This window comes from Corylus avellana, chromosome ca4 (assembly GCF_901000735.1).
Source record: "Corylus avellana chromosome ca4, CavTom2PMs-1.0".
Classification (NCBI taxonomy): Eukaryota; Viridiplantae; Streptophyta; class Magnoliopsida; order Fagales; family Betulaceae; genus Corylus; species Corylus avellana.
The window spans coordinates 35,258,852-35,394,420 of NC_081544.1; the positions used below are offsets into that span (position 1 = coordinate 35,258,852).

Sequence of the window (135,569 nt, forward strand, 5' to 3'; positions counted from 1 at the left end):
AAACCAAAAAAAAAAAAAAAACCCCAAAACACACCTTAGATGTGATTAACTTCATTTGTTCATCATCAAATTCACCACAGTAGTTTTTCGTGGCTATAAATAATCAGGCTTTTGGGTCTATAAAAGGCTCCAGACAATGTGCCATCTTTAGTACAACTTTTTATCCCAAAGGAACCCCAGATTGAGCTCCACGACAATCTTCTACAGATCACCACCATCATTGATCATAATGCATTTTTATTTTTCTGGCTGTAACAATCATGTGCAAGTCCTAAGTCCTAACAATTGATAAAAGATAAAGGCTCTGTCGATAAAAAATTTGTTTTTATAATTTATAATTTTTATTTATAGTATATTTGTAATTTTAAAGTAACTATGCCATGTGTCACTTACAATGGTTACGTGATATGTCAAACAAGAGCCACATGATATTAATTGATTGGTCTGACATTGGTCTGACAGACCATACTGTTAATAAATAGAACTTTGTTAATGGAATGACTTTATTTAAAATTAAGAAAAAAAAAATAATGATCTAATTGTAATTCAATGATTAATTTGAAATTACATTAAAACGTAAGGACTAAATTTGATTTTTCAAAAACAACCCAAATACAAACACTCCTAAAAATACAAAAACCGCTTTCGCCTTTATTTTACATCAAAAAGCTTTTTAACCAAAAACAAAAAATACTCCCAAACACATTAACAAACAAAACCAAAGTTTTTCTTTAAATTGGATTAAATGACTTTTTTCTTAGTCTATTAAATTGACGTCTATATTTAGAGCATATTAAAAAATGTATATGAAATTTACGTACTCTAAGAATATGTGTCAATTTAATATGTTAAATTGAATGAATTTTCTGGAATCCAATTTATAGAAAAACCGTCCCTTATCTTTGACACTGGCTGGAGACATTTATTTTCCTTTTTAGAGAAATGCTATCCAACAATAGTTGATTTGAACAAAAGTTTATTTTATTTTTTTATTTTTTTAACATGCCTACGCAAAAGGAAGATGGGGATTCAAGCTAGAGACCTTCGCTTTATAAGACGTGGTCTCCAGCCAATTGAGCTACTTCTTGGAAACTATTTTTTGTTTTTGGATGAACTTGGGTTAATTATTTTTATGGATAGTCCAGCTAAGAATACATTCCATAAAGTAATATTCACCTAAAAACAAATTAATAGACAAAAATAAAATAAAATAACAACGATAATTAGGGCCAGTCGTAATTTTGTTGGCAAATTCCTATGAATCCGTGAGATACCATGCCTGATGATCCCTATCCCACCAGATATCTCGTAGATTCAGTTTTCTCAACTACAAAATTACCAATCACATTCTTTCAGACTCTGAGATATCAGCATCCTTCAATGCAAAATTCTGGGACTTTCTAGTCATTTTACACACCCACACAGCTCAACATCCTAGGGGTCTAACTATGGCTGTCCTAGATTCGTAATTCTGTTATAAACAGAAAGTTTTGCTGACTCCACTAACTGTCACATTACATTCTTAGCAAATCAATTTCGCTAATCATGGCCTTTTGGATTCCCTTGATTCCTATATATATGGCCGTTTCAATGCGCGTGATTATATTGTACTGTGGCTCTGAGCGAGAAGATTGTTGGGTGCATCAAGCGTTGGCAGAGTTGCGTCTGTTGAGAAGCAAAAGATGACCGAAAACCTGATACAGAACGAAGAAGCGAAGCGGAAGGACATCGATGATTGGCTTCCCATCACTTCCTCTAGGAACGCCAAATGGTGGTACTCGGCTTTCCACAATGTCACCGCCATGGTTGGAGCGGGTGTGCTCAGCCTGCCTTATGCCATGGCACATCTTGGATGGTATGTTTCATGTTTGTTTCATTTCCTCATTGGTGTTCTGATGTTTGGTTTCTGGGTTTTGAGCGAAATCGATGTTTTTCCAATGTTCAGAGGTTAAAATTAATTATGTAAGCCATTTTTCAATAGAAAATTAGAAGTTGGTATGTTGGGGTTTTTCCTTTTGTCTTTTTCATTAATTCAACATGAGTGATCCGCAGTTGTTAATATAATATATGATGTAACCAAATGAAATGATTTTATTTTTGGAATAATAGGGGTCCTGGAATCACCGTCCTTATTTTGTCATGGGTCATCACCTTCTACACTCTATGGCAAATGGTTGAGATGCATGAAATGGTGGCGGGGAAGCGGTTTGATAGGTACCATGAGCTTGGTCAGTATGCCTTTGGTGAGAAACTCGGGCTTTGGATTGTTGTGCCCCAACAGGTAGTTGTTGAAGTTGGTGTGGACATTGTGTATATGGTGACGGGAGGGAAATCACTGAAGAAATTCCATGACACAGTTTGCCCAGATTGCAAGGACATTAAGACATCTTACTTCATCATGATTTTTGGTTCCCTGCACTTTGTTCTCTCTCATCTCCCCAACTTCAACTCTATTGCTGTTGTGTCACTAGCCGCGGCAGTCATGTCCTTGAGGTAAATGGCTGTTTTAACATCTTCTGAATTTTTTCTACAAAGAACTGTTAAGATTGATGTATATTGTTAACCTCTTTTGGGTGCTTATTGTTGTGTGCAGTTACTCAACCATTGCTTGGGCAGCTTCTGCTGCAAAGGGGGTTCGACCGGATGTGGACTATGGTTACCCAGCTAAAAACACAGCTGGAGTTACCTTCGACTTCTTCAGCGCATTGGGTGATGTAGCATTTGCTTATGCTGGTCACAATGTGGTCTTGGAGATCCAAGCAACAATCCCTTCTACTCCAGATAAACCTTCCAAGGGGCCCATGTGGAAAGGAGTGGTAGTTGCATACATCGTTGTTGCCATATGTTACTTCCCAGTTGCTCTCCTCGGATACTGGGTGTTTGGAAATGAGGTCGAAGACAACATCCTCCTCTCACTAGAGAAACCCGGTTGGCTCATTGCAGCGGCTAACATGTTTGTTGTTGTCCATGTCATTGGAAGCTACCAGGTGCGTTTCAGTACGTAGTTCCTGTTTGGTTATAACTTATAAGCCAACTTTTTTCTTTCCCAACTAATTGATATATCAATCGTTGCAAACCACAGATTTATGCGATGCCAGTGTTTGACATGCTGGAAACTTTGCTGGTGAAGAGATTGGACTTCAGTCCTTCTTTCATCCTCCGCTTTGTTACTCGCACTTTATATGTCGGTAAGTAACCCCCTCCCAACCCTATGATGAATTCGCTCTGCCTTATTTGCATGATAATCATCTAATTTTTCTGCACTGCAGGGTTTACAATGATAGTCGCTATAGCAGTCCCCTTCTTCGGTGGCCTCCTTGGCTTTTTTGGCGGATTTGCTTTTGCCCCAACAACATATTTTGTAAGAAAAATGACTTTTTCCTTTTCTCAACCATTACAAACTACAACCTCCCTAAAAAAAATTAAAAAAAAAAAAAAAAAAAAAAACGACAACCTCCATAAATGGGCTGCTTATTGTTCATACAGATCATCCAATAGACTGCTAATTTTTATTTTTTTTTGGTTTTTTACTCTTTGCAGCTCCCCTGCATCATGTGGCTCATCATCTATAAACCCAAAAGGTTCAGCTTATCTTGGATCGCAAATTGGGTATGTTAAAAACTGCTTTAACTTTAACCTGCCGGACGAGATAGAAATTTCTTTTTCTTTTTTTCAAATTCTTAAGCTGATTTTGTCTTACTGGTACATGTCAGATCTGCATTGTGCTTGGTTTTATGTTGATGGTTCTATCACCCATTGGCGGGCTAAGGACGATCATCCTTTCAGCCAAGAACTACCAGTTCTTCTCATGAACTACTGTTCAGAGCCAGATGATAATGACGAAGACTTTTACCCCCAATGAGTATCCAAGCTTAATGTGGTGGAAGTTATCTGCATTTGCCAGAGCCTGCCTGTAGATACGCGCTCTCTTAGGGGACATGACAGTAGAATTAGCAGTCTCATCGTAGGATTCTCTGTTTCTGCTCCTTTTTTATCTGTTCAGAATGTTTATTATTCTACACACATCTCAGCATTGTTGTCATCATGTGCTGAACTACATAAGACTATAAGAGCCGTCGCATCCTTCATAAACTCAAGTGTTTATGATAAATAATGATTTAGCAACAATAACAGAATGAATGTTGTTACTTTTATAACCCTTATGTTAGTTAAGCAATAAGAGACGCAGCTGTTGGTGTTTATTGGTTAAAAATTCCAGGGACACAAATTTCCTCCAAATTGAGAGGTACATATATTGGTAATAGGTTAGACCGGCCCACTATAAGTGTACACCGGTCCAACCATGAACATTAAGCGGTATTTATTCCTCCTTATTAAATCATCTTATTCATTACAAAAATAATAAAATTAAAAGGTTTAGCTTAAACTTGGGATGCCGGTGTTTCTAGAGATTAATGTGATATTCTCAAGTTGTTTTGTACGTATGTGTACATAGCCATTTCTCAAATTAAAAAAGCTTCAAAATGAGGATTAAGAGCATCAATTAAATTAGAAAAAAGATAAAAATTACGTTTTTATTTTACAACGTTGACAAGATAAACTCAACCAACAATTGAATCAGTCCTTATTAAAAAAAAATCAGTAATTAATTAAAATGGCATATCAGTATTATAAAATAAAAATATAATTTATAACATTACTCTCTAAATTATCCAAATTCTCAATCTATAACAAATCACGAACAGACCCATAAAAATCTCCACAAATGATCCTAAAATGGGCATGGGACAAAAAAAGTTCAACGGAACAACCGAACAAGTGATCAACTGGGCTAACAGTTAATAAACGAAAGGAATAAGGGTATAATAGGAATATAACAAAATAACCAGCCCTATAAATATAGTATTCGCACCCAAAACCGCTAAATTTCCCGCCAATTTCCTGCTAATCTGAAAGTGGGCAGCCTGAGAAAACCCTAGCGAGAGAGAAGAGAGAGCGCGCAAATGGAAGAAGAAATCGTAGCAGAATTCAAGAAGAGCGGGTTCGACCTCGACGAAGAAGCAGAGATTGCCAAGAAATGTGAGTTATTGTTTTGCTATTTTGGCCCTGAAATCCACTTCATATATACGAAAAATGTTGATGACAAAGCTCTGATCTTCCCGATTAGGTCTTACTTTCTGCATAAATTACAGTCTCAAGCCCTCAGACCTAGTCTCGAGCTGGGAGGTTTACTATCTCAACAGGTCTATTACTTACCTCTTGAACTTGATTATTATTTGGTAGAAATTGCTTATTACATTGGCTTTGTGCGTTCGAGAATTCCCAATGTTTGTTTACTGTGAAAAACTTGAGAAATTAAAGAAAATGAGAGAAACCCACATTTTGATTATGCTAGATAATAGTAGTTAGCGGTCTTAATTTTTTTTAAAATAAATTCTTATTGTTTTTTAGATGACTTACTTTTAAATTCATTTCTTAATGTAGGTAGAAAAATAGAAATTTCTAGCTGCTCTATAGTATAACTGGGACGTGAATTTTGACAGGCAATTGAATGAGGCAACTGTGCAAAATGCTGAAATGGACGGGTTTTTACAGCACTTGCAAAATGAGCAGAAAGAGGTGATTATTAAGGAGGAGCCCGATTTGCATTTCTACTCAAGTAAAGATGTGGACATGTATGAATTGTAACAATTTTTGTTCTCTTCTTTGTTTACACCTCTACATTGTATCTATCGTATAATTTGTTGCATGCGGGAGTTTTAAACATGGGACTGCATATGCAAGGTGGGATTTAGTAACAGTTTAATCTTTTAAGGTCAAAGTCAAGCTAATAATGCAATCACTTGGTGTGGTGCGGAATGGTACCAAGAATCTCGCTTTCGTTATAAACGGCTTGTTGTCTATCTCCTTATAATGGCTACCAATGTATTGGATTAGGATTTAGTCAGCATCTCTATGCACTTGCATTCCATCCCCACCCAACAACCATCTCTCCCTCTCATTTCTGTGTCATGTGTATTTCTTATTGTCGCTGTTACTTGAGTGCTAGCAAGTTTCACATGGTACATGATGCTGTCAGTTCTTCAAGTGATTCATACCATTGTACTTTATATGACAGGTGTTTATAAAAGGATGAAACTTGATGATATATAGCTAAATCTATTCTTTGTTACAACTCCAACCGTATTCTTGGTGATTAGCATACTAAATTCACAGATATGAGTAACGATACGTTTTTTAAGAATTATTGATGGGTAAATCTGTCGTGTAGGATTTTGAATGATGAAGAAATAGATACAAAAGAAGGTATTTTAAGCTCTCCAACGGACAGATCTCAGAGAGTTTATTCAGAGCCATTCGATTCAACGCCTCAAACAAATGGGAACATATTTTCTTCTGGTAAAACACCAAAACTTGTGACACCCTTCGGGCAACGAACCAATAAGTTTTTGGTGAAATTTAGCATCAATAATGTGCCCAATACCGAGAACACTGAAAAGAAGCATGATCAGGAGAATAATGAGGATGATATTATTAAAAAGGTTCAACCCCGCAAGAGGTGTTCTCTGATAGTTCATGGATCAGGGCCTGAACCAGGTTGTAGGTTCATGTATGACAGGATTGAAGATAGGGTATGTAAGAGTTACTATAGCATGGGGTCATTCTTGTTCTTCACCTTCATTTATTTATTCCGTAATATAATTTTTTGGTGAATCAGTTTAATGCACTGGAAAACAGAATTAAGAAGCGTGCAACTGCGCTTGTTGCATCGGGGCTCTATGAAGAACCGGTGGACCCTACAGTTGCTTCCCAGGTATTTTAACTGCTCCATTAAACTCTCTCTCTCTCTCTCTCTCTCTCTCTCACGCACACACAAAAACACAAATTTTGAGGACTGATGAAAAGGTGTTTTTCTGTTACTGTTTACTTACTGTCACTGTCAGGCTTTAGTCTCCACATCTTACTTCTTTGCTTCAAATTTTCTAAAGAGTTTGTTTGTTAATTAAAGTTACAAATGTAAGTATTTAAGGAATCTTTTGTTTCAGAAAAGCATATTTACTGTTGGCATGATCTGTTGTGATGGAGAAGGCCATTTAAATGAGAAGTCCACCTTGTTACAAAGCAGGTAATTGAAATTCCTTGGGAGATATACATTAGTGTGTTAATTCTTGGTCTTTTCTGCATACTATCCATGTGTGTCAGTCTATAAGCACGCTGATTAAAAAAAAAAAAAAGCCTTCTCCCTGCTTTATCAACTCTTTGTAGAGATTATCAGCCACAGTGGTCAACATATCATTCAATCCCTTAAATCTCTCTGTTGAATAGTTCCACATCTCATTATATTGAGTACAATAAATTTCCAATTCATGGGATTCTTCTTCAGTTTGTGACTAAAGATCTATCTTTGAATGGCTAGAAATAATGGTCTGACCCTCAGAAGCTCTTATACCAAACAAGGGCCCTAAACCAAATTGGGTACACAATGCTTGTGCCTGAGCCAACACAGAGCTTAGATACATTGATTATTCATTGAAGATCAGATGATCTGGATTATCTTTTTGGATCCACCATAAGAAAACCAAATGGGGCAACCTGTAAAATGCTATGCTTAACTAACTTCAAGTATATCCTCTGTACAGTGGTCAGGAAGCGCTACCATGCTGCTAGTAATTTCATTAGTTTTTCTCTCAGATATGGGTTTTCTTTTGTTTTTTTCTTACAGTGTAGAGCATTCTGGAGGGCAACGTGTTCGTCTAGAATTACAAAAATTGAACCAGTTTTCAGTTTTCCCAGGCCAGGTATGAAACATAATATATAAACTCTAGCTTTGGATCATAATAAGGATTGAAAAATTAACCTGGAAGGCATTCTTTCAGGTTGTAGGTGTTGAAGGGCATAATCCTAGTGGACACTGCCTAATTGCATCAAAACTGGTAGATTCTGTTCCTTTGTCAGCTGCTGCTGATGAGAATTTGCCTCCTGCAAAGAAACAGGCTTTAGATCAGGAGAGTCAGTCCACTGATCTGTCTCCTACACAGGCAGAGCTATCAGTGGTATGTAAGCTGGTATTCTACAGTCAGTGGATGAGCTGCAAATGAGATATTAAAAGAACATTGTTGCTTATTCTAAGGCTTCTATATAACTGCAGTCACCATTTACGTGTATTGATAATTATCAATTAAACAAAACCATTTACATATATTGATTTCCTTTTTTTCCTGTAAATCATATAATTCATTTTCCTCAAATATGTTTACATGATTCTGGTACGATATTATACTGTGAATGCTTGAAGATATGATGGTAGGCCCCCTAAATGGTAAGACAAGGAATTTAATTATTCAAAGGGCATAGGAAGGTTCAGAAGAGATGGACATATTCCATTTACAACGGGAGAGCAACATTCACCTTCGTAGAAGGAGGTTTTGGTTTCCATCCCAAATGGTTGAAACAATGCACTGCCATTTTCTAGTTCTACAGATATAAAGCTATAACATTCACTTCTTACTTCCTGCACCAGTTGAATGTGGGGTTTTCTTTTTAAGACTTACACTTGTAGTAACATATATTACTCATAAGTCATAGCTGATATATTGATATGATATTAATGTATGGAATGATGACACCTTTTTAGAATTTCACGCAATCTCTTAATCCCTCTTGATAATTTGAACATACTTTTGGTACTAAAACAGATTATTGCATCGGGCCCTTTTACCACAGTAGATAACTTATTGTTTGAGCCTCTGACAGAACTGCTAGCATATGCAACAAGAAAACCTCCCCAGGTGCTTATATTGGTAAGTTTCTGATTTTTCTTAATTCCAGTAATTGTTTGAACAATTTTGTCATAATTGACTGAGTAGGTAAGATTCAAGCAGTTGACGTTTCTTGAATTTTTCCTCAGCTGGGACCATTTGTTGATTCTGAACATCCAGAGATTAAGAAAGGAACTATGGACAGGAGCTTTGATGAAATATTCCATATGGAAGTTCTGAGAAGGGTATCGTTCCTTTTCATTTTTCTCCCTTGTTTTCCTAGGTCTCAGAAGGTGGCTACTTAAGAAATAGTATAGTTGTTTTGGAGAGATTATTTCGGTTTCTTTAATTTCTATCCTTTATCTTTCAGTTGCAAGATTATGCAGAATACATGGGTTCTGACACACGCGTGATTCTTGTGCCATCGATACGCGATGCAAACCATGACTTTGTTTTCCCTCAGGTAAATATAAACTCAACATCTGCTCAAGTTGGTGACGTTTCTTTTGTTTCATTTTGTTTCATTTCACTTGTTCGTTTGGTTTTGCATGGTGCATTTCATCAAGATAATATATAAATTTTAAGATATAAAATATTGGTTTCTTTTTGTGCAGCCTGCTTTTGATATTCATCCACCTGATCTCAAGCATCAGGTATGTGATCTTCAGGAGTTCATCTTTCAACTTATGATCCTAAATTTTCTCCATAAATTTCGGTCACCTTTACTGAATGATGCTGCCTTTTTTTCTCAGATAACCAGTCTCACAAATCCAGGGATTTTTGAGGCAAATCAGGTAAAATCCCGGTAGCGTTTGTCCTGAAGTTATGATTGCCTCTTGTGGTTTTTCAAACTGTTTTTTTTTTCCTCTCTCTCTCTCTCTCTCTCTCTCTCTCTCTGTGGGGTCTGAGAACAGGTATTCAACCAAAGAAATCAGGGAAAAAATTGACAGACAAGAAAAAACTAAGAAAGCCGAAAACAAGAGATCTATTAAGATGCTCTATAAGTAGGAAAATTATTTCATAAGCAGTGTTTAAACCCTTGAGAATGAATAGAGACCCAATTTGTGGGGAGAGATCCTTTCTTTATTGCAGCCAGAACCCAGTGAGCTACTCCATTGGCTGATCTTCATATTAAAATCATCAGTTTGCAGTACTAAAACATCATGATATACTTACAGCTTAAGATTGTAATTGTGAAGAACCCTCAAAGGTGACCAATAGCTCATGAGTTCATAAAAATTCGCCAAGCAACTTCAAAAGAAGTGTTAGCTTAAGGCTGTCCTGCAATTAACTTTTTTCGTTATGGCTGTTGTAGACTTCAAAGCTGTCCATCAATGCTATTTTGTTTGTTTTTACGAGTTGGTAGGTTTAATTAATAGCCCTGGCCATTGAGAAAGCAAACACACTAGAATTATTTACACATTTCAAGAGTATGTGAAGTCCACAAATTGGCGTTTCAGGTCAAGATAAGTTGCTGCACCGTGGATATTCTTAAAAACCTTAGCGGAGAGGAGATGTCACGGAACCCAACAGACGGAACACCCAGTGATCGCATGAGTAGACTTGCAAACCATGTTCTTTGTCAGCAGAGGCATGTTGTAGTAATTTTTCCTTTAAAAGGAATTTGTTCACTTGATATTATGGGTGTATACGAGAAATTGTATATTACTATAACATTTATCTAGTTTTTGCGTTTTGAACAGCTTTTATCCTCTATATCCACCAGCGGAAGTCATTCCATTGGACTTCTCACGTGCTGCAGAAGCTCTTCATATCTCTTCAATTCCACATATTCTCATCCTACCTTCGGATATGAAGTATTTTGTAAAGGTAAACGAACATGCCAAGTACCTTCTTTTTTTTTTTTTTTCAAATCTAGTCTCAACTCAAATCAACAGCAACAGGAAATATGACTTACACCTCTCAAAATGCATGTGTTAAACTGATGAATGGTGGATTTTTCACTAATCTCAACCCCTCATTATGACCAAAAAGGAAGAACATTATGAACATCAACAAAGGGAGTTTGATTGAATTTTCATTCTTGGCACAGGTGCTGTCCTTTGGAGAAGGAAGTGAAGCAGAAGGGCAAGCGAAATGCATTTGTGTGAATCCAGGAAGACTAGCAAAGGGAGAAGGAGGGGGCACTTTTGCAGAGCTTAACTACTGCGGCGGTCCTGACACAACCAATGCTTTTATTATTGGCATATAAATCCAGGAGTAAATTAATCAATGCCTCTCATTAAGCTGCTTGGTGTAAATTGAAGATGGAGATCCCAAGTCAGTTTTATTGGATTAATCATTTAGGTTCAAAAAGCTCAATGGCCTGCGGTAGACCACATTAAATTATGTAAGTTCACTCCAATTTAGACACATAGACTAGGGAGATGGAGAGAAATTAAGGGACTTAAGCGAGTCTTGTCATTAGGAAGATGTGTTCTTCCTACAGTCAATGTTAGGGCCAATATAACGCCTTGATCAGTCATACTTTGTAATGATAGATTCTTGTCTCTTTTTATCAATGATAGAATTCATGAACCTGAAGTCAAGAAAAACCAAAAGTGCAGCCAATTAATTCTGTATCTTTTTAGCAGTAACATACATAAATAGGAAAAGAATTACTAGTACCCTGCTTCCTGAAAGCACATATCTTCATTGCAACAAATAAAAAATGCAGATCACATGATTATATACAGGTAAATGGGGTAACATCCCATCACTAAATCACCCAATTGTTTGACTACAAGCCACCGAACTACGTACATCTGGGATAATTGATGAAACCCATAATCTCGATTCCCAAAGATCTTACTTGACTTTCTTCTGCCCCCTGCGACTTCTCTCTCTGAACCAATCCATCCATAGATTCAAAACCCACAGTATGCTAACCAAGATTGCAGCAACAATCACAACCATCCAAGAAACCCATGCCCATTTGGGAATCATATTCCCTGCAGCAGCCCCACTTGCATAAAACACCCCCATCTTATAAACGACGAGCGTCCCCAAAATCCCTCTAACAACAGAATAAAAGGCATAAAAAGGAAGGGACAAAAATTCATACAATTTCGCAGCTGCAGGTGCATCAGCTCTCCGCAAACTAGCAATACTGCGAACGTTCTGGCAAGAACTGGTAACCTCGGCGAGAACAAGAAGCACAAGAATCGCGAACGCGCCGTGGTGAACCACAAAGCGACAGGTCGCAAACACATATAGCGTGGCTAAATGGTGACTGATGAAGAGGATGTCGTTGGGGAAGAAGACCATGTAGTGGAGGAGGTCCATTAAGAAGTAAGCGGTACTGAATTCCAGTACAACGTTTTGGAAGGCGGCGTTTGGAGAAGCAAAACTACGTGGGGTTGGGGCGCGTGTTAGTGCATGGACGGCCATGATAACGGCAGGAGTGCCGTGACTTAAAGAAAGGAAGCAGCTCGAAGCTTCTCGTCGATGCTTTGGATCCCAGTTGCGAAAAACCAGAAAGAAAGCAAAGAGATAAACCAACAGAAACATCAGGAAGAATGTAGGGACGGTTGGGGTGAGCAAAAGAAGGAGGGCCTCCATGAAACCCCAGATGCAGAGAAACACCAAGATAATCAAAAGCTTCAACAAAACAATATGGGGGGAGCCCAGATAGCCTTAAACAACCCCAAGAAAGAGAGAGAGAGAGATTGTGAAAGATACAACTTAGAAGGAATGCCCACCACTTTTTCTTAAAGCTATGAAAGCTTCAATTTGAAGAAGAGAAAAAAAGAAAGGAAAGCGGATGAGAAACCTGTATAAAGTAAAATCTCTCGCGACCGTAGTACGTGTGAAGTGGACTTTCGCTTAATCAGAATCAATAACAAAATCGTTATGTGCTGTAGGCTGTAGCCATAATGACGTAAGACAGGTTGATATTACGGTGATTAGTGGGGGATGTACATTTGTTTAGGAGTAAGAAGGCACGCAATTGTTATTGCTAATAGCATTAACCGTTATATTAATTATTAATTACTTTTGAAGGTGATTAACAAAAATTCTTAACCGTCTAGGCAGTGGTTTTAGGTTTTTTAAAAACGGCTAACCGCTTATATATATATATATATAGAAACGATGTCGTATGTAGTATAATCTTATCGTATTTATCATAAAAACGACATCGTTTTGATTTTTTTTTTTTAAATAATAAATAAAATTTTTTCTTTTAAAAAACGGTTAACAGTTATTAGAATTACTAACCACTAACCACTTGGCGGTTAAAATTAGCAGTTTTAGCTAATAATTACTAACCGTAACCGTCCTTTGACCCCTACATTTGTTAGGTAGTCCCCTTCTCAAATTTGGCCCTTTAATATGTAAAGCAAAAGATAATTAAGTGGGATTAATGATGTTTTGCTTGGTGGCTTAAAAAGGATAGAGAGTACACGTGTGCAAGCAAACAACGATTCCTACACTGACACGTTATTCTTTGTGCTTTGAGGGATATTCCCGGGTTTTCCTTTCCTTTATTCTTGAGCTGCCTTGATAAAATTTGTGTACGCGTGGAAGACTGATCCTTACAGAGCCAACTGTCGTGTGGTTCTAGACAATTTTACCGATTATCAATATCAACTGTCGTGTGGTTCTAGACAATTTTACAAGCTTTTCCAACTCAAGAATCTATCATGAAATGAGGAGACTAATTCCCACCTATCACATGATGACGATGCCACCCTTTTAATATTTGTGGTTTTTGTTTTTTTCTTTTTGGTTCAATCTTATATGCAATTCCAAAGTCTTTTTTCTAATGCATAATGCCATAAGGTCAGCGGAGTAGAGTAGATTCTTACCAACATGATTCCAACCACAAGAAAAATTAATATACCCAATAAATTTTTCCTTTTTCTATTTTCTGGGCTTCCGTCTTTTGTATATGTATTATCAAATTATAAATGACATGACAGCACATCAATAATTTCATTTCAAGAAATGGAGAGAATCCTATCCCGTTGGATCTCAAGCAAAAGGCTGAATTACATAAGCTTCCACATAAATTATCATACGAAGTTGAATTTTGTGATTCCAGTGCCCTTAATCTGAACTCTGAAGCTCCAAAGCTCTGATTGGGCAGCTTGACCTACATCACCATCCCTCCATCAATGGTGAGTACCTGAAAGACGGCAAGTTTGATCTAGCTGAGCACTGAACTTGTGAAAAAAAAAGGGGGAGGGGGGAAAGATAGGTGCGGTGATAACAGAAAACAAAGTGAGACAGGAACACAGGCTCGACTCATCAATAGTGAGCCTTGATGTCGATATGTTGAATTCCACGTATGTCAGTCATTATGAGAGAGTCAAGCATGTGAGTGAAACAGTATGAAAATAAACTACAACTCTGAACCTGTCCAGTGATGTAACTGGCCGCAGGATTGAGGGCCAAGAATTCCACCAGCCCAGCAACTTCTTCAGGTTGGCCATACCTTCCTGAATCCACAGTGAAAAGAACAACTATAGTTATAATCTTGACGTGAGAAGTTTTAGTCTCATTCTTTGGTAATCTCCTCTAATCTAGCACTCTTGGGTGCAAGGGAATAAAGCTTTTCGTCATCTCACCTAATGGGATGGTCTCCAAAATTTTCTTCTCAATGTCTTCCCCTAGCTTAGCTGTCATGTCAGATGCAATGAATCCTGGGGCAACAGCATTAACCTGATAGGAAGTTCCTTAATCATAACACTTTTCCATCGACTTGCAGTAGCTGCATCTAAGGAAGTGCCCGATATAACTAAAACAAAAAAGACAATTTTTCACAACTCACATTGATGTTTCTGCTTGCATACTCCTTTGCAACAGTCTTTGTCAGGCCGATTACCCCTGCTTTTGCAGCACTGTAGTTGGCTTGACCGACGTTTCCAACCAGACCAACAACTGATGCTATATTGATTATCCTTCCCTAAAAATTTGAAAAAAAAAAAAAACCCCTTGACTGGAATAAGAGCTGGCAACAAAAGATGAACACCAAGTGCAAAGGAACCCCATGTCCATACAAATTATGATTTTGAAAATCTTATTTAATTTTATTAAGAGGCACTGTCAGCACTCAGAGAGTTGAGAGCCTCAGCAATAAACATTTGTATCATCAGGGAATAGGTTAACAAAGCACATCAATTTTATTTTAGTTTTTTTTTTTTCAATAGTTACTTTAAAAATTTTGAGCTCCTTTGCTGATATACACCACGTTTAGATGAAAGAGATTATAGTAGATAGTAACTGCTTCATTGTTACGGAAAATTCCATTATGTCAATATGCCACATTCCATCATAATCTGAGGAGAAGGGTTTGAAATACGAAAGAAGAAAGGACTTTGAGAGAAGTTAACTTTGTGGTGACTCAGATTTGTCCCACCTCAAATGACATGGAAACAAAAAAAAAAAAAGATGACCTGAGAGATGGCAATGCCATGTTACCTTTCTCTTCTTCATCATAACTTTAGCTGCCGCCTACAGAAAGTAAATAATCTCAGTTTAGAATATGATAATTCAGGCAATGCACTTCTGGGACAAACCAAATGTTAACAAACATGCCTGCGTACAGAGATATACACCCGTAAGATTCAAATCAATAACCTCCTGCCACTGAGATTTCTTCATTCTCATCAGTAAAGTATCGCGGGTAATTCCTACAAGCATGGTGGATAAGTTAAGAAACTAAAATTTCATATTAATATATAATGAAAGGGGAAGTGAACATCCATTCACCTGCATTGTTTACCAATATATCAACAGTTCCCCATGCATCAACCGCCTGCAGATGAGAAAAATCCATAAAGCATACAATGGCGTGAAACTAACTCGATTAGCAGAGGCAACATTTGCTTACAGTTTTAATCATTGATTCAACATCGGCTTCTTTCGAAACGTCTCCTCCAAAAATCAGGGCTTGTCCACCACTGGCCTCGATCTACAAGAAACAGTCAAATAAACTCTCACCAGTGATTTCTATAATACAATATAAATCACTGCATGCTCACCGGCGTCACCGCCCAACAACACAATACAAGACAGTAGCAAATTGAATAGGAGGAAATCACCTACCTCTTTGGAGACCTCCTCAGCTTCCTTCGATGACCTAGCATAATTAACCAGGACCTGAATGGCACAGTGAAAGCCACGATAAAGGGTGGGATCAAAAAGGGACTGAGAATAATATCCAGCTCAGTAAGACATCTTGTAATTGTAATTATGAATGGTATCTTTCATGCAAAGTTTTTTCATCCCATTATACAAAACATAAGCTCAAAGCAGTACATGACAACCCAATAATAAAGATAAACCCCTTGAGCATCATTAATCCGTTTTGATGTTCCTATAAACCAAAGCAATATCTAGCAGAAAAGAACAGATCTCCTAAACCAGACCCAACCATTCAGATTCAGACCCACATTATTTACTAAAGACAACGTGTACATTTCCACTCATTCAAGCAAATTTACTTCGTGTTCTCTGAATCACACAATCAAGTAAATCATTCAGGTCCCTAACATCACTAACCTTACAACCGGCTTTTCCCAATGACAACGCAATCGCTCTCCCGATACCTCTAGAAGCTCCAGTAACAACAACCACCGGAGCCTCCACGTTTTGTACTGTTCCGGCGCTTGCTCGTTCCAATGTGGCCACCTGTGCCCTCACCCCTGCGCGTACCATTCATTGCAGATCATGAAATTCACATTCATTTCAAGATCACATACCAAATTCCAATTCCTCAGTATGGTAACTTTTCTAAAATCCCTAATTAGTCATCGATAATTACAATACCAATTTTTCATTCAAATGCAGTTAAAACAATAGTATTTTTCTTGCTTTTCAATAGCGGAAACATATGCAAATTTTTGCTTCCAAAACAAAAATCGTGAGCAAAAACAGAGAAAGAATCGCATGGAAAAGAACAAAGTCGTTACCGGACGACGAAAACGAGCTCTTCGATCCGCAGCGGAGGGCAGCGCAAGGCCGGAGCTGGCCCGACCCGACTCCTCCGGGAATTGGAGACCATTGCCGGGACAGACCGAATTTTCGGTCATTTGAACCTCCGAGTTTCGAGGAGATTCCAGCGGATCTGAAGGAAACGACGTCGGATCCGATAATAGAAGAAGCCATGGCAGCTCCGAAGATTCTCCGAACGGTTAAAATCGCAGAAGAAGAAGAAGAATGGGACGAAGAGAATAGTGTAGCCAGAAATGAAAGCGAGAAATGCGATTGGGTTTATAAAGCTAAAACCAAGATAAATGTTTTCGGTTTTTTCTTTGCGAGGTAGCTTAGGAAGCTCCGGAGACTGTTGGAGCCTTGGAGGGGGCGATGGAAACGAAGTGTCTGCGCGAGAGAGAGATTTTATAGTATGTGCGCCAAGTGTTCAAAGTCGTTGGGCCTCCTGAACCTTACAGATAGATCGTTGGGACCGGTTTTCAGATTAATTACCACGCAGCCAATCCGATTTAGTTGTTATATTTATAAGAGAGCGGCAATTTGGTAGGGGCAAAAGGGTAATAGTGCTGGAATTTGAAGTTTTTGATCATTAATTAGGTGGATCCGCTTCACCTAAGTCCGACCCACTTTACTAGAATCACTAAACCAGTAGGATTTAGGAAGTTATATATATATAGTTTAGCTTTTGTATTTGCATAATTGCATGATTTTTTGAAGGAACGACCATATAGATGTTAAACTAACACATAGTACACCCCAATCCGGCCATTTGGGTGCTTTTAGCAACCCCCATTTGGGGTGGCAAGTCCGGGCAAGTGGGGGTGGCCAACCACCTCCAAAAATGGCCAACCCAATATTTATTTTTATTTTTATTTTAAAAATATATTGGTAACTAAGTATTTTTGTTAATTTCCGCAAGAGCAAAGGAAAATTATTAAAGAATAAATTACATTGTGAATTTTTAATATTTTATTAGAGTACATTGTTAATTTTTAAACATTAGAAAGTATAGTATATTGTTAATTTTATTAGAGTACATTGTTAATTTTTAAACATTAGAAAGTATAGTATATTGTTAATTTTATTAGAGTACATTGTTAATTTTTAAACATTAGAAAATATAGTATATTGTTAATTTTATTAGAGTACATTGTTAATTTGCAAACCGAATGAAACTTTGGAGAATATAGTATTTTTTTTTAGTGGTTGACATGCCTCTAATCACGTGTCAGCAAATTGCAAAAGTGTTTTAGGATAGCATTACTCAACCCTGCCAGTTTCTAATCGTAATTATACAAAAAGCTTTTTAAGGAATTCACTAGATGCTCGAAGCCATTTTAGATACGGCAAGACAGCTCAGAAAGAGTAGAAAGTTGCCACAACCTCTATGGGGGTTTGCTTTATAGGAACCCGAAAAACGTGAGCCTTTTTACAAACTTCTTAAAGGGGGAGATGCATGGGGCAAAGGGCTCGTAGTACCCCATTTTCTTGATCCAGCCTTTTCTTCACTTCGGCAGTGAATCACCTACTAAAAAAAAAGGCAGGCCTGCACGCCCTATTTGAGACTACAAAGGCAGGCAGTGGACTCTTTCATTAGGGAAGGGAAGGCTTAAAAGCCTTATTCACCGCCCTCCCAAATGGACGTCTTTTTTTTTAGTGGTGGCATCTTCTTTATCCTCTCATTTTCTTCCTAGTTGTAGGTCACTTATGGCATGCAGGAAGGGCTCGTGCGGCTGCCAATGGATCGTGACAAGTCTTTACCACTAGCAACGACTTCCTCATCCATTACTTCATTCTTTTCATATCCCTCTCCCTTGTTCTCAGTTACTCATCAAATGGCACTCAGCTTATATATTTAAGTTCGATCATCAACAAGGTTCAAAGAATGGGTGGGCCATTGATAAAGGATCGATTCCAAACCAAAACAAACGCGCTACCCAGCTGCGCTACATCCCTTTCCATTGGTCGACAGTGTCATCGACTTTGCGCTACATCCCTTTCCATTGGTCGCATCTGGAATGAGTTGAGGACTGAGATGTGGTGTCCATATGATACTTCAATCATTGAGGTGACACAGAACTTGGTAGAATTAGCAGCAGGTATCAGTGCAGAGAATGAGAAGTATTGCATGATCTGGGCGCGGATAAATGTCCAATTAATTATATGCATAACTACAAACATTAACTGCCAGAGATGCCGCATACCTTTGCATCATTTCTTGATGCCATTTGTGCTAATTAATCTCCTTCCTTATAAGTACCAAAAAAATTCCTTCATGCTTTCTCCCTTACCATAGACACTTCGATAAGCTTCCGCTATAGGTAGAGAAAGACATCTCCAATCTCAGAAGAAGCTAAGGAGGGGATTAAAAAGATTCTAATATGCACACGACAAACTCAAGAGAACACCTTAATAGTTCATATTTAAAACAAGCATAAAGCTTGATGATGCAGAAACTACAATGAGGAGTTGGAAAAACCCCATCATATGCACAAATGCTAATGATTATGCAGTCTTTGGCACTCGTTTTTTGGAGTTGTTCTTGGGACGAATCTTCACAAAAGCTGTTTCCAGATCCTGAACATATTAAAAAGATGAGATCAGTGTAACTTAAGTATTACAATCTTAAGCATTTTGAATCTGCAAGAAAGAGAAGGAAAAAGAGAACATTTTCCTCTTTATAAAAAAGAAAAATTTGAAAAGAGTATCTATATGATGTGTAGTGCTCAGTTTTGAAGACCAATCAACCATGCTGAACAGGGAAAATATTGAATTTTATGTATTCAACAGAATAACAAGTGTTCCCAAACCATCGACTGCAAATTCTTTAAATTAACACACTTAATTGTGCATGCGTAAAATCAAGGCAACCAAATTGTGTATGGTTTTTTGCAGGACTCCAAATTCAATGCCCAGATTGGCGAGTAAATAAGAAAGATGCATGTGGCTGTTCACATGAGACTAGGAAGAAAGCATATAAAATTAAATGAAAACTCTGGTTGGAGAATTTTGGGGCGAGGAACCTGTTTTTTTAAGATTCTCCCGGTAACATTGTCAAATTTATTAACTGGTGAATGTTAATCAGTTGGGATGACTATTCACCACCTCCAGGGCTATTATGAGCACATCCATACCCCAATACCGCATACAATGCAGCGGCTGCCACCAAAAGATCCGTCTGCACGGGGGGCAGTCCGGTGCCTCACCATGCTGGATAATCATGGCATCATGGCTGCAGCTATGTGATAAATATTCCGATGCCAAGACAATATATTCTTCTCTTTCCACTTTCTTTCACGTTACAAACATTGGATTGAAGAGAGGAGAGCATTGTTGTCCGTAGATTGGGCAGAATCACTAATGTGAATTCTAACTACTATGTACTAGCAGACAAATTAGCAAGTGTGCAACCAAACCATGGAATAGCTATTTCATTCCAGAAGTTTAATCCTTATACCAAACATTTTCTAACAAAAGAGTTATAACAATTTCCTATTTATATTTCTGCTTGCCTATAATCATCTGGACAGAGAAGTGGAACTCAAAAAAGCTTGTCTCTGTTTTCACTTTTCAGGAACAAGTCAACAACATAAGCTAATGAAGCCTTACAAATTTTACAAGCAAACTCATATTACCTGGTTTGGTTCCTTTTGGGGTGTCTCTGTGGCCCAAAGACCCTCCAAATTGTAGTATTCTCGAGCCTTCTCATCAAGAGCATGAACAATCACCTTGCCTGAAGAAAAACAAATCAAGAAGACAAAACGATGAATATCCAGTATTCGAAGATTATAAAATGATACATAAAACATTATATTTAACATTTTTTTTTTCCCTTGAAGTTCCAACACCATTTACCACCAACTAATAGTTGTCACATCAATATCGGAATTCTCAGCTGGTTTACTTTCCGACTATTTTGCAGCAAATTTTCGGGACCGCATCAATGATACCAAAATGACACCCCAAAACACTTCGAAAACAACTAAATTTGTGGTACTAGAAAGAGCAGCACAGACCAGAGTCGATTACAATCCACTTTCCTCCCTCTTCCCCTTCCACACTTGGCAGCACTAATCGCTCCGCCCCTTTCCGCTTTTGCTTAGCCTGCTCATTCAAAACAACACAATTAATAAAATAAAACTAGTCGCCAACAAGCATTACTTTTGCACCAAATTGGCCATTAAGTTAAAAAAAAAAAAAAAAAAAAAAAAAAAAATCCAACGAAAATAAATTGACAATTATGCATATAGAACACATATTATATAAGCTTTCAGGATCCATAAATTTTCCTCAAAACTCTCAGCAAGCAAGCAGAGAATTAGGGATTCAATCTTTACTTAATTAACGATAAAGGAAGGCATTATATATTAAACCAAATGAAGCGGAGCATGAACCATTAACGCTATTATTTTCCGTTTGGCAGCTGAAAAAACCAAAAAAAAAAAAAAAGGACCTCCGCTGAACTAAATATTCACTTTATTATCTTTTCCCGGAAAAACAAACGGAAAATTCGAGGGCTCTTCTTAGCAAAACAAGAAGAGACCGAACCTGCCTTGTAGATTAGGGCTTGAGCGATGTTCTTGACGTGCCAGGTGGACCTTCCGGTGGCGACGACCATGAAATCGGCCCAGTCGCAGTGCTTAGAGGCCGGTATGACCTTCACGTTGTCTGCCCTGACGTCGCTCAGAACCTTCTCGATTTCCTGCAGATCCAGAAGGCCTCTGGTGGTGGCCGAAGAGGCGGTGCTGAATTTGAGGCCTAGAAGCCCTTGTTTCCATGACGAAGATGGAGATGAGAGCCGGAGAGAGCGAGAGCGAGACCGTAGAGCCGACCACATGTAGTCGGAGATGAAGCTAAACCTTTGGAATTGCCAGGGGTTTGGGTGCTAGTACTGTGGTACATATTGTAAAGAAGGGACGGCGTCGTTCTGTAGGCTGTTTCGTGAAGACTTGGTCTATACGACGCCGTTTGCGTGTTAATCTTGGGTAATTTTCTACCAAACTGAGGCGGATAATATATTTTATAATTTAATAAAATTGATTTTTTAAGAAAAACTAACCCCAAATAAAAATGGCAATTTTTTTTTTTTCTTTTCTTTTTTTGTTGCATATTGGGCCATGGTTAGTCATCATTGTGCTTTTGAGTGGACACCTAACGGGTCTAGACTCTTGAGAATATAATACATTTTTGAGTGGATACCTAACGGGTCTAGACTCTTGTAAATGTAAAATATATATACGATTCATGAGATCTTGTAATTCATTTGTTAATGTTTTTTTTTTAATGAAAAAGTGCCTTGATATGTTATAAAGATGGTATTAGTTTTTATGTATTAAGTTGTTTGTTAATTTTTATGTTTTGAAGGAAAAAAAAAAAAGTGTTATCAAATAAAATTATTGCTATTTAACGGAACATTTGTTAATATATTATTTATTCTTATAATTTCTCATATGTTATATATTAATTATGTAACTGAGATGGTGTTGCAGCAATTTCGTCAAGCTCAGGTATAGGAGGGAATCTGCAAACCCAACCCACAACAAGAGGGCTTGGTCAAGTGGATGCCTCCTCCACGTGGTCATTTCAAAACTAATTGGAATGTGACCTTGAAAGCAAAACATAATAAAATGGGTATTGGGGTAATTGTCCGAGACCATGAGGGACAGGTCAATGCTGCTCTCTGCATAACGGTGGAAGCACATCGAGAACCATAAACAACAAAAGCTATGGGAGCACTATGTGCAGTAGAATTTTGAAGGAATTTAGGTGTGCAAATATACCATCTTTGAGGGGGATTCAAAAAATGTTTTCCAAGCCATCACTGGCAATGGGTCGAGTTGGTGTTGGTATGGGTAGGTTGTAGACAACGTCCAAGGGGTTCTACGGGGGTTTCGGATATGGAATATTGGGCATGTCAAGGGGGGGCACATTCAGCCGCACATGGTCTAGCAAAGATAGCAGCCAAGGAGAACAACGGCAAAATTTGAATGGAGGAGATCCAAAGTAGTATTTATGATATTATAACCTTAGAGTAATATGCTTTTCTTATTTAGAATTTTTATGCTCTAGATTCATTGTCTCGTATCAATGAAATGAAAGAGATTATTATTAAACAAAAAAAAAAACTATAAAATATGTAATTTTATTGTTATGTGAAATAATCATTTATAAAAAAAAAAATAATAATTAGATCTCAAATTTGAAATGAATATTTGGATTAGAGAAATTTGACGTTTAGGTCGGTGAATTGACACAACTCACAAGTTGCTGTTGATGATAAATTATCAACAATGACATAAGGAATCATAGTTGATAATATGTTTCCATTTACAAATTTAATAGATTAATCATTAAATTTGTAAGATCTACTATTGACTTATGTGAGACTCACGTAAGTTTACAAATTGAATAATTAGTTTGTAAAATAATATAAAAAATATATAGGCAAAATATTAATACAAATTATTTTTCAAAATATATTATTACTTATAATTCGTTATCGGTGATGACACAATAGTTCTCACTCATACCCCTTCCGAATTTCAAGTGAAATGAATAATAGTCATTTTATGATCAATATTTTATTTTGTCTAGTTGCCACGTTATTTAAATTTTGTAAAAAATATAATAGGATGTTTATAATTTGATAGATAAATTAAAATCAATTTTTTACTATAAAATAACTCTATTCTTCCCAGGATGGAGTGATGGAGATGGCTAATGGTTTAATAATCTAGTGTCCGTACATGATGACATTCTCCCACATAGCAACAAAGTTAGAGTCACATCACTAATACCCATGATAAAATTGAGAAGGGAACCATTGAAATGGCACCACGTGGAGTCCAAAAAAGGGGCTTTAGCCTAACCATGGTACTATTGTCGGTCGTTTCAAGCTAGAGTTGATGATTTCGTAGCCGTAATTGCCAACAAAGACCACGGGCCTCACGTGTCATCTAAAAAGGAAAGTGGAACTGGAAAGAAAAAAAAGAATGGAACAACTGAAGTATGTTTGGTTGTATCGGTAATTGGGCAGGAAAATCTAATGAAATGAAACAAATTGTCCTAACGGTCCTCGCAAATGTACCGCCTCGGTAGGCCCAAAGAATCCAACCACAGTGACCTCGTAGACTTTTTGAGTGTTTCTTTTTCCCCTCATTAATAATGATTACCAATCATTTTGATAAAAAAAAAAAAAATTATAAGATTTATATGTGTTGGGCAGTTGATTCTGTATAGATTAAATTTGAATAACAAATTGATAAAAATTTCACATTAGTTTTGAAATAATACAAGAGAAACATGACTTCTAACTTTATTTTCCTCTAATCACATATTAACACATCTCAACCTTTAACAAAAATTTGAAATCCTCCAACCTTAGGTTGTCACATGTCAATAAATTATTAGAAATTTATTATAAATCCAGCATTTTTCTTAGTTATTACATGACATTTTTATCGGTCGAGGTTGAAACAAATCATTGTTTTTTTTTCCTATTCAAATATGGGAAAAATATTATAAATGAGGGTCTTTGCCACTCTTGAAGCGAATATAATTAAAAAAAAATGAGAAGAAGTGTGAATACTTCTGAATACAAGGTGGAAAGCAACTCATTTAATAACTTGGTATACATAGAAGTTGGCACATCTTGATACCTTCAAGGCTGACCAGACATGAGCGTCAAGTACCAAAAAATTGATGTCATAAATCATTGGGTTGAGGCCCAATTTTAGAACGGTTACGGATCTTTAATAACAATAACAGTAAGGAGAGAATTTCGTAGAAAAAGCATTGGTTACATATGCATTTTTGTGTATTAGTCACACATTCACTTTCACTTCAAAATTATTAATTTAAGTTAAAATTAAAGCTATTTATAAAATTAAATTTTACCTAATAATAAGAAACCAATATAAAAAACACTTTTATAATCCGTCAAACGCATTGAATGTAAGAATCCACTTAATAACATTACGGATGTCGGATGTGACAAAAGTCTATAGAAATCGAGAAGGGATTATTAATTTATTAGCAAAGCCGAGCTTTAACTCCAACCTCAACAAATGTATAGTGATGGGAAGTTGGTGGAGGGAGGGAGGGAGAGACTGCACTTACCTGTCTCTTAATGCTTGAAAGCTCAACATGCTCTTCTTGTTATATATTTTTGCGGTTGTTTATTTCTTACTCTTCAAACTCGACCTACTTTGTTTTAAATCAACCTCCACACCATTTATGGCATTCGCCATGTATTCTAATTTGATCACAAAATGTTTATTCTTATGTCGTTGACTTTTTATATGCTCATGCATATATACAAGAGCAAGAGAGCACCATAGACACTCAAGATGGATAATTCTGCTGGGAATTTGGATGATTATATGTAATAAACAGGATTGTTGATCATGACTCAAAATTACGCGTGATCATAATGAGTGGATATGATTGTTTCTAAGGATTTGGGTGATAAATTAATCCGGTGCTAACTTTATGGCACATTATCATGTTGTGGGAGTCGTTCAACCATTCTTACTCTATTTTTGAGATGGTTTGACTATTTTTTCAACTGCTCTACGGGGTGCCTAAACCGTCTCCTCATGGTTATAGATATATTTTTTTATTTTTTTTTGGGGGTCTCTTCTTATTGCCTAATTGTTTTGGTATTAAAAATAAATTTAAGGGTATTTTGAGAAGTTCAAGTAAAAAAAAAAAAAGGGTATAGTGCAAGTGCGGTATTTTCCGTCAATTTCAATGCTAAATGCCATTAGTCGAAGATGATCAATGTAACATTTTAAAGTTTGATGATCGATCTAAATGCCAAATGGATGGTAGTTGGAATTTCTCTCTAATTTTGTTTTGTTTTATTTTTTAGAATATGATAATGGTAAAGCTCCAATTATTTCAGTCACTATGGTGATTTGGTGTCCTGTACAAGTCTTTTTACACATTGTTTAAACGTTTTTTTTTTTTTTTTTGTTTTTTAAACACCAATAATTGGATAAAAAACGAGTAGTGTCATCATTACAATGAATCCTCTTAAGCTATCTAAACCACCTACCAATTAAAACGACATGATTTTATATATTCTCATAATTGAGCATAGCTAATGATAGCCTAGTTGTTACGTTGACATTTTCCTCAGTTGCCCCACACATTTGTTTCTTGTTTAGCACACCAATTACATTAATTAATCATTATTAATCTATAATCTCACTTAAAAACTAAGATTATTAATAAGAGAATATCAGTTGTTTTCATTGTGAGGTTGCCAAACAATGTCGTGATATATATTAATTACCTAAGATTACATGCACGTGCACCTGCTTTATTAAACTAAAATCACTTACAAATTTTTTTTTTTTTTTTCAAGAAAATTTTTAATTATCTATCAATTTATGATGTTGGTTCACCATCATGAAGCTGGATTTTCCTTTGAAAGGGCTGGCAAGTTTCTCTTATCCATAGCAACTTGGTGAAAAGACACTGAGAACATACACAAAAAGTTGAAAGTACTCAAAGTCCCCTTGAAATTAAAATAGACATTATATATATATATATTATTGTGTAAATTAATCTTATTTTATGTTGAAGAAATCATAATCTATTAGGTGTTTAATATTGGGTCCTAATGTGTACAAAACATTCAAAGTTTTCAATAATTAATCACATACACAGTTTAATAATGTTTAAAGTATGAATAATGCTATAAACTATATTTTTATTTGTTTACTATTTTATCTTCTTGACGTTATAGTGTCAACTAGCCATTGGATAAGTCTTTCTTTAAAAAAAGAAACAAAAATGTTTTGATTAACATTATCACATAGGTGAAATAGTGAGGGGAAATTCCTCTGATTCAATTTATTAAACGAATATTTATTTTTAAAGCACGTGATTATTATATGTATTTTTAATATAGCATGTTATTTTCACATACGTATTTACTTTAAAAACAGATATTAAGTTAACAAACTGAGTTAAATCTTGTTTACAAAAAATACCTGAAAAAGAGAGCATCCTATTCCACACAAAAAAAAAAAAACCTTATCCTTGAAATTATAACTCGACCCAAAAAACTTTGTGGTCATTTAATACACAGCGGCGTACTAAATGAAGAACCCTTATATATAAATGAAGCATAGGAAACGAGCAAAGCCAATTATTTTTTATTTGATTTTACCTACAATGTTGGACCAATAATAAATCTATACTTTATGATAAATTCAGACAGATTTGATTTCTTGTTTTGGACCGAAAATGCAATAAAATAAGTAGTGTACTGAGGAACACGAGTGGCATCACTGTAAAAATTAAGGAGGAACGAAGATAGTAAGAAAAAAAGTAAAAAGAAAAGAGAAAAAAAAGAAAGAAAATATCTCAGAGCAGAGAGAGAGAGAAAAGAAAAGAAAAAAGAGAGAAGAAAATGAATGCTTGCTGTGGAGGAAAGAAGCAAATCTAAAGAGGAAGAACAACGAAAGGGTTAGTTACTCTGATTTCATTTTCTCGGAGGAGAGAGAATGCGAGAAAATCTCTTCAAGTGTTGGTTCCGATCGATCTCTCTCAAGTTCTCCGATCCATGCTTGCAGACAGAGCAATAAATGCGTGTAGATCCGAGTGTTCGGTACCACATTCGTCGCATTCGTAAAGCTCTGTTTTATCCCTGACTTTGGGATCGTAGTCGTACTCAACGAGGTTTCTTGCTGTTTTTGAAGGAATTTGACTTGGGGGAGATTCGGTAAGTAGTCAAGCTCTGCTGAGTGCTTTCCAAATTGGTGAATTTCGCTCTGTGATTTGAACTCAAATGGTGGTTTAGTGGTTTGTGGAAGCTGAATTAGGGTTTGGTTGAGTGGCCACTGACAGTGTTGGGATTTTCAGCTGGACGAGAATCTAGGGTTTCGGATTATCAAATTGGTGGTTTTTTTTTTTTTTGTTTAAAAAATTTAGTTATGGACGTTGAGCCTCTACATTTTGATTGGTACGGTTGTTTTTGTTGCTATCCTAGTTTATGATATTATGTGTTCGAGCACTAAGATTGTACGTTGAGTTGACTTGGTCTTACAATGTATGGTTTTGGATTGGTATTGGGTTGGTGAAATTGGAATGAATTTAACTTGGTGAATTTAGTGAAGCCGGCGAATGGAAGCCGAATATGGTTTTTGTGTGGCAGTGATTTTGCGCTTCTAAGTGATTTTTGTTGTAAGCTCTAGCTGGATGGAGACTATGAGGATTCTGTTTCGGTTCAGCAGTTGTTTGATTTCGGGGTCTTTGGGCAGGCTGGGGTGACTATTTGGTGGGTTTAGTTTACGAGATGCCTCCTTCTCCGGCAATGAGATGCTCTCCGAGTCCTGGGAGAGAGATGAAAGGGACCAATCACAGGCGAGGACGGAGTTTCGAGGGTGGATTGTTGTTCAGAGAGAAAGATGATGATCTTGCTTTGTTCAGCGAAATGCAGACCAGGGAAAGAGATACTTTTTTGCTTACGTCTGATGACATGGAAGACACATTTTGTAATTTTCTATACCGACCTTGGTTTTGTAATTTGGATGCATGTAACTTGAAGAGTTTGGATTTCTTTGTCTAGTTTTCTCTTGCTAATAATGCTGCATTTGCTCTTTGAATTTGAATTGTTGTTTACAGCTTCAAAATTGAGACACTTTTCAGATGTTAAGCTTGGAATCTCTGTTCCTGTTCGTGGAGAGAGTAGTGAACTGCTTAATGCCGACGGAGAGAAGAATGACTATGACTGGTAGGTCGTCTATTTTTCCTATTCTAACGCTTTCGACTTTCCATCTTTAAGTCACTATATAAATTTGATGGTTCCACATGTAAGCAGTGAAGCAATTTAACAGAATCATAATTTAATTGTTTTGCCGCAAAGATGGAGCAAAGAGTAAAATTAAAAAAAAAAAAATTTAAAAAAGGTTAACTTATGGCTTGCAAGTAAACTGCAACAAAAAAATTGTCTACTCTCCAAGAGTGCATTTATTAAAGTCTATAATCAAGTCTTTCATCGCAAAGCTGGGAATTCTACTGTCAGCTTAGCTATTTGTCAATTTGTTCCCGTAGCCATAAGTGTATGGTTGTAAGAAATATGTTGCATTTTTACTCCTGCATGACCCTTTCTTGCTGGTATAAAAGTGAGTATCCTGTTTATTGGTTCTAATGGAATGCTGGGTGTTATTGATTTTTTCAGGTTACTAACTCCTCCAGACACTCCTCTGTTTCCTTCATTGGATGATGAGCCGCAACCAGTTAATACTGCACCTAGGGGCAGACCTCGGAGTCAACCTATTTCTATATCAAGATCTTCCACGGTAAGTTTTCAGATAACTTTAATGAATGCAATCAGATTTCTTATAGTCTCTAAAAGTTTCCTTGAAAGAAAAATATCTTTATGCTTCATCTGTTTACATAAGACGTATTTTTTTTTTCTTTTGCAGATGGAAAAGAGTTACAGAAGCAGTAGGGGTAGTGCCAGTCCAAATCGCTTAAGCCCATCTCCTCGGTCTGGGAGTAGCACGTTCCAGTCGAGGGGAAGGCCATCATCAGCACCTCATTCCAGTCCACCTCCAGGTCCACGGCATGGTACTCCATCACGGAGACCATCCACTCCTCCAAGTAAACCCTCTACGCCTGCTCCAAGGTCTTCTACCCCAACTCCCCGGAGGATGAGCACTGGGTCCAGTGGTACCATGGCCTCCCCAGGGATTAGGGGAACTTCCCCTATAAAGACAAGTCGAGGGAACTCTGCTTCGCCAAAAATAAGGGCATGGCAAGCAAATATTCCAGGTTTCTCCTCTGATGTACCTCCCAATCTTCGTACTTCTCTGGCTGATCGACCAGCATCATATGTGAGGGGTTCCTCACCAGCATCCAGAAATGGTAGGGATTCTACCTCCAAATTCAACAGGCAGTCAATGTCTCCAACAGCTTCTAGAAGCATCGGTTCATCTCATAGTCATGACCGAGACAGATTCAGCTCTCACAGCAAAGGCTCTGTGGCATCATCTGGCGATGATGATATAGACTCTCTGCAATCCATTCCTGTGGGTAGTTTAGACCGAGCAAGTTCAAGGAAAGGTGGTGCATTATCAAATAACCGAGCTCTGGCCTTTTCGAAGAAATCACCTAAAATAGTGTCCTCAACGTCTGCTCCAAAAAGATCATTTGACTATGCTCTTCGGCAGATGGTATTTTATCATTAATTCATATAAGTTTTTCCTTCATTATCATAATTTTGCAAGTGAGCATGAGTTGAGTTGGAAATGACAATAGTTCTCAGATCTCTGTTGAGATTAAGTGGCGAAACATATATAACCTGAGTTGACTAGGAAATAACGTTTCATCAGCTGAGTAGGAAATTACGTTTCATACTTAACTTTAGTTGATTGCTTCCTTTTTAAGATTTTATTATCATATTGTCCATTTCATTGCTTGTGGACAAGCTAACTTTTTGAATGACCCCTCCACCCCAAGGTTTTTTTATTTTTGGCAGTGAAGTGTAGATTTCACAATTAATAATAGTTCATAGTAATTGTATCTGATGCGTTGGAGCTATGCAGGATAATCGGAAAAGTCCTCAAAATATGTTCAGGCCACTCTTATCTAGTGTCCCCAGTACCACATTTCATGCTGGAAAAGCAAGTTCTGCACACCGTTCTCTGATATCTAGAAACTCCTCAGTTACAACAAGCAGCAATGCAAGCTCTGATCAAGGAACAAGTGCTGCACCTGATACTGAAGGTAGTGACCAGATCCAGGATGATGCAAGTGAATGTGGGAAAGCTGCATATCCTGATGTCTATGAAGAAGTATTTGCCTTTGATAAGATGGATGTAGTAAATGAAGACATTGGGCATGAAATGCATGACATATCACTTCACATTCGGCATGGTGACTTTGATAAAGGCCATGCAGTCGAGTATGGTAATGCTGACTCTGAAAACTCCAGTCACCATGCTGTTGCCATGGAAATCAGTGCAACTTCAGAATCTTCTCAGGTTAAGGCTGATTCTCCTGAAGCTGATATTCTTCAAAATATGGAACTTTGTTTAAAGTGTGGTTCTAGGTATGTTGCTGTTGCTGAAGTGGAAGGGGACATTAAACTTTGCCCATATTGCTGTAAGAAAGATCAAATTTTGGGTGTCATAATTCCAGATGCAACAACTGTAGTTGCTGTAAACTCTTCAGATGCAACAACCATAGTTGCTCCAAACTCCCCAGTGATGTCTATGAAGATTTCTGAAGAAGAGAAGCCTTCTGATGAGATGACTGTACCTGAATTTGCACATGTTACTTATGTGGGTGAACCAAAGGTTTCCCTGGGTGAAGAGAATGTTGAGCAAGGCCAGAGTTCCCATTGTGAGCAAAATCAGAATATCTGTGGAGAATTGACAAGGTCGCTGGTAGATGAAGTTGAGCATGGTCATGCCAATCAGCAAGAGATGGGCCAACCAACTGTTCGTCACAGCATAACTGATGATGAACCTGGGGGTCAGCAATTGCATCAGTTTAAAGACTATCCAAATCTGAAGGTTGACTTTTCGGAAGGTACAGGCATTTCCATACTGTTGAAGAGGTCAAGCAGTAGCAAGGGGCCTGTTGTCCAAGGCAGGACATTTACTGCTACTACGATACCTTATGATGATCTGTCTCATGCAAGAGAGAGTGCAAACAGCATGAGAAGCTCCACTGGGCATGGCAGTTTCTCGGCATCATCCTCTATTGATTTCAGCGTAGCTAGACAAACGGATACTCGTGTACAACGGCAGTTAAGCAGCAGGAAATTAGACATGGAGAATTACAGGAGTGACATAAACAGAAAACTTCTAAGAACTGGGTCTTCTTTGTCTGGAATTTCAAATCATGCTCACCAAGGGTTAGGTCTTGCATCGAGCACACCTACAGAAGAAAACTTTGAGGTTTCTGTTGGCAATGTGGAATATGATGTTGCAGTGGAAACACGAAAAGCTTCTGCAGAACAAGAACTTGAGTTGGAATATGCAGAAGCAGATGTTGCTAGTACATCTTTTACCAGGACAGCAGTTGTTGAGAATGATAATTTTTACTATAATAATGGTTGTAGAACAGTTGATCCTTCCACCTCAGAATTGTTGAGTCATGTAGTTAGTGTTCAGTTAGAGGACAATTCAGTATCATCATTTCCAAACTATGAAGATTGCACTTATGAGAATGACGAAAACTTCCTAGAAAATGCAAGGAGCGTCATGGATATGGAAGCATCAACTAGAACTCCAGAGTCATCTTTAGAAGAGGAACTTAGCATACTGAACAATAGTGTTGATGGAGTGGATGTTGCACAGGCTCCTACTCACAGTTCTTTGGTTACTATGTCAGAGGTTGAAACAGAAAAATGCTGTCAGAGTACCCCTGGTTCACAGATTGATGATGTGTCTCTGATATCGAAGAGCACCAAAGGCGAATCGCAGGAGTCTTTTTCAGACAGGGATTTGATTGCTGCTGTTTCAGAGCCCAACACCTCTGATCATGCTTATGGCATCCTTGGTATGCTTGTCTTACTTTTTGTTTTGTGTTCTTCTATGTGAGATTTGCACTGTCATAGCCGCAGCTTATTGAGTACCCATGACATGTTTGATGTTTCAATTTTCAGTCTGAGCATTATAATGCTCTAACAATGAATATACTTGGTTGCTTGTGTCACATAAGTGAGCTTTCTGATACCGCAACTTTTGGTTATTTTTGGACAAACTTTGACAGACTTGTAATGAATGATGTTGGTGACTGAGTTTTGTTAAAATGATTTTAGCATATCTTAGCAATAAGAATGTGACCACATTGTCGTGATTTGCTCTTTGACATATACACTAGAAAAAGTACACTATCCTATGAATGGTGGATGTTTATATGTATTGCCAAATAGCTAATAATTCCTATAGTTGATATTTTGTGTCGGGATATTCTTGAGATGGTTCTTTTTCCTATATGATTAAATAATATTCATCCGGTCAGTCTATTATCCTATTTCATGCCATTCACTGCAAACATGTTCACATGCGTCCATATATTTTTACAATGCTATGTAAATTGATTTGGCTGCATCATCTGTCTTCATTCTTCATTCTTTTTCTTTTTCTTTTTCTTCTTTCTTCTTCGTACTTGTTAATTCCGTTTACTTGAACACTATTTTATAAATTGGGACCATACTAAGTTTATGATGGGAAATATTACTTCCTGTGAACCATTTGCTGGTCCAGAGGATTTCCAGCTCCTACTCCATTCTGCACTCTCCTTGTAATTATAGCACATTTATATGATGTCCTAAAAACCAGTTTTGGGATAAAAATTAGCAAGTCTTAGCTATTCCATGACAAATTCTTTATGTTTTGAACAGAGGAATCAACAGTAATGGTAGACTGTCGGGGTGGAAGTAAGTCGAGAAGTCTAACACTTGAGGAGGCCACAGATACGATACTTTTCTGCAGCTCCATCGTCCATGATCTGGCCTACCAAGCTGCAAGCATAGCAATGGAGAAGGAAAGCTCAATCCCATTGGAAGGTTCCCAGCCAACAGTTACAGTATTGGGGAAATTGAATTCAGATAGAAAGATAGCACGCGGCAGAACAGTTGGCAAACGTGCTTCGAAAGCCCAAAAGGCCAGGCAAAGGCAGGTGGAAACTGATGCAAAACCCCCTTTTAATAAGACTGAGAATGACGAGAATGATGAGAATGATGATGAATCCTTGCCCCGCAATGTCGGGCTTCCTAACAAGATGGACAGCATGAAGCCTCCGAAGCTGGAATCTAAGTGCAATTGCACAATAATGTGAAGTCGTTTTTCAGGTGCCCACAATGCAACTCCCGTGTATTTTAATGGTTTATGTTTGAAGGGCTGTTTGAATTATTTCCAATTGGTTTCTGATAATCCAAATTACTTGTAAGCAAGTGCCACGTTGGTTTTGTACCGTAATTGTAAAGCTTTTCTTGTTATTAGGCCGGTATTAGTGAGAGGCACTGGAGTTTTGTGTCTGCTCCAGTAGCCATATTCTTGTTCTATTTGGTTCAATCCTCCATAAGTAATGTGTGAACGACATCCCGCGCATTCTTATTCCTTATGATTGTGTAAGTATATATACCTTGATTTAGTTCTCAGTTAATAACAAAAAAAAGTGGCTGTATTTCGAGTCCTCAAAATCCAATGAGGAAAAGACATGGTAATCCGGTTGTGGAGATTTTTTTTTCTTTCTTTCGTCAATTTAGTCTGTTAAACTTTACATTTGTTTAAGTACTTTTTAAAATCCACGTGAGAATTATATACTATTAACCTAACATAAGATGTCAATTTAATAGAGAAATTTTACATGCAAGTAAATGTAAGTTTAAGGGATAGATTGTGTGGAGTTTGTTCATCCATAATCACCAAAGAGCACACAAGAAGACGCTATTAGGCAATGCTGCATTTTGATTTGAGTAATGTTGTACACTATACTTTTATCTCACTTTTAATCCTAATATGAAGATGTAGGAGAGTCTAGTACTAGGTTTGGTTTAGGTGTGGTTAAAAAAACTACAACACATGTAGTTTTTTTTTACCGTACTTAAGCCAAATCAAGTAATATGGAGTAAATTTTATTTTTTTAGTAATGCTATATAACACACATCATTTTACTGTTGCCAACTAAACTGAGTACTATCATCAATCCACCTTTTGATTAACCATGGTTAAAAACAAAATTTAATAGTAAATTCCAATCAATATAGTGGCTATCAATATCATCAAATAGTGGGATAAAAGTGAAATATTGACGTGGTACTGATCCACTGATTCACAAAGTTTGATCATTCAATTTCAGAGTGGGATATATCATATAGGAGTATTTATTTCCAACAGATAAAAGTAGAAGGGTATGTTGGAGATTCCACCTCAAAATTAAAAGAAGCCCAAAAAGATTTGGCGGGAAAATGAAGAGCACTAGTAGTAGTAACTAGTAGTATCTTTCCTCAGCCACCACCATCCACCATCCCATCCCGTCTTCCAAATGGAATCCGATTCAGACTCTGATGGCTCTCACATCTCCGCCACTCCTCCCAGAGACCCAATTCCACCACCTCCACCGCCACCGACTCTTCTCTCTTCCAACAAATTCAGATTTAGGGCTAGAGCCTCCTCTTCCCGCTCCACACCCACTTCAAAATCCCCAAAACCCTCTTCCGATCCCAAACTCTCACCCCAAGACCCCTCACCCACCCCCTCTCCCCTCTATTCTCTCCCTTTCCAAATCCGCGGCCCCTCCCTTCCCAACCGCCCAATCCCCACCCTCGAAACCCTTCCCGCCCGCCACCTCTCCCACTTTGCATCGTTCTCCAAACTCCGGAGACCCTCTCTCAATTTCCAAGACGACCCCTCTCCACCTCCTCCTCCTCTACCCAAAGCTGAGAGTGATTCGGTTCCGCAAGAACCAAAAGGTGAATCTGTGAATTCGGCGAATTTTGTGAAGAGGCGTCCCAATTTGATTGGAGGGAATGCGCCTCTGCCTCCTGTGAAAATACGAAAATGTGGTGGTGAAGGGAATTTTGTGAAGCTGAACATGAATAGGAGCAGCAAGCGCAAGTTCGTGAACAGAGGAAGAGGAAGGAATAGTTATGCTTCGTCTGGTAGAAAATCTTATAGAAGGGGTAGGAGAAGATTGAGACCTGAAGGTGGGAATGAAGGGGAGAACAACAGTGTGTGTGAAGAGGATGGTTTGGTTGCAGAAAGCGCAGGACAGAGGCAGAAGAAATACGATTGTGATTTGGTTGAGGCGGCGGTGTCGTCAGCGAGGAACGAGCCGTCAGATGAGAACTTGGTTAGGTTGTTGAAGGTCGTGTACGGCTACAATTCGTTCCGAGACGGCCAGTTGGAGGCAATTAGGATGGTGCTTGCTGGGGAGTCGACAATGCTGGTTCTGCCGACTGGTGCGGGGAAGTCGCTGTGCTATCAGTTGCCAGCGATGGTGTTGCCAGGGATAACGGTGGTGGTGAGTCCATTGGTGGCGCTGATGATCGATCAGCTGAGACATCTGCCTCCCATGATCCGCGGCGGTCTTCTTTGTAGCAGTCAGGTACTTTATGTTCTCTCTTTCTTTCACACAAAGTCTTTGAACAGTTTTTGTGATTAGTTAACCGTTTTGTTGTTGTTGTTTTAGACGGCTGATGAAGTTTCCGAGACGCTCAGGCAGCTTCAAGAAGGGACTATCAGGGTGAGTTTACTGATGTGTGCAGTTTTTGGCTTTGATAGTTGCTCCTCCAGTGTGGTTTGCTGACATGTAATTGCTGGATTATTCTTTTATGAATAAAATCTAGTAGATTCCGATATCCATGTAGAGTACAAGTTTTACCCACATTTGGTATTCTCAAAAGCTAAGGTTTTGTAAATTCTATTCGAGGTGCCATTTTTTTTTTCAAAAAAAGAAAAAGAAAAAAGAAATGTAGTTGATTCTGATACAAATGTAGAGTATGCGTTTTTACCCATTTGCAGTAATGCTGAAAGCTAAGATTTTTTAGTTTCTATTTCAGGTGCTTTTTGTCTCACCCGAGAGATTTTTAAATGCAGAATTCTTGTCAGTATTTTCTACTAATTTATCTACATCGCTTGTTGTGGTTGATGAAGCTCACTGTATCTCTGAATGGTGAGTGGTTGCACTGCCTCTTATCTCCTTGGGTTTTGGCGTATTGGTTATATCAATGTTTATAGTCCTGTATCTTCAGGATAAACTTCAATTTTGTCCATGTAATTCTTGCATGAACTTATTTGAACAATGTAACAGGTCACACAATTTCCGGCCTTCATACACGAGACTTAGGGCATCAATGCTTCGTGCCCGGCTCAATGTTGGATGCATTCTTGCAATGACTGCTACTGCCACTACCACAACTTTGCACTCGGTTATGTCTGCTCTAGCTATTCCGCAAACCAATCTTATTCAAAAAGCACAATTAAGGGATAATTTGCAATTGTCAGTATCTTTGAGTGGAAATAGGCAAGTGCAAACAGTAATTTTTTTTTCTATATTCGCAGTTTTCAATCTTTAACTAAACTTTAATTCAATCCGTTGGATTTACCTGTTTTTACCTTGGATGTGATATATAATAGAATGAAAGATTTGCTGATGTTGATAAAGTCTTCTCCCTTTAAGGAAGTTCAGAGCATCATTATATACTGCAAATTTCAGGTATGCATGTAGAATTATATATTTCAAATATTTCATGGTCTATGGTTTCTTGATTCCATAACACTGTCTAATTGGATATGGTGGTTTTTTGCAACGGTGCTGTTGGGCAAGCTCATTTATTGCGATTGTCTAAAAATGTTTCTCAGTGTTGTGCATTAGCTCCCAAAGATCCCCAATTTCAGATAACCAAACTGTGTACTTTAATGACTTCTGGAGGGATAGTGTTGAACTTCACGTGAATATCTATACCCTTTCTTAATTTTCATGCATTGGCTGGTAATTAATACTTGCATCTTGGTTTTGCAGTATGAAACCGATCAAATAAGTAGATGCTTATGCGATAACAATATCTCTGCAAAGGTTGGCCTTTCACTTTTCTCAGTTGCATGATGCACAACTTCTTTTATGTGATTTTAATGCTTAATGTTAACGCTGACCATATCAATGCCAATTGCTATTTAGAGCTATCACAGTGGTATCCCTGCTAAAGACCGTAGCCGTACACAGGAGTTGTTTTGTTCTAACAAAATTAGAGTGGTAAGAAGATTATTCTCTAGGCTGGAGTCTGAAATGTATCTGCATACTAAACTGTTATGTTATGAATTAATTTTTTTGTTAATTGTGTTGCCGCTTTTCTCTTGTCTGAATCATTGACTCGTATTTTCTATGGAAGGTTGTTGCAACTGTGGCGTTTGGCATGGGACTTGACAAGCAGGATGTTGGAGCTGTAAGAAGAAAGACCATATGCATGATCATTTTGGTTTCTTTGCATTATATTCTCAGTAACTGGTGCCCAACAGGGCAATTTTTTGTTCATGTATTAAAGTAGTCCATTGGGATGGTGTGCCAATAGTATAGTGAAAGTCATTGTGCATAGACAGCTACTCCAGCATTTGCTGTGCCCTGTGCTTCAGACTTCCTAGAGGTCTTCTTCACGCCAGTTTGACTCCATCTGAAAAAGATGATATTTCCTCAAGTAACTAAATATTTTGGATGGTTAGACTAGTAAAATGGAGTAAATGATCCGTTCTTGGAATCTTTGCAACATCTTCATCGAGTCTGTCTATGAACACGTGCTATTAATAGATTGGTTGTCCTATTGAAATTACTGGAACCCTTGGTTTACTCATCTGGCATTTTTCTGTACCGACACATGTTTAGCTATCCATTTTGATGAATCTTTCCATTGCAATGTGCATGCTCATGTATGACACCATCATGTAGATATCAATATCAAAACTTCCTAATTCATATGTTTCAGGTAATTCATTACCGCTTGCCAGAAAGCTTGGAGGAATATGTTCAGGTGGATATATGCTTAACCACTGGTTGTTTCACAGGATTTTATCTATGTTTGTTTGCTTAATGAAAAGAATGACACACTTGTGTAGGAGATTGGGCGTGCTGGAAGGGATGGGAGGTTGTCCCATTGCCATCTCCTTTTTGATGATGACACATACTTCAAACTTCGTAGTCTTATGCACAGGTAATTGAATATAAATTGCACCTAGACTAATTACTTTAATCTATATAAGGCTTTTGTCTATCCGGGATTGATTTACTGTATTCTTTTCTCAGTGAAGGAGTCGATGAATTTGCAGTGAACAAATTTCTCACTGAAGTTTTCAGCAATGGCAAGAATTCGCAAGGGAAAGTGTGTTCGTTAGTCAAAGAATCTGCATCCCGCAAGTTTGATATGAAAGAAGAGGTCCTTTCCTTTCACTGTAGCTGTGTCAATGTTCTAAATTTTGAATTGATAGAGATAATTGATGTTTACAGATAACTTTTGAGCAGAGTTTTCTTATGGCACTGTTCCACAATTTTCCTCCTTTTAAAGTTATCACTGCATTATATTGATTGGAAAAAGAAAAGAGAGAAAAAAAACTTTAGTGCGAGCAAATTACTGCTTAATCCGAACATGTTGAATTTCTGACCTAGGTGAGTAATGCGGATAATGTATTCACCAAACAATCAGATTACTACCTTAGGGTGAAGTTCCTCAAAGTGGTGACTTTGGTAACAGATTAGAGGATTCTCGGCATATGAGGATTATTGGTGATTGACTGATTGCGCTTATTTTTTACTAAACCATTTATAGTTGTGAAGAGGTGGAAATGCTTGTTCTGATGAAGGATACCCTGCTTGGTGATGTTTTATAGTGATTTGTTGAGGTTGATATGTCAATTGTCATGTTACTCTCTTTTGTTTATTTTGGGTACCTTTGTTCTCCCTAATCAAGTCTTCTTAACCAGTATCTGATCAAAATGATGAAATAAACTTTGAGTTACATGAACTGTTTGGATTAGTGATATGAGTTATGAAGCCAAGGTGCATTTGCTATGCAACAACTGAAGTTGTGGGCATAGGCTACTATTGATGTGTTCTTCTGCCTCCTTTAGCTTTGTCAGGACTACACGGACACGTGCAGACACTAGCATGGTGTCTTCTTAGTGCTTGAAAACTGGGCATAATAATAAAGTGCCTTGGTGAATTTCCTCTGGCATATCTTTACGTTCTAAATTGCTTAATGCTGATGTTTGCTCTGGCAGGTGATGCTGACTCTTCTAACGCACTTGGAGTTGGGTGAAGTGCAATACTTGTGTTTACATCCTCAGATGAATGTGACTTGCACTCTAAATTTCCACAATGTGGGTGGCAAATGTGTATTGATATATGTTTATCTCTTACTCTATTAGCTTGCTTGCATGTTTTAATTGGTTCTGGAGATATGCAATATTTGTGAATAGCTATTATGTTAGCTTATTTCTATGTTACCATGTTATAATATTCATTTCTTGATGCTTAAAGGTTGTGGTATTTCCTTAAGTGCAGACTTCCCCAGTGCTGCTTGCTGAAAAGGATAGAGTGGTTGCAGCAATTCTTAAGAAGTGGGTATAGTTTCTAATTTGATTACTAGCAACCAAATGTTACTAGTTCATTAAACTCATTTGGTAAATTAAGCTGTGGTAACTGAGATTTTCAGATCTGAAACTAAGCAAGGGCAATATGTGTTTGACATACCTACTGTGGCAAATAGCATTGGGATTACAGCTATTGACCTGTCAAATCAGTTGCAGAATTTAAAGGTTTATATATCTTAAGCTACGTCAAAGCTGTGACATGTTTCATTTACTTTTATAGGCTGGAAAAACTTCATTGCGTTATTTTTTTTTTCCTTTTTCAATGTGGTAATGATTATGGAGCTGTTTCTCTTGTTCTTTGTGATATTGCCTTAGTTCAAGCGAGAAATAACATATGAGGTGAAGGACCCAGCATATTGTTATACAATTATGGAAGTACCAGGGGATTTTTTTTCTCTATCAGCTCATCTTACAAAATGGTTATCAGAAGTTGAAATCTGTAAGGTGATTAATTTTATGGTTAACAATTTAGAAACTGTTTCTCAATTTCATTGTGTGAATATTTATATGCAATGTAGCCACTGGATATTGAGTTACCTTTTATGAGCTCCAACTGACATTTGATCATATTGTCACACATTGTTTGGAAGTCTACTCGCTTAAAGAAACCAAAAAATATGAGATATTCAAGGGTTAGAGTTCTGACCAGGAAGTCAACAGGGTCGAGCTATGACATCATCAACAATTAAATGAAAATTAATTTTTACATTCATTTTTATTAAAATGATGAAATTAATATTAGGAAATGTTTGTGGCCCTATCATTAGGGTGTTAGTAAAATGATTATAAGCTTTAATTTAAATTATTGCATTTAGTTTTGCGTTTTCTTTTCTATGCTCTTGACTGTTGTAACCTACAAACAATGTGTTCTGCTTTTTCTTCGATTAGGTACGGAAGTTGGATGCAATGTTTAATGCTGCAGCCTTTGCGGCGAATGTGTGTGAAAAGATGCATGGTTGCTATGGTTGTCAGCATACACCATGCTTGCAAAGAAATATTTTGGATTACTTCAATGGAGAAGATAATTCTGACATTTCTAATAAGATGGGTCAAAGCAGGTTGATGTTAATCTTTGCTGTGTTAACTTCTATCATAATACTATATAATACATGAGTGTCTAAATTTTGAACATGTGAATCATACAGTCCATGTAGTTGATTTAGTACATTAAGTATCCATGTTTTTATTTGGAGATGCTTTTTAATCATACTAATAATAAAACCATGATTTACATGTGCAGCCCATTTTTGCGAGCAGATATAAAGGTGAGGGGTTTTACAGGGTATCTAGATTCTTTACTAATGGCCACTCATGTTTGGCAGTAACATTTGATTTTTTTTTGGCACAACAAGGTCTTTCTACAGGGTAACTCACACGCTAAATTCACCCCCAGAGCTGTTGCAAGGATAATGCATGGAATTGCAAGCCCAGCCTATCCTTCTACGTCTTGGTCTAAAACTCATTTCTGGTATCTCAAAATTTCCGATTTCCACTGAAATACTTCCCATTAATTCGTTGTTTTGGGCCTTTTAGCAGGGTTCACACCATTCATCATTTATGGGGGGATAAGCCAGTTAAACACCTGAAACAAATCTTAAATAAGACACATTATCTGTAACTCTTTTACTCATATGCTATTAGTGATAGTAAAAGTAACATTGGTGCCTCTCATCTCCTGGATGATGTCAGTTTAAATTAGAAATTGTGAAGGATAGTTTTCTTGCTTCTTCTATCCTGTGCAAGGTCTGACCAATCATATGATAGGTCTCGCAAGACCAGATTGATGTTCATCTTTTCAACACATATCCATTTCCTTGAGGAGCACAAGAAAATATAGATACTATAATGTTTTTCCTTCTTACACATAGCTCCTCAGTGGTACACAGTTTCTGATGGTGTGTGAAAATTTTAATGGTATCCTGTAAAAGATTTCAATAACAAATAGAAATTACACTCTGGCCCAACTAAATACAATCCTTCACAAGCCTTGAAACAGTCAAGTTGGTGGACCCATGTCAAAATTCAATGTTTTATGGGGTGTGGAAAAAAATGGAACTATCTTATTTTGATGTGGTGAGTGTGCAGTGAACAATGGTGTGAAATTACATTGCACCTCTAGGGTTAGTGATTTTACTTTACAGTTATATAAATCTCCCGCGTTGGACGAAGTCTAAGGTCACTTAAGCTTTACTCCACTTTAATGCATTGGGGCCATTTGTATAGCACTGCACTCTTGCGAGCCATTTATGGTGTGTGGTAATGGCTTGAAATTCTTCACCAAGGATGAAGCTGAGCTGGTTATGCTAATTCTGGATCACAGGGGAAGGTATACACAAATAGACTTCCAGGTGATAATGGAAGCAGCACAAGCAGAACTCATGAATGTTGTAGGAAAGAATGCACTCTAACTGTCCAGGATCAGGCATCCAGCAAATAAACTGCAGCGCCTCTGAAGGTAATAGACTGATGAAAATTATCTTTAGCTAATTGTACATATCTTCAACTAATTGTTCTTTGGGATTATGTAAAACAGATGTTGCCTAGACTTATTGGCCTTGCAAAGTGTTTACTGCGAGTCAAATCGCAATTCAAAAGATGACATGTTTGACCACAGCGCAACATTACGGATGATTTTATTTGTCAACGTACAAATGTGCTAACTTATGGCAGGTAAGCTGCTCCCCCACTTCCCCTTTCTTCCCTGCACTCTCTGTTTAGGTATAAGAAAACATGAATGTGAATATGTCTAGACAAGATCTTGTACCACAACGTAAAAAAAGAATTTGTGCATGATTGGCTAATGTACTTTGTACCCATACGTAGTGTATTCCACTGCATATTTAAGCTACTGAACTGTGTGGTATGAAGTGCATAAACTAACACTATATTATTATGCACACATGAACAACAGTTACTGACTGGCTCTGGCATCCTTTTTGGCAGGAAGGGCCGAGTGAAGATTTGCATGAACCAGAGGGAAGGGCCCAAGTATGAAATCCAACTCCTCATAGCTTCCATACATTCATCATATTACAGTTCTTAACGTGGCATAGTTATTTCAACAACAGGGTATTTAGAAACCATACAAGGGTTGAGCAATTTAATCTGCAACTGGATTCTGATCTCAATACCTGGCTGACAATCCAAATGGGTTGCCTTGTTCTTAGGCTGCCCGTACAATCCAACAGGGAAAAGAGTTAAAGACGGAACTGTTATCTTTTTTCTTGGAGTGGTTATTACCAAATGGTATTATTAATGGGTGCCTTGCCGTTAAATCAGAGGGTTTCGTTAGAAAACAGTTGAGTTGAATTTTGCATCATTTCATTGGAAGTGAGACAGATGGGTTTGTAAATGTTATCATAAACGGCACTCCGTGTTGGTCCGATGAGAGGAATATGATTTTTGGAATTTGTATAAAACCGGTTTACGAGTCAAAAGCCATTTATTCGAAGTGATTTTACACGCAATAAAGTCCCTCAAGTTGAATTAAAACTTAAGGAAAGGCGCTTTCGCTTCGATATTATCAAATAAGAGGGAAAATATTGTAGGTTGTATAGTCTCCCAAGTAAAAGAATAATTAAATCCGAAGAAAGAGTCACGTCTTTACGGCGGATGGAGGCTTCTAAAGGACAAATGCCTGCCCCCCTAACGCCCCCACCCACACCCCCTGCCCCTTTTTTTGGCAAGTCTATGCGCCCATGCCCTTCACATTCACATTAGCTTTAGAAAAATTTATCCAAAATAGTTAATGAAAATGTAATTTTTGAGAGTAATGATATAGTTAAGCATTTGATAAATCGTGATTTGACTTTTGATAAAAAATAAATAATAATAATAATAATAATAATAAAAAGGCCATTGCACCCAAATACAAATACTCTATGGAACAACAAAAGAAAGGAAACAAAAAAACGAAAAGAAAAGCAAAATGAAGGAGGGAAGTGGAGGTATATTCTAGACATGATTTGAACAAGGGAGGCATATTCAGTTGATGGAGAAAGGCAAAGACCGTTAGTTGGTAAAGAAGAAGACCTGGAAGAAGAAGAAGAAGAAGAAGAAGAAGGCTTTGTTCATTTGACGTCTTAACAAAAGAGACCCCAATTCCCTCCTCTAGTCTTCTCTCCAGATGAATAAAAACTCGCTGGCCTTAAAAGAAAGCCTTTAATGCTGCAGACAGAACCAACCAGAAACCAGTCCTAACTTTCCTCCATATTCACCACCAACAACCTCGAGATACACCACGTAATAACGCCCTACAAGACACGACAACAGAACACTATTCGTTGCAAAAATCAAGAACCTCGAATCAAGGTATCTCATTATTGGAGTCAAAAGAGCAGGAGGAGAGAGAGAAATGGAAGACGTGGCGGCTACATCGGCTTCATCGTCGTCCTCGTCGCTTTCATCATCATCATCCTCAATCTTTACCAATTACCCTCTCATTTCTGCACTCGTGGCCTTCGCTATTGCCCAATCCACCAAGTTCTTCACCGCCTGGTATCTCTGCTCCTTCTCTCTCTCTCTCTCTCTCTCTCTCTCATTGTGCTAATAGGTTTTGGTTTTCTTCTGGAAAATCTTTTTAGAAATTGGATCTGATTTGGCTCTCGTTTTAGTTTCTAAATGTGTAATGTTTCCAAGATTCGGAATTCAATGTCTTGTATCACACTCTATGTTTGGCTAGTTTGTTTTTTTCTGCGTTAGATCAAATTCAATGCAACTACTATGTTATTTTAAGAAAATATTGTGAGTTTGCCTTTGTGATTGTATCTTAAAAGAAAATCGTCGCTTTCCCCAGATCTTGAAATTAAATATGCAACTGTTTGAGCAACTTAAAATTAATCATCTTTAACGAAAGCATTAAAATCCCAAGTCATAGGATTCAAATTTCTCTCTTTCTTTTTTTGTTTAACTTCATTACCCGAATCAAAATCACGGGATGCTGCGAAGTGCTAACTTGCTATGTCTTCTCTAAATGACTTGACTTTGTGTGGTCAATATGTTTGCTCATAGCTGTTTCATACAACCATGACATTTTTTGGTTTTGCTTTTCTTACATGGGTGCCATTGAATTGAATTCTCAATACGCTGCTACCTGTTAAAGGCCAGAGACAGACCAAGAGGGGGCCGTAGGGGCCATACCATATGCATAGTTACTTATATATTATATTTGGACAAAAAGATTTTAAGTTTGGCTCCTATTGGCTTGACTCCTAGGTTGCAGATGTATTGTCTTCATGCTTTGGCCCCCCTTGGTAAGAATTCCTGGTTCCATTTCTGATGGGGCCAGCAGTAGATATAACTCTAAGTAGTTCGTCGATTGGCTGACTTTCTAATTGCCCAATGCTATCATATGTTGCTGATAAAATGATATGAAAAAGTTATGTGGGTGGAGGATATCTTTTAATGTTTCAAATGCTACATATATTGTTAGATTTTGAGTTGTAAGCTTGTCTGAATGCTTTTGTTGCTTAGCAAAAGGCTTTCTAGCTACCGGAAATTTTTATGCTTCTGCACAGGTTGCTGCGACAGTCCTGCTTAAATTTAGTTTGTCCTGAGAGTCTTAATCTCTATAGATTTGCAGGTATAGGGAAAGACGATGGGATCTCAAACAACTTATTGGATCTGGCGGAATGCCATCATCTCATTCTGCAACAGTTACTGCCCTTGCTCTGGCCATTGGGTTCCAAGAAGGATTTGGAGGATCCGTGTTTGCAGCTGCATTGGTCTTAGCATGTGTTGTATGATTCCTTCTCTTCGTATAATTTTAATTTGCATATGATTTCTATAGAACTTATGTTACTATATATTCTGAATACCTCTTTCAAGGTTTGAGTTTAGCTGTCATTTGTTTACATCCTTAAATATTTCCCAATACTGTGAATTAGGATCGTTAGAATAAATGTTGCCTGTTGTGTGGGAAAATCTCTGATGTAGAGAATTTGGTGTCAGGTGATGTATGATGCCACTGGTGTGAGATTACAGGCTGGACGCCAAGCAGAGGTTCGATCTGCCCCTCCCCCACCCTCCCTCAAAAAAATCCCTCCATTTTTTCTCTTACAAGCTTTCTCTGTCACATATAAGAATTGAATTCTAAAAGAAGCTTTGTAGTGTGAATTCATTTGATTTAAAGCTTTGTTTATAACGTTGATATGCCTGAGCATCTCGTTTTCATTTTAAACAATTAGTTTTATGTTTTCAAACTGGATATTATTCAGGTTTTGAATCAAATTGTGTATGAACTTCCTGCTGAGCATCCTCTCGCCGAAAGCAGACCACTGCGTGAACTTCTTGGTCACACCCCTCCTCAGGTATGCTTTATTACATCAGATATGCACTATGATTAGATAGTGGATCCGCATGACATATATATTAGGGTCAAAGGCGCTATAGTCTATATAAAAATTGAAACATCCATTTATCTAGATCTTTCTTTAGTTAATTGAGAAGAACTTTTAGTTACCTAACCTTCCATGTTTTATTGAAATTATTGATGGACATTTTTTCGACAATGAGACTGTTCATCTACCGTCTGCACTCTGCACCAACAATAGTTGATCTGTAGATTGCAAGGAATTGTGATGTAGATATATGTTGTTACTTAAATATAAGTACTTCTATTAAGTTCCTTGCTTTAGGTTGTTAAAATTCAAGATTTCTGAGAATTTAAACGCCTATTTTCATGGAAATTCTGACTTCACAAAACTTCATATGCCATATAATGACATATGGGAAAGTATAACTCATTAATCTTGAGTTTACAGTGTGCGCAAATGACATATGCCTTTCGTGCTGTGGTCACTTTAGGATTTAGTCCTTCTAGGTTATAATTCTCATCTTCTAGAAAGATATTATGGTTAAACTCATCAACTAAGATACACTTAAGAGACGCTATGAAATTCTTGTATCTGTGTTGGTTCTTGTTATTGTTCTTTCATATCATTGTTCACTTACAGGTTATTGCTGGTTTGTTGCTTGGGATTGTCACGGCATCCATTGGCTATTTGATTACCTTGATTTGCCGTTGAGCTTGATGCTCAAGTTGATCACGGATATCATCAGGCAGAATCTCTGATGGCCACATCTCCGATGGAGAAATAGGACAGAATTGAAACTCAGCAGATCCGTCACCATTAGTCGTTCTTTCAAAATATGAATCCGACGGTTTTCATGTTTGTGATCTTGTAGCCATGTTAAAAACTTGTATTAAACTACCTCCTATTCATATGATCGCCTGCATTCAGAAGATGTAATTTGATTGATTGCTTAGTGTTTGATGTACCAAAACCTTTTTAACCGTCCAAAAACTGGAAGACTCTTGCTTGTACCATGATCAACGTTATCAAATATACATTTTTTGCTTTGATATTACTCTACCTTGGGCCATATGCTGGTCTCTGTGATATCATGAAATGTTGAATAGGAACGGAATACACATATACCAACTAAACATGGCATTATTAGCAAGCTTAAACTGCCAGAGGGTTTCTTCAATGCGGTTACTTCCCACACAATAAATTTAATCGGCCATGTCATGAAATTCTACAAACAATTAAATATGTTGTGAATGGTCTATAAAGAATAAATCAATCAGGTTTGCTCCAATATCCAGATTGCTAGAGATCTTTGGCACTTGTAGCTTCCTATACTTTGGTTGACTTTATACCCAAGAAGGCCAAAATTTTGACTTTATACCCAAAATTGCAGAAAAAACCATCTCTATCTCCACAATACAATCCCCAACAACTCCCGTCATCGAACGCCATGCAATGTGCTCGTCGGGCCTAACTAGAATGGCTCCTTTGTCAGTCATCTGACAGATATCCCACCATGAAGGTGAAGCTGGTGACTTCTTAACTTCCACAACATCCACGTAATTCTCCCATGGGGTCAATGCTGCCTTACTTCCTGCTTCAATTCCTTTAACAGCACCAGCAGGCCATAAAACACATACCTTGACAGAAACATTGAATTCCTTACCCACCTTGAAGGCAGCATGAGCAAGATGATAGGACTTATCAACTGGTGGTATAATCAGAAGGAACTCAATTTGGTCACCAGATACAAGATCCAGTGTCGAAATGATCTCCTACAAAAATACTTCACATGTTAATAAAAAGAAAAATGGAAAACCTGACATGCTACCATTTAAAAGCACTTGAACACCAACAAGCTTGACACTTGCCATACAAAAAATATTTTCTTTTAGCCATTAGGTAACAAACTTCTGGACAAGCAACCGGGACATAGAGCTCCTGGTTTTATCTAATGACATTATGTACAAACACCTAGCATCTAGTATGATGAAAGGGTCCTTAAGAGGTAATCCAAGTAAGATTACTTCCTCCCCCCTAAAAGTATAATAGGATTGAAGCAAAACGAAAACAAGTGACTACATACCTCACTTGATAAATTGGATAACACCCTCACATTCATATGGGGCAGCCTTGACCCTGGATCTGCAGAAGGAATATAGTCCCTCCGACGACCAGTGGGTGGCTCTGGAGCACCAAATAATGCACCATAACTGTCTGGAATCAGTGCTCCCTCGAGGTACCTAAATCAGTAGTGAAGAATTAGACAGGTACTAAAACTGCCCATTTAGTTGATGATCCAATTTGTCAGATTTGTCAATTAGGTGTCATTTTTCTACAAAATCATAATATTAGTTAGAGCTACACAACACTAGGGATTAGTTTGATTGAATCAAATCTAGAATTTCAGCAAAAGGTTAAAGCCAACTTAATTTTGAATGAAGCAGCTGCACCAAACATCAAGCTGAATAGGTGATACCTAAAACCAAGATCCTCAGCAGGGAATTGGAGTTGAAGGCTCTTTCCTTCTTCAAATATACATCTTAATTTAGCAAGTCTCGAAGAACCAAGCGGGTTGCTTGCATTCAGAACATATTCTGAAAGCTGTGAACGACCTATTGTGAAAATTCCATCCAGAATTGCCCTCTGTAGTCCAGATGGTAAAACAGAACCAACTCCACTATTAATGACTTGATGTACTGCAATTCAAGCGAAAGGGACAATAATAACCACATGTCACTAATGACCTAAGAACTGAAAACATCGCAGGGTCCAAAAGGCTCAAATCAGTAACTAATATGAAAAGATATTTTTCAAAGCAATAAGACGTGTTGGTTTACCAGAGTTTGCAACAGTTGGATCAAGACCAAGTGCAGCAGGAACTGCCATGGCTGCTCTGTAGTTTTGAACACTAAGTGCAGTATTGAAAATGGCAATCTGATGATGGTGAACAATGGAGGTCAAGGATTTATTTAAATTCAGAATGAAATTGTCACAGGAACCAAAATATAAATGTAGAGAAAAAGTTAATACCGGCTTACGTTCCGTTTCATAAGTTTCCAGTAAAGAAGATGGTGCAATACCCTTTACAATAGAGGCTATTTTCCAAGCAAGATTGTGAGCATCTTGAATGCCAGTATTCATTCCTGCATAATCGTGAAAGCTGTTCAAATGATTATCAGATTGACCAGGTCAATATTCCTCCTCCAATCAACATAAGTAGATTTCATAAAGCAAGAAATGGAACCTTTTTTTTTTTTCTCATTAGAATCTCACCTAAAAGGATATCTAGTTTCGGTAGTGTACAATATTCAATGGAAGATTATGTCTATATGTTTAACTCTGATAATTGTTGCTTTTTTGACTTCTAATTACAGAGAAGGCATGGAAATGTAATAACTCAATTAGCTATCAGCTGCACAACAATATGTAGAGAACTTCTTATTATTAGCATTTATGCGCATCAGATGGTAGTAGACATGACTCCCGCACCCATGAATGTTTGACATGTTTTTGCATACCAACAAGAAAGCCCTTCTTCATTTACTTGAAAAGAAACAAAAAAAATTCTAAACCCCAAACTATTTTTTAACTGTCTAACATTCACGTACAACCTCAAACAAGGTGTAAAAATAAGCAAGATCAATACAGTAGCTTCATGGGTACACACATAGGTAGCCAGTCCTCTTTATGGCTCCGTTTGGTAAACGTTTTTGTTTCAATACTATTCATCTTACTTTTTCATTTTTCTAACATTCTCCTACTTTTTACATCACATCAATCACTTTTTTATTACTATTCAAATAAAAAAAATCATTAAAAAAACAATTTTTTTTTTTTTTAATTTTTCCATACCAAACATTCTTACTTTTTTTTACATCAATCAATTTTTGCTACAGTATCGGACCAAAATTGTTTAACAAACGCACCCTATGTGTTGCCGCCTTAAATGACACACCAAATCCACTTCACTACACATTACTAGTGTCAATACCAACAAAAGAATAGCTTAGAGGTAGTGACTTCTGAGTATCCTCAGTGAGCCACATGTCACAAATTGTTACAGCAGATTCTTCCCAACCATTCTATCGCATGAAGAACAATTTCCACACCTAGTAATTCATGATTCTTTCTGTGCTATTGCAAAAAGCTTCAGCGAAACAAAAAATCATCATCTATACTCAAGGAGTTGTGTCTGCACAAAAGAGGGCTACTTACCAAAACCACCAGCTGGAGGGAATCGGTGAGCAGCATCACCAGCAAGTGTTATTCGATTGTCATTACATACAAATTTCTCAGCAACTTCTGCATGCATCACCCATGGCTTTATATCAATGACGTCTATATCTGAAAGCTCACGACCAACCAATTTGAATATCAACTTCTTGCATATCTACAAAAAGTTGAATCATTCACTGAAAACTAGTGGCTTTTCACTCTCTCAAGCTACCTGGTAATTCTCCTTTATACTTGAAGAGAAGTAGGAAACGGTCAACAATAGAACTAGTTTCATCTAACAAACTGTTTCTGATGAATAAAAAGTACCTCAGGCCTGAAATCTTCAAGGTTTTGCTGAGGCGGATAGAATGGTATCTGTAAGATGATGAGCAATCAGTAATTTAAAATTGAAGTATATGATGCACAATAAAATAATGTTGTTATCTAATCCTGCAATACCTGCAATACAAATTCTCCTTGCTGGAGATCATGAGCTACAAGGACTCCAATGGCTTCAGTATTGAAGATAAAGAACAGCATACCAGGTCTCTCATGGAGCAAGTACTGTCCAAGGTCTCTGCTCAGAAAATGAACACTGACAAGCTTTTGCATGTCTTTCTCACCTCTCAAATCTATTCCTACAAGCTTCCGCACAGTACTTCCTGCACCATCCGTACCAACAAGAATATTGCACTGAATATTCTTCTGCATATACTCCCCATCCTTGAGAAAAGTAGTAGCAACATCAACATATTGACCAGTGGCATCAATGGATACACACTCATGCCCCATCAAAATTTCCCTTCCCTTGAGGGGCCTATGATTTGGGTCTTCCAAGGCTTGTGATGTAGGAACATGGATGCCAAGATTTTCTAGCTGCTTAAGTAGTGATGCAGTTAACTTGTACTGTGAGAAGTGTGCAACAGAGACTGGACTCACAATTTTTTCAAAATCTGGTGTCAGGAAACAAGAGAATCATGTCATGCTAATCTTCGAAGGTCATAACAGACACAAAGTGTATTCATATCTCCCATGGCCTACTGGTAGGACAATGGCATATGTCAAAGGACATCAAACACTTGCGTGATACACAAAAAGGAATACCATGACTTCACATATAAAAATAAGCACACCCCATCTTTTAATCTCTACAAGCCCACAAGAAAGACTAATTTTGATCAAAGAAGTAAACCCAAGAAAATAGCCTTATGAGTGTACATATCAAAACACTGAAGAGATAATCACACCTTGGGGATGCATATGGTCCACTGAACCAAGAATAGAACCAGAAAGAGAAGTACAATATATAAACTTCTGCCATAGATTTACCGGAGGTTGAGACCTCTGGATCTCCTTTGCCAGCCCATCTATCTTGCGAAACACCTGACAAGGCAAATCAACACATTTTAATGAAACTGAAATTCCATAAGGAACTGCTTAGCAAAAAAAAAAACTCTCAAACAGCACAATTGAATTTTATCTTTCATGTATCATAATCAACCTCCATGGTTCGATTGTTGATGAAGTGTGCCTGTGGATGTTTAGAAAATGTCCTGGCTTTCTCCAAAACCGCACATTTGACACCTAAAAAGGCCATAAAGTACAATTATATGTCAATGCCCAAGTTCAGTGGAAAGAGAAAACTTTCCTATAACACTAAAATTGCATCAATACAATAATACATATAATCTCCAACAAGAAGTTCCAAATTTTAAAACGATGCTTTATCTTACCGCATGCACCATCACATTCTCACACATCCCAACTCAAACACTGTACCAGCACAAGCACTCCCCACCAAAAACAAATATTCACTACCCAATCAAACATAGAACTAAAAAACAATAAAACCACCAAAACTACCAGCTTTCTCGGCATCCAAACTAGGAAGGAAGCAAAAAGAATATATAAGGGTCAGAGAATATACCCAGTTTGGTGAGGAGTATAGCGAGAACAAGACCCACGGGTCCAGCCCCAACTATCAGAACAGGAAGCACCGTATCTTCTTCATCGCCATTGAAAACGTTGGAGTCTGACAGGCCCCTGCTTTGAATTCCAATGAACCCAAGTGGGTTTGCTTTGCTTCTGGCACTGCCACCTTTGTGGAGGCCATTCAAACTCTTCTTGACAAACCCCCAAAACCTCATGACCCCAGTGAGGCAGGCGACTGAAACGATCTTTAGAGCACTAAAACGACGTCACCATATGCACCTGAGACGGCCGTTCTGAGCGACGATGTAGACGGAGACACGTTCAGGTTTAAGGGGCCAATAAATTAAGTAGAGCATCATGAAAACGACGTCGGAGCGAGTTTGGTAATTGGAACTTGGAAGCGTTTGTGAATTGCAAAAAGAAGCATTTGTGGTTGAAAGGGAATGACGTGGAGAAATGTGAGCCGCATGATTGGTTGATGACCATATTATTAAAATCAGATCATTTTCTTGCTCTATAGCCTCTATCGAAGTTTTCAAGTAACAAAATATGGTGTTAAAAAAAAAAAAAAAAAGTGATTTTAAAATTGCGTTTTTAAAAATTGTAATTTGGGATTGCGGTTTCAATAAGTACAATTTTAAAATTTGCGTTTTAAAAATTGTGTTTTTAAAATCGTTACTTTTTAAAATCGCAAAAGCGCTTGATAAAGCGTATTAAAAAGTATTTTTTTATCAAATATTTGTTATGCGAAATAGTAATTTTGGTTTAAATTCGCACTTTTAAAAATATAAGCACCCTCTAATCTGCTTATAGAAATTTCATTTTTTTTTCCTATTTTAAATTAAGTATTTTTTAAATCACGATGTCAAACACCTTACGTTTTGTGATATCTTTTAAGAATAAAATTTTATTCATACGAAATCGCAATCTCAAACGCACCATAAGCTAGCAATTTGCATTATAAAAGGAAAATGTTATACATACACGATTTTGTGGTGATTATTTGTTTGAATTGCTAGTAATTTAAGTAAATAATGCAAGAGAATATTTAATTACAGGACCCACTTACCTATACAGGCGACTAAACAACCCAAAATATAAAGAAATAATACAATTTATTTATTTTTCAACCATCTTTATAGTGAATTAATTAATCTAACATTAAATTTATGTGGAGTCTACATGAATTTACAAATCTAATGGTTGATTTTATTAAATTTGTAAGATGAAATATGGAAAAATATAAGAAAAAATATTGACATGAATTATTTTTCCAAAATATGTATGGGCTCTTTCACATTACTTGCCAAAATTACTAGCAATTTAAGCAGGTAATTGATGTAGGTCTCAATCCCTATTTTTCACTATTTTACAATTTATTAACACGTGTCAATATGTAATTAAATAATATTAAAAAATTTGTTCAGTGACTAACGACAAGTGCCACTCCCTGGGAGTGGTCAGCGAGCAACCCCTTGCCTATGGGGTGGCGCCTAGTATTCAACCGCTTATGAAGATAGTTTGTAACTTGTAAGTTTTGAGTTTATAGTTGGGAAGAACACTATTCTTTTCACCCATTCTCATATTTGCTTAGAAAAAGAAAAAAAATCCAACACATGGATGAACCCTCAAAACTGACACAATTGGCCCAAATCCATGAAATCCACAAACTGTCATTACTGAGCACTTTGCATGCAAGGATGCCAAGGAAGAATTTATAGGATGATCAGTGACTTTTCACAAAACCAAAAGACACCCATGAATGATGACCCATCCAACTAATGTTTTATAATTGAGCTTAAGATTTTAATAGTACTGTTGTATATTGATGATTATCCTGTGCATTTTTCTGACATATAGCTGCAAGAATAATAGAACCAAATGCCTGATTCCTGAAGGGGACCTATCATGCTTGATGCAGTGCCAACATGGTAGCATGTGATTTTTAATGTCCTGCTCACTAGAGATAAAGATGGCGACCACTGCATCCCAGTTTCTCCACACTCGTCACTGTCTAATAGTACCAAAAACCCGGTCAAACATGGGGCATCCTATCACTTAATTAACCATTTGTACGATGCAGATTGCGCAGAACACACGTGAAAAACGTCAGAAACTCACGTTATCATATCAATTTGCAATCCTCCAACCAATCTGGAGCGTCTGATTTATCTCTCAAACTTTCTATCTATTTCTGTGAAAAATACGTCATCATCTAAGACTAACACCAAGCAGCCACCGTCCACGTGTCACCCATCAAATCCCACCACGTTTAGCTAGTAACCGTTAAAAAAGGACAACCGTATTTCAAAACAAGTTTCTCGATCTAGGGAGTAGTGGAATATTTTTTTCACTGCGGGCATTATTATTTTTTGTCTATTGTCACTGAAACTCTTCCCTAGATTCCGTTTGTGAATGAAGGTAACTTGTGGGTTGCACTTGCGCCCCACTCATTCATCATTTCGGTAGAATTAATAATAAAGTTCACAAATTCCCATGCAAATAGTTATTTTATTGCAGCTGCTTTTTTTTTTTTTTTACCATTACTGCCAGATGTTGGCTTGGTTCAAGTTACAACCAGGTAACTTTTTGGTAGTATTATAATGTTCAGTGGATCTGAACTTCATCTCTACCTCTGCAAGTCTCAAAATTCCATGGTTTTAAGGTATTTTTCTCTGCATATAAGTTTCCTCCTGCAAAACCCATCAGGCATTTGTTTTGTTGAACTGTTCAAACTTCAATCCTCTTAATTAGTGGGTCTTCCCTAAAGCAGGATCAAGCTTTAATGCCTTCTTTACTTTTAAATTCAGCAATCCAAAATAATGCTATGAGCATTTAGCATTTATTGTTCCGGTCGGGTTTTCCTGTTTTTTGGTTAATGGCTGTTCGGGATTTATTATTATTATTATTATTATTATTTTTAACTTTTGAGGCTAGTAATTCTGTGGATATTTTTCAGACGGGTCCATTGTTGCAGTGAAGGAAAGTTTCAGATATTTCGGGGGTTCGTTCCTGCTTGGTATAATAGATTTTTGTTCGGTATTACAGTTTTGGCAATTGTGTTTTAATTGTTTATAAAGGTAAACCATATGTTTTCTTTATCTGGTCGGTAAAAATGTCTACTTTAGGTGTCTCCTTTTGAACAATGATTGAGATCTAAGGGGGTCAAGTGTCAACAACTGATATTTCAAGCTAGATTTTTCTTTTCTGCTAGGAATTTCAGGATAAGACGTGAATCATATTGATTTGTTCTGCTCAGATTGCAGTGAGCCAAGTGTTAAAACTTTTATATTCACAATGACTTGAATGGAGGTGATCAGTGAAAATGAGATCTATAGAGGACAAGGGGTGCTATAACCATGGCTCAACGCAGGAGATTTCAACTAGCAGCAATGCCATTAGTTTTGAGTTTCACAAAGGAAATGGAGTTACTCGCACTTCCCACCATCATCGGACGGCCTTGGGGAAACCGACACCTTCAAAATGGGATGATGCACAGAAATGGCTGGTTGGATTGTCAAGAGTGGGAGAGAAAAAGCAATCCAAAACCAAGCCACGGAATTCGAATGCTGATGATTTGAGACTCATCGCTCCTGTCCCACAGAAGGAGCAGGACTATTCGAGTGGTGAGGGTGAAGGTGAAGTTGAAGAAGAAGAAGAAAATGGATGTGCTGGTTCTGCAATCACAAATCAATATGAAATTGAAACAAAGAAGGTAGACTGTGATGAGTCGGTCTGGCGTATCAATAAGCTGCCGCCGGAGAATTTGACACCGGTTGTCCGGTCGGTATGTGTGAGGGACATGGGAACTGAGATGACCCCAGCTGCAAGCCTAGAGCCTTCAAGAACTGCAACTCCTATTAGAGCCACAACTCCTGCAGCAAGGAGCCCTATTGCTTCTGGATCCTCAACCCCAGTTAGATGTCAGCATGGAAAGCAGGCTTGCGAAGGCTATCAGACAGGTCTAACATGCACTGATGGCAGAGGAGATCAGCCTAATCCTACCAGGCAGTGTGGAGGAGACTCAAATGCCTGCAACATTACTGACACCAGGAATTCAGGTCAACCTATAACTATGAGTCCTCTAGAAAGCCGAGCAGTGGCTTGGGATGAAGCAGAACGTGCCAAATACATGGCAAGGTGATCAAATAATGTTCTTTTCTTATGCTAATGTTTCCCAGCTCTGTCATGGGCCTCATAGAATTTATGATATGTTTCTCTGTTGTGAGTTTGTAGGTATAAGCGTGAAGAGGTGAAGATTCAAGCCTGGGAAAATCATGAGATGAGGAAAGCTGAGATGGAAATGAAGAGAATGGAGGTACTCCTTTATTGATTCATAATCGCCTTGTCTTAGCAGTATTTCTAATTATATTCCTCATACCTGCAACTTAAGCATATTCTAATGACACTCATAGCATCTCCACAATGCAGGAAAGTGTTGTTTTGTTTAGAAAAGAAGAAAAAGATATATATGCTTTTCAGATAAGTCTCTTCAAGGAAATAGGAGGCATTCATTGACCTTGCACATAGTTCATAGTATGCACATATTCTTCCAACCGGCACAACATGGACACAGAGTCTAATCTAACAGCCTCCTTTCTAATTTTGTTTTTTCGTGAACCAGCATTAGTAAGCATCTCATTTGATATATAGGAAAATGATACAGATATAATCCAACAACAAGCAATCCCCCATCTATATATTTGAGCCGATTAGCACAAGGAAAATTAAGGCAGACGCATAACAAATGCCTCTGGTAGCTTTCTTTCTACTAGAGATACCTACCATGATATGATCTTAGCTTTCTTTCTACTAATGTTCTGTAAATAGGTGAAAGCTGAGAGATTAAAAGCTAGGGCACAAGAGAGGTTGTCAAACAAACTTGCTGCAACTAAAAGAATAGCTGAAGAAAAGCGTGCAAATGCCGAAGCCAGCCTGAATGAGAAAGCTGTTAAAACTTCTGAGAGAGCAGACTATATAAGGAGGACTGGTCACTTGCCCTCCACATTCTCCTTCAAGTTGCCTTCTCTTTGCTGGTAGCAACTCTGCAGTACATTTTAATTGTAACATTCGCCAGTAATTTTTTTAATTATATTTAAACATGTGGATTAGCTGTTGAGCAAGCTACTGTTGCAAAATGCATTCATATGGTTCCTTCAATAAATTTTGGACGCCCATTTTTTGGGTAAGTCTTCCTAGAGATAGTCTGAGTGATATTCATATGTCCTGGGACAGCAGCTGACATCCAAAGTCATACACTGGCCATTGCAGATATTTCTTTCTTGAACTTGCTGTTATATCTGCCTAGTTAACAGTTGAAGGCAAGGCCGAGTAACATGGGCTGCATCAGTAGTGAATATTCAACTTCTGTTTCAGCTTCAGTTTATTTTTGCTTGGCCTTTGAAATGTGGGAAGCTGCTGGATAAGGTAGCTAGGTTAGGAGTGTGCAAAATCACCACATGCCGCCTATCAGCCACCAACAGCTGGCAGCCTCTAGGCGGCAGAGTTTTTGGATTACCAACTTCGGGTCGGTAGGCGGAATATAGTCTAAAAATTCAAGGTTCTGGCATCATTTTTGTCGGCCAAAAACAATGCCGTTTTAGATGCATATATATATGCATCACATTCTTGAAGTTTTCTTTGTCTCTCACTTCAGCAGTCAACTCTCAGTGTCACTCACTCACACACCATCTCTCTCACTTTTAGTGCTCACTAAGCTCAGGCTCAGCCACAGGTCCCTCACACATGACGACCTCAGCTCATTCCGAATACCTTCTGTCACCATTACCGACTTAACTTAACGATGACAGTTAATTAAGGTATTGCCTCTCGTCGGAAAATTTTGGTCAAATTACCGACTTTTCGAAGCAGAAGAGCATCTACCAACCTTGTATTGTCCGACTCCCAGCCCTAAGCTAGGCGTCTAAAGTTCCATGAAACTATGCATCATGCGACTCATGCCATTTTGATCCCTTTATCAACAGTAGTCAAAAAGCAAGCATTTAGAATGGCATCATATGAACTAAATGGCTGGTGATTTTTGTCAGTCATTTATCAATATCAGCTTCTTTTTTTTCCCTTTTGAATTTGATTTTTGGGAGATTCCATCTTCATTCAAATGGCAGTATGCTCCTCCAGTGCAAACTTTTCAAGAATAAATACTCTTGAACTGGCTATATATAGGTAATGCTATATATAGTTGATGGACCCAGCCCGATTCTCAAAATGACATGTAAAATCAAATAATGCACACCCCCAGATCATCAGAAGAGGGAGGCTGGAACTGGGGACCTCTTGGCAGCAATGCCCTGGTTCCTGATCTACCATCTTAAATCATGTAGGGGAGCTACAAAATATGCACAAACTACAGTGTCATATAATATGAAGACAGAAAAATATTAATGTTAGGAGCAAAGTGGACACGTTCTTTTTCTTTCCCCTTGTTTTCTTGACGCCAACAATTGGGATGCCAAGTGAAAGTGGCAATACTATATGGTATCTTAATTAAATGATTAAATTTATTATTTTTTATAACAATTTGTGATTTTACGTAGTATAGAATATAAGTTATTGGCTCGAATTGTCTCACATGTGAATGTGATGAAGAGTATTAAAATATTAATTAAATGATTAAATTCAGAATTTTCTATATTTCTTATAATTTTTTGGATGACTAGGGACGGGATGAAAGTATAAATTTAGTTTAAAGGGGATTTGAGCCGAACTACAAAATATATATATATATATATATATATATATATATATATATATATATATATATATATATTCGTTAAAACTTCAAATTAATAACAAGACCAAAAATACGTTTATTCCTAAAATCAAACTGCATTGGTGCCTTTCAACTTCATCAGGTATGATATCCAAAGCATTGATTATAACAAAGTCTTTATTTACATTTTCTTAAACTACCATAAACACCTCAAAAACCTCTTGTATCAAAATCACACATTTTGAATATATTAAAAAAAAGTAAATAAGTAAGAGAAGAAATACTTCACTAACATTATTAGCTAACCAAAAGTTTCAATTGTATCAGTCAAGTCCCACCAATTTTATCATTTTTTTTTTTGTTTGAATCATATAAAAATAACAGCCATGATGATTTAGATTGGGATTTCCCCAAATTTGTTGGCCGAATTGCTTACAATTCAAATAGACCCGCAAAAAAGATAAATACAAGACTTACTTGCCACATAGTTGTCTCGCATTTGCATTCTTATTTTGGGATCAACAACAATTATTTGCTCAAATTAGATGAATAATGTGAGAGACCTTATATGAGACTCAACTGTTCAAATAAATTTCAAGCTGTTCAACATTTATCAAATTAGATGAATCTCATATAAAATCTTTTACGTTATTTACTCAAATTACTAACAATTCAACAAAAAATTAGAGTAGATCGTCTATGTACTATCTATGGAATGTTAGGTGCTCTCTTGGTGTTATCATAATCCTAGGAGAATATTATTTTATAAAAAAAAAAGAAAAAAAAAAAAGTAGCACTTATTTTTTTCACTTGGTTATTAGGAGAATTCTAAGTGTTTTTTTGCTGTTCTTCTAATCCTAAGTGAATATTATTTTAAAAGCAAAATGAGAGAAATAAAGGAAGTTTATTTTATTTTTTTAGAAAATAATATCCACTTAGAATTATAAAGACACTAGGAGAACACCTCTAATATTTTTCTTTTAAAAAATAATATTTAATTAGCGTAAGAAAACACCAAGAAAACACTAAAAAAACACAAACATTTTCCATACTCTCTTTCACTGTGATTGGTCACGGTTGACTGTTGAGCAATTGATAGGGAACCAGAAATAGGGATCCCATAATTGCCCAAAATTATCGCAATTGGCCATGAGTGCTGCTGCTATACGGTCAAGGCAGAAAACTCATGTTTTCTGCCTTCCACTCAAATGCTGCCACCTCATAGTATTTCAACATACAAAATAAGTTTGGTTTCACAGGATAATAACCCACATCTGCTCAAAAATAAAACAAAAAAACCCAAACACCAAACTTCACCAAGAAGCTTGGTTTCACGCTGCCCACTCCCCAACAGAGACGCCGCCACCTCCCGCGAAGCCCACGCCGCCCAGCTTTGTGCCGACCAGCCACCCAGCTCCACCAAGCCCACGCCGCCAGACTACTCTGACGGTTCACCACCACTGCTCCGCCTGAGGGAATTAGAAAAAATCATTCCTCCGCCTGTGAGTTCTGAGAAATTTTGTGATTACCAACAGTGGGCTGCTGGGCGGTGGGCAGCCGGCTGGACTTTGGATCGACCTGGGCGTGGGTGCAGGGGAACGGCCTGCTGGTCTGGGGAATGGCGTGCTGGGCGGGGGCGGTGGGAACAGACTGCTGGGCGGGAGCGATGGGAACGGCCTGCTGGGCGGTGGGCAGCTCGTGGGCAGTGGGCAACCGGTGGGCAGGGGTAGCCGGTGGGCAGGGGCTTTTTGTAAGAGACTGGTGGGGTTTTGGGAGAAATTTTGTAACGATGGTTTCATTTTAGGAGCAGGGGGTGGTATATTCTGGTGTGGGTAAGTGCATTTTGTAAGTTAAAACAAGCTTAGTTGTCATCTTCTGGTTGGTGGGCGTAAATTTGGCCATTTACGCCATGACCGAACGGAAGATAAACTCATTGGGCATCCCGTCAGTAGACATCAATTATTGGCCTCTCACACGCCTGGGGCTAAAAGCGTAATTTAAACGAAGTCACACACCGTATGACAGTGTAATAAGGTCGGGCCGTAGTTAAGCCCAGTCATGCTACATAAAACACCGGAGGGCCCATTGATATTCGGAAAAGGCACCAGGCCCCGTCCCGATATTTCACACATACATCACATTATTACATATAGAAATTGAGAGCCACCCTTTCGCGAACTCAAAGCCATCACTCTTGAGATTGAGGGCTCTCTCTCTCTTTTTCTCTCTCGAAGAAGCGCTCGCCGCCTTTTGTCTCTCTCGCTATCGCTCATTGTTAAGCCGTATCGATCTCTCACCAAACCTTATCTCGCATGGGAGATCGACGATTATCCCTCAGGTATCCTAATTTATAGGGTTTCTATTTGTTTCTAGGGTTTTGATTCTGAACCCTATTTTTTTGATCTTCAATAATCCGAGGGAACTTGGAGCTGAATAGCGCGAAAATCGAAGGTCTGCAAGTAATTCCTTTCACTGCTTTGTCGTATCATTTGAATCTTATTTTGTTTCTGGATTTAGTTTGTTTGGATTTAGGGTTTGGCCCTGTAATTTCTTGATTTTATTTTATCATTGAAAAAAAAAAATTGGGGAAATTCTTGTGTTTTGGGTCAGGGTTTTATAGTGGTTGAATTGGGATTGGTCTCTTGTTTTTCTTGGAGTTATATTTTTGATATATATAAAAAAAAAAAAAAAACTAAATATGGCGGCTGGGAGGCATGGGGGTTATCGCGAAAACGAGTTCAGAGACCACGAGTCCAACTTTGAATTGTCAAGGAGGGATTTTTCTAATGCCAAGGAAGAGTATGATCGAATTAGGAACACTAACGGTATACGGGACATTGAAAAGGGCCGAGTTCAGGATGTAAGAGATAGGGGTAGGGTTAGGCAGAAGGATATTAAGGAGAGGGAAGTGATGAATGGTGGGTATAGATCAGCTTCAAGTAAGAGTGATTCGGGCAGCAGCGGAGGTGGTGGTAGTGGTGGTGTTCGTGGGCCAAAGCGATGTGGGTTTGTGGCCAGGGCCGTTGATAGGGAACCAGGTGAGTTGTCAAGTGAGTCTGACGATGCTATTGAATCTGAATCGCAGGTGAAGGATCCCAATGTATCGAAGGCGATGGATAATGGGGTTCGATCACCACCTCCCGAGAGGAAGAGGAAATTTTCACCTATAATTTGGGATAGAGATGATAAGGAAGTTAATAATTCAAGAAGTAGGCTGTCAACGACAGTGACAGCTCTTCCTCCTCCCCCAGCATTGCCAAAGGGATACCGTCGGTCGCCTAATGTTGTTCCAGATGCTGGTGTGCAACTATCTCCGATTAAGAATAGTAAAGATGAGAATTTGCTGCGATCTGCATCACCATTTAAGCCTCCTTTGGGACCTGGGTCAGGAGGGCATGTTGTGTCTGAGTCTCCAGTAGAGTTGTCTCCTGGATCGCCGAAGCAGCGGTGGAGTAATGATCAGGAAGCAGAGCAGCTGGAAGATGATGATTATGTGCCTACCCGGAATATATCATCTTCAAGATGGGCAGCTGGGAATAACTCTCCCATTGATGAAGGTGAGATTGTAGATGATGAGGAAGTGCATAAAAGGAGAAGGAAAATGCCTCCGGCAGAGTCATTGGGGGCCAGGGTGCTCAACAAGTCTTTGAGTCCAGAGCTGGGGGAGCTCAAGAGAGAAGGCTCTGAAAGATCTAGAGCTAAATCATCTGAATCTGATGAACGAGTGACCCGTGGTAGGTCTCTGAATCCGGATGATAATGCGGGTGGTGATTCAGAAAAGGATGACTGCATGGAGATTGATGATGAACGTGATAAAAATTATAGTAGTGGTAGCCAGTCGGATACTGATTCAGGGGATGAAGATGATTCTCGTGAGACACCAGAACCAGAACCTGCAGTGCCTCCACAAAGAAGCTTAAACATGCTTCAGGGTTGTAGGAGTGTTGATGAGTTTGAGAGACTTAACAGAATAGATGAAGGCACTTATGGCGTTGTATATAGAGCCAAAGATAAGAAGACTGATGACATTGTGGCTTTGAAGAAGGTAAAAATGGAGAAGGAAAAAGAAGGTTTCCCATTGACTTCTCTGAGGGAAATAAACATTCTTCTTTCTCTTCATCACCCGTCAATTGTAGATGTTAAAGAAGTGGTGGTGGGGAGTAGCCTCGATAGTATCTTTATGGTGATGGAGTACATGGAACATGACCTGAAAGGACTCATGGAGACAATGAAGCAGCCATTTAGTCAGAGTGAAGTGAAATGCCTAATGCTCCAGCTTTTGGAGGGTATTAAGTATCTTCATGGTAACTGGGTTCTTCATCGGGATTTGAAGACATCAAATCTGCTTTTGAATAATCGGGGTGAGTTGAAGATTTGCGACTTTGGCTTGGCTCGTCAATATGGGAGTCCATTGAAACCATATACTCATTTGGTGGTTACCCTTTGGTACAGGTGAGCTGCACTCGCATGTTTGCCTCCCATTTCCTTTTGCATAGAAGATGCATGTGGTCTTCTTGTTCATCATACACACTCAAAAAACCAACTTTAGGGTATTATTTAATGCATTATATTTCAAATAAAATGGTATAAGTTTCCAATTGCCCTCCTTAATTTATTCTCAAATAAAGCAAATGAAAGAAGGCATTGACTTTTTAAAGAAAGTAGAGGGTTAGTTAGGAAAGTTTTTAAAATAATGTCCGTGAGTTTTGAAAAGTGGACAATATTTTGGGACCTCCCAAAATGGGATGGATCAGAGATGACCAAGAATGTAGGATTGAGGGAGGTATACATCCTATTTCGAATAGTTACATTCTAAATTTGATGTTGTAGCTTCATCCATTTAATTTTTATTCATCTATTTCGAATTGTTATTCATTTTAGCTTCTTCTTCGTCTTCTTTCTTCATCTAAATCTTAGTTCACGTTGTGGTCAGTTTGTTGATTGTTCAACACATGATTCTTTCTGTGAACTTAATGAGCACACAACGTTGTGCTGTAGTACAACTTGAAACTAAACTTCTGGTGTTCTTTTGCCTAAAAAATAACTGCATGCTAATCACGTCAGGCATAATTTGATAGACTAACAACTGGTTACATCAGTATGCCTTGTTTTTTTGGCTTCAGATGGCTCTGTTCCATTTATTTATTTGTTTTTTTCCCTTAATTGATGTATTTATCCCTCCCTCCCTCCCTCTCTCTCTCTCTCTCTCTCTCTCTACACATAATTGGCTTTAGGATCAAGTAGTAAAATATTCTTTTATTTGTTTTGCAGGTCGCCTGAACTCCTATTGGGAGCAAAACAATATTCCACAGCAATTGACATGTGGTCGCTGGGTTGCATCATGGCTGAATTACTATCTAAGGAACCACTTTTTAACGGGAAAACTGAATTTGACCAACTTGACAAGGTAAATTAGACTAATTCCGCTTGTCCTTGGTTACTTTTAATTCTTTTATCTGTTAGGTTTTTATCATGACTTCATGACTTATACATTTTAAATGGTTGCAGATTTTTAGGATTCTTGGCACACCAAATGAGACAATCTGGCCTGGGTTCTCCAAGTTGCCTGGGGTCAAGATCAACTTTGTCAAGCATCAGTAAGTATTAGTGATAATCTATATCTAATTTCTCCCTTTCACCCTGATTATGCTGTTCTTATTTTTGTCACTGTTTTCCCAGGCTTCCAGCTTTTGGTGGTTCTGGTCTGGCTATCTGGCCTTCTATGGTGACACTTTCAGTTGCACAGTTCTACATGTTTTTATTAACCATTTATATATTCCTTTCAGGTATAACCTATTGCGTAAGAAATTCCCAGCTACATCATTCACAGGATCTCCTGTTCTCTCTGATTCTGGATTTGACTTGTTGAACAAACTTTTAACTTATGACCCCGAGAAGGCAAGTTACTACTCTTAAATGCATTGCCTAAGTTTGTTAATACTGGCACAGTGACACTTATTCAAGACATTTTGTGATGGGTGCAGCGAATTACAGCTGAAGCTGCGCTTAATCATGAATGGTTCCGTGAGGTTCCTCTTCCCAAGTCCAAAGAGTTTATGCCTACTTTTCCTGCTCAACATGCTCAAGACAGGTACTTGGACATAAACTAGGAATAGTCAGTGGTGTGAATTCTGATTGCATTATCTTTTATAATGCAATAGTTATAATTAATTGTGTTTCTTTCATGTTGTAACCAGACGTATGCGGAGAATAATGAAGAGTCCCGATCCTTTGGAAGAGCAGCGTAGAAAGGAGTTGCAAGGGCCTTTGGGGACTGGTGGTGTGCTTGGCTAAGGGTAATGAATCTGCAGTGGCTTTGATCTCCATGATTTTGTTTTGCACAACACTGACTAGTGACATGGTTGAGGTGAGAGACGTGCATTGAAACGAAGTTACAAATACTGTTTGTCGGAAGATCATTCGTGCTGTTTTTTAGCAGGCACTATTTGTCAGTGATTTGGGTGGAGCCTTGTATTATTTGCCTCTTGCTGTCAACCAGATTTATTGCAGGTTAACTTTGTTCTCCAGCTTTGCCTCATCGGTGCTTGCACTGCAAGGTGTGGCATAATTGTCTTTTCTCTAGAAAGAAAGGGAAAAAAGTTTCATTTGAAACTTGTGTATGTAACATATCATCTTTGGTACATTGTAAACAGTTCTTTTTAAATTTGGTTTTGAATATTAGAGCAGTATGGATTTTCTGGCAACTGTCAGTTCTACCTTTTTTTTTTAATTATCACATTGTGTTTGCAAGAGACGGTTGGTTGGTGTGAAGTGGAGGGGATGCTCTTTGCTTTCCATTGACGAAGAAACTGACAGTAACCATAATACTTATGAAGGTAATTCATTCATTTGATGTCTTGGAATGTTTCCAGGGATTCATTCATTTGATGTCTATGGAATGTTTCCGGGGATCAGGATTATGCTTTCCATGAGGGATAATGCTTATGATGTGAGTATTGTACACGTATTTGGGTTTGTGCTGGTTTTGTTGCTGTAGTGGATGTTTCTTACCATTACTCAACTACGTGCATAAACTGTTGGTAGTGTGGTGTAATAGATGCATACTTTTATGTAGTGAACTCCTGGATATAGTTCTGTTTTTAGAATCCATGACTCTCTGTATGAACCCATTTCAGAGTTTATCGGACAGCAATAATGTAATGTTTAACAGATAATTTTTACATATTTCTGAAATATATCAGATGCTCTGTCTGTACTTTTTCCTGGGGAGGGGGAGGGAGGGGGGGGGTTATGGTTTGGTTCTCAATGTGCAGCTGCTTTCATTAAAGGCGTGCAGTTGCTAAGCTTCATAGCTTCTTAATAATGGATTTCGATCCTGAGATTAAGGTTTTGGATATTTGAAAATTGTCTTCATTGACTCTTATTTTTCAAGGTGTGCTTATTGGAAGAATTGGATAATGAGATGGTGGGCTTGCTATATGTGTCAAACTACACATAGTTGAAGATAACAAAAATTCTAAACATGCTTGCGTTTATTCAGGTTGAGGGCATCATTAGTCATTTTTAATTTGACATAACTGTAAATGCAACTAAATTATGGAGATCATGTTAGTCTATGCTGGAGAGCTTGAAAATGACCAACAGCTTGCTCGTCTACTCGAGGAATAAGCTCTTTTAACATATTTCCACTGTATCAGGGTCTCTTAGGTGTGAGGCCTTCTCACTGGTTGTGAGTGATGATTAGCTCCTTTTGCAATCCTGGCAAATTCAAGTTTCTTCACCCTATATTAGTTGGAAATTTCGCATTATTAGGTGATACCAAATAAGTTGCTTGTTTTTAAATATTTAGCTGCCCATTGTTGCTATGATGTTCCGTATTGTGATTTGCTGTTTCCTAAGCATGGATCTGTGCTCAATAGTAGTGACACCTCCTTTAGAAGGCATGGAAATGAACAAATTCTTGGATCTGTACCTTATTATTCTCTTTGTACTGATGGTGTGAGAAGATTCAAGCTTTAACTAGTCCCAGAATTTTTCATGACATTTGTCTGCGAATGTCACTGCAGTAACAAAGCAAGCAGGTTGAGGAGGTTACCTGTATACTCTGGAATTTATAGAACTTCAATTAGGTGTCCCTTCTGGCTTCCTGAAGGTACAATACAAACCTTTGTTTATCATATAGTGTTATATCAATATCAAGCTTTTTATATTTATTCTTTGTTAGTTTTATTTTGCTTTTTTGGGAGTCATCGAAAATCAACTCATACTTGTCAAATGGCGGCATGCTAATTTACTTCCAATTAGTTCTAGTTGTTGAATGAAAGGAAGGTCAGGGAATTGAGGGAGATTCTGTTCAGAATTTGATGCAACACATAACATGCTCTTGTTTTTTATTTTCACAAGTACTTCATTTTTATTTTTTGATAAACGAAATTTATCATGGTGGGATCTACACTGCATTCTTTAGGTGTACGGACTAATCAAGCTCCCACTGAATAGCTTTTTGCACTGATTTCTTTGTGTTTTTTTTAATATAGAAACAAATACTCTAATTAAGTTAAGCATCACGACAAGGTATCTTTACATATATAGACGTACATTATATTCAACGAATCAATGTGATGTTAAAGTTGACGTATGTGTCTGAATGCTAGGAATGATGTGGATTTCTCGAGGTAGGTAAATCTTTGAATATCAAATATATTAGTAACCTGTGGAACAAATAATGAAGCAGGAGATTATAGTTAAAATTCGATTATTCATGAGCAAATTTTCCTTTTGTTTTTGAGTAGGTGCAATTTAGCGCTACAAATTCTAAAGAACAGTCCTTTTTTCCTGGATTGCTGTTGGTTACCTTGCTGGGAATGATCAAATACTATTATTACCCATTGTACAAAGAAGTCTTATGTGATCCCCATCTTGTTCCTAGTTGCAGTTCTTTGCAAAAAATAAAAATAAAAAATTGTTCCCTGATGGGTGTAGTTCCCTAATGGGTGTATAACTTATCTTCTTCAGATTTCTTTGTCAGACCCTGTATGATATACTTTGTTTAGAGGTGTCCAGCTGTTATCTTTTAGATATACTTGTTTGTGTTGTATAATTGTATTATAGGTAGGTAGGGCTGGAAGAGTGGGCTTTCTGTATGGGAAAATTTTGGTAGTGTCCACTTTCCATTCGCTAGGCCAATATTAGGAGATTCATTAGGTATAAGCCGTATGGAAACATTTAATATTTTGTCGTATGTATGATAATGGGTGTAATGCTATATGCCATACATTTATCATACTTTGCTGATATGACACACTGCCAATCATTTTTTGGACCTTATTTTTTAATTACATTAGGTTTGATCCAATTGGCACTGTGTCACACCAGCAAAGATAAAAGTGAGATAAAAGTGTGGTGTACAACATTTCCCTTTGTAATGGTTGTGCTGAATGAGGTTAAACAGGATCTTGGCTGGGTAGCTTTGCCCCTGTATTCAACTCATTCTGTTCATGCATTTTGTGGAGGCCTGGTCGTAGTTGCTCCATTTGATCCTATCAACCTGTCAGGTCGGTGATGTTACAGCAGTAGCATTATTTGGCAGCCTGTTTGAATTAAGATCTAGAATCTGGCCCGGTGAGTGTTAAGTTTGTCTTACTGACCGTTGTAAGTATTTCAGGCAACCAACTGGAGATAAAAAAAAAAAAAAAATTGTACCAATCATTCATGTAGATGGCCATGGATGGTTTATCAGGATTCAGGTTACGTGCAATGAGGGCATTAAATTGAATTTATGGTTCTTTTGGCTAAAAAGGTAGTAAGTTATAAGTTCTGGTTATAAAAGGAAAAAAAAAAAAGAGAGAAGGAATTCCAAGTCTTTTTATGGGGAGCACCAGCTCGATCTTGAAGGGTTTTTTTTTAAAAAAATTTATTTTTAAATTTTAAATTTTAAATTTTTTTTTTTAATTTTTTAAAATTTATTATCATTCACATTGACGTTGCTGTATATCTGTAACCCTTGCTCATTCATTGACCGATTGTTCGAGCCTTATCAAGAGCACAGGTTTGACGAACACTGATTCTCTGAGGTGGAAGCTGCCTTCTCAAATGTCTCTATGTATTGGCCTTTGTCACAGAAGGCAACAACGTGGTACATGTTAGAGCTTTGCTGGAGATTTGGGCCTTTAAAAGAACCGAGTCAGAAGGAGGTAGATATATCACGGGCTCTTATCCCAATCAGCAACATAAATTTCAAGTGACCACGTGACAAGGTTTGCTTGTTTCCTTCTCAGCAATTGTGTCATCTGCATTAATGGGAAAGAGACCCTGGAATCCGCCCATGTATATTCACAACAATTATACAATCCCTCTAGAAAGAACTCGGTTGCAATGTCCAGATTTCTTTTTTTGTTTGTTTGTTTTGCAATTAGTGGAGTTTCTCTGGCACCATTTTCATTTATCAACGCTTGTTATACATTGCCGTCGTCCCTTTTTCTCCTATTTCATAAGTGAAACGAGAAAGAGAGCTTAATTATCCGAAGATAATAAAATCTTCCTAAAACCTTGGGCCTCAAGAATAAAAACGTGAATTATATTTCACAATATAAAACATGATCAAAACCTAATAGAAGCCCAGTCTGGTCTGCGATGTGATGTGCTGAGTTGTATATGTTGTTGCTTGCAACTTAAAAAGAGACCGATACTCTGGCCCCACTGAACCGGTTACCTTCGTTGCATCAACCACATGAGATGAAATATTGACAGGTTCCAACAGAAGCTGGAGCTTTCTATGTGAAATAAGCACGTTCGATTTCCTGTTGCTGATGTGGTGTGAAGGAAAGAGCAACCATGGCGTAAAGGAAAATTCACTCTGAAGTGAAAACCACGGTCTTTCCGAGCAAAAAAGTAACCAAAGTGAGCTCAATAAAAAATATGGTGTTGATAAGACCTCTATCAACTGTCCATCCAAAAATCGTGATCCCTCCAGGATTGGTCTGCAAATATGTAACTGCAAAACCAAAGAAAGAAGTAACATCAGTTTCCTATACACACATGAACAAGGTCCACATTATAACAATGATGAATGGCTACATACTATATTTTCATCGTAGTGAGCTAATCTAATGTGGCTGTGTGCTTTTTATTTTAAGGGCCGATCCAAGGATTAATGAGCATTGTAGTGAAATGGAGGTGTAATAATAGATAGCATCACTCTATATTTATATACCAATATTTAGTGAGACGAGGAAAGTTTCCTATATGTGAAATAACAATTCTTTTGTATACTGAATTTTTAAAATGAAAGAAAGAAATTGCAAAAGAGTGATCCCGGACTAAAGATAATGTATAGGATATCATGATAAAAGTAAACCAGGGTAAACTTGATTTGATCTATAGGATGCTGCCTAGGAGAAAGCTTCATCAGACCAATGGTACTTGTATCGCTTATGATTTTTAGCTATGGAGATCTGAATCAGACATATCAAACAGTGATACATACAGGTTAAAATAAGAACCAAACTTGCCCCAATGACACTAATATGCATTTGAGTGGCATAAAACTAGAGGAGAAAAGAAGGGACTTCTTAGAGAAGGTAAGCATTTTTGTTGGAAACACAACCAGTTGAAGGTTAAAACCTTAAGTGAGCAAAGCTGTAAATAATGGGTAAAAAACATCTTTATGCATTTAGAGCAGATAATGAAGATCATCAGAATTTGTAGTTGCACAAGCAACTAGACATGGAGTAACAGGAAAACATTAAGCCTAAGAAAAGAAGTGCTACTACTGGAGCTAATGGATTGAGAAAGTTGATCTATAATGACTCAGGGAAAGCGTTAGCCATATATGGTGTTATTAGGTTGCTATGACACCATTTGTAACGATTTAAGAAAAACGCTAGCCATATTTGTGCTATCACTCAAAAAAGACTAGTTATATTACAATTGAAGCTTCCAAAAATTACTTATAAAGCTCTAGTCTCACTTATAAAGAACCATATGAGACTTACCACTCATGAACATATTTATAATCCACTCACTTAATGTGGGGAATTCATCTTCCCAATGTAGGACTAACTTTCTAGGGTGTCACAATCTTCCCTACTCAAATCCCCGACTTCCTCAGGATCCATGTTATGCATGCTTCAATGCCATATGGTGTTACACTGTTACTTAGGTTACTATATTACTATTTGAAACGATTTAGAGAAAACATTAGTCGCATCTGTGTTATCATTCCAAAAAGAAAGCTACAACTGAAGCTCTCTAAAATTACTTGTAAAGGTCTGTTTGACCTAGTAAAGAACCAATATGAGACTTAACACTCATGGACACTTTTATAATCCACTCACTCAAAATGGGCAATCTATCTTTCCTATGTGAGACTAACTTTCTAGGTTGTCACAATCTCTCCCACTTAGATCGTTGACGCTCTCAGTTGCTCTAATATTATTTGTAACTAACCCAAGAAAAGCGTGAGCCACATTTTTACAACTGGAAAGGACTAATCAAACTAAAGCTCCCAAGAATCACTTATAAGGCACAATCTCACCTAGTAAGGAACCAATGAGAGACTTAGCACTCATGAACACTTGTATAATTTCACTCACTCAAAGTGGGCAATCCAACTTCCCAATGTAAGACTAACTTTCTAGGGTGTCACTGAAACATCTTTTATGGGTGGTAGTGATTATGGTGATAGTATTACAAATCAATAACTTTAGGTCTATGCTTGTCAGACAATAAGATCCAATCAAGAGTAAAAGAGCTTCGACAAGAAGCAGAGCTTTTGCTCCAAAAGTCCCCAAAGAGGGAAGAAAATCACCTAAAGATACTTCATGTGATTCAATGTATAAGGATGCGAAGATAAGCCTTAATCTTTTACATGTAGCTAAGAACTAAATAATTATAAGCAATTTTTTTATATTGCTTTGGTCTAGTAATCAGCGAAACCACTAAAAAAAATGTCTTATGCTTCTCAAGAAAATTCAAACTGAAAAATCTGCCTAAAATCTATGCTTTCATATGCTGAACTACCTAACACTGATGGCAGAAAATTATTACTGTAAACCAAGCAAATTTTTATCTGCTTAAGACTACTAGTAACAGAAGTTTCAGAACCATCCACATGTTGGAATCCATTTTCAGAAATAAGACATATGAATCAAATATTCTGTTGGTACATAGATGAGGGAACTTTGTCACTAATACCAAAAATGGTGTTGAAATGTCCAAGCAATATGTGTTTTCAGTAAGGAAAACAGTAAGCTGTTTTTTTGTAAGCAATATTTACTGTTAGCCCATTCCCCTCTTGAGCTAGAAATTACATACTCCCTTTGTATTAATATTAATATCTTACTCTTTCTTTTTGAGACATTCCAATATATGTGTCCTTTTTCTAAAAGTGTCAAGTTTTTACTTCTTCAATTTCTATATTATGACATGTTTTCAAAACCAAAAAAAAAGATTTTTATTAAAGCATGTGCAGTTAACATTAGAGTAAATTCTAGAAAATGGTTTGCATCCATATGCATTTATTGGTTGATTAGTTTCATGTTATATGATAGATCATGTCATGTGCCAGCAGTTATTACTGGAAGCAAAACTGCAAGAAACTCATTACCAAGTGTATGGGATGAGAAATTGCATCATGTGACTAATCTAATAATCATAAGTGTGATTTCTTAATCTTCGACTGATTAGAAGAAAACCAACATAAAGAGGAATAGATGTAATATTGAAACAAGATATGTGAATTCCATACCAAAGGCCTGTCTCTTGTGATACGAGGACATATAGGAAGCCAGTTGAGCATTTGTAGGAATCGGACCATAATCCAATGACTCCAAATCACTTTCAGAGTAATTTATTTCTATGGAGTTTAAATGAATCGCAGCCTCCAAGTTCCCCACATTATTGGAAACTCTGTTGCACGATGAATCTGTTGAACTGCATGCTAGAAAAGCGTGCCATCTACTTGCAAGAGATGCAATGCCTTGAGCTCTATGTGAAATTTTTGTTGCTGCATGCAAGCAAAGAATAATCCCAACAACCTGAACAATCGTGGACACCTGGAAAGTTGAAGGAACAACACAACAAAAATTTAAGCTTGAATATGCGTTAATATAATGTTATAATGAAAATAAGAGAAATGATAGGGATCCAATGTGACCTAAGCACCGGCCAATTCCATTTAACATATACACCTTTTTCTGCATGAAAAGCTCATAGAGTGAAAAATAGTAACAAACTTACTGCAAAATCACCGCCATTTATTAAAGTGATTGCTCCACGATACGCTGTGATCTGCAGCAGGGTCACAAATTGGCTTGCTGTGACAACAAAGAACTCTAAAAGCAGATAGATTCGGAATCTGTGGCTTATCTTAGAGAGATGATGCCGCAAACGAGTGTGCTCCTCCATAAAAAGCAATACATCAGATTCTCTTTCCAAGAGCTTCCCATAATCATCAAAGTGGATAACTTGCAGATTGCAGACCAAGTGAAACAAAACGCTGGCTGATAGTGAGATCATACTCACATAAGTCCAGGATATAATCAAAGCTAATATAATGGCAACTGACTGCCACCATGATTCATGATGTACATATATTACGCGGATAACTTCACGTGCAGTCTTCAGAATGATACATGGCAGTCCCCAATAAATGAGCAAGCGTAAAGAACCCTATGAAAATAAATTATCTTAGTAAAACATAAATTAGAATTCTACGGCAACAAAACTGAAGAGGTAAATCTGGCTTCAAATTCACAGATGAGAAATCATCTGCAGCATACAAGTAGATTTATTCTTGATTTTGAAAATCTTTACAAAATAATGTAAGCAAGGAAAATGAAATGTTTAAAACAGAGTACATAACAACACATAAATAATAACTACAGATGAGTGCATGTCCTATGGACTTCGTTTGAAGATTTGAATAGAAAGGAAAACACAGTAATTTTTGCAAGCACATTATGTTCACACAATAAACGTCACTGCCATTTATATAATCCTGTCGATTTTCACCTATTGTTATACTTAAGCATTTCTCTTCTACAAAATTGGGAACAGACAAAAAAAACTTTAATTGGCATTCAAACTCATTAGCATAGCCATCATCATAATTAAGGTTGATCGGGGGATACCAAAACTGCAAGGATGGCAAATTGGGTTCTCATATTGCTTAATTCAAAGCACAATTTCACACAAGCAAAAGCAGTATACAAACACAGAAGTTGCAACAAATGCTCACCCAAATCTGCTTGTCGTAATCGTCATGAAACCGTGCCATTTTGCCACTGAACCGGTCAACGAATAGGAACCTCCGGATCCCATACTTGCGACGATTGTGGGAAAGGCAGAGCAAAGAGACAGCGGCGAGGCACGCCTGCGAGGCCACGATTTCCAGCTCAAAACCCTTTATCTGGTACTCCTCGCAATCCGAACAGTCGGAGAGCTCGAGCACCACAACTGGGAGAGCCACACCTATGAGCAAGAAAGCAGCCCAAGACAGAGCGGAGCTCCACAACGACGACTGGTTGAACCCGAGGAAAGTGAGAAACTTTTCCAACTTCTTGAGGCTCTGCTCCAAATGAGTCTCTTCCTTTTGGCCTTCTTCTTCTTGTGGCCCTTGGCGCGTGTGGTTTTGGTTTGAGTTAAGGAGTGGGGTCTGGGCGGGAGGATTCTGTGTATGTACAACATGAAGATCAGCCATGAAATTAGTTCTTAATTCCAAGATTGGACTAAAACTGGTCGTTTTGGATGAGAAATGGCGGAGACCCAGTGAAGATCCTGGAATTGGGTGTTCGGATTTGCAAATATCTGGGGGTCAAAAGCAGACCAAACACAGGTGAATCGGTGATCTACCAGTTCCTCTTGTTCCTGAGCTAATAAAACATCACAAGGCGGAAAAGGGGTATTATATGAAAAGTATGACGTGTGCAACTCAGATCATTGAGGCTGTTTGAATTTTACTTCCTAAATGAGTTCTAGCCGTTGGATGATTGTACTTTCCTTTGTTGGTATTGACCACCAACGATAACTTGACTTAGGCAATGCGGAGGTTTTCTATGCACAACCGTTGGATTTAAAGAGAACATGAGTGTTTGGTTGGTGGCGTAGTAGTTGATCATTATTTATGGTTTTCGGGAGTTTGCTTCTGACATCGTACCTCCAAAACTAGACTTTGGGAATCGCCTTTGCTTTTAAGTTTGTCCAGCTTTTGCAATATAAAATTGTTATTAAATGACGAGAAACAAACAGACAAATGTTACCTACAAAAAGATTATATATATATATATATATATATGCTAAATACTTCCATAGAGTTTGATAACTTTTTTTTTTTTAATTTTTTATTTTTATTACAAAAGATACTTTGTTTTGATAAATGATCAAGTAGTCCCTCCATCAGTTGACCGTTAGTTGAACTAACGAAATTCAACTTAGACCAATCAGATATTAACACGTAGTACCTACTTAATTTTTTTTAAAATTAAAAAAATGCATTTTTTAAAAAAATAAAATAAAAGAAAAAAAAATTGGGGGTGAACGAAACCACCCACAGTGGATACTGGTGGCACCCCCAACCACCATTGGAGATGGTTTCGGCCACCTCCTAAGCTCCATGTGGGTGGCCGAGCCACCCCCAGCACCCATTGGGGGTGGCCGAAGCCACCCCCATCCGGCCAGATGGGGGTGGCTAGGCCACCCCCATGGCCAAAAGGGGTGGCTCAAATGGCCAAGGGGAGCCACCCCAAATTTTTTTTCTTTTTGTTTTGTTTTTTTTTTTAAAAAAAAAAATTAAGTAGGTGCTACGTGTCAAAATTTGATTGATCCACGTGAAATTCCGTTAGATCAACTAACGGTCAACTGACGGAGGGACTAACTTGATCATTTATCAAAACCATAGGGACCTCTTGTGATAAAAACTAAACCCCAGAAGAAAAAAAATAAAGTTATCAAATTTCAGGGAGTATTAAGTATTTAATCCTGGCAGATTTATGAGTATTCAAACAGAATGAATGAGGCATTATTTACTTTTAATGTATTTTATTAATTATTAATTTGCTATTTTTATTCGATATAAACTTTCATGATACAAAGTACACGAAAAAAAAAAAAAAAAAAATTAATGATTCGTACTACCCTACCAAATTATACATCAAGAAGTTAGAGATCTTTCCTTTTAAAACGGAGAAAAGTAGTGCTTTTATGCTCTACCAGAAAGCCGGCAGTGATCCTAACAGAGAAGGATATTCTCACCCCTCTTGTTTAGGCAAGGAAGCTCTTCTTGCAACCTTTTTTTTCTTTTCCTTTTTTGTTTTTTTTTTGACAAAATATAACAGGAAATCCAAATTAGGGGTTAGTGAATCCAGCTAACTTGTTATTGGCAAAGAGTATAAATCATATTTAATTGTGATTAAGCTTTTGGATAATTGGAGCAACTCACCTTCAATTCAAAGGAAAAAGAAAAAAAGAAAAGAAACACATGAGGTTGAGCATTGGATTGGTTGATTCAACCAGTCTCAATCCATTTTTCGGATGAGCTTGTATCAAATTTGTTGGATAGTGATCCCACATGATATAGGAGTAAATGTTTGAATCTTGTCTCTATAATTTAATTTTTATTTTAATTAAATATTTTACATGAAAGAGAGTATTAGAATATTAATTAAATAATTAAATAAATTTTTTTGTATTAACTCAACTTTTTGGGATGGACGGTGATTTAACACAAATTAACACCCAAAATTCCCCTTTGAAATCAGCTTAATAGGTTGAAAAGCACCCTAACAAACAAGGATATCCCTACCCCTCTTCAAGAAAAGCATAACAAAACCATTAGTCTTGCTCCTACATTCTTTTTTTCACTTGGTTGTGTGCCACAGTGCCAGTGCCATAACTGTCTTTGTGCATTTTCCAAAATCTTGTAAGTACAGAATTGTTGGGAATATGATTCTCTTGATTTCAAATGAAACGGATAGTATTGGTGAACATGATCTTGTCCTCATAGTAGTTTCCAAAACACAAGCTAAAATGATGTACTTATAATGTTGAATATAATATTCATAAGGGGCTCCTACATTTACAGGCTTTTGACAAAGCAATAGTAAAGCAACAAAGATGGCTAACTACAAGATGAGAGGACCTAGGAAACCTTCGCACCGGCTAAAGTCATCAAATAGAGATGCTATTGGGGATTCCACGACCAGTGACTCCAGGCCCGGAAGAGGGAAGAAGCAGTTCATATGGGGGAACGCCTGCACCACTTCTAGTTTTAAGACGAGTGTCTTTATTTCTTTCATTTATTATCTCCTCTATCTCCTCTAGTCTAGCAGAGAATTTATTGAACATTTTCAAAACTTCATGATCATTGATCCAATGGCTGTGTAGCAGGTTCATCTGACCCAAGTACTCTTCATCTGCAGAGTGAGTCGACAGAGTGTCTTGAACTGCCATTACCTTGGTCGCTTGGAGTTTCGTGGGCAAGGAAGACAGGAAAGTATGCTGAGGGTTTAGAATAAACTTGTCATAATCAGAGTCATTTTCTTGTGGAATGAGTCTTCTCAAAAGGGTAGGACGGTTAGGGACATATCCTCCAAAAGGGTACTGCCCAAAGTTGATAGCTGCATGCTGACCAGAAGCAATCCAAATCATTATGGTAAGAATACCATGTAAGTCCTCCTTGGTATTCAGTTTAGGCCACCAGGGCTCATTCCTTTTGTCATGGTGACCCTTCTTCTTGATTTCATCCCACCAGGCTTGAAGCTCAAGATCAGATGTGACAGAATTTGGCTCACTGTAGAAATGGTTGACATAAGTTTCTACCCATTCTTGAATTGCCGACCATATGAGGAGGCCATCTGCGGCATAAGGGTAGTCTTCAATTACAAGTCTCACACCACAGGGCATCGAAGGATCCTCCACTGCCATGCCCCTGAAATCAAGACAAGCATTAACTATATTGTTTCTTTTGTCAAATCACCAATTGTCCAAAAAACTTAAGCTCTAACACTTCTCACGTGTGGTCTCAAATTCTTTCTTAATAAGCAAGGCCCAATGCATAAAGTATTTAATTGAAATGAGAAGTGAATTATGGTGACATTGTTCGAACTCATAATCTCTGGCTCAAATACAATGCTAAATTAGTAAATCACCAATTATCCAAAAATTATAAGTTGCTAAGTAGAGAGTGCTTTTTTTTTTTTTTAATGTCGGGGAACCTCTCCAAGGCAAGGCCCTTCGAACCCACCCATACAGAGTAAACTCGGGTCCCGTGCACCGCATCCTCGGAAGTTTCCTTACACAAAACTGGTTAAATCGCTAGTTTTTCACCAGGGGTGTGGCCCCAAAGGATTGTTTGCATCCATGAGATGTTGAACCTTAGACCTTGAAAGGATGATACCTCAAGACCAAGGCCTCCACCACTTGGGCCAACCCTTTAGAGTTTGATAGGAAGAGATGGATTTAATCATTTAATTTTATATTCTAACATGCTCTACTAGAAGGCCGAAAGTGATCCTAAGGTAGACAAACTATGGAAATAGTGATGATACGTTGAGACTAAGCCACTAGAGGGGAGGGGGAATTTAAATGAGCCGAAGAATTTAGTGTTTTAATGTATTCATTGCATTAGAACCCTACCTCCGAATAAGATCTGCTGGCAATGCATCAATGTCAAACCGCCACAAACTCTTGTAGGCTGCAGAGCTGAGCTCCATGGCATACTTTCCTGGACTGAAAGAAGCCTCAATTATTCCCCCTCCATTTATTAAACTTTGCCGTGCGAGTGCATTAATTTCTAGTGTGTAGCGCATATGAGGGTGGAGCAGCTTGTAAATGGGGTGCATTGAACTGAGCTGCCTATGAGTTGCAATTATATAAGGCTCCATGGAAGCATGAGTCCTCAACCTGAACACAAAAATCACCAACAGATTTAGCTGTCTTCATATGTTATCTTACTTTATGAAGCATGTAAAGAATCTGTGTGAATGCAGCATTTCTTTTGTCTGACCAAGGTTTCTAATTCCGATAATAACATCAGTTCTACTTCTACAATAGGCTCCTGCATAATCTCAATTTGATCAAACTTAGTTTGATACAGTATAATCTAAAACTATGTAGATTTCATCTTTTTACCAATGATTCACTAGTTGATGGACACCAGCATCATTTGAGCAAACATGAGCTTTGGCTAGCTTCCAGGTCCAATGTGTGGTAGCACCATGCCCGTGAGTGTAAACATGTTTATTTCGAGGTGAGGAAGGCGTTGGGGGAAGTGAAAGCTCGATAGCTATAGGCCTCAGAAAACCAGTCTTGGTATAGAAAAAAACTGTCCTAGAAGCATAAGATTTCCTGTTAGGCAAAGAGTTAATCTTCTTGACGAAAGGCAAAAGCATGTCATGGTAGTCGAGTATAAACAGTCTCTTGTCCTCAATAGCCTGTATTGTCAGATGTTTTAGAGGCAGAGTTAGAGAGGCAGAAGAGGCAGAGATATATTTATATATAGAAAGAAATGCTTCCATAGAAAAAAAATGTTAAACTCAGTTTTGGATTTCTGAAACCATTGTTGGCTCAGTCTTTCAAAAAGTAAAGGAGCGAAATAATGAAAAAGAAAATAATGCAGCTTACTGGCTCAATCTTTTGCTTTGAGCTTAAGGAGAAATGTGAAAGACCAATTATAGTAAAAAAGTTTGGTAAAACACTAGAAATATAAAGACAAAAATTACAGGATAGATATGCCCTGATTGACAAATTCATGTTTGTTTTTATCACATTTTAGGTGTGCTAGAAATATGAAGTTGTTATGGATAAAGTTAGGCACCTTGGCAAACAGAAAACAGAAGACACAAATGAATATCAAAATATCCTTTTTTCTTCTGAGTCAAAAATAATGGCCATGCCTCTTTCTACGAAATGAACCATCATATACAAGAAAGAGGAGAGTATACAAATCCAGATATCATAAAGCAAGCAGATGTCAATACCTTTTCCACACTCAGTCCATTGAGTTCTTGCTCTATCAATTCTTTTGTGAGGGCCGACTCTGGAGGGCCGTAGACAGCAGGGTCTAGCTTGCTGAGAATTGGAAATTCCTGCAAATACTTCAATCTTAAAGACTCCCTGTAAACAACTGATAAACATAAATTATATAAGATAACAGATAACGGGCTGTTATAGTATTACCTTCAAAACCTCAATGTTCACCGGATTGACCCCAGCTAAAGCCTGACGTGCAAACTCATTGTCTCGCAACCAAGCAAATCTATCTCCTGGATACAGTAACCGCATAAGGTGCAAGAAAAATAAATGACGTTTCTTTTCTTTTCTCTTCTGTGATGTAATTGTAAGATACAAGCCTAAGTACAAATTGTTTACTTACGAAACTAGAAAGAAGACACAGGTAGAAGAACAAGCATACTAACTTTTTATAATGGCTGGGGTTTCATACTTCCACAACGTTTGGCCAATGCTCATGACCTGTTTCACAATCTTGCCCACTAACAGCTTCTCAATTATATCTTTATTTTCGTCGTCTTTCAAGAGAAAACCATCATTATATAGCTTATCAATATCAGAAAAGCACTTAAAAGGGATGTCCGAACTCGACAATGAAGCAGCAATAGATGGTATAAGATTGTGAAGCACAGCCTTCAACCTTCCTGCCGAGAAAGTATTCTGCTTAATCTCTTCAAAAGTTTCATCCCGAGGAACATACACTGGATGGGGCTTTTCGATCCTGGTCTCAGAAAGTGGATCTATTTCATTTCCACCCAAGTCAACACGCACATCATTAATATTAACTAAAGGAGAAAATGCACCACAAAAACATTGCACAGTAACATTAAGGGTCAGTTTGGGTTTGCGATTTCAAAATGTTGGATTTGCAAACACCAATTTTTCTACATTTTCAAATGATAACTTTTTGAAATCACATAATTTAATTTGCGAAATTACAATACCAAGCACACACTAAAGAATAGCATACCTGACTTTGTTGGAGGCCGGCCAGTTCTACAGCGCCTTGGATAAGGCCTCTCCTCAACACCCAGAACAGGCCTAGCAAGATCTTCATCCTTGTCCGGATTACCCAAATCATTATAAAGATCATAATCATAAATCCTATCATGTGGCTTTCTCTCACCCTTCCCATTTCCCCGAATGCTCAACAAGTCTTCACGTCGAAGATCTTTTATGCCGGGTGGTGTTTGTGATGGTAAGTATGCCTGTCAACAACAATGTGATTATTTCATGTGAGCATTGGCTAAGCGAAACCATTAATTGAAGAATTTGTTAAAAAACAAGAGCTTTACAGATTACACAATTCTCACTTGATTTTTGAAGATAATTCTACTTTCAGGATTATCTTTCCGCGAATGGATCCATGTATTGGCTGGGAAGAAGATGGGGCCTTCATCAAAGCCATGAATGACAATCTCCAGCAAGTAGAACTCCTTGTTGTGAAGATTTGTAACGAGAATAGCCCCAGGACACCCAAAGTCATGAGGGACAGTGAAATTAGCAGCATATTCAACAATGTGTGGATTGCTCAATGGCCTCGTCAACCATCCTCTTACAGAGGACTCCACACTCTTTCCTGAATTGGTAACTGTAAAAAGCAGCAACTAATTTTAGGAAAGAAAGAAACAGAACCCTCTATTCCATTGACAAACCCAAAAAAGAAGAATGGCATATAACATTAATATCCTATTTTTTTGTGGAAAAAAAGAAAAAAAGAAAGAGAAAAACCAGCATTTCTGCATTAAAGTAGCAATACTGTTCTCCTTCAAAAAAACCAATGAAAAGCTACTAAGAATTAGAACCACGGATCCCTCGTATAGAAGATGGGCGAGTATAAACTGTTAAAAATTTAGGACTTTCAAACATGTGATGAACATAAACCAAAAGTTAGTCAAAAAAATTAGACTATTAAATACAGATAAACACATGTCACACTGACACAGAGCTTTCTTCCCCTTTTACTTTTCTTCACAACATATTGTTGCATGAAAATCCTCCACAACCAATACCCATGAAAGAAATCACAACATTGATGATCACTATCCCCCCAGAAAATGCTTTACTTAAAACAAAAACTAACCGGGATCAATCTCTTCGCTTATGAGGTGAATGAGAATCCCCTGGCCAAACCCGTTGACAAAGAACTCCCACTGGTCCTCTATCTTCTCCGTCAGCTTCTCCTTCATCTTCTTCCTCACCGTCACCGTTGCCCTCACTTCGATTCCTCCTCCCGAAGACAACAAAGACCCATTAGTACTCTCTTTGCTCTCCAATGGACTCGCAGCCTCCAAAGCCTTGTCCCCTGTACTGCTTATCACTGCCCGGATTGACCCGTTCCCTTTCACCCGTACCCGGGCTCTGGGGCTTTCTCCGGAGATCGCCGGCGTTCGCCGGAAGACCCCTCTGGAGATGTCAGACTTCGAAGGACCGGCTGGCTTGACCGCCGTGAGCATTTCTCCCTGCGTGTAAAAACTCTTTGACTCGTAGTTGCTGAGATACTATATGAAAAAGAGGACGTTGATTGATATTGCCAAGGAGGGGTGAAACGGCGTCGTGTGATTCTCTGGTGTAGTGGTGTTGTTTATTTACTTCCCTTTACAGAAGTAGTTGGTGGGAGTGACGACAGTGGACGAGGTTTTTTGTAGGTGTCCGATCAGCTCTGGTAGGGAAATGCAACGAGACTCGCGAACATGGGAGCGTGCACGAACGTTCCAATGCTTTGGGTGGAAAGTGCTGTGCATGGACGATGATCTACGTGGTTTTTTAGAATGCGTTTGAAACGCGCTTGTGGAGAAGCGTGTGACTTGCGAAAATAGCAAATGCTAGTTGCAAGAAAAAGTCGCCAGCGTGTAAAATGTGCAAGAAAAATTATCCAAAAACTAAAAAAGAAAGACCTCAATACCAAAAAAGAAAAAGAAAGACCTGCTGGTTGGTGAACCGTTTTTATACGAATTGGATACTGACACCTTCGCAAACGACGAAGGCTGTCACGTGGAAGATCCATCCTTGAGGTGAATTTACCACTGCCCTTACTATTTTTTTCCTCTTTTTTGTCAGATGCCTTTTTATATTACTTAAAATCTGCAAATTAAAATTTATGTGACAACAGAGATCTTTACTTGGTCCAAAAAGGAGGTCGGTAGGCAGATCCATCAATGCAATAATCAATATGTAGATATAAATATATTGATATATAATTTTATATTATTTCTATTTTTTAAAAGATGTGTTAATTTTAAATTCTAAGAAACTTTTTTTTATTTTTTATTTTTTATTTTTTTTTCATGTTGACACAAGGGAATAGGAGGGAGATTTGAACTAGTGACTTCCACTTCATAAGGCGTGATTCACACATTCTCAATCTACACATCCTCAATCCGCCAAGCTGTGCATTCGACCGGATCAGCTGCACCTCCTAATCCACCATTATTTTTACCGAGCCACCCAATTCTTAGCCTTCTTTCTTCCACCACTTCAACCTCCAATGCATTGGATCAGTGTGTTCATTTTTCTTTTATTCAAATCATTTAACAAAATAAATAGTCAGATCATCCTATATTTGGAATAAGAAATAATTAAAATGATTATTTGATGGTAAGTATTAATGAGCTGTCTTGCAATTTTTTACATGTGAGGCCAATGTCACGAGCCGTGCCAATTGGAGATAAAAAGGTAAACTTAAAGAATACGGTAAAGTGACATCAAACCGAATTTTAAATTCAAGCTCATTAATGTTTAGGGTCACAATGGCCGATTTGGGGTGGCCGAATTACTCTCAAGGTATAATAATTCATTTCACTCATTTAAATGGTTAAATGGGAGTGGTCGAGTCACTTCATATGGTTATAAGTGATTTTGGCCACTTTTATCTAGTCATTTGAGGGTGGTCGAATCACTTTTATGGCCATTGAGAGGATAGTAGGCAGGGCATAAGAAGTGTTTCGACTACCCTTAAATTTTTTTTTTTTCCTTTCTTTTTAATTCTAAATAATGCTAATGTGACAAACGAAATTAAGTAGTACTTGCTAATTAGTTTGACGTGGCATGCAGTTAAGTTTTTAGACGAAAGTACTAACTGCGTTTATAAGATGTCCACATAAAGTACCATTTGCGACATTTTTACAAACCAAAGCGGATATTTAATAACGAGGCAAAACATTAATACTACAAATCAAAGGCTTAACCATCGTTGCCATCTATACTCAAGGAATGTGGAAAGTGATACATTTTTACGGTCAAACCATGAAATTCATTCATAGTACTCCACACTGCCCCCACACCTCACAACTGGCAATTAAAACAAGGTTGTTATACCTTCAGTTGTTGGTTGTTGCCACGATGACAACATGGCACTTAAACTATTATATGTATGTCTTTTTTTTTTTTTTGACATGTATTATATATATGTCTAACTGCACTTCAAAGTATGGTAGAACATTCAAGAGTCGCCTGTTTTGGTGGAGATTGCAAAGGTCAAAGTGTAATCACGGCAGTTTTCATTCCTATTGGAAACAAAAGGAACACCCCAAAAAAAATAATAGTAATAATAAGGTAGGCAAGAAAGCAAGCAAACTTCTAGGCCTATCAATTATTAAAAAATAATTTCCACTTTTTGTTTGATTCACGTGACTTAATGAGAATTAATTAAAACTCTATGTTTTGTTTGTGGAGTAATGCTATCAACACTCCTCAGCATGGATTTGAAATAAATTATCATTGGCTATTAAATTTGCATCCAATAGTAATTTTAAAAATCATATGAGAGTGTGTAGCATTTCTCTACTCTTTTTACTCTCTCCGTCAACAAATCAATAAATGATTTCTTCTTCCCCTTTTCTTTTCCTCATTGTATCATCTCATATAATAAAGTAATGATTTTGAGTCCTAGAGATTATTCTAACTCCTTATGCAGTGCTGTCAGCCAAAACTAACGATCATTAGTCATATGGTGGAAACCATTCATTTCAAACTTTTAGCTAATTGTGTTTTGTTCACCATCTCTTTATTGGTTCCTACTTTAGATTTTGTCAGTGCCTTTCCTGCTTCGTTTACATCCCGATGGGTGTTGTAGTCTCTTAGCATGGAGCTATTTCGAGTAAGGCTGAAGAATATCTCGAGGGTCATACTCATATCCATGCCCCTTGCATTGAAGGTTTGGGCAAGGTGTAAAGGGTCTATGTGGCATTTGTTTTAGTGTTTTTACCACTGTATACGGTCTCTATTAAGAGTATTGGGTCAAATTTTGATCAATTTTCTACCATTTGTTTGTATTTCTCCATTGTAATTTTTGTTTTGCATCTTTTGTTGGGAGTCTACCTTTTTTATTTTCAATTTTTGTTTTGATTGTTGTACCCCTTTCCCAATATTTGCTTTGAAAAAAAAAAAAAAAAAAACCCTTCCAGCCAACTCTCGTTGATATATGTACATGTGCTTCGGAAGCAGGTCCACACATGTAAGATGATTCGCTAGTCCCCCTTTCCTCTTCCCGAAGTTGAATAAAATTTATTTATTTTTTTAAAAAAGATGATTTGCTAATTGCTAATCATGCATGCCTCAAGGACTTGCACATGAGAATCTGTCGGCTTATTGCATAGAGTCCACTCCTAGTCCATAAAGTAATCCACATAAGGATCAATAGTATATCCATGATTTTGACGGAATAAGATCATTTTTTAGTGAAATGGAGTCATTTCATAATTAAAATTATATTTCATAGGTTTAACGATGTATATATTATTACGTTATTTAAAAATTTTAAATGATATAACACTATTAAATGCAATAAAACAAAATTTTAATCATAGAACAACTCTTTTCAAAAATAAAATAAAATCATGGAACAAGTCTTTCAGTTTCACTTGAATGCTATGTGAGCCAGACATCTCTCGTAAATATATAGCAGCATTGCTACATTGAATCTTTAATCCTTTTTCCTTTTAGAAATTGTCATCCATAATTGCCTATTATTATTGTCTCATGCAATGAATTTTCCTTTCGCCGGCCAACTTTAAGTCGAAAGCCCTCACCGTTGACCGAGTAATGCTACAAATTATTCTTGTGTCCTTCAAAGAATAATGCAACTTTTAAAATCATCACTAGGCTTGTAATTAATCATTATTAAATTTTGATCAAATAATAATTTTAAAAGTCACCTCATTTTTTGAGTGACACAAAGCCAAAAGTCACCTCATTTAAAAGGCCAAAAGCCATTGAAAAAAAGAAGAAGAAGAAAAAACTCCATTAGAAAAATAAAAACTAAAGACTTCTTGAGACTTCCTTTTCACGATCACATGCGCACATGCCTACTTGGATAAAAAAAATTCCATTTTTTTTTTCTTAATTTGGTTCGCTAAACTTCATATGGTTTAATCTCTAGTTCAGAGAATGAGGGATTTATCATATGGGAAATGTGCAGGATATAAAATAAAATTGATGACAACAAATACTAACAAAAGATCATTTTGAGTTTGCATTTGGCTGTCTCCAGTGAAAAAACTCTTGGAGATCTTCCCGAGAAAAATAAATAGTAAAGATTGTTTTTAAGTTCAAAAAATAATTGGAGTTCTCCTTCAATCATCCCATCCCATCTCCAGCATTTATTTTTTCACACAAAATCTCCTTCAATCAGCCTAAGAGGCTCAGACTGAGACATGAACTGTCGAGCACTACAACTTGCAGTGGCAGATGAAACATGGCACACATTTAGTGGCGGCGCACAAGGGACACTTACATAATTGAGCCCATCGAGAAGCAAATTATTCGGAACCAAAGCATGAATACAAAGTTTCTGTCTATTTTTTTTCTTCCCCAAGAAAGAAAAAGTAAGGTAATTAAACTGAGATGACAAATCAAGTGGGGGGCCACTTATAATTGAGTCCAAAAATAAATGGTGGTGAAGGGAGCACTGAAGTTTGAACTTGCTGGTGCGCAAGTGTTCTAATGTGGTAGAGGCGTCCAGTAAAATGGACCTCGATTTGGAAAGAGCTATTTCATTTATTTTGGAAGGATCATTATTTGTTTTCAGTTTAGTAAATTTGTTTTAAAGCATAAAATGATTGAGGCTCAGACATATTACCGACGCTTAAAAGAGGAAGTAATTCCGAGAAAGAGGAACTGTGGTGGCTGCAGTGCAGGTAAGAACCTCGCCGTCTGCTGTCACCTTGTATGTCTCAGGGTCCACCGTGATGTTTGGAAGGGCATCGTTGAGCTTCATGTCACATTTGGTTAGTCGCGAAACATTGCCCACAGCTTCCACCCTCTTGTCGAGCCCATACGCGGCCTTAACTCCATTATCTAAAGCTGCCTGTTTGTAAGGAGAAAACAGAAAAGGAAATTAACAGAGTTATTTAGAAAGAAGAAAATGAGAGGAAAAAGTGGGGGCGAGAGAGAAAAGATCCTTGCCTTGCTGACAAAAGCAATGGAGTGAGAACTTCCAGCCTTGCCAAATGCTCCAAACATAGGCCTCATTATTACCTGAAAACATTCTCGTCTTAAGAAAAGAACTTGATTGCATTTATCTTGGGTTCTCAGTGTTAATCCCATCAGAACTACAGGGACTGATGTCAGATGTAATTTATAACTTCTTTAGAGCCTATAGATGCAATTTTCCTAACCATACAAAAGTAAGTTAGACATTTTAATGTTTAGGATTCTCTAAGCAGGTTGACTTGATGTATAAAACTCAGAAGTGAGCACAACCATCGTCTCAGACTCAGAATTATGATCAAGTAACAGGTTAAGGTTCCAACCCAACAATGAGAAGATTCCAACACTGCCAAATTCATTTCCGGATGCTTATAAGTCATGCCTGTCAAATCTATCACATAAGATGCTCCAGAATATAGATGAAATAGCAAACTTTACCGGTTCAGGTGTGGGAATGCTAGCATTTGGATCGCCCATATTAGCCCATGCAATTGCACCACCTTTTATTACCATTTCTGGTTTTGCCCCAAAGAAAGACGGCTTCCATATAACAAGATCCGCCAACTTCCCAACCTGCAGAAACAAAAAATAAAATGAAAGGGAAAAATATTTGCTCGACTACCTTAATATCAGTTACAATGTTAAACTTTTAATTGATCTTCCAGAACCCGATGGATCCCACCTACAAGCCATCTACAATGTCAAGATTTTGCAGAATAATATGACTGCGGTCAACTATTTTAGATGCTTCGATAAAAGTATAAATACAAATTAACTGCGAATTGGTTGGATTTTTCCATTTTAGAGATATTATGGCGGGACCAACTAATAAAAGTACAGTGTAAGGGCCGTATGCTTTTGTCTCATTTTGAATTCCATCCATGAAATATATAACTTAGGGTATGTTTGGTTTAACAGTTTCAAAATGTGAGGCTTGAAAAATGGCAATTTCAAAACACAGTTAATAAAAACATGATTTTTAAAAGCACAGTTAAACATTTGGTAAAATCACAGTTTGGCCTATAAAATAGCAGTTTGACCTTTAAGATCGTGTGTTTTTAAAAACGCACTCCTTTGCTTGTGACCGTTATTTTTTTTCAAATGCACTTTCAAACATGACATTTTTTGCGATTTTATTTAAAAACGCATTTTTAACTTGCAAAATCGTAAGACCAAACGGACTCTTAATAAAAAAGGAAATGACATATTTATACTTTTGTGCAGCTCACATTGGAATTGAGCTCATAGATATCCAAACTATCATACCTCAACTGAACCAACATATTCAGAAAACCCATTAGCTATTGCAGGATTTATAGTGTATTTTGCAATGTATCGCTTGATACGAAGGTTGTCATTGTCTGGTCCACTAGGGTCAATCGATCCTCTTTGTAGCTTCATCTTGTGGGCAGTTTGCCAAGTTCTGCTTATCACCTGGTAAAAAAGAGTTTGTGAGACAGACCTGAGCTTCAGACAAAATAAAATTAGCAGCATTGTTAACTATAAACAACAGAACAAATGCGAAAAAATGTGCCACAGAAATGAAGTGAAGATTAAAGAACAAACATTATGAAGAATTCATGGGTTGGTGTGCACTCAAGACAATGCTAATATTCCATAGTTAAGTTTCAACCTTTATAACATCATAAATTTCCAAAAATAGACTTTAGCAACAAACACATCAGTTTAGCGTCAGGCGTCCCTGGTCCTACATCCTGTGTGGGACAAGTCTTGTTTAAGTGCCAGCACCATGTTGAGTGTCCGTATCTGCACCCATGTCTGTCTCCATGCTTCAAAGATGATTTCTTAGTTACTTAAAAAAATGGTGCTGTCTTACTCATCAGTTACAATAACTTGAAATGCTCACTTTCAAGTCAAGCTACCATGTCATGATGTTCTGATGTTTGGTTGCCTGTTTTATCGGACAGAATTTTCTTCTTCTTCTTCTTCATTTTTTTTTTTTTTGATAAGTAATCAGACAGAATTTTCTAATATGAATTTGCAAGCATCTACAGAGTCGTCTAAACAGAGCTGAGGGAAGAAAAAAAAAATCTAACAAGAAGAAAAAAAAAAGAAGGAATTACAGACCTCTCCAATGCGACCCATAGCTTGTGAATCAGAAGCTATAATGCTAATTGCCCCCATATCATGCAAAATATCTTCTGCAGCAATTGTTTCAGCCCTTATCCTTGATTCAGCAAAAGACACATCTTCCGGAATGTTCTTATCAAGGTGATGGCAGACCATCTGTACATATTCAGACCAAATTTAGAATCAGACATCCATAATGCATGCTGTATCAATACTTCCATTATCTTCTCATACCAGCATGTCAAGATGCTCATCTATAGTGTTGGAAGTAAAAGGTCGTGTGGGGTTTGTAGATGACGGCAGGACATTTTTCACACCACATACTTTGATGATATCTGGAGCATGACCACCACCAGCACCTTCACTGTCCACAAGGTACCAAAGAAGTAGGACAAACATCAACAACTAGAAAAGTTGAAAAATAAGGCAAAATGTTATAGTGGATGAACTCATCGCATCATACTAATGAGAGAAACATTTTATAATCACATGAAAGAGCTGAAATCAATTAGTGTCAAGTCATGACAACTTGAAGATTAAGAAGGATAGACAGCATTGTGTAAAAAATTTATGAAGTATTGAAAGTATGGGAAGTACTCCTATGACCAAAAGGGCGAGATGTCAATTTAGCCACTTTTTACAAAACAACTAAGGCCTTTGCTATCAAGAAAGTTTTACTTCTCTATAGGTAAACTCCCCTTTATGTGGCCTCATGAAAGAAATTTGCTCATATGAATAACCACAGTGTACTTTCGATTATAATCTACTTTTTCCTTTTCTTTTTCTTTTTTTTAAAAAAAACAGTAGCTAATGAAAATGGTAGGCACTTGAGTGATAGAAGACTGAAAAACAAATTGTATGCAACTTGCACCTGTGGTAGGTATGAATAGTTCTTCCTTTAAATGCAGCAATAGTATGTTCTACAAATCCTGATTCATTCAATGTGTCGGTGTGGATATTAACCTGTCAAAATCAACAGAAATGGACAAAATTGGATACTGATGTAATACTCAAATGTTTCAAATAACTGAAAAAGAAATACAACAAAAAAATGCCTGGATGTCATATTGTTCCCCAACAGTCAAACAATTGTCTATTGCAGCAGGAGTAGTTCCCCAGTCCTCATGGAGCTTCAGTCCCATCGCCCCAGCCCTTATTATTTCATGTAGTCCATCAGGTTTGGAAGTGTTCCCCTAAGTAAACAAAGGGAATTACAGAAGGAGGTATAAGAATAAATAAGGATGGAAAAAGGGGTGGGAGGAATAGCGAGGGGAAAAACCTTCAGAGTTCAAAATTTTAGCAACTCGTTCATATAATGCCAACTGAAAAGCTTATCCTTAAACGTTATATAAGGAAGAGAGAGAGAGAGATTCATAAAGTCAACAAAAATCAAGCATACTTTCCCCGTAAAACCAAAATTTAGAGGCAGGTCATCAGTTGCTTGCAGCATTAACTTCATTTGTGATGGTGCTGGAGTACAAGTCGTTGCACGTGTTCCAAAAGCAGGTCCTGTTCCTCCTCCCACTAATGTTGTTACGCCTACACATAACGAGAAGTTTTGGTAAAAAGGAATCATGACACATTACAGAGAAATGTTCATTTCAATTAATTTTCTCGCACAGAGGTTACTCAGATTGCTAAGGGACAGAGTCATGAACTCTAGGTACCAAAATATAGTTCAGACAAACATGCCAAGCAACAACAAATGATAATAACACAACCTGCTCAAAAATGTATGATTCTATTTCCAAACAAGTTATTTAATTGAGTTTGATCATATCGAATTGATGGAGCCCATGTTGAGTTTGATCTGGACAAATTCAACTAAACATGATCTGAAGGGTCTCTCGCTGACCTGTTTTCAATAATCTTTTGGTCTCCCTCCTCTCAAGATTTAGAAAGAAAGGGCTACAATAACAATTAAGGCTTGTTTCAAACTGAAATAATGATTGGGAGCATTTAAAAGAGTTCTTTCAAAGTCATAAAACATATGGTGGACCACTATGAATGACAAGATTTTGAGTTTCAAGAGGCACGCATGAAAAAAGTAATAAATAAAAAAATTCTTAAGTATCTCAGTGCTAGATGTAGCATAAGCATGACAAAATGATTAAGCTTTTCCAACTTTTATCATCTACATTTAAGCTGCCAATTTATACAGACACAGACACAAATCAGTATATAAACATTGATATGTTCATAAATTTCAGCAGCACTTTCCCAGTTGGGTGGCTCACCACTTGAAATTGCTTCATATGCCAATTGAGGGCATATGAAGTGTACATGACAGTCTATGGCTCCTGCAGTTACAATCATTCCTTCCCCCGCAATAACCTCAGTGTTAACCTGATTATTAAAAAAGTGTAAGTGTGTGCAATTAACATGGTGGGCAACAGTACTGTGTCTGCACTGTGAGATGAGACTTTTACCCCAACGATCATATTTTGACATTCACCATCCATGATATCTGGATTGCCTGCTTTCCCAAGGGAAACAATAAGACCATCTTTGATACCTATATCTGCCTTAAAGATTCCACTATAATCAACAATCACAGCGTTTGTTATCACAGCATCCAAAGAGTCAGCTGATGGATGCCCACATGACTGGCCCATTCCGTCTCTTATAACCTTCCCACCTCCAAAGACACATTCATCGCCATAAATAGCAAAATCCCTTTCAACTTCAGCATGCAAGTTGGTATCACCAAGCTGAATTTTGTCACCTGTGGTAGGCCCATACATGTTGGCATATTCCTCACGAGAGATTATTTTGGTTAAAGCAGAATGTTTTCCGACAACACCTTCACTGCAAAATCAGTTCTGAGGTAAGGCATTTTTCCATATATCTTTTATCATTTAAGTGGAATGTGTTTACTTACTCAAGCAATCCTATTGATATCACAAACAAAAATGAAACAAACAGCACGGAATTGCCCCAGGGGAAGGTCTAACCTAGCATCTGTTGCGTCCAGATGTCTGAAACCTCTCGAGCTTACAGCTTCCATCATGACTTTCCCATGTTTAGCATGATCAACCGGACCATCAGCAATGCCATTTCCTCCTCTGATCACTTTCTTACCTCCAATGCTTACAAGTACGACACTTTTAGTTTCCCCAGGCTGGCCAAACAAATAGCCAGTAATAATGCATAGAGTGAATTAGTCAAAGAGCTGAACAGGTTTAAGCCCATTGATGTATTAAGAGAAAAAAAAGAAACAGTTTTCAGTTACAATATGATAAAATATATATATATATATACTGGGTAAATTTTTACTTACATGCGAAGTCATAAAAGCCAAAGATGTAGGCAGAATATTGATATACAGAAGATGAACAAAAGAACAAAGTTTAGTTGCATTTTATTGAATAACAAATAAAAATGCTACCTCAAATCGTGTAGCTGTTCCTGCTGGTATATTCAAGCGCATGCCATATGCTTTCCGTCGATCAAAAGCCAAGTATGGATTAACCTCAATAAAGTGATAGTGGCTGCCAACCTAAAACAGTGCGGAATGATTTTAAAAAAATACTCTTTATCTTTTCCATATAGTTAACCAGAGAAAGAAAATGCACATGAGATGTTGACCCGTGCAATATGTTAGAAACATCAGAGCATGTCATTCAATATTTTGAGACATATCTATATTCAAAGAAAATTAAGTCTATACAACAAGAATCTTAAAATTTCTTATATCTTACATGACTACTAAAAATTTCTTTTACAATATGTGTGTGCGCACACATAACAATCAATGTCTAATTTGGTAAAAAGGGTTTTTTCTCCAACGAGTCCCATCTCAATAATACCAGCGGTAAGCCAGCAACACCATATCCCAGAGGTATTTTTGAGTTTACTGAGGAGCTTGAAAACTGTCTAAATCCTCCAACTAGGAATAAGCTAAAAATTGACTATTGACCATGTAAGTTATAAAAACCAATTCACACTACAGAAAGGATTTCAATTCTCCAAAGAACATGGAAAGTAAAAAATAGCCACCCAGTCAGTCAATCAAAAAATATTCCATTTTTAATTAAAATATCACAGAAGTTCAGTACTATAACTCAGGAAACATATACAATTTTCATCATCAAATCCTGAAGTTGCAAGTAAACATGGTAGGAAGCTGATTTCAGTTAAGTGGATGACTGCTAACTGAATAACTATAGATAAATGTGGAAGAACAAAAGGGAAAAAGAAGAGCATCCCACAAATATAAGGAGTAGCAGGTTAAAAGGTTAAATGAAAGCACCTGAACTGGCCTGTCTCCAGTGTTGACGACGCTGAGGATTACTGCTTTCCTTCCTTGATTAAGAGTAATATTTCCATTTCCAAAGTTTACTTCACCAGGAATTTTATTATCTTCTAGCACAGGAAACTTGTCTGGTGAAGGAACTGTAGGAAATAAATCTCTTTCAGCCATGCTGCATCCAGTACTAAACATGGTGCATACTCAAAGAAACTTATTTATTAACTTCAACTCCATTTGTAGAAGACTGAAGAATTTGCAAGTTAATACATTGAACTTAAATTTTATGGAAGGTGGTCAGGAATGTAAAGGGATTGATTGTGAATGTGATACGAAGTTAATCAAGAACTTTGAAATTAAAATGAACAGTCCATGCTCATGAGTATCAAAATCTATTCATGTCCACACAGTTGCCAGATCATTGCTCAAATTTCCACGTCTTTTCTAGGAAACTTGGTAGTAGGTTCAAATTAGGTTGTAGGTTTTATAGCTCCCTACAAGTTTCTCACATTCTTTTAAACCAGAAAATAAAGAAAGACAACAACACAAAGCAAATGTTCATCAATCACAGGGAAAAAACTCACTGATTACTAGGAAATTTAACATCTCAATGAAGGATCTTCATTAATGAAAAGTTTTATTCTAAATACATCATCAATTGCAATCTCTTTTCAATTTCAAAGGCAAGGACACAAAATTCCATATCCAGAGCTGCCGATGCGGAGTAAGATTCAGAATCTCCATAAGGTACTTCTGCTGGTCAGAATTTTGAAAGCAGACAATAAAGGACAAACAGGTCCCAATATCAAGTAATTCCAAGCTTTAGAATTCAGGGTGAGCCATAAACCCTAAACCTTACCTGGAAGAAAAGAGCCATGTAAAGCCAGTTCCAGATTTCCATTTTCACTAGCAATTGCATCATGAACCGTGATTAACTTAGTCCCGTCAGGAAAGGTCCCTTCAACCTACATTCAGTTTAGCTCAATCATAGTTGGAAGAAATTTTCTTTTTTCTTTTTCCTCTTTATTGATTCTTTGTTGTTTTGTCTTTTCGCATGGGAAGATGGGGAGCTGAGTGTCAGGTTATACGATCGAAAGCTTGATGCATGTATTATATTTCAAACCTCTCAAACACTAAATCAATAAATATGAAAAAAAAATAAAACAACAACAACAACGAACAAATTTCGTACCCTAAAGTTTGAATGTAATAATCAATATATAATTTGTACTTAAAGAAATTTTTTTAAATAATAAAAAATAAAAATTACTCCATATGCTTACACTCCCCATGCATTAACCTACTCAGGTAAATTACTAGCCAGAATTCATTAAAAAAAAGTACAAATTATGCATTGCTTATTGATGAGTTCAAGAACTCAACTGGAGGGTTCATTTCTAACTAAGAACTTAATTGCCTTATACCTGTACAGCATCCAAAAGATTAGGTACAGCTGGAAGAACTTGTCTCCTGTTAACACACAAAACAAAGGCAACATGTAGATGCTATAAGCTGTCACATCCGATGATTCACCATTGCATCAATACTCAAAACAGGTAACTATGGATTAATTATAGGCCTTGCACAAATAACATCAGGAAGAACAAGTAACACATGAAACTCACAGCCATAACATCCTAAAACAAGTATCCATATACATATTTATGTGTATATATACATAAAACTCACAATAAACACCTTCCTAAAACAAGCTACCATGAATCAATTCTACGCCTTGCACACATAACATTAGGAAGAACAAGTACACAAAATTCAGAGTCATACCATCCTAAAACAGTTATTCGTATACGTATTTATGCGTACATATACAACAAATTCACAATAAATACCTTCCTAAAAGTTGTTTCCCTATGTCCATCAATTCCGCCACCGACTTCTCACCATCGCGAACAAACTCCAAAATCTTCAAACAAACCATAAGTTAGTGTGAAAACACCAAATTGTAATTCTTCATGTTCAATAACACACCGATTTGCATGCTTGTAACCTAATTCAGCAAATCTATAGCTCACTCGATATACACACAAGCGCAGACGCATGCATACATACATATCCATATATATGCATATAACGTTCGAACCTGTGTAGCTATGAGAGCCACAGCTTCAGTGTAATTGAGCCTCAAGCCACGAGCGAGACGCTTCTGAGCGAGGTATCCGGCATTGTGCAGACAGAGTTTCTCAATCTCTCTCGGAGCAAGTTTCATCTTCCACTTCTCACTCTCAAGTCAATGACACTATCGCGGTACTAAACAGAGCCAAAAGAAAAGATTCAAATCCAAGAAAGAGCGAAAAAGGTTGATGATTGAGCAACTGAATTAGCAATTATGTCATCTTAATCGAAAATCTAGTAAACAAGTAATCGTTTGGTAAATCAGTGCCTGAGGAAAATGAAGATACGAGATAATACGTTCAGCGGGAGTCTGTGATTTGGAACTGTTCCGTGCTAGTGCGGTCCGATGCTCAACTTTGAGAGAGAAAAAGTAAGTGCTAAAATGTGGGTTTTTCAACTTTTTTTTCTCCATAAATGGTTGGTTTCTTTCTTTCTTTCTTTCTTTCTTTTTTTAAATTTTTTAATCATAATTATATTTTTTTTTATTACAAGGACAATAGTCACAATATCATTATCAAATCTAAAAAGTGAATATGTAAAGTCTTTTGGTATGCTGGGAGACCATGACGGGTGAAATTAATATTTTTGCCATCCAAATTTACTTATTCTACTCAGGTGGGAGAGGTAAAAATGGTTTTTCACTTTCTATTTTCACCGTCACTAAAAAGTTAGAACTTTCAAAAGTTGAAGAGGTGTTAAGCTAGTAATTATGTTAGAAACAGAAGCAACCTCCACGCTACCTCCAACTTTTATTAGAAACGTAAATGGACCTTTACCTCCGCCATTGCTTACTTTTATCGACAGTCACTATCCCGAGTCAAAAATGGGTCAACTGTCAAAATTTCTCCACCTATGGTTGTTCATGAAATTATTAACTATTTTTCAAAAATAAAAGCAAAAAAAAAAAAAAAAATCTTTTGTCCTTATCTATCTTAATATTTGAATTAGTAATTGTTAAAAAAAAACACCCTAAAAATTTAATAGAACTTTCATGTCAGCATTTCATAGTTTATATCATTTCTCATTTCATACAATTCATTGAAAATATATGTTTTTTTTTTTTTTTGGATAGAAATAGAAAAAGCTAAATTTGATTCTCGGGAGGTTCGATAAAATTGGATGGGGGGGATATCAATAAGGTCAACGTGACGAAGATAATGACTGTCACGAGATCTCATTTAATAAAAATGATTAGAAAAGAACAACACAACAAAACAAAGTAGCTTTTCTTAAACAATGTATGCCTTTCCTTAAACTATAGTTGGCTTGACAGTGAGATCCGAATATCATGCTCCCTTCACCACCACTCTCTTTGCAACACGTAGCACTTCTTGGTTTATGTAGAGAGAGAGAGAGAGAGAGAGAGAGAGGCTGTAGGACTAGGACCTATTTGTCCCTTGGGCTCTTTCGTATAGTTATCGATCATCACTGGATCAGGACATCGCTAAAGTTTCAAATCCATGGGCCTCTTTCACAATGTATAAAGCCCACAAAACCGATGGGCTTTATTAGGTTATTTAAGCAATTGGTAAACCCATGTTCTAAGATGATTGCAAGTAATAAAATTTTCAGTGAGATTGAAGTCGATCCACATAAATAGTAGACACTCAAATAAAATCTCCATCATCATAAAGAAAATTAAAATGACTCAGTTATTGTTTTCCCACTAAAAAGTGAAGCAATAGAATGATATTTTAAAAGTAAAACTAAATTAAGTAAAATTGAGTTAAAAGAAATATTAATGAAGAACAGTAGAGTTTCAAGGATCCTTCTACCATTATATCACATATATTTGGGACATCTTTGAACTCAATTAGGTTAGAGAACTCTCTTTATAATTCATTTTGAGTTGGTTAGGGCTTTGAATCCAATAACATGCAGATTATGCATTCAAAATATTCTTGAATCATAACAAATCGTACCAAGTGTCATTTGATATGTCCAAAATTCATAATGAATCATGAAATTTGATCAACATGCAATTAATCTCGAAAGAAAAACAATTCCAAAACAATCAATTGTAAATCCATAAACAACATTCATCAATCATTTCAAGAACTCGTAATAGGACTTCTATGCTTTACCTCTAACTCTAACTAGAGTCGGATGAGAGTTCACTCTCTTTTCACTGATTACGAGGAGATCATTTATTCTTAATATTTCATCAACTTCACTCTCTTTTCAAGTTCAAAGGGAAGCACACAAGGGGGTTTTATTCATCAAGAGTTATTTGATTATTACCATGTAATGGGCCGTCTTTCATATTAAATGGGCTTTAAGTTTGGGCCCTTTGCATTGCAGGTTTATTAAACCAAGTTCCCTCGCTTGCTATTTTATGGACACGCTATAGAAATAGAAGTCAATGTCAGTTTTAAAATGAAGCTTGAGAATTGAGGAAAAGCCGTCTTGATTTACCAAGCTTTGTAGTGATAAGAATATGTCGAAGATGTATAAAATACGAATTTTCGTACATAAATTCAGACTCAAAATTTGATGTTTGTGGGTGCCTTTAACAAATTGAAATTCTAGCATATAACTTATTATAACATAGTTCACAAATTTAAAGGCATGCTCAAATAAATGAGTAATGCTACACACACTCTCACACGCTTTGATTTATTTTTTAAAATTAGTATCCAATTAAAATTTAGTACTGATCAATTCAAAATCAAATGATGAATTTAAAAGTCACATCAGGGTGTATGAAAGTGAAAATGTGGAAGTAGGAATATGTGTAGCATTACTCGGAATAAATTATATAAGGAAGTTCTCTCTCTCACACATGCACACACAGAAACAAACAACTACCACAAGATATGTAGGGTTTTTTCACTGATAATTAACTTGCGTCGAGGGATTAGAATCTACTAAACAAAATGTGTCGAGCACTGTAGCTCAACAATGTATAAGTTAAATTAAAAAATAAAAATAAAATTAGATAAATAAATAATATTTTAAATAAAATAATGAAAGTGAATAGTTAGTGTAAGTGTGTCGAAAAAGTGGGTAGCAAAAATAGAAAATTGTGTTATTTAACTAAATTTTAATTAAACATTTGTTGAGCCAGATATAAATGCTAACACGCTATGCCAAATTGAAGCATTGGAACTACAGCCTAAGCCTAAGTGCCTAACATTAGGCCGGGAACCCATCATCGAAGCCAAGGAGGGTATTTAGAAGCTGAGATTATCAATTTTGTGACAGTATCCTAAAATGTTTGCGCTAGGCTAAAAGATGACCACATTCTCAGTCATAAACAACACCATGGTAAAAAGGAAAAGTTAATTGCATTCATTTCCAAAAATAGTCACAAATTTCACTGTGAACTTCTTATTATGCAACCAAGTCAAAAGCATCTAGGAGAAAGTAACCAGAGGCTTAGAGCTTGAAGCCTGGCGTAAAACTTTGGTAGAAAGGGGAAAATCAGCCAATCTAACAATGTCGCGGATTGCATATAAGTGAAAAACATACGAGGAAAAAGAAAAATTATGACGAGAGAACCTTCTGAACCTCAGCAGTAACCTCATTTGGGGTTTTCTCTGCATGAAGCTGTGCAAGAACACCCTTCTTGGCATAATAGTCGATAACCTGTAGATTAAACAGATGCCAAATTTGCTCAGAATACGGGAAGTTAAAGAAAAGAGTGAACAGTGGTGGACTTATGAAAATCTTGGTCATAAACTGCTCTAGCTTAAATCAAGGGCAACTTCTTGAATTGCTAAGGTTCAGCTAACAGTATCCTTTAAGTTTATTTATAAAAAAAGGCAATGTATCGTCCAAATTAAATGAAAGAAGTTTACCGGTTTGGTTTGTGTATGAAACGCTGCCAGCCTTGACTTGAGAACTTCTGGATTATCATCTTTCCGTTGAATTAAAGGTTCTCCTGTGACCTACAGTGCAAGAAGATTAAGGAATCAAGAGTTAGAGAAGTGAGATGCACCCCAAATTCAGAAGCTTGGTTGCACCTTGAAAAGTTAAATGAAATGGTTAAGGCAATCGAATATAATGAATTTCACTCAAATTCCAATGTCGTCGGAAAAATATGCAAATGCATTTAAATATACATGGTATGCAAAGTTCAGAACATGAACTTCGGATTTCATTTAACATGTAGATACTGCATTTTTTATCTGCCATGAGCAGAGTGTAGTTTGGGTTATCAACACATCTAAAATTAATGTAGCTTGCCAACACTCTGGCAAATGTCAATTATCATCAAAGGAGAAATAGGCATCAACTTACATCATCAACACCAGGAACCTTGGGAGGTGCAAATTTTGTATGGTAACTTCGACCACTGGATGGGTGTATCCAACGACCAGTGATCCTCTCCTCCAATATGGAATCATTAATTGCAAAGTTAAGCACCTTATCAATTTTGATCCCCTGATTCCCAAGCATCTCATCAAGCTGTATTAGATGAGAGAAACACATAAGAATCCAGCAACAAGAGTTAAAAGGGGGAAAAAAAAAAACACAACCTTTTGTGCTTGAACCACGGTCCTTGGAAAACCATCCAGGATGAAACCCTTTTGACATGACGACTTCTTCATAGCTTCGTCAATTATCCCAACAACCAAATCATCCGACACAAGTTCTCCCTACAAAACAAAATGAGATTCAAAGACTAAATCACTCACACACAAGTAATCCCGTAAGAGATAAAAAAAATCATATACTATATTACCTTATCCATAGCTTCTTTAGCCTTGATTCCAAGAGAAGTTTTAGCAGCAACTGCAGCTCTCAGCATATCACCAGTTGCCAAATGGCACAAGCAGTACTCATCCTTAATAATTGGCGACTGTGTGCCTTTCCCACATCCCGGTGGTCCTGCCATTTTCAAACAAGTTAATGGAGATAATATCAGCCACACTCCAATCAACCTCCAACAGAGTATGTAATCAATCCTAAATGATAATGCCAAGTTGCAATAGAAGAAGATTTTCCCAAACACTTCATTATAAGAACTTCAAACGAGAGTCTCCAAATAACTGGGCTATAAGAAAACCCCAGATCCAAAGCCAACCGAAACAAATTGTTATGTCATCAAAACAACACCCATACTAGGCTACTCCCCTAACGCAGACCCAAAAAAAAAGGACTTTTCCATGTAACAAATACAAGAATTGAAGCTAAAACAAAACCCCAGCTCAGAACAAGAAGAAAAAAAGGGAGACACACATATAATGTTTGTATGATGAATGCATATATATTACCGACGAGAATGAGGCGCTTGTCAGGCTTGGAGGAGCACTTGAAGCGGTGTAGGAGTTCCGTCATGATGTCAACTGAAGGTATATCCTCCAATGCTACTCCAGAGCTCGCCATCCTCTCTCTCTCTGTCTGTCTCTTCACGGCCCAAAGTGGTTGGTTGGACGTTGGTTGGTCAGTCGGTCTTGTGCTCAATGCTTGTGTTGTTTCTGTTTTAAAAAACGTGAAAAGGAAGAGGACGGATTGTTCAGAGCTTTCAACTGCGGTGGGCGGTGGTAGGTGTTTCTCTGTTTTCTCTTGTATTATCTTTTTTATTTGCGTTAGAGAGAGTGGTTGTACTTTTGTGGGTAGGTGATTTGCTTTGTTGACTCCGTTAGTCAGCTCTTCCTTCCTCTATTGAGTCCCTGTGTTTCATATTTTAACTATTTGCCGCTGCTCGCCTGCTCCTTCCGTCATACTTACAGTTTTTTTATTTTTTATTTAAAGAAATAATCTGGGCCATAAATTCAGTTGCTAATGAGAAGAATCTAAAATTCGAAAACGACTTTTTTTATTTTATTTTTATTATTGATTTAAATGTAATTTGTTGTTTACTTTTGGGTCAGATCACCTAAGGTCTGAAACCTAAAGCTTAGTTACTAATTCAAAAAAAATAATAATAAGAAAGCTTAGTTACTAGGCCAGACCTTTTTTTAAAAGAAACAAATTCCTAAGAGCTTGATTATAAATCCATGTTCTTATTCCTAGGACGAAAAAATTTTGCAATTTGAGACTAGGTTTCTACAAATCAGCCTCTAAAAATGACATGTTTCACTTGACATGTAAAAAATATATAATTTTTAATAGAATATACTTTTCACGTGTTTTTTTTTAATAACTTAACCAACACATCACTTTTGAAAGTCAGTTTGTAAGAAGTTTATTTCTTTTATGTTCATGTTGTTTGTACTATCTCATCTTTATAATTTTTTTTCTTCTTCTTTTTTTTTTTAAAAAGGTAGAAATGAAACCAAGCACTGCACAAATACATTTATTTGGTTTGATTTTACCACAGGAGTGGCTGGAATCTGCTACCCACACAAAGAAAAAGTGAAAACGATGAAAATTTGAATAAGCATAGAGGTACCCAGATTTTTTATAAAAAAAAAATAAAAAATAAAAAAGAGAATAAGCATGAGGTAAAATGGTTGTCTCGATAAATTTTATCCCTGTACCTCAGCTTCCTTCGATCTTTACGCCCATATTTGGCCGTATGAGCTCGTGTGCCCGGGTACAGAATTAAAAATCTACACCCCCTTTCTTTTTCTTCCTTTCTATTTTACCAACCAACGAACACATTAATCCCCTCTTTTACATTCTCCCTATTCCTCCCTGCATAATTTCTCTCTTACCAAAAGCAATCTAATATTAATGTACAAATCATTGATTACACCAGCTTTGAGGTGGGATCAATATCCCCTCAGCCTGGGAAATTCGGGACAAGTAAGCCATGCACCTGCCCTCTCTATTTTGCAATTTGGGTAGAGAATTTTAGAAGACCCTGATCCTTTGGGGGTTGCAACCGTGCAATCTTCGGAAAATTATTGGGTGAAAAGTTTAATGACTCAAATAGTTTGAAAATCAAAATTGCATTTACCACCAAGAAAGATTAATGACATACACCCTAGTTCATTGTTGTCATTGTTTGACAAACATCTTTCAATAGGTTAATTGCAATACCCTTTTCATAGAAGACTGTTCAAGCAACCAAAAAGCTCTACAATAAGGTGGCACAAGAAGTATGAGGGATAATTAGCACTTCATATTTCTAGGGCCTCATAATTGTATATATTATAATTCCAACTCAAGTTGTCTATGATTTTCTTCTTTTGCATCAATAGGCGCAAAGATCTCTTTCCACGGGGTAGAGTTGGACCCCTCACCTATTTCCATTCCATTGTAACAATTACACTGGTTGAAAATCCCTTGAAATTAGGTTGTCCCATTTCAGCGAAATTAAGACAGCACAAGAGAGAGGTTGCAGAGCCCACCTGCCCCACAACCTAAGCTGCCTCAAGCAGGTGAGCCAGCCTCCCTCTCTTAGTTGCTGAATTTCTTTGAAATCCAAGCAGCCTAATTTTAGAGAATCCCAATAAGATTGCACTAATATTTAAGATGCCAAAAGTGAGAAAGTGTCATAGCATTGGATTTCGAGTCCCAAAGATTGTGGTGTAACGCTTATGCAATAGCAAGCCACATGCAGAATTTTCAAAATTTCGTGTTTTTTTTTCTTTCTCTAATTTAATTTCCTGTTGTTGGAGTGCGAGCCTCTGCTCCTCTTATCCGTATCTGAAACAGTTTTAACAAACCCTATCCTCTTACAGAAACCAGAGACTTCTCTTTATGCATATCTTCCACACAATGGAAACAAATCAGCCAACTGCATGCATGAAACTCATGAAAGTACAAGGACCCTCTGATCTAATAGTATTTGCTTTGAATTTCATACAGGTTTTTGTAATGAAAACATTGAGCCACAACCCCAGTCCATTTCACATCCCATTTCTATTACCATACAAAAGATAACATTCTCAACATGTGATTTAAAAACAGCATATATTTGAAAGAAACGACATGAGACACACAGTTTAGAACAGTCTAAACCTTGGATACCATGTAGTTCAAGACGGCATCCATTTTAGAAGAACCTCGTGTCCAAAAATGACAAAGGCATGTAGTTTACAGTAACAACTTGCAGTTTGTAAGAACCAAAAAGACACCTTAAACACAAAAAATACACCTAATTTTACACAGGGATATAGGTGGTTCACAACAAATTACATGTGCTTCAAAGAACATTTAGTTTAAAACCCAAAAAAAATGACATGCAGAAGGAGACACTTTATGAAAATGGCAGAACAACTTTTTGTTTCTTAGAACAGTACGCAGTTAAAATATTGTCATAATAGTTCAATAAACAACGAGCAATTTTTGCTTAGAAAAAAAAATGGCAGTTTTAACAATCATCTTGAGACATGTAGTTGTCAGCGAAACAGATTATGTGCGAATGCAGTTTAGGTTGAAAAACAGCATGCAGCATAACCCAAGAAAATGGTACAGAAACATAGCGTTACAGTCGACACATTGCAAACTTCCATTTTCTGGAGAGAGAATTTGGATTGGGGGTGTTGGTTCTTTCATTTGAATGGAACTTGTTAGATAGCGAGTGTGGAAGTAAGGAACCTGCTAGCATACTTTCAGCCAAAATAAAGAAGAGAACTGCTAGCATACCTTAACAGTTGATACAGAAAAGGTCAACACCCTGCGGAGATGGACACAAATGCTCTTTGGAGTGGAAAGTAACCAAATTTCAGCACAGAACTACTTTTCACTGTAGGTGTTCAGGATCCACATCCCCCAAGGCCTATGCATCATGAATGCGTAATCATGAGTCAGTTGAAGGGTCACAAATAAAAGGGTCAGAACCATAGTTTGCAGTAGTTACCAGGATAACTCCTTTTAGCAGTCTTTACCACCAAACGTGTTCCCCATAAAAGGAAAGACCTTAACCCAGAAGCCACTTCTGCTCATCCTGCTGTTTTATCAAATATAACAACTGTCTTTGCTTTATGAAAAAGATATCATTCTCTAGCAACCTGAATGTGAGCATGGTCATCAAGAGTGATAATGAAGCTCATTTCTTTCCTTTACGAGAAAGAAACCGTTCTCTAGCTGCCTGAATTCTACTTTCATGGTCATCGGGAACCCCATCAACATTAATCTCTTTCTTTGGCAAGTCTGATAGTTTTTCCTTAGTTTCTTCCCCTATATGACCAGTCCCACCACTGTTCCACACAAGCCAAAAACCTCAAGGTCAATGATGTTCGTGTGCAATCTTAAATTAGGAACAAAACCCGTTTTAACTCTAATATGCTTTAGGACAAATGACTTACCTCAGTTTATTGATATTTATTTTCTTAACCTTGTTTAGAATGGGCTTGACCCAATCTATCTCTACAGCACATACATTGCGTAAGTACGGACGGGAGGTTGCAATGAGCTCATGATAGACAACATAGTCTGGGAGTTTTCCCTCGTCATCTGGTCTCAGTACAGAGGATGGATGCACCTAAAATGAAACACAATTTACCTTTAGGTTTCTTAAAACAACGCGTGAACTGAAAGATCGCAAATACAACCCACCAGTTTCCAACCACTATAATCTCAGTACTAACTGCTTTCACTATTTTAAACAAAATATGCCTTGCCACAATCTCTATCCGACTAAAGTCAAGATTTTTCGAAAGTGAATTCGAAGTAAAGTTTAATCATTCAAAAAGTTGAATCAAATCAAGAAAATTTCTAGAATTGTTGCTCTGTTAAACCATTTCTAGCTAAGATATAGTGTTGCAACTAACAAAGAGTAGACTCCAGAGTTGCTTACCTGAACTAGTTGGGGCTTAAAACTCAGAGTTCGATAGCCATTGTGATGAATCATTCTCTCAGCAAGTTGATTTGCATAACCTATGCACAAAGCTTTCCTCAATTTCTGGTAAGCCAGCTCACTCTCTTTCCATCTCCCATTTGCCCGTACATCTAGTGATCCTGTTGTCCAAATACCATAAATTGTTATAAGTAAAGGAGAATAACATCCAAAAAGGGTACTGTGCATGAAAGGAAAACAGAAACAACTAAGATAAACAGAAGACTGAAGAAGTAAATTTCTAGACTGGCAGATTCATCTCTGCCCCAACTTCCACAACAAATGCAATAAATGGGGGAAATTTGTATCATGGTTATGCTACTAATGTTAAAACAGAGTGATCCCAACAGTTCCTTGAATGGAGCGAACTGTGGTAGCTCTGGATATTATATTGGACCCAAATAGTTGACTCTCACCAAGTTCTAATTGCTTATACTCTTCTAACCACACCAAACAAGAACTTTCCTCCAATTCTTAGACACTCATACTAGTATTAACTCTTTTTGGTCTTTGAATGTTGGGGATTTAAATAGTAGGTCTATGTATGATTTCATTCAAATTGGGACTTTATGCTGTTTCACAAAATTAGCATACTTCTATGTACTCGCTTGTTGTTTTTAGTTATCTTTTGCCTTTAAAAGAATTATTTTCTCACTATAATTCCTAAGTTAAATAAGATATTCTAAACAGAGCTCTTTTGAATGAAACAAAAACAAAGACAACCATGAATTGGAGGGTGGGTGGGAGGAGACAATGAGAAGTAAAGCTTGCATTAGTTTTTCAAGATCAATTTCATTGGTAACTAGATGTCAAGATTATCACAGATTCACAATCAAGGTAACTTATATAATCAATCTGCTTCAAATATGTAAGCTCCTTGGTAATATACTTTTTTTTTTATAAGTAAATGAAATTCATTAAAAATTGCAAGGGCGCAATCCAAGTGCATAGGAAATATACACTCCTTGGTAATATACAAACTGACCCTTTGCTATTTTTTGCATTATCTGAGATAATTGTTTCCGAACATTTTTGACAAACAACATCCCCCGCACCTACAATAAGCAAGTGTAAAAGCATTATATTTCAGAACAGAATTGCAGATATCCTAATTAAAATACAGCTGTACAATTAGGAGACATTCCCTTCTTCTCACCACAGAAAGGCCAAGGTACATGCTGAAAAAGGAATGACAACTATGCATGCTCAACAAGTACTCACAGCAAACTCCTCCGCCTCATGGCCAACAAAAGCAACTAATGTGTGGATTCCATATTATTATGTGGGTGTGGATTGCATGCCATTATGTGGGCCTTCTTCAAATGGCTATATAAGTTCAAGTTCCTTTTATGACTTCTGCTGAGAGCTTAGTCTTAACAAATGATATGACACGTCTTACAGGAGATTTCTAGATATAGCACGCCTTCAGAAACAGAAAATAAAAGAGTACCTGCAAGTCATGGTCTTTGCACCAACCAATGTCATAGTTATTCCTATCCCAATGCTCATAGATCTGAAGGAGTTGGATGTGATCACCCAAGCCAGATCCATCAGGAAGGTCCAAGGGAGTGTGTTTCCTCTTTTTCTCATTACCCTTGCTGCAAATGGAGGTAATGCTATTGTCATTCACAAAGAAAATTTCGCCAGGCCACATAAAAAGTTACAGAAACATAAAAAATTATATCCACATTCACTGTGATGTTACTGCTAAAACTTCTTAGTTCGTGGTGACTGAGGGCCCGTTTGGTAGAGCTTTTCATAGCTTCTCCAGGGGTGATTTAGCCTTTAAAAAAGAAGTCACCACGCAGCCTATTTGATAACGGGTTTTTCGTAGCTTCTATGAAGTAGCTTGGGCTTTTCTAGATGGCTTTTTCACAGCAATCCAAGGGTTGTTTCTCAAAGCCACTGCAGCTTTTCATATTTTGAAAAGCCACAGCCCTGCCAAACAGCCCCGAGTATCATTTTTATTTTTATTTTTTATAATTATGCTGGGTTTTGGTGTGTGTTGTGGCCGCGGGGGGGGTGGGGTTGGAACACGATGCACAACTAAACTAAATCACATCATACAACACACACCAGAACAAAACAAAAGTTTTATTCCATCCACAAGAAGGAGACCATCTTATATAATGGCTTCATTTGATAAACGATTTTGTTTTGGTTTTGGTTCGATACTGTAGCAGGAAGTGATTGATGTGAAAAAAAAGTAAGAATATATTTTTTAAAAAAAATAAAAAAGTAAGAATGTTTAGTATGGAAAAATGAAATTTTTTTGTTTTGTAGTGATTTTTTTATTTGGATAATAATAAAAAATTATTGATATGATGTAAAAAGTAAGAATATTAAAAAAAATAAAAAAGTGTGATGAATAGTGTAGAGTCAAAAACAGGCAAAATCGTTTATCAAACGATGCCAATAATTTCAGGAGTTCACCTTTGACCAGGAAGCAGTGTGGTTTCTGCCGACAACATGGCAGCAATACTGAGAGCCTGGGATAAGCAACCACACTCATTTGCCTCCATTAAGGTTCTCGAAAGTGAAGGTTCCAGCGGAAGCTCTGGGTAAAATCACAGAACAAACTCAGTGAACACAAAATGCTCATCCATGAATAGAAATCATTTCCAACATGAAGAACAGTTACCAACATATAATATGGCTTAAGAATGGATGCTAAGCAAAGAAACCACCAATGATATGCACCATCAGATGACCCCTTTTATGATGGTACAAGTAAGGGCATGAATGATGCATAAGAGATTAGGTAATGGGGGAAAATAAAAGTTAAGGTGCTCAAATGATAAGTGTGAAAAAAGGAAAATATGAACAACACTTAGTTTACATTGTTTATCTAACATTTGTAATTCATCAATAAGAAAATAGATATAAAGCACTCTTAACAAATCCCAAACAACCAAATGGGGCCGTTATTATTATTATTATGATGATGATGATTTAAAGTCACCAAAGTACATGCATTGTATAAGATGGTGGCTACAAACTCTTAATATTTATTCCTATCATAACATTTCAATAATTGGAATGAGAATTTTGTACCAGCCATTGTTCGTCCAATACTTGTGATTGATCCATTTTCATCAATAGCATCAATGAGATACAATTGCTTCAGAGCATCTTCTAGAGACTCAGCTGCAGCAAAGCCAATAAGATTAAATGACTCTATCCAAATATCTTAAGTTGTATGCATTAATAGTGAAGAAAACAAAGAAAGAATGCCTTCTTACAGGAAGGAGGATCAAGAAAATCAAACTTGAGAATATCCATATCAGAGAGGTCCAATGATTTCAAATAGAGAACACTGCCAGTAAGAGAAGATCGCTGTATTTCAGGAACTGTAACATCCAGGAAATCATCGTGATAAAGCATGGAAGGGTATAATCGATAGCATTTTCCAGGACGTGTTCTTCCAGCTCGGCCTGCACGTTGATTAGCTTGCACTCTGCAAACATGAATCCAATATTCATTATAATGATAAGCAATATTATCATCAATATTACTATGGCTTATATTATCATCAATTCTCCACCCCCTTTTATTGGATATATAGAGAGAATTGAGCCTCGACTCCTATCTCCTTTTACATGCCACATCTACACCATAGTCGCCAAAAATCACACTTGGATTTTTTTTAAAGAAAGAGGGCAAAATAGAGAAACAATTAGCATCACAATCTTTACTTTCTTTTCCTTCTCTCTCTCTCTCTCTCTCTCTCTCTTTTCCCTTTCTATTTGGGGCACCTTCAGGGGGTGGTTGGTTACTGAGGAGGCAGCATCCAAATCTAGGCAGAGTGTGTTATTTGCAAATGCATATCTTAGGGATTCGTGATAAGAACCCAGCAGCTCATAGTCTCTCACTCTCTGATCTAAGTCACAATGATTTGAACACAGAAGACTATCATCCAAGGGTGCAAAAAAAAGCCTGTGAAATAAATTTTTATGATGGAAACTTGACCGATCTCATGTATGGTAATTCAAACAAATGCAACAAGATAATCAAGTGCAAGCAAAGAGGAAAAAATCACAATGCAAGAGAGGCTACTAAAACCATTTATAATCAACTGCTTACTTGCTAATTTGAACAACATCAAGTGAATACATGCCGGTTGATGGGTTGTATTGCCGTTGCTTGACATAACCAGAATCAATAACATACCTACCAAGTAGACATAATTCATGAATATAAGTGAACCTTTTAACATGAACATGCTAAGTCACAATCAATTCACAAGATCACAGTAGGTGAAACTTAGTTTTATAAAAATAGATACAAAGAGAGCAGTGTGTCTAGCCGCAGCCCCTTGGAGGGGGGTTTGGAAGGGACGATGGATCTATCTTCCAAATCTCACATAGATGGAACACACATGAAATAAACATAAACTAAAATATAGCAGAGGAATGAAATTGCCAAATGATAAATGTTATAAAAGTATCAAATCTCTTACACAACACCGTCAACTGTCAACGAAGTTTCAGCAATATTTGTGGAAACAATAAATCGCCGGCAATTAGGAGGTGGAGGACTAAATACGCGCACCTGCAGGGTCATAACAAACATTAGACACAATTTTATTGAATCAACTATATTATTAATCAAACCCCATGGATACCTCACCTAATCAGAAAATTCAACCATATTCATATGCTTCTATGGAGTTACTCACCAGACATGTGAAAACAGGATCCGGTTAGTCAGGGCATAAGGTCATATGCTTACTAAAGGTCTTTGTCCACTTGCACAAAATACCATACCCATATCTAATGACCAACTAATAGGCATGGAAATTTATTTGATTATACCATTAACAAAGACAAACAAACCATTGCACTTAAAAGTGTTTATATGCGCGATGTTGTAGAAATAAAATGGAACCACTTTTTTATTTGAAAGGACCAGAGAGTTTACTCTTATGCTAGCAACAAAATCCAAAAGGTAGCCAATCTAAAACACCACTAAAGAAGCGGAAACCTTAAAAGCAGGAAATGGCAATATTTTCATCATGTTTTCATACAGAAATTTTTTAAAATGAAAAATTGAAAAAACCTGCCTGCATTTCAGGTGGCAAAGAACCATGAAGGGGAAGGATTATGGCATCCATGCAGGATCCTTCATCCAGACTTCGAACTCTATCCTCCAACTTTGATACCAACTTCTCTATGTCATCCTATATAAGATGTGACTTCTTCTATCAATAGAACCATTGTACAAGAAGCATTATATATATATAAGCAGAAACAGAGTAGACCCATGCACTCTAAGAAGGAAAATAAAAGAATAAAAAATGAAAAAATAAAAGCTCACCTGCCCAGTCAAGAATATTAAGACATCACCTTCTGGTTCACGAATGTGTATGTCTGTAACAAACACAGAAAAAACATTTGGTCAGTAAGACCTCATAAACAAGTGAAAGTTCAAAATTATAGTAAAATATCATGGGCAGCAATAGCATAGAAAACTTTAACTTTAATATTTACAATAGAGATTAACAGGAAAGTTGAAATATGTTCCGTTATCAATATGGTGCTGTGAAGCCCATAATTAACAGGAAGATGCAGCTTAAAACCTTATCAGCTATTGATACAAATTCAAAGGGAAAAGAGCTATATAAAATCACTTGAATTGAACAAAAAAAATGGCAATTCAATAGGTTAAACTTATCTACTACATTCTGTAACAGACATGAAGAAGAAGAAGAAGAAGAGAAAAAAATAAAATAAAACTTTCACCATAAATTATCAAAAATAATGCAGTGGAATATGTTCTAAATTAGCTAGTCCAACATAATCAAGCTAACCAATATCTGAATCACACTGCCACTACCACCTACATACTAATATTAGGAATCTTAGTCAACATATAAAAAGCTTATCTTCCCTCAGCATTACCATTTTGCAAATATTCTATAAAAATACATGTCAGTGAACCAAACAAATCTATAAAACAACAGAAACAATATACAAAAATTTATGCTATAGAAGACATTATCATTGCATCAGGAGTAGACTAGTGGTTTAATCATACCGAGAGCTGTTTTTAAAGAAGACTCAACATAGCTTGTAGGGCGCTCATTGCTGTACAATATCTCTACAGGGTATAACTTCCCTGGGACATTTAGTATGGGGCAATTCGAAAAGAATTTTGATACTTTTTCCCCATCAAGAGTTGCTGAAGTGATAAGAACCTTTAAACTGGAGGCATGTATTGTAACCAATCGCTTCATCAACCCCAGCAATATGTCCCTGACAAAAGAATGAGTTCATAATTGAAGTGCATACACAAAATGCCATGTGTGGAAACAGTTATGCATCAAAAGTTGCAAGACTGGAAAATGTACATCTTTGAGATCTAGGGAACATCATATGGGGGAAAAATAATGGTGTGACACCCAATGTGAAAATGACATAGACTAGGCATAGAGAGTAAATCTTACGTGTTCAGACTCCTCTCATGAGCTTCATCCAATATGATTACTGAATACTGATTAAGCTCCGGGTCAGACAGACTCTCACGAAGAAGGACTCCATCAGTAAGATATCTGAATAGTTCACAAGTGAATAGTTAGGGACCAACAGACTCAACAAAATTAGAGTGAAATCTGTGAAAACATGATTGAAGTCTCCTCTCAGTTAATAAAAAGTGAATGCATTACTTAATACAAGTCCTTTCTGAGGTTCTGTCTTCGAATCGGATCGCATATCCCACTTCATGCCCAAGTTGAACACCAAGCTCCTGTGCAACCCGTCTGTGGGCATTAAAATCATAGAATAAGAAACAAACAAAAAAAGTTGGTCCCAGATATTAGCAATACACATTCGATGTTACTCAACCATTATTTTTCTGATGAATAATGTTCCTCGACCATCATTATGAGTGAATCAACCACACAAAATACTTCTCAAAAACAGAATTCGCACAATCAGCTAGGGCAACAGCCAGGTGATAATTAAAGAGCATAGTCTATATTTATTCATTAGTAGCCAATGAATTGAAGCAAATCTTTGGAGTAAAAAAAAGATCGGGCATTATGGTAAATCATATTCTATATAATTGTCTTCGAAAGTTTTTGAGTAAACTAAGGGAAATGGTAGTATAACGATGAGTTCAGTGGAATTTAATTCCTTCTAGGGTCTCCTAATACCGGAAAAGAGTAACATAAATAATTCTACTCTCTTTTCTTTTTATTTTTCGTAGTAATTTTACTCTCTTTTCATTTCCTCAATTTTGTCAGAAAACAAACAGATCATAATATTGTTACATTAGCACCTTCGACACGCAATTCTGTCATAATCATCTTCCTCCTTGTTTTTCGCATTCAAAAGCCCCCAAAACCCCAAGTATAACATTGTAACATAGAAACTCTACCTCGCAACGGAGACTGCTGCGACTCGGCGGGGCTGAGTGACGCCGACGATTCCAGACTTGGTGTAGCCTCTCCGATGCAGCATCTGAGAGAGCTGGGTGCTCTTTCCCGAGCCGGTCTCTCCGATTATCACCACCACTGGGTTCCGCTCCACCGTCTCTATGATTTGATCTTCGAACTGGAGGATCGGGAGGTTCGCCATTTATGAACCAAACAAATCTCCAAGTCACTGAGTGGAAAGAGTTGGGGTTTTAGGTATTTTATTGAATAAAGGGAAAATTGGGGTTTTAGAATTTTTCGTCAACACCTCCTTACAGATTAGCGTCGATGGCTCAGTAAAACCGTTGTTTGTAGTATCAACCGGTCGGTTATTTTCATTTTCATTTTCATATTTATTCATATAAATTATAAAATTATTAGTAAATTTGAGATAAATTATTCAATATTAATTTTTAAAGCTACATTAAAAGGTTTGAGAGTAGAAATATGAAAAAGAGTGTTGATAGTATTTCTCTACTTACAAAATTCCTCAACTCTGGGTAAGGTGCTAACATGCAAGCCGATTTGCTGAGTTTTTTTTTTTATTCAAAAGGGTGGGAAGGGGCGACCAGTGTAATTTTTCCCCTTGGACGTTACCATTGGGGTCTCCACCCGCTGTGGAATGTTCAGTTTGAGCCATAGCTACTGCCGGGGAAGCCAATTTGCTGAGTTGAGCCTAAATATTCAAAGTTTTGTTCCAAAAACTAATTTTATAAACGGACAATGTGATTTGCAGAGTTTTGTTCCACTTAGGCTCTATGTTGATTTGCTGATTTGAGCCTAATTATCTAACATTTTCTATAAATTATTTTATGATGAAACAAACAGAACTTTAACTTTTATATCGAGTACGGGTTGAGCTCGAGCTTATTACTAATTTGTTCTCAATCTATCTCAGTTTTCAAAATTTTCACATAATTCTACAAACAAGGAAAATGTTTGGATTGCAATAATTTTTTCACAAAAGGATTGTCAGTTTATAATTAGAAAAATGATTAAAAATATATGATTGATAAGTCAGTTATTAATTAATTAAATTAACAAATCAAAAATTTTACATAATTATTTCACTTAAAATAATTTATACAAAATGCTCCTGACCCATTCAATATTTACAAGCTACTCTTTTGCTTTCCAAAAACGGCTTCCCGCGTCACAAGTTCCATTCCCCTCACCCACAACTCGGCCATCTCAACCCCACCATCACATACAAAATGCAGCACCTTATTTTTGGTAGTCACCACATGAAACATTCCTGGTTCATCAGCATCAAACTTCCTCCTGCGATTCCATCGGAATGCTGCACTAGAGCCAACCTCAGCCCACTGACAAATCACATTTCTCTTGCTCGATTTCCCCCACTGCAAAACCCCAACATTCCCTACCATCCTCACCACTTTCACATGAGGAGCTCCTCTGCCGCCCTTTGTGTGCTTCTTTACGCGAGCCCCATCAAGCACCAACGTTCGAGCAATCTCATCAAATATCACGCGCTCTGCTGCTGCGCCGTTTCGACAACCATTTTTCCTTGCCAGCATGAGTGCAGTCTCGTGTCTCTCATTCTCAACGTCACATCTTGCTCCACAGGAGATCAAAAGCTCACACAGCTGACTATGGCCTCTCATGGCAGATAACATCAATGGAGTATATCCATCATCGTCTAAGGCATTAACATCATAGCCCCTAATGGTCAATTTACGAACAGAGTTTATATCTCCGAGGAAAGCTGCACGATGCAGAGCATAAAACCCAGAAGAGAAAGAACCGCCATTTCCTCTTTCTACTACATATTCGATCATCAACTTTTCAAAGGTTTCACTGTTTTGCTTTGCTTTGAATAGATCAATTGCTGTCTCACCATATTTATTATGCAGTTCTATATCAGCCCCAGCATAAACAAGCAACCGGAATGCCTCTACACGGCCGCGTTTTGCAGCTATCATGGCAGCTGAGAAGCCATTTGCATCCTGTTCATCTAGATCAACGTCTGCCCGCTTGATGAGTTTCTTCAAAGCTTCAATTTCGTTGGCTTCAACTACAAACAATAGAGGAGAAAACATTGACACGTTGCTTGATTGAACTACCTTATCAGCTAGAATTACATCCACAACTGCTTGCTGGAAGCCAGGAGTCCACCGAGCTGAGTGCGCGATTGAGCTTGCACACTGGCTAGCTGTATTGACCAAACCAAAATCAGCACCGGCTGAGGCCAGAATTTTCAGGCACTCCTCGTGCTTAAATCTAGCACATACCATTAACGCGGTTTCTCCAGATTCAGTTCGAGAGTTGAGATTGCAGCCGGCACTTATCAAGCATTGAAGAATTTTGGAAAATCCAAGGCGTGCAGCCAAATGAATGGGGCGTAACTTGGTTTTTGAAGTAGCTTTCTCTAGAAATTCTACATCTGCAGTACCATAATGTCCCAGCACATCTACTGCTTTTGCAGTGTTACAGAGGATGGCATGGTGGATGAGAGTCCTCCCATAGTGAGGGGTGTTAAGGGAGAGATGTTGGAGGAGCATATGCAAGATTGCACCGGTTGCTTCAAAATACTCCACAGCACACCAGGTGATAGGGTAAGGCTCTGCTAGTCCTGCACCCACCCGGAATTCTTCTCCTGTTTCCATATCCCAGAACCAGGCACCTACTCTCATCTTGATGTCTGTTCTGACGCCCACCTGTTTTCCAGTGTCAAAGGGAGAACACCATAGAGCGCTCAAGTTACATAATCCTGGTACAAATAAAATTTGTTGTGTAATAAAATGGTCCAAAATCCAAATCCCAGGAGTTGTGGTACACCCAATGTCATTTTTATTTCTTCCTTTTTTGATAAGTTGTGTTTAATAGGGGCATGGTTGATGACCCCCTTGTTATTTGGGAAGATGTGATCAGTTGGGGTATAACAGAGCTAAAAGGAAAGAGCCTGAAAGTGAGCTTGTGTAAACTGGCCATTGGAGCAGTGGTTTATAACATTTTGAAGCTTCTAAATGATTTGAAGCATGGGAATGTGGTGCATACTGAGTTTCAGACACTCAAAAGAATTGATTGGGAAATTCAAACGAGAATTAAGGGTGTTGGCAAGTTCAAAGAATCTGTGTGTAATGCCTCTCTCTGTTGCAGATGGGGTTTCTAATTGTAAATAGAATAGATAATGGTAGATTGGTGTCGGTTTGTAATGGTTGTTAGTAGAGTATAGCTTGTTTGGTGTTACCTGTAATTTCTTGCATGTGGTTTATGCAGTATTGTTTTCTGATCTGAGACATGCCGAGTGTGAGTAGAACTAGCTTTTGCAGCTAGTTTCCAGTCTTTACTGAGTGTGAGTTTGTGCTCAGATTTCCAGTTTTAATGAAATTGATCCTTATTCCTCAATCAAATAAATAAATAAATAAAAAAACCCATGTTGCCCAAGTTACTTCAAGCATATCCATACTTCGCAGGGAGCTTCAGTGAATATGCACAAACATGCTTACCTTCAATAGCAATCTGACAACAGAGATTTGCCGGCTAACAATGGCAGCAACAAGTGCATTGCAGTCAAAATTGGAGTGAAGAAATGGCTTGGAAGATTGAAGCAACACCCTGCTAGTTGCATTGGCATCCACTCCACACTGTTAATTTAATAGAAACCTTTAGTATTAGAGCCACAATTGTTACAATTTGTGCAGTTAATCAGCTCGAACTAACAAGGCAGGACAATTTATTTACTAATTTTACATGTTGTCCAATGTCCATGCCAGTCATAAATGATTTACCTGGATGAGTGCATCAACAACATTGACAAACCCTCTGCAGCACGCAGAGACAAGGGCATGCACAGCAACTTGTGGGCGGACCATGTCGGTCCTCATAAGCAGCTCAACTGGCATGGCCAGCCCCAGGTAGCTTGCCTCCAACAAAGACTCCTCGCATGCCTGCTGACATGCACCAGCACTGAGAAGCACCTCTAAGATTTCCATATGACCCTCCCTTACTGCTGCTGTGGTTGCATAGCCCCGGAACACTCTCTGGTTCACATTTGCTCCAATGCTCTGTCAAAACGCATGGAGAGGCACTCTCTTTTTTATGTTTTCATTTTTTTATTTAAATTTTTTTTTGTAATCTCAAATATATTAATAAACAACTTAAAACACAAAACATGTTTTATAAACATTTTCACACATTCTTGTATAAATATTTTAATAAAATTTGCGAATAACTTTTGCAAGATATATATAAACTAATTTATTATTTAACAGAAAGATAAAAAAAATAGAGTGGCCACCCTCGTTGAAGGAGAGGGATGGCTGGTTGGTTAGCTCTCAAGTCTCAAGTCTCAACACAACCACTTCTTTTTTCCTAATTTTAAAAAAAATAATAATAATTTGAGTTTCTCAAAACAAGCACATATATTTTATAGAAAACATTTTTTTCCAACGTGGACCATACCAAAGAATACTTCTAAAATTATTTATCACATTTATGTCACATCTAAATACTATACATTTACCCAAATATACACACTACTGCCAAACATAAAAACTTATTTATTTGTGGACATTTGGACACTATTAACCACCCTTTATTTTATTTTATTCAATTATTTCATGGCTATGAAGACCCTTTACACTTTCAATGATACGGTATCCTGTAATTTAAATTTTTTTAATTATTATTTTCAAATTAAATGATTGAAATTCTGTGGTACCCATATTTATTATTTTCAAAAAATGATAAAGTATAATAAATACTGAAATGATAAATGTTGAATTAATAAAATGATAAATATGAATTTAGAAAAATCTTAAAGAGTTAAAGAATTATATTTCTATTACGTGCATGTTAAAAGAAAGCAAGAAAATAAAACAGAACACAATACCAACTTAATTTATTATGATTTGATTAATTAAATTCATAATAACCAGAAAACATAAATTAAATCAAAATACGGTGAGATACTGAGATATATACATTACCAGTAGAATCCTGACAAGTTCCAAATTTCCGGTGTGAGCAGCGAGGAAGAGAGCGTTGACCTCGGTCTTGAACTCCTCGTACTCGACAAGAACCTCGTGAGCCGACTCCTCGTGTAACACGATCTCAGTCTTCCTCCCCTTCAAGCTCACTGTTCCCATGAAGTTCACGTCCACGAAAGGGTCGGCGATACACGCGTACGCCGATTTCAAGTCGTTGTTGTGCGAAGCATCCACTAGGCGTTGTGAAACCTCAACTTCGTAATCGACTGGGAAAATCTGTTTTCCGGCGACAACTTCGGTGCCGGAGCTTACGAACACCGTCATTTCCGCGGGCTGACCGATCGAGCTTTCTCCACGCAACGTTATATATGTACGTACGTGTTGTGAGCCTCTGTCTCTGCCAAAGGCTTTAAATTTGTCTTTTGTGTGGCTTTTGCGTAATTGCGTGAGATTTTTGACTTGAGAGAGAAGCTTTGTTGAACAGGCAAAGGAGAGGAAGGGAGAGCGAGAGTGGGTGCAGCGACCCTCCAACCTTGTATATATCCTCCTCTGTCTCTTTAGCTTTCATAGTATCGGAGAAGTCATTGAAATAATTGCACCAATTCTTGATGCGTCATTGACGAATTTTATTGGATTCTACGTAAAATATTAATTAAATCATTAATAATATCTTATCAGGATTTGGATCCTCTCTAATTTTAAAAAATATGAGATTCTCAAATTTTAAATTTGAACATTTTATTACATCTAACACTGCAAACAAATGAACACGTTTCTCATTTGTGTGTACCCTTAGATGTAATAGAGAGTTCACATTTTAAAATATAATAATCTCATATTTTAAAAAATTTGAGAAAATCTTAATCCAATCAACCTAATTATGTTTTGGGACACTTTTGATTTAATATGGTAGCAAAAATTTCTTAGCATATATGTTGTTGTAGTTGACACCCATTTTAATTAAATATTTGTGTCGGACCTCACTTATATTGAACAAATTTGAGTTTAAATATTAATTAAATAATTAAATATTTATTTATAACATTTATTTCGCACTTAAAAAAATGTGTGTGTTTTTTTTTTTTTTTTACATGTCCGCACAAGAGGGGGGAAGGGGATTCGAACTAGTGACCTCCACTTCATTAAGTGTGATCACAGCCGATTGAGCTACCTCTTGGGAACCAACAATGTGTGTTTTAAGTTGCTTTTTTTTTAAAAAAAAAAAAATTAAGACTAACATGAAAAATTACTTGAAAAACTTCTTATATGTTTATTTGCTCCACCATATTGTATTTATTTTGTGTCTTCTCACTCTTTCTAAATTCTATGTATAGAACAAATTGTATGTTATGATCTCTTAATTATTTTTGCCTTTTGACTCTTTATGAACCAATAAACAAATAATCTTTTTATTTCACGCTCGTATGGCAAGTTCTTTATCTTTTAGTGCAATATTGATGGTGAAAAATTTATTGAGGGGCATTATCTAGACCAGAATAATGAATCAACATGCTGGTGTTTTGTTTTAATTTCTCCTTCGAATTAATTATATAATAGTATAATACAGGTTACTCTCGCAATTGGGAATTCCCAATTGTGAGAGTAACCTATATTATACTATGATTAGAAAAAACCTATATTATACTATTATATAATTGGAAAGTTACCTCAAAAACCCTTCTAGATAAGGACCAGTTATCTAGGTTCTTATTTACAAGTAATTATAGAAACTATATATTTATTCAACAATTATATATATATTATGTGCCATTATGTGATATTGTAATATATCAGCTAATTCTTAGATTTTTTTTTTTTTTAAAAAAAAAACAACTATTTAATAATTAATTGAAATTGTCACATAAAAATTATAAGATAGTTGTGAAATAAAAATATATTATATGAATTTACTCTTATGAAAAATAAAGTAATGCTACAAAGCATTATTCTAAAAATTATTGCAATTTTATGTGACATAAAATATGTTCATTGAAATTGAGTAGGTTTGTGATATAGGCCAATTTGTCTCAACTTGAACTCAAATATTTTCGCAAAGCACGTAGCCTTCTGATGACCAAATGGACTGATCTTCTTCTTCCTTGTTTTTTGATTTTTTATTTTTTTAATAGAATGATAATAAATAACTGCATGCATGCATGGATACAGTCGGCCATTAGCTGATGTTGTTTACAAAATAAATAATATGCATGTCCAATGCCATCAGCTGGATTTGGCCTGCATGTATTTCAGGTTTGGGTCACATAACAGTACAAAGTGATTATGTTAAGAATGTCTATTTATGTTCTTAATTAATGAGTCACTTCAGAATAATAAAAACAGAAAACGACATATCAAAACTGAGACGTCTTCTTGTGGAGCTCGCCATTCTACCAAGTTAGGGAAATAAAATATGGGTTTCAAGCCTGCCGTTTCATCTGTTTATAGTTGAGATCATCCCTTTAATTGGTTAAATCGCACTCAACATTTCGTTTTGTACCTAACTGAATTACATAGGTCGGTTCTTTTTTTTTTTTTACCACTTCACTTCCAATGAATATATCTTCAACGGAAAAAAAAAAAAAAAAAGTAAAAAGAGATAAACAATAATTTAAGAAGAGTTGGATTGAAATTCTTTGTGATGCATTTAGTTTGGGTGATTTATTTAAAACGAACAGCTCAAAATCAAATATATCATTCAAAACAATAGTTGGAGGCAGTTCGATCACTGTTCACCGTATTGCATGGGATTTCGATCCAGTAAATCAATATTGTATAATGATTTCTGGAGATCTTTTCAATTTGTTTTGTATGCAACCTACGTTACTAATTAATCAAAGATAATGGTGGCGTTTGTAATGTTTTTTAGAAGTTTTTTTTTTGAAAAAAAAAATTTATTTGATTTTTTTTTTTTTTTTTGGACATGTGTGCATAAGAGGGGAACGTAGATTCAAGCTAATGATATTTACTTTATGCTACGTGGTTCCCAGTCAATTGATCTACTCCTTACATAAGAATAAAAATAAGATAAGAGTATTGTTTTGTGTTTTTTGTTTTATGAAACAAAGTCAATTTTCCTCAATAAACTAAACATTATGAGAAAGTTGAAGGCAAAGATTATAGGTGATTATTCATTTAGAACATGTAAAAAAAAGAAAAAAAAAAAAGAAAAAGAAATAGGGTCACAGGTCACTTCCATGCTACAACATGCAGTGCATGGGCCGGCCAAGTAATTACTGGTCCTTTATTTTGGTTTCTTGCTTTCTCGCGACAACATGAGGCGCTGTCAGGGCCCAGGGAAGCCCATTTAGAAAACCTCTTTGTGGGGTTTTTACACGAATGAGGTTTTGTACCTCCTGGAAGCAATTCCCCTTAAAGTCGATGATGCTTCACGGGCCCTTATGTCCATCTATTAATGTACAGTCCAGTTCTTAACGTTATAGATTGGGTCTTTTTACCCTCCAATTTCTATTGTTAAGTACGTGGGCCCGTAAATTAGAATGGTAAGGTAAATCAAGACCGAAGCACAAATGGTATTGCTACAGCCTACGTGTAACCTACGGTAATCACAAAAACCGCCACAATCTCACCCATTAGATTGGTGACACCCACCGAACCCTTTGATCGCTATAATCTCCACCGTCCATTCTCATACCACTGTCCGCGAGGGTAGCCGATCATTTCCCACCTCCAAATCTTCGTTCCGTTTAGTCCCCCTTTTAAACTAGTCGCCAATCACCTGAATCGCTCCGACGCATCAGAGCTCATCGGCAACACCTCACGCTATGGTACGCATTCTACATCTCTCGCCTTAGGGTTTCACTTTGGTTCCCACTCATTTTCGTGCTTTATCAATATATTCTCAATTAATTTAGCGAAGAATCATAGGTTTTCGTGTAATTAGTAGATCCGACTTAATAGTGGATGAAATTTGAGAAACATTCTTAAGAATTTTCGAGCTAAGCTTAAATTTTCGATTTATTTATCTTCCCTTACAAATTTTCAGCTGGCAAATATAGTATTAGGGTGTTCTTTGCATGCTCGTTTTACTTGAATAATCATGTCTAATGCATTAAACGAGTTTTATCTCCATTCAGCCTTGTCGAATTCATCGTCAGTATTCGTTGAAGTTTGTGATTTTGACATGAAATATTTGTTGCTTTTGGGAAGCTAAGTTTGGTCACGATTCCATTGATTGTTATTTTGGGGAGTGTTATTTCGATGCACCTATTATTGAAGGCAATTCGGGTATAGCAATCTCGCAGGCCCATGTGATTTCTTGGTGTCATTACCATATGGTCTGCACTTTTTGTTGGAGATCATAGTATTAGGTGCTGCTAATGTGCTTCACCTTAGTAAGGAGGTGTATGTTCTATCTTAGTATTCTAGTGGGTCTGCTTGGTAGTCTTCCTGTCTGTTTGTTGGAGAGTATATCTGTTAGCAAACATATGTATAGAAGTTATTTTTAAAATTTCTATGTGTGGAAATATTTTCATGCAACTAATAGACATCTAAACAAATGGAGCCTAGGGTTAATGCTAGCTAAAGATGACCCCTCACCCCCAGAAGAAAAAAGGAAAAAGGAATTGGTCACAATAGAGATATGTTTCTATCTTCTTCTCAGATCAGTTTTTTGCTGTTATTTTACGTCTGAGCATTGCTTTCCAATTGTACTCCTTTCCAATTGTACTCCTGTGTGTATTAAGTCTTTTTGTTAAATGGACTGAAATTGTATATTAGGATTTCAACTGATCTGACTTCTTTCTTTTGACTGTTATATTAATATGTACTTTTTGATAGGCACCCATCAAGGGTATTCTTTCTCTGCGAAGGACAGCTTTGGCTTTGCGTCACAGTGATGTGCGGGGCCTAGGCTTCAGAACATTCAGCACTCAGAGTGCAACAACTGCTAATACTCCACAGCCTCCACCACCTCCCCCACCTCTGGAGAAGACCCATTTTGGTGGCTTGAAAGATGAAGACCGAATTTTTACCAACTTGTATGGGTTGCATGACCCTTTTCTCAAAGGTGCCATGAAAAGAGGTGACTGGCACAGAACCAAAGACTTAGTACTCAAGGGTGCTGATTGGATTGTTAATGAAATGAAGAAGTCTGGCCTCCGTGGACGTGGTGGTGCCGGTTTTCCATCTGGCCTCAAGTGGTCTTTCATGCCCAAAGTATCTGATGGTCGTCCATCCTATCTTGTTGTCAATGCTGATGAAAGTGAACCTGGGACTTGCAAAGACAGGGAAATTATGCGACATGATCCACACAAACTATTGGAGGGTTGCCTAATTGCTGGGGTAGGGATGAGGGCTAGTGCTGCTTATATCTATATAAGAGGTGAATATGTGAATGAACGGAAAAACCTTGAAAGGGCCTTAAAGGAAGCCTATGAATCTGGATTATTGGGCAAGAATGCATGTGGATCTGGTTATGATTTTGATGTTCATATCCACTATGGGGCTGGTGCTTATATTTGTGGTGAAGAAACAGCACTTTTGGAGAGTCTTGAAGGGAAGCAAGGGAAACCAAGATTGAAGCCTCCTTTCCCGGCTAATGCAGGGCTATATGGCTGCCCTACCACTGTTACAAATGTAGAAACAGTCGCTGTTTCTCCCACCATTTTAAGGCGTGGCCCAGAGTGGTTTGCCAGTTTTGGTAGGAAGAATAATTCAGGGACAAAATTGTATTGCATATCTGGACACGTGAACAGGCCTTGCACTGTTGAAGAGGAGATGAGTATACCATTGAAAGAGTTGATAGAAAGGCATTGCGGAGGTGTTCGAGGTGGATGGGACAATTTACTTGCTGTAATTCCAGGTGGTTCATCTGTGCCGCTGCTTCCCAAGCACATATGTGATGATGTGCTGATGGATTATGATGCACTTAAGGCTGTTACGTCAGGATTGGGGACTGCAGCTGTGATTGTGATGGATAAATCAACTGATGTTGTGGATGCAATTGCAAGGCTTTCTTACTTTTACAAGCACGAGAGCTGTGGGCAATGCACACCTTGCAGGGAGGGGACAGGATGGCTTTGGATGATCATGGAAAGATTGAAAGTTGGGAATGCAAAGCTGGAAGAAATTGACATGCTTCAGGAGGTGACCAAACAGATTGAAGGGCACACAATCTGTGCATTAGGGGATGCTGCCGCTTGGCCTGTGCAGGGTCTTATTAGGCATTTCAGGCCAGAGCTTGAGAGAAGGATCAGGGAGCGTGCAGATAGGGAGTTGCTGGAGGCCGCTGCTTAAACTTACTACTCAGGTTGCTATTTTTTTCCCTCTTTTTTGTATTTCTTAAATGGATATATATATATATATATATATATATATATATATATATATATCCTTCAGTGATTGGACATGATTACTTTCTCTAATGTTGAAATCTGTTTCATGTTAACTTGTTTCTTGGCCTATCAGAAAAGAAAATGGAAATATTAGAATTTGTAAACCCTAGACAGATGGATGTTCTAGACAACAATTAAAGTTTCAAATTGTATCGCTAGATCAAATACAGTTTGTTTTGCCTTTGTGTAGTAAACATGTAAAGATGACTATAGGGGCTGAAAGACCTCTACTACGGTTTACTTCTTCTCACTTACCGAAGGACATATATTTTTAGTAGAATGTAGACTTTCATTATGGAATCTGACTTTATTATTATATTGATTTTTTTTTCTTGCTTCAAGGAGGAATGTAAATGAATGCAGAGCCTTTACTGGTCCAGCGGGGCAGTGCATTCTTTCATGTTGGTAACATAAAAATTTTGTGGTTCTTTTCTCTAGGGGAAATTGTGTGAGAATAGAAAGGATAATATTTTGATGATAGTTCGGGCGTTGCATAAACACAACTCATCTTTTGAGCCATTCCTGCTGCAACTCTGATGAAAAAAAAATCTGTATTAGATACTTAAGATCTAGATGCTGGATGAGCGATGCTGTCAATAAATTTTGGTTACTGATATGTGACATGAATACTGACAATGGTGACCTTAGTAAATATGAAATTCGTTCTTATGCACGCTGTTCCCAGCGGGTTGTAAAGTAGAAGAAATAGACACTAAAAATAGCATTGCATTGCTGTGTAGTTCGTTGGGTAGAATGTTTAACATTTTCATCCAAGTAGATTTAGAAATCATCATGGGATCTTTCACTAAAAGGAGGGTGGGATATGTTCTAGTCATTTCTATCATGTGGTTGTTGGTTGAAGTATGGGTGATAATTGTTTAACAAGTCTCCGTATTGTGCTGATTATGAATTTCTTTCTGTTGCCAGGCAAGTTTCTTTACTGGTGGATATCATTGAATAAATATTGAAGAAAGTGCCCCCAGATTTTGGGAGGATAACTTATTGAGAGATCTGGTGGTCCTTTTGGTATTCTGTTTTTTCTAAGCTGTATCAAACATTGCTTCATTTACTGTCCCAGAGAAACGTTCTGGATGTGCTGGGAAGGCATTAATTAATGTTGTGTTTCATCAAAACATCTTTATTTCACATTTTAAGGAATTTTGTTAATAATATCTTTATCTTGTCTATTATGTGATATAGAATGATCATAGATATGAGTTTATCAGTGAAGAATGAATTCTGTATGCTACAGCTTTGAGACGATTCTGACCTGAAATACAAACACACACCAGAAGCACAGTTAGCACAAGGGTGTCACACGATCTCATGCTGAATAGTTAGGTAAACTTATGTTGTTTTGGGTCGGTGTGAGTAATGCTACATACCACCATCCTGTTATCCTTTCAAAGGATGGTAAGTAACATTACTCCTAAATAAATGTTAAAGCTCCCGTAATTGTCATTTTGGGTTGGTGTTTTTTCTATTATCTTTTGCTAAATATCATTACTTCTATCTGCATGTCTATTTCAGCAATAAGCACATGGGATCTTTTGACCAACACGTGCAACCTCCACGTCTTCTTGCGATCCAAAGGACAGAAAACTGGAAAAGCACGTAGGGCCAGAGATGCCTCTCACATGACTACATCGGATGTTAATGTATAGTTTTTTGAGGAAGCACAACCATACCGCACTCAGCATGGTTATATTAATTATCACCATTAAGCATCAAGGTCAAAGGCTCAAAGCCAAACACCTCCATTAACTCTTCCAAGAAATCTAACCATTTTCATCAGGAAAAAAAAAAATGATTCAGCAATTCACATCATGCAAATCCCATAGGTATTTGGATGATCATAACCCTTGTTTATACGCAAGGGATTTACCATCGTATTTATTATATGAGCACGTAACAAATGGTATTAGAATCACCATTGTATATTGCAGTTTTGAATACTTGGAGCTTTTAAAATGTGCTCATTGATCTCAAGCCATAAGCGGTTGATTAAAGAAATGCCGAAAGGTTTTTCGCCATATTTGCTTGGTTGGACTAGCTTATTGTAGAGCATAAAGGGCATACAAGAGGAAAAAAAAAAAAAATTGAATTTCCAATGGAAGAGAACAAAACAATCGTAGTAGAAGACTATAACAATGAAAAGGTTGCCCGATCATCCTCAACCCGAGCATGGAGAGTGAGTGAGTATGAGGATGGAATGTGCAATATCACATGCATAAATAGAGTCCTAGTTAATTTGATAATTAGTTATTCATATTTCTTTTTTACAATAAATTATTTACAAGACAACACAGAAGTTGGTAAGATAAGTAGGTGAGTGAGGTCAAGCCAAGCGGAAAATTATTTGGATTTATCTGGAAATTTGGATTTATTTCGAGGGAGGCCACCTGGCAAATGACTAAAATGGGGTTTTGAAAGCTGAACTGGACTCCATTAAACCAAAAGAGACTTAAAAAAGAAAAAGAAAAAAGAAAAAAAGAAAAGAAAAGAGGATTATCTTTGGGGGGGAACTGGGAAGAAAGGAGCCCAATAAGAGAGATGGGCCCGAAAGCTCAAAATCGTCCTCTCGTAGTTCGTAAGCTTTCGTCTCTCCCTTCTGTTCCTTTCACCCCCGACCTTTTCTTGGCCTTTCAGTTTCCATTATATTCAAAGCACACTTTTCACACACTTGACATCGAAAGAAAACAAAAGCTCACCTCTGACAAGCACTTGACAAACAGGGAATTCCAGCTTCTGTTCATATTCATGTTCATATTCATTCTCTTCTGCATTCATCAAGTCTAATCAGCGAGACTCATTTCTATTTTCTACCGTACGTACATTTACTCAACAGCGCTCTTCGTTTTCTTGGCTTATTAAGGCTTGTCTTTGATTCTTTTATCTGGATCTGATGCTGTTACACATTATCATAAATCACTGTTTCTCTGAATGCCTTGCTGACCATCTCTTTTTGTTTTTTTGTTTTTTTTTTTTTTAAATCATTGTTTGACCGTTATACCATTTTCATATAATTAGCTTCCTCTGTATGAGTTGGATTTTTTGTATTTTTTTAGTCTCTCTCTCTCTCTCTCTGTGGCGTGTTATTAATTGGGAAATGATTGTGAACTCTGATTTTGTATAGTTCATTTGTGGGGCTCCTCTTCAGGAATATATGGTGTATTTTACTGTATTTTGTATAGATGAATGAGTGGGGTAGGTGAAGTTATACCCAAGACTGTTAATAATTTGAGATTTGAAGACTTACCCACGTTCTCTTTTCTTTTCATTCTCTTTCTTATGCTCAGAGTATATGTTCTTTCATTTTTGTTTATTCACATTATACGATAATCCATGGACTTTTGCGCCAGTTTTTGATTTGCTTTGCTCTAATCGTAATCTTTCATTGTGTTATGGTTTCATAGCATAGATGCATTGTGACTGATCGTACCCGCTGAGGGCCAAGCCGACATTTTTTCAGTATAATGGTACTTGGGCTAAGATCAAAGAGTCGAAAAAGTGTTTCATTTCAGGTTGATTACCTTATCCATGTACAGGAGGTCAAGCCATGGCCCCAATCACAGTCTTTGAAATCTGCTCAGTCTGTGGTGGTTCAGTGGGAAAATGGTGATAGGAATTCTGGGTCCTTTTCTTGTGGTGTTGGGGATGGAAGGATTGGAATGGGCGAGTCTTTCAGGCTTCCGGTTACTTTATATAGGGAAGCATCCAAAAAGGCCACAACCCGTGAGAGTTTTCTGAAGAACAGCTTAGAGTTTTACCTGTACGAGCCTCGGAAAGACAGGGCAGTGAAAGCTCAACTCTTGGGGTCGGCTGTGGTAAATCTTGCAGATTATGGAGTCATCAAGGAAACCATAACCATAAGTGCTCAAGTGAACTGCAAACGGAGTTTTAAGAGCTCGGTGCAACCAGTTCTTTATGTTAACATTCAACCTCTTGATAGAGATAGTTCCGGCTCATCACCAAAGGGCAGCTTGTCAAAGGAAGTTTCACTGGACAAAAGCGAATCGTTTTCAGGATTGGCAAGTGAAGGGAATGATGAGGAAGCTGAGATTGCATCGTTTACTGATGATGACGACTACAATGATGAAGATTTGTCGTCACATTCATTGCAAACAATTGCATCTTCTGCTTTTGAGACTACAGGGTGTTCACCACCTCAAAGAGAGCAGGTGCTCAATATCATTGCTTTCTTATCATTCTCACTAAATGTATCAAAAAATTTATCCCCTTTTTGTATGAATTGCTTTCTCTGTTGCATTGAGCATATTTCTTGGTGTCATCCATAAAATATATTAGCTTTTTTTGGCTGCTTGAAATTGAAGTGCAATAGGAATTTCAGTTCTACATGATTTGAAATTCCTGCTGTTGCTGTATAACTATTGGGTTTAATTTTTCTGTAAATTTAAATCAATTCCAAATTAACTGAACTGTCAAAGTGAATTGGGTGAGGGAATTAAATCCAATGCCCCCATTTCCATGCAATAAAACATCACAAGTTTTCGTATGCCTACATGATTATGTTTTGCTTGACTAGTTTTGGCTCAGTTGGATGCAGTGTTCAAACTTAAATGGGTTCCTGTTCTGACTTGATGAATTTCTTCTAGTTGTACTGTCTTTAAGTTACTTATAAGATGACTGATGCATCTTTTGTTAGCATGTGATGCTCTCATGCCACTTTAGCCATAGACCTGGAAAATATGTATGGATTTAGTTTTCACCCAGTTGCAAAAGTTTCACAAGAGAGGTGTAAATGTTTTGTTGCATTCATCCAAATTCATTTTTACATTGGTGTAATACTTCTAAACTTAGGAAATGGTGGAGTCAATGGACTGCAGCTCTAGATCTGTCTGTGTGGTATGCTGATAATGGAACCAATCTGATTGTTTGTCTATATTTTGTCCTAGCAGATTTAGTTGTGTAGTTTTAGGTACTTGAACAGCCATTTGTCATTAAATTGCAGAACAAATCAACATCAGTAAATGATAACACAGAAAGTGCTAATGTTGGCATTTTGGAAAACAAAGAGAAAAAGGAGCTGCAACAAAATGGACAGGAAGAACAGACCTTAGAGGTGACAAAACATCATGTAGAAGAAGACAAACTAGTTGGCAACTTATCTGAGGATGCTGCCTGTAAGCAAGTCAAATTAAGGAATGATACTCTTTCATTCAGCAGGAATTCACTTGGACTTCAGGAAAGTGTTTCTAAAACTAATAAACTAAATCATGTGAAGTCTGTTCAGTTCCCTTTCAACTCTGCCAATAGCAGTGAGATGTTAAGCACCAGTCAGCTCATGGGACAGGGAAACAATATTAATGTTCCAGAAGCAGGTAGTGCCCTGAGTCATTCAACTACTGAAAGTAAAGCAACAATAAATGGCTTATACGATGGGAAAGTCGAATTAGAATCTAAAATTGAAATGCTTGAGGAAAAGTTGCAGAAAGCTGCTGCTGTCGAGGTTGCCCTTTATTCAGTTGTTACTGAAAGTAAAGCAACAATAAATGGCTTTTCTGATGGCAAAGTCGAATTAGAATCTAAAATTGAAATGCTTGAGGAAGAGTTGCGGGAAGCTGCTGCTGTCGAGGCTGCCCTTTATTCAGTGGTTGCTGAACATGGGAGTTCTGCCAACAAGGTCCATGCTCCGGCTCGGCGTCTTTCTAGGTTCTATCTTCATGCTTGTAAAGCGAGGTCCCCGGCTAATAGGGCAAGTGCTGCTAGAACTGCTGTTTCAGGATTAGTTTTGGTTGCTAAAGCATGTGGAAATGATGTTCCGAGGTATGTACAAACTCACTTTTTCAGAATTTTTAAAGCATTTGCAAATGATGGTGCATTACGAGGTTGGCAGATTTTAAACGCTGATATTTCTATCACAGAGAAGATCGATCTTGTTTTGCAAATTGTCAAGGTATCTTGTGTTCGTCTTTTTCTTATGATTGGGGTTTCTCGTGTATTCTCTCCGTGTACCAGGGTTGTGCCCATCTGCCCATTTAATGAAATTGATTTACTTATCATAAAAAAAAAAAAAAAAAAAAAAAAAAAAAAAAAGGAAGCCCAGGTAGCTGAAGCTAAAGACAATTAACTGTCTTTTTAGTGATGCATATCACTCATGCCAGGCTTTCTAATTCAACATAGAAACCTTCAGGGAAATCTTCATCTTCCAGGAAAAATCCTACTTTTGTTTGGATTTGTAGTTAAATTTTTTGCCTTTGTTAAACAGGTTGACTTTCTGGTTGTCAAACTCAATTTTGTTGAGGGCAATCATCAGCCAAGCTGTTGAGAAATTGCAACTATCTGCTGGACCAAACATTGATAGTAGTGGTGGTGGGAATGGGTTGGGTGAGATTTCTTCCCTGAAGTGGCACGAGTCATCTCTTCATGGGGAACAGAAAAATAATACAGTGCAATATTTTGATGACTGGGAGGACCCACAAACATATATAGTTGCATTGGAAAATATTGAGGCTTGGATTTTCAACCGAATCATTGAGTCTGTGTGGTGGCAGGTCAAATTCTCTCTCTTTCTTTCTGCTGTTGCTTCTGCTAAGTTCTCTCACATAGAAATTTTTGATAACATTTCATTTGCTGTTTTGGTGTATCCAGACTCTGACTCCACATATGCAGCCTGCTGCTGCTAAGAGCTCAGGCTCAAGGAAAACCCATGGAAGGAGATATGGTTTAGGTGATCAGGAGCAAGGGAACTTCTCCATAGATCTTTGGAAAAAAGCTTTCAAGGATGCTTGTGAAAGGCTTTGTCCTCTTCGAGCTGGAGGGCATGAGTGTGGCTGCTTGCCTTTGCTGGCAAAATTGGTATGTTAATGTATTGAAAATTCCTCAAATATGTCTTACAAAAATGAGATTCTTAAATGGTACACTTTTAGTTTGTGAATCGAAATGGAAAAGCCAAGTTGTGAATGTGTATGATCATGTGATAGTTAAACTGTGGGGACGTACATTTCCTTAGAAACCTGAAGTTGATGAATCCATTCTGGTGGATGATTTATTCTTGACTAGATACATGAACATTAAAATTAATCAATTGGAGGGTATGTTCATGGTAATCTCTATCACTGCATCTTTGTTTGTATTATAGCATTGCTTATTACTATGGATGCTCTATTCTAAAGTGGTGCAAATGCAATTTGTGGTCTGAATGTTACCGACACTATAGTCTAATGGCATTAATTTTGTCCCAAACATCTCATCAATCGAGTTCTTTTGCACTTCCTGGCCATCCAAAATAACAATTTGGCTATAGTTTGCTCCACCAGGCTGGGATGTTGCATAATGAAGTTTAATGATAAAAGGAATGTAAGTTACATGCATGTGCAGGATATTTGGAACCAATGCCTGCTCTAGCCACATAATCAACTTATATATGTTTTTTTTTCCTGATAACATACACATTCTAATGTATTGGACCAGTTACTATCCCATTATTACTTGAGCATGTGTAGATCATGTGCCTTAACATTGGGCTGCTGGGCCTAGTGGCATGGGGTAAGTGCTGAAAAACAAAAGAGATTGGGAATTCAAAACTCCTTGAGCACTAATTACAACAGCCACATCGTCCCTCATCCATTTAGTATTCTCAGGGCTAGGGTTCTTATAATACCCCCCTATCAAACCAAAAAAAAAGAAGGAAATTTATTAACTTCTTCGGAACATGTTTTTGTCTTCTGTGAATTTTGGGATAATTTTAACTATTTTGGAAATGCAATCTTACAGAAAATATGTGCTATTCTATTGTGTTTCTAGGTAATGGAGCAGTTGGTATGCAGACTAGATGTGGCAATGTTCAATGCTATTCTTCGTGAATCAGCTGAAGAGATGCCGACAGATCCTGTTTCTGATCCCATTAGTGATTCTAAGGTTCTTCCCATTCCTGCTGGGAAATCAAGCTTTGGGTCTGGTGTGCAGCTAAAAAATGCTGTGAGTAATTTTTTCAGTGGGATACTTTGATATCATCATTTTGCAGCCATTTTCTCTCCTTTCTCATTCTTATTTCCGAGAAGTTAACTGTTTTTATCTGCTTCAGTCCTTTTGGATGATTTTATGGGCCCTGAGAAAAATAGAAAAATGTTTTGATTATTATAACATTTGGGTGCTTTATACCCTTTTCGTGAACCTGTTACCATGTTATGCAAGATGAATCCACTTTGATAATACTTTTGCCGCCTTATCATTGATGGTAATGCAAAAATTGACTTAATATTGGTCTTCCAAAAGAATGTGAGCAAAAGATGGCCTCAAGTTCTATTATTATGAAGGAATCAGTGATTCTGCGTACTCTTGATTAAAGTTTATTGCTCTCTTTTATTTGTGCTTTCAGATAGGGAACTGGTCAAGATGGCTTACAGATTTATTTGGCATTGATGATAGCGATGCTTGTGAAGATGAGAATAAACTTGATGGTGACAAGAAACTGGAATGTGAGACATCCTTCAAGGCTTTCCATCTCCTTAATGCATTGAGTGATCTCATGATGCTTCCTTTTGAAATGCTTGGGGATAGGTCCACAAGAAAAGAGGTCAAATCCTGTAACTTTAACGCTTTCAGTTGATTTTCATTCTCCCTGTTCTTTTGCTTCACTTTTCTTTGGGATCAATTACCCTATTCACTGTTTAATTTTAATATATTTTAGGTATGCCCCAAATTTGGTGCATCATTGATCAAGAGGGTTCTTAACAATTTTGTCCCCGATGAGTTTTGCCCAGATCCAATTCCAGGGGCTATTTTTGAGGCCCTGGATTCTGAGGTTAGTACATCCTCTAGAACCTCTTATTCACTGCAAATTTTTGCCTCCCTTCTTAGTTTTTCTCCTTCATTCCTGCTAAGATTACATAGGTTTCATTTTTATGTGATTGGTTGCTACAGAATCTAACTAACAACATTTTGCATAGAACTCACTATGTTAGCCTTGATTCCCTTCTGCTTGGTTTTATATTGATTTAGGACCTTCTTGAGGTTGAGGAAGATACTATCACAAGCTTTCCATGCACTGCTGCTCCAACAGTTTATCAACCACCTCCAGCAGCTTCACTAACAGGCATCATAGGAGAGGTTGGAAGTCAATCTATGATGAGCGGGTCGTCAGTGCTTCGAAAAGCATACACCAGTGACGATGAGCTTGATGAGTTGGATTCACCTATAACTTCCATTGTCATAGACAACTTCCGGGTTTCTCCTACTTCAGCGAGACCCAACTTGATGCTGAAGAAAGGCAGTGGTCGAAAGGTTGTCAGGTATCAACTTTTGCGGGAAGTATGGAGAGATGGTTAATAGTCTTGTTTCTTTCATATAATACTTCTCTCACCAATGTATGTATGTATGAATGTATGTATATGTATATGTATATTGAGATCTAGTTTATCTTGATCCCTTGAGAATTACAGAGTACCATAACTCTGTTTCACCAGCATTCACAAATCATGCATGAGGCTGGAGAAGCTGGCTCCCTGTTCTATCTGAGCCCAATCACAATACAAATTTAGGCAAAGCATGACGAAGATTCCCCCAATTGGTTGCCAGAAATGTTTGATGATTCCTTACAGTCTTGGTTGCCCAGAGTAGGTAGGCTCTGCGCGGGGTTGCTCAAATCACGTGCTATACAAACAAACTCAATTGTAGGGATTCCAATTCCTCGCAATATTGTTATTAGTCTACTTTGTGAATTACACAATGAACAACTATATTCATAAATATATCAGGCTATAGAAGAGGGATAGTTATCCCTTTGGATTTGTTTGTATGGAGTATTTGCGAATTGAGAGGTAAGAGAAGCTGGTCGTCCCTGGATATTGGTTCCCTGCTAGGATGGTACATATGAGATTCATATATCGTGCAATGAGGCGTCCATAATAACTCCAATTCTATCCGAGCCCAAAATCTTAACCCCAACCCACTACATCACATGCCCACAAGTTTCTGTAGAGGATTAGCCACTCGACTAAGGAGATTGGTCTGAGTTCTGACCACTAGTTTACCTAACGTTTTTCGATCTGTTGTTTTCATAGTTGATTAGGTTAAATTTCATTGTCAGGCTACGTGGTAACTTTAGCCGACAAGTAATGAATTCTATTAAATGTCATATGCGTGAGTCAAAATTGTGTTAGCTGTTAGAGTCTACCTTCACCTAACATTCAACATAATGTTTATAATAAGACAGGAGAGGACATGGGCGAAATATTATGAAATATACATAATTGCTTGATGTACGCAGCCGTTAGAGACAAGGGTAAGATGAGAGAGGGAGTTTTGTGATGTTCTCTTACCCGAAGTGGGGAATTCTTGCGCTCAAACAATTCCCTCGGCCGTGATGAAAACTTAACCGTGTGGGTTTCCATCACTAGCTTTATCCTTGAGAGCTTAATTTGATGACTGCCAGGGCCCATAAACATATATTGCATCTGCTGTTGATGATTTGTTCTTGCTGCATAGTGATCATTCTTTAAGCTGCTACACAGCCGAGGTAGGCTTTCATAACATCTATTATTCAACTTCTTTTATCTATCTGGTTATGATCTGTTTTAGTCTAAGCTATTGAATATATTTTCCAATAGAAAACATTTTTAAGTTGAAACAAATGGAGCCTTAGTAATTTTTAGTAATTTATACTTTCCAGTGCCTGCAGAATTTAGTTGAACTGGTGTACAAATATCACCAGTTTTCACTTACTAGGGATATATGGGTTTTTTTTTTTTTTTTTTTTTTTTTCATACTCTTTCCTTTGAGAAGTTGGGATGCAATAACCCGATTACTAAACAATAGCATGAGTTGTGTCCACATATATTTCTTTGTATTCTTCTCTCCTGTAAACTCTTTGTTAAATCATTACTTATTTCAATCACAGACTGGTGGGTTTGGAAAGTTGCTTGATGGGATGGCAGAGACAAATGAAATTGCAGATATTTCAATTGAAATGTCAAACTTAGATAAAAGTTTAGCATCTTCCATCACTAAAAAGTTGTTGTATGATTCACCATCCTTACAAGAGAGTAGCATTTTCAGAGTTCCTCAGAAACTTCGCCGGCGTAATGAGAATGTTTATGATCCTAACATAGTCTCCATTGGCCCTTATCACCGTGGCACTAAAAGATTAGTGCCCATGAATGAGATAAAAATGTGGTATCTAGGATCCCTCTTTAAACGGTTTCCGCTGACTCCAGAGAAAACTTTGGAGCACATTGTTGAAAGCATTAGAACGTTGCAGAAGCGTGCACGTGATCATTATGCAGATCCATTTAGTCTAAATGACGAAAAATTCATAGAAATGCTGGTAGTTGATGGTTGCTTTCTAATCGAGCTTTTTCGAAAAGAGGCATTCATTGTAGAACC

General features: G+C 37.3%; 20 protein-coding genes across 37 annotated transcripts in view; 10 read left to right on the forward strand and 10 right to left on the reverse strand.

Annotated features, from left to right (window-relative positions):
• Positions 1-1,616: 1,616 nt before the first annotated feature.
• LOC132177486 (lysine histidine transporter 2) lies at positions 1,617-4,067 on the forward strand. The gene is made up of 7 exons (XM_059589830.1): positions 1,617-1,855; positions 2,110-2,493; positions 2,594-2,987; positions 3,083-3,188; positions 3,270-3,361; positions 3,541-3,609; positions 3,714-4,067. The coding sequence occupies exons 1-7, from the start codon at positions 1,683-1,685 to the stop codon at positions 3,810-3,812; spliced, it is 1,317 nt and encodes a 438-aa protein (XP_059445813.1). The 5' UTR covers positions 1,617-1,682; the 3' UTR covers positions 3,813-4,067.
• Positions 4,068-4,903: 836 nt separating this feature from the next.
• Positions 4,904-11,264, forward strand: LOC132179378 (uncharacterized). Of its 2 annotated transcripts, XM_059592095.1 has the most exons (16): positions 4,904-5,040; positions 5,129-5,204; positions 5,505-5,636; positions 6,233-6,593; positions 6,680-6,775; positions 7,008-7,087; positions 7,685-7,760; positions 7,839-8,015; positions 8,658-8,762; positions 8,870-8,965; positions 9,091-9,183; positions 9,335-9,373; positions 9,473-9,514; positions 10,181-10,311; positions 10,424-10,550; positions 10,774-11,264. In XM_059592095.1, the coding sequence occupies exons 1-16, from the start codon at positions 4,965-4,967 to the stop codon at positions 10,930-10,932; spliced, it is 1,866 nt and encodes a 621-aa protein (XP_059448078.1). In that variant the 5' UTR covers positions 4,904-4,964; the 3' UTR covers positions 10,933-11,264. The 2 variants fall into 2 exon arrangements, with proteins under 2 accessions (XP_059448078.1, XP_059448079.1); XM_059592096.1 differs by lacking the exon at positions 10,181-10,311 and having other exon boundaries at positions 10,774-10,879.
• A 67-nt stretch (positions 11,265-11,331) lies between these two features.
• LOC132179380 (TLC domain-containing protein At5g14285-like) lies at positions 11,332-12,541 on the reverse strand. The gene has a single exon (XM_059592097.1). It carries the CDS (start codon positions 12,279-12,281, stop codon positions 11,529-11,531), a length of 753 nt encoding a protein of 250 aa, XP_059448080.1. The 5' UTR covers positions 12,282-12,541; the 3' UTR covers positions 11,332-11,528.
• A 1,095-nt stretch (positions 12,542-13,636) lies between these two features.
• LOC132177824 (3-oxoacyl-[acyl-carrier-protein] reductase 4-like) lies at positions 13,637-17,128 on the reverse strand. The gene is made up of 11 exons (XM_059590290.1): positions 16,637-17,128; positions 16,227-16,369; positions 15,771-15,824; positions 15,556-15,636; positions 15,435-15,480; positions 15,261-15,355; positions 15,144-15,176; positions 14,494-14,628; positions 14,291-14,384; positions 14,079-14,161; positions 13,637-13,848 (listed from the first exon to the last, which is right to left on the reverse strand). The coding sequence occupies exons 1-11, from the start codon at positions 16,830-16,832 to the stop codon at positions 13,816-13,818; spliced, it is 993 nt and encodes a 330-aa protein (XP_059446273.1). The 5' UTR covers positions 16,833-17,128; the 3' UTR covers positions 13,637-13,815.
• Positions 17,129-19,054: 1,926 nt separating this feature from the next.
• On the reverse strand, positions 19,055-21,555 carry LOC132178092 (protein Iojap-related, mitochondrial). The gene is made up of 4 exons (XM_059590549.1): positions 21,211-21,555; positions 20,675-20,762; positions 20,294-20,391; positions 19,055-19,235 (listed from the first exon to the last, which is right to left on the reverse strand). The coding sequence occupies exons 1-4, from the start codon at positions 21,493-21,495 to the stop codon at positions 19,164-19,166; spliced, it is 543 nt and encodes a 180-aa protein (XP_059446532.1). The 5' UTR covers positions 21,496-21,555; the 3' UTR covers positions 19,055-19,163.
• A 5,457-nt stretch (positions 21,556-27,012) lies between these two features.
• Positions 27,013-33,815, forward strand: LOC132177310 (uncharacterized). The gene is made up of 6 exons (XM_059589576.1): positions 27,013-28,165; positions 28,296-28,404; positions 28,852-28,972; positions 29,099-29,848; positions 30,221-32,183; positions 33,031-33,815. Exons 1-6 carry the CDS (start codon positions 27,967-27,969, stop codon positions 33,465-33,467), a joined length of 3,579 nt encoding a protein of 1,192 aa, XP_059445559.1. The 5' UTR covers positions 27,013-27,966; the 3' UTR covers positions 33,468-33,815.
• Positions 33,816-34,653: 838 nt separating this feature from the next.
• Positions 34,654-43,194, forward strand: LOC132176899 (ATP-dependent DNA helicase Q-like 5). 4 transcript variants are annotated; one of them, XM_059589059.1, is made up of 22 exons: positions 34,654-35,738; positions 35,823-35,876; positions 36,193-36,305; positions 36,444-36,656; positions 36,770-36,848; positions 37,155-37,208; positions 37,311-37,385; positions 37,522-37,575; positions 38,110-38,154; positions 38,240-38,334; positions 38,427-38,556; positions 39,398-39,496; positions 39,681-39,736; positions 39,832-39,934; positions 40,085-40,213; positions 40,658-40,827; positions 41,010-41,034; positions 41,122-41,237; positions 42,090-42,224; positions 42,303-42,439; positions 42,713-42,757; positions 42,838-43,194. In XM_059589059.1, the coding sequence occupies exons 1-19, from the start codon at positions 34,677-34,679 to the stop codon at positions 42,175-42,177; spliced, it is 2,760 nt and encodes a 919-aa protein (XP_059445042.1). In that variant the 5' UTR covers positions 34,654-34,676; the 3' UTR covers positions 42,178-42,224; positions 42,303-42,439; positions 42,713-42,757; positions 42,838-43,194. The 4 variants fall into 4 exon arrangements, with proteins under 4 accessions (XP_059445042.1, XP_059445041.1, XP_059445043.1 ...); XM_059589058.1 differs by having other exon boundaries at positions 42,713-43,194; XM_059589060.1 differs by lacking the exons at positions 42,303-42,439; positions 42,713-42,757; positions 42,838-43,194 and having other exon boundaries at positions 42,052-42,182.
• A 497-nt stretch (positions 43,195-43,691) lies between these two features.
• On the forward strand, positions 43,692-47,132 carry LOC132177296 (uncharacterized). The gene is made up of 5 exons (XM_059589556.1): positions 43,692-44,266; positions 45,351-45,507; positions 45,719-45,769; positions 45,985-46,077; positions 46,723-47,132. Exons 1-5 carry the CDS (start codon positions 44,124-44,126, stop codon positions 46,792-46,794), a joined length of 516 nt encoding a protein of 171 aa, XP_059445539.1. The 5' UTR covers positions 43,692-44,123; the 3' UTR covers positions 46,795-47,132.
• Positions 47,133-47,167: 35 nt separating this feature from the next.
• Positions 47,168-52,599, reverse strand: LOC132177295 (uncharacterized). The gene is made up of 11 exons (XM_059589554.1): positions 52,226-52,599; positions 51,800-51,882; positions 51,546-51,681; positions 50,758-51,251; positions 50,626-50,673; positions 50,299-50,473; positions 49,114-49,226; positions 48,921-49,017; positions 48,560-48,779; positions 48,167-48,323; positions 47,168-47,855 (listed from the first exon to the last, which is right to left on the reverse strand). Exons 1-11 carry the CDS (start codon positions 52,443-52,445, stop codon positions 47,427-47,429), a joined length of 2,172 nt encoding a protein of 723 aa, XP_059445537.1. The 5' UTR covers positions 52,446-52,599; the 3' UTR covers positions 47,168-47,426.
• A 2,119-nt stretch (positions 52,600-54,718) lies between these two features.
• Positions 54,719-57,430, forward strand: LOC132178523 (uncharacterized). 6 transcript variants are annotated; one of them, XM_059590960.1, is made up of 5 exons: positions 54,719-54,895; positions 55,190-55,310; positions 55,490-56,370; positions 56,467-56,548; positions 57,061-57,430. In XM_059590960.1, the coding sequence occupies exons 3-5, from the start codon at positions 55,556-55,558 to the stop codon at positions 57,268-57,270; spliced, it is 1,107 nt and encodes a 368-aa protein (XP_059446943.1). In that variant the 5' UTR covers positions 54,719-54,895; positions 55,190-55,310; positions 55,490-55,555; the 3' UTR covers positions 57,271-57,430. The 6 variants fall into 6 exon arrangements, with proteins under 6 accessions (XP_059446943.1, XP_059446944.1, XP_059446941.1 ...); XM_059590961.1 differs by having other exon boundaries at positions 55,190-55,249; XM_059590958.1 differs by having other exon boundaries at positions 54,720-54,895; positions 55,445-56,370.
• Positions 57,431-61,205: 3,775 nt separating this feature from the next.
• On the forward strand, positions 61,206-69,322 carry LOC132180089 (cyclin-dependent kinase G-2). Of its 8 annotated transcripts, none has more exons than XM_059592943.1 (9): positions 61,206-61,419; positions 62,046-63,412; positions 64,232-64,367; positions 64,469-64,557; positions 64,747-64,858; positions 64,945-65,051; positions 65,158-65,796; positions 66,988-67,073; positions 67,714-69,322. In XM_059592943.1, exons 2-7 carry the CDS (start codon positions 62,073-62,075, stop codon positions 65,252-65,254), a joined length of 1,881 nt encoding a protein of 626 aa, XP_059448926.1. In that variant the 5' UTR covers positions 61,206-61,419; positions 62,046-62,072; the 3' UTR covers positions 65,255-65,796; positions 66,988-67,073; positions 67,714-69,322. The 8 variants fall into 8 exon arrangements, with proteins under 8 accessions (XP_059448926.1, XP_059448928.1, XP_059448924.1 ...); XM_059592945.1 differs by having other exon boundaries at positions 61,206-61,411; XM_059592941.1 differs by lacking the exon at positions 61,206-61,419 and having other exon boundaries at positions 61,428-63,412; positions 65,158-65,327; positions 65,400-65,796.
• LOC132180091 (uncharacterized) lies at positions 68,831-74,776 on the reverse strand. Its single transcript, XM_059592947.1, has 4 exons — positions 74,160-74,776; positions 73,160-73,591; positions 72,669-72,975; positions 68,831-69,914 (listed from the first exon to the last, which is right to left on the reverse strand). Exons 1-4 carry the CDS (start codon positions 74,619-74,621, stop codon positions 69,772-69,774), a joined length of 1,344 nt encoding a protein of 447 aa, XP_059448930.1. The 5' UTR covers positions 74,622-74,776; the 3' UTR covers positions 68,831-69,771.
• A 2,074-nt stretch (positions 74,777-76,850) lies between these two features.
• Positions 76,851-82,519, reverse strand: LOC132178881 (lipoxygenase 6, chloroplastic). Its single transcript, XM_059591458.1, has 9 exons — positions 82,011-82,519; positions 81,241-81,518; positions 80,898-81,135; positions 80,335-80,667; positions 80,096-80,181; positions 79,897-80,004; positions 79,049-79,350; positions 78,554-78,820; positions 76,851-77,846 (listed from the first exon to the last, which is right to left on the reverse strand). Exons 1-9 carry the CDS (start codon positions 82,381-82,383, stop codon positions 77,087-77,089), a joined length of 2,745 nt encoding a protein of 914 aa, XP_059447441.1. The 5' UTR covers positions 82,384-82,519; the 3' UTR covers positions 76,851-77,086.
• Positions 82,520-86,407: 3,888 nt separating this feature from the next.
• On the reverse strand, positions 86,408-96,225 carry LOC132180088 (urease). Of its 2 annotated transcripts, none has more exons than XM_059592934.1 (19): positions 96,126-96,225; positions 95,797-95,963; positions 95,546-95,619; positions 95,120-95,165; positions 94,555-94,660; positions 93,699-93,841; positions 92,835-92,945; positions 92,401-92,567; positions 91,876-92,254; positions 91,684-91,792; positions 90,846-90,985; positions 90,502-90,639; positions 90,318-90,409; positions 89,681-89,810; positions 89,444-89,602; positions 88,622-88,789; positions 87,794-87,928; positions 87,332-87,403; positions 86,408-87,233 (listed from the first exon to the last, which is right to left on the reverse strand). In XM_059592934.1, exons 2-19 carry the CDS (start codon positions 95,920-95,922, stop codon positions 87,012-87,014), a joined length of 2,517 nt encoding a protein of 838 aa, XP_059448917.1. In that variant the 5' UTR covers positions 95,923-95,963; positions 96,126-96,225; the 3' UTR covers positions 86,408-87,011. The 2 variants fall into 2 exon arrangements, with proteins under 2 accessions (XP_059448917.1, XP_059448918.1); XM_059592935.1 differs by having other exon boundaries at positions 96,097-96,223.
• A 3,089-nt stretch (positions 96,226-99,314) lies between these two features.
• On the reverse strand, positions 99,315-101,159 carry LOC132178480 (adenylate kinase 3-like). Its single transcript, XM_059590909.1, has 6 exons — positions 101,048-101,159; positions 100,516-100,661; positions 100,310-100,429; positions 100,071-100,238; positions 99,629-99,718; positions 99,315-99,416 (listed from the first exon to the last, which is right to left on the reverse strand). The coding sequence occupies exons 1-6, from the start codon at positions 101,157-101,159 to the stop codon at positions 99,315-99,317; spliced, it is 738 nt and encodes a 245-aa protein (XP_059446892.1).
• A 2,773-nt stretch (positions 101,160-103,932) lies between these two features.
• Positions 103,933-113,209, reverse strand: LOC132177090 (probable pre-mRNA-splicing factor ATP-dependent RNA helicase DEAH4). Its single transcript, XM_059589306.1, has 17 exons — positions 112,882-113,209; positions 112,169-112,261; positions 111,950-112,054; positions 111,541-111,758; positions 110,821-110,873; positions 110,567-110,683; positions 109,964-110,055; positions 109,588-109,674; positions 108,747-108,961; positions 108,559-108,651; positions 107,938-108,061; positions 106,955-107,102; positions 106,490-106,559; positions 105,466-105,626; positions 104,975-105,150; positions 104,527-104,866; positions 103,933-104,445 (listed from the first exon to the last, which is right to left on the reverse strand). The coding sequence occupies exons 1-16, from the start codon at positions 113,079-113,081 to the stop codon at positions 104,716-104,718; spliced, it is 2,103 nt and encodes a 700-aa protein (XP_059445289.1). The 5' UTR covers positions 113,082-113,209; the 3' UTR covers positions 103,933-104,445; positions 104,527-104,715.
• Positions 113,210-114,030: 821 nt separating this feature from the next.
• On the reverse strand, positions 114,031-118,194 carry LOC132178481 (uncharacterized). Its single transcript, XM_059590910.1, has 4 exons — positions 117,871-118,194; positions 116,671-116,946; positions 116,389-116,526; positions 114,031-115,596 (listed from the first exon to the last, which is right to left on the reverse strand). Exons 1-4 carry the CDS (start codon positions 118,192-118,194, stop codon positions 114,031-114,033), a joined length of 2,304 nt encoding a protein of 767 aa, XP_059446893.1.
• A 3,342-nt stretch (positions 118,195-121,536) lies between these two features.
• On the forward strand, positions 121,537-125,395 carry LOC132180090 (NADH dehydrogenase [ubiquinone] flavoprotein 1, mitochondrial). Its single transcript, XM_059592946.1, has 3 exons — positions 121,537-121,655; positions 122,668-124,138; positions 125,151-125,395. The coding sequence occupies exons 1-2, from the start codon at positions 121,653-121,655 to the stop codon at positions 124,123-124,125; spliced, it is 1,461 nt and encodes a 486-aa protein (XP_059448929.1). The 5' UTR covers positions 121,537-121,652; the 3' UTR covers positions 124,126-124,138; positions 125,151-125,395.
• A 1,404-nt stretch (positions 125,396-126,799) lies between these two features.
• Positions 126,800-133,650, forward strand: LOC132177454 (uncharacterized). Its single transcript, XM_059589788.1, has 9 exons — positions 126,800-127,050; positions 127,640-128,404; positions 129,196-130,010; positions 130,453-130,738; positions 130,836-131,042; positions 131,991-132,164; positions 132,565-132,762; positions 132,877-132,990; positions 133,188-133,650. Exons 2-9 carry the CDS (start codon positions 127,700-127,702, stop codon positions 133,512-133,514), a joined length of 2,826 nt encoding a protein of 941 aa, XP_059445771.1. The 5' UTR covers positions 126,800-127,050; positions 127,640-127,699; the 3' UTR covers positions 133,515-133,650.
• A 772-nt stretch (positions 133,651-134,422) lies between these two features.
• Positions 134,423-135,569, forward strand: part of LOC132177455 (UPF0481 protein At3g47200-like) — a 2,150-nt gene continuing 1,003 nt past the window's right edge. Inside the window, exons 1-2 of the mRNA XM_059589789.1 lie at positions 134,423-134,703; positions 135,085-135,569. The exon at positions 135,085-135,569 is cut by the window's right edge and continues 1,003 nt beyond it. Coding sequence (XP_059445772.1) covers positions 135,115-135,569 — 455 coding nt within the window. The 5' untranslated portion in view covers positions 134,423-134,703; positions 135,085-135,114. The remainder of the gene's footprint in view (positions 134,704-135,084) is intronic.

Excerpts from the sequence above, each read along its gene's own strand:
- LOC132177486 (XM_059589830.1), top strand. The coding sequence starts at position 1,683 with ATGACCGAAAACCTGATACAGAACGAAGAAGCGAAGCGGAAGGACATC. Across the intron at positions 3,189-3,269 it reads TACTCGCACTTTATATGTCG|GGTTTACAATGATAGTCGCT; the intron begins GTAAGTAACCCC and ends TCTGCACTGCAG. Across the intron at positions 3,362-3,540 it reads TTGCCCCAACAACATATTTT|CTCCCCTGCATCATGTGGCT; the intron begins GTAAGAAAAATG and ends TACTCTTTGCAG.
- LOC132179378 (XM_059592095.1), top strand. The coding sequence starts at position 4,965 with ATGGAAGAAGAAATCGTAGCAGAATTCAAGAAGAGCGGGTTCGACCTC. Across the intron at positions 9,184-9,334 it reads ATGACTTTGTTTTCCCTCAG|CCTGCTTTTGATATTCATCC; the intron begins GTAAATATAAAC and ends CTTTTTGTGCAG. Across the intron at positions 9,374-9,472 it reads CACCTGATCTCAAGCATCAG|ATAACCAGTCTCACAAATCC; the intron begins GTATGTGATCTT and ends TTTTTTTCTCAG.
- LOC132179380 (XM_059592097.1), bottom strand. The coding sequence starts at position 12,281 with ATGGAGGCCCTCCTTCTTTTGCTCACCCCAACCGTCCCTACATTCTTC.
- LOC132177824 (XM_059590290.1), bottom strand. The coding sequence starts at position 16,832 with ATGGCTTCTTCTATTATCGGATCCGACGTCGTTTCCTTCAGATCCGCT. Across the intron at positions 15,825-16,226 it reads TGGGAAAAGCCGGTTGTAAG|GTCCTGGTTAATTATGCTAG; the intron begins GTTAGTGATGTT and ends TGTGCCATTCAG. Across the intron at positions 14,629-15,143 it reads TTATGATGAAGAAGAGAAAG|GGAAGGATAATCAATATAGC; the intron begins GTAACATGGCAT and ends TCAAATTTTTAG.
- LOC132178092 (XM_059590549.1), bottom strand. The coding sequence starts at position 21,495 with ATGTGGTCGGCTCTACGGTCTCGCTCTCGCTCTCTCCGGCTCTCATCT. Across the intron at positions 20,392-20,674 it reads GTGGATTGTAATCGACTCTG|GCAAGGTGATTGTTCATGCT; the intron begins GTCTGTGCTGCT and ends GTTTTTCTTCAG. Across the intron at positions 19,236-20,293 it reads CCCAAAAGGAACCAAACCAG|GATCTGGAAACAGCTTTTGT; the intron begins GTAATATGAGTT and ends TAATATGTTCAG.
- LOC132177310 (XM_059589576.1), top strand. The coding sequence starts at position 27,967 with ATGCCTCCTTCTCCGGCAATGAGATGCTCTCCGAGTCCTGGGAGAGAG. Across the intron at positions 28,405-28,851 it reads GAGAAGAATGACTATGACTG|GTTACTAACTCCTCCAGACA; the intron begins GTAGGTCGTCTA and ends TGATTTTTTCAG. Across the intron at positions 28,973-29,098 it reads CTATATCAAGATCTTCCACG|ATGGAAAAGAGTTACAGAAG; the intron begins GTAAGTTTTCAG and ends TTTCTTTTGCAG.
- LOC132176899 (XM_059589058.1), top strand. The coding sequence starts at position 34,677 with ATGGAATCCGATTCAGACTCTGATGGCTCTCACATCTCCGCCACTCCT. Across the intron at positions 38,155-38,239 it reads GCTTGGAGGAATATGTTCAG|GAGATTGGGCGTGCTGGAAG; the intron begins GTGGATATATGC and ends ACACTTGTGTAG. Across the intron at positions 41,035-41,121 it reads TTTTGCGAGCAGATATAAAG|GTCTTTCTACAGGGTAACTC; the intron begins GTGAGGGGTTTT and ends TGGCACAACAAG.
- LOC132177296 (XM_059589556.1), top strand. The coding sequence starts at position 44,124 with ATGGAAGACGTGGCGGCTACATCGGCTTCATCGTCGTCCTCGTCGCTT. Across the intron at positions 45,770-45,984 it reads AGGCTGGACGCCAAGCAGAG|GTTTTGAATCAAATTGTGTA; the intron begins GTTCGATCTGCC and ends GATATTATTCAG. Across the intron at positions 46,078-46,722 it reads TTGGTCACACCCCTCCTCAG|GTTATTGCTGGTTTGTTGCT; the intron begins GTATGCTTTATT and ends GTTCACTTACAG.
- LOC132177295 (XM_059589554.1), bottom strand. The coding sequence starts at position 52,445 with ATGAGGTTTTGGGGGTTTGTCAAGAAGAGTTTGAATGGCCTCCACAAA. Across the intron at positions 49,227-50,298 it reads CCCTCCAGCTGGTGGTTTTG|GAATGAATACTGGCATTCAA; the intron begins GTAAGTAGCCCT and ends ACGATTATGCAG. Across the intron at positions 47,856-48,166 it reads TATCCAATTTATCAAGTGAG|GAGATCATTTCGACACTGGA; the intron begins GTATGTAGTCAC and ends GTATTTTTGTAG.
- LOC132178523 (XM_059590960.1), top strand. The coding sequence starts at position 55,556 with ATGAGATCTATAGAGGACAAGGGGTGCTATAACCATGGCTCAACGCAG. Across the intron at positions 56,371-56,466 it reads CGTGCCAAATACATGGCAAG|GTATAAGCGTGAAGAGGTGA; the intron begins GTGATCAAATAA and ends GTGAGTTTGTAG. Across the intron at positions 56,549-57,060 it reads TGGAAATGAAGAGAATGGAG|GTGAAAGCTGAGAGATTAAA; the intron begins GTACTCCTTTAT and ends TTCTGTAAATAG.
- LOC132180089 (XM_059592937.1), top strand. The coding sequence starts at position 61,659 with ATGGCGGCTGGGAGGCATGGGGGTTATCGCGAAAACGAGTTCAGAGAC. Across the intron at positions 63,413-64,231 it reads GTGGTTACCCTTTGGTACAG|GTCGCCTGAACTCCTATTGG; the intron begins GTGAGCTGCACT and ends TTTGTTTTGCAG. Across the intron at positions 64,558-64,746 it reads ATCAACTTTGTCAAGCATCA|GTATAACCTATTGCGTAAGA; the intron begins GTAAGTATTAGT and ends TATTCCTTTCAG.
- LOC132180091 (XM_059592947.1), bottom strand. The coding sequence starts at position 74,621 with ATGGCTGATCTTCATGTTGTACATACACAGAATCCTCCCGCCCAGACC. Across the intron at positions 72,976-73,159 it reads TAAATGGCGGTGATTTTGCA|GTGTCCACGATTGTTCAGGT; the intron begins GTAAGTTTGTTA and ends TCAACTTTCCAG. Across the intron at positions 69,915-72,668 it reads TCACAAGAGACAGGCCTTTG|TTACATATTTGCAGACCAAT; the intron begins GTATGGAATTCA and ends TTGGTTTTGCAG.
- LOC132178881 (XM_059591458.1), bottom strand. The coding sequence starts at position 82,383 with ATGCTCACGGCGGTCAAGCCAGCCGGTCCTTCGAAGTCTGACATCTCC. Across the intron at positions 80,182-80,334 it reads AACCCCAGCCATTATAAAAA|GAGATAGATTTGCTTGGTTG; the intron begins GTTAGTATGCTT and ends TACTGTATCCAG. Across the intron at positions 80,005-80,095 it reads TGAACATTGAGGTTTTGAAG|GAATTTCCAATTCTCAGCAA; the intron begins GTAATACTATAA and ends AAGTATTTGCAG.
- LOC132180088 (XM_059592934.1), bottom strand. The coding sequence starts at position 95,922 with ATGAAACTTGCTCCGAGAGAGATTGAGAAACTCTGTCTGCACAATGCC. Across the intron at positions 95,166-95,545 it reads GGGAAACAACTTTTAGGAAG|GAGACAAGTTCTTCCAGCTG; the intron begins GTATTTATTGTG and ends GTGTGTTAACAG. Across the intron at positions 92,255-92,400 it reads CTGGACGCAACAGATGCTAG|TGAAGGTGTTGTCGGAAAAC; the intron begins GTTAGACCTTCC and ends CTGATTTTGCAG.
- LOC132178480 (XM_059590909.1), bottom strand. The coding sequence starts at position 101,159 with ATGGCGAGCTCTGGAGTAGCATTGGAGGATATACCTTCAGTTGACATC. Across the intron at positions 100,662-101,047 it reads CAAGCGCCTCATTCTCGTCG|GACCACCGGGATGTGGGAAA; the intron begins GTAATATATATG and ends TGAAAATGGCAG. Across the intron at positions 100,430-100,515 it reads CTAAAGAAGCTATGGATAAG|GGAGAACTTGTGTCGGATGA; the intron begins GTAATATAGTAT and ends TTTGTTTTGTAG.
- LOC132177090 (XM_059589306.1), bottom strand. The coding sequence starts at position 113,081 with ATGGCGAACCTCCCGATCCTCCAGTTCGAAGATCAAATCATAGAGACG. Across the intron at positions 110,684-110,820 it reads TAATATTCTTGACTGGGCAG|GATGACATAGAGAAGTTGGT; the intron begins GTGAGCTTTTAT and ends CATCTTATATAG. Across the intron at positions 108,062-108,558 it reads TATTGGACGAACAATGGCTG|AGCTTCCGCTGGAACCTTCA; the intron begins GTACAAAATTCT and ends GATTTTACCCAG.
- LOC132178481 (XM_059590910.1), bottom strand. The coding sequence starts at position 118,194 with ATGACGGTGTTCGTAAGCTCCGGCACCGAAGTTGTCGCCGGAAAACAG. Across the intron at positions 116,527-116,670 it reads TTGTTGATGCACTCATCCAG|TGTGGAGTGGATGCCAATGC; the intron begins GTAAATCATTTA and ends TTAAATTAACAG. Across the intron at positions 115,597-116,388 it reads TTGTCAGATTGCTATTGAAG|GTGGGCGTCAGAACAGACAT; the intron begins GTAAGCATGTTT and ends ACTGGAAAACAG.
- LOC132177454 (XM_059589788.1), top strand. The coding sequence starts at position 127,700 with ATGGTACTTGGGCTAAGATCAAAGAGTCGAAAAAGTGTTTCATTTCAG. Across the intron at positions 132,165-132,564 it reads GTGTGCAGCTAAAAAATGCT|ATAGGGAACTGGTCAAGATG; the intron begins GTGAGTAATTTT and ends TTGTGCTTTCAG. Across the intron at positions 132,763-132,876 it reads ATAGGTCCACAAGAAAAGAG|GTATGCCCCAAATTTGGTGC; the intron begins GTCAAATCCTGT and ends AATATATTTTAG.